General features: G+C 40.8%; 5 protein-coding genes across 29 annotated transcripts in view; 3 read left to right on the top strand and 2 right to left on the bottom strand.

Annotated features, from left to right (window-relative positions):
• The window catches only part of NIPA1 (NIPA magnesium transporter 1), a 16277-nt gene extending 10566 nt beyond the window's left edge, over positions 1 to 5711 (top strand). The window contains exon 5 of the mRNA XM_087758741.1: positions 342 to 5711. Coding sequence (XP_087614867.1) covers positions 342 to 853 — 512 coding nt within the window. The 3' untranslated portion in view covers positions 854 to 5711. The remainder of the gene's footprint in view (positions 1 to 341) is intronic.
• Positions 5712 to 9395: 3684 nt separating this feature from the next.
• NIPA2 (NIPA magnesium transporter 2) lies at positions 9396 to 23050 on the top strand. Of its 12 annotated transcripts, none has more exons than XM_087758554.1 (9): positions 9396 to 9657; positions 16176 to 16321; positions 17135 to 17195; positions 17462 to 17514; positions 17614 to 17783; positions 19494 to 19550; positions 20363 to 20453; positions 21016 to 21176; positions 22070 to 23050. In XM_087758554.1, the coding sequence occupies exons 5-9, from the start codon at positions 17645 to 17647 to the stop codon at positions 22705 to 22707; spliced, it is 1086 nt and encodes a 361-aa protein (XP_087614680.1). In that variant the 5' UTR covers positions 9396 to 9657; positions 16176 to 16321; positions 17135 to 17195; positions 17462 to 17514; positions 17614 to 17644; the 3' UTR covers positions 22708 to 23050. The 12 variants fall into 12 exon arrangements, with proteins under 12 accessions (XP_087614680.1, XP_087614685.1, XP_087614681.1 ...); XM_087758559.1 differs by having other exon boundaries at positions 17596 to 17783; XM_087758555.1 differs by lacking the exon at positions 16176 to 16321.
• A 2408-nt stretch (positions 23051 to 25458) lies between these two features.
• CYFIP1 (cytoplasmic FMR1 interacting protein 1) lies at positions 25459 to 112019 on the bottom strand. 6 transcript variants are annotated; one of them, XM_087758537.1, is made up of 31 exons: positions 111977 to 112019; positions 85417 to 85540; positions 85157 to 85246; positions 83676 to 83753; positions 82488 to 82589; positions 81065 to 81246; positions 79581 to 79677; positions 79313 to 79441; positions 77915 to 78019; positions 77649 to 77740; positions 76266 to 76383; positions 75426 to 75548; positions 72838 to 72963; positions 72385 to 72551; positions 70856 to 71003; positions 68819 to 68972; positions 67441 to 67597; positions 66808 to 66904; positions 66377 to 66453; positions 66175 to 66283; positions 65482 to 65601; positions 63543 to 63742; positions 56592 to 56679; positions 42793 to 42936; positions 41106 to 41196; positions 33112 to 33242; positions 30754 to 30826; positions 29468 to 29562; positions 28069 to 28307; positions 27009 to 27156; positions 25459 to 26550 (listed from the first exon to the last, which is right to left on the bottom strand). In XM_087758537.1, the coding sequence occupies exons 2-31, from the start codon at positions 85531 to 85533 to the stop codon at positions 26386 to 26388; spliced, it is 3762 nt and encodes a 1253-aa protein (XP_087614663.1). In that variant the 5' UTR covers positions 85534 to 85540; positions 111977 to 112019; the 3' UTR covers positions 25459 to 26385. The 6 variants fall into 6 exon arrangements, with proteins under 6 accessions (XP_087614663.1, XP_087614666.1, XP_087614661.1 ...); XM_087758540.1 differs by lacking the exons at positions 68819 to 68972; positions 111977 to 112019 and adding exons at positions 69275 to 69422; positions 103913 to 104206; XM_087758535.1 differs by lacking the exon at positions 111977 to 112019 and adding an exon at positions 103913 to 104204.
• LOC104019311 (fibronectin type III domain-containing protein 9) lies at positions 46794 to 52558 on the top strand. The gene is made up of 2 exons (XM_009472553.2): positions 46794 to 47173; positions 49796 to 52558. The coding sequence occupies exon 2, from the start codon at positions 49932 to 49934 to the stop codon at positions 50592 to 50594; it is 663 nt and encodes a 220-aa protein (XP_009470828.1). The 5' UTR covers positions 46794 to 47173; positions 49796 to 49931; the 3' UTR covers positions 50595 to 52558.
• Positions 107438 to 138039, bottom strand: TUBGCP5 (tubulin gamma complex component 5). 9 transcript variants are annotated; one of them, XR_015704981.1, is made up of 26 exons: positions 137813 to 138039; positions 134705 to 134758; positions 134518 to 134626; positions 132321 to 132417; positions 131608 to 131718; positions 130971 to 131050; positions 130335 to 130470; positions 129176 to 129293; positions 127297 to 127386; positions 126656 to 126749; positions 126105 to 126351; positions 125698 to 125900; positions 124844 to 124959; positions 123378 to 123646; positions 122190 to 122388; positions 120539 to 120727; positions 119407 to 119589; positions 119042 to 119126; positions 118818 to 118938; positions 117640 to 117818; positions 116736 to 116861; positions 116060 to 116148; positions 113549 to 113649; positions 112333 to 112449; positions 111977 to 112035; positions 107438 to 107455 (listed from the first exon to the last, which is right to left on the bottom strand). XR_015704981.1 is itself a non-coding variant. In XM_087758542.1 (24 exons), the coding sequence occupies exons 1-24, from the start codon at positions 137971 to 137973 to the stop codon at positions 112403 to 112405; spliced, it is 3204 nt and encodes a 1067-aa protein (XP_087614668.1). In that variant the 5' UTR covers positions 137974 to 138039; the 3' UTR covers positions 112311 to 112402. The 9 variants fall into 9 exon arrangements, 7 of the variants coding, with proteins under 7 accessions (XP_087614668.1, XP_087614670.1, XP_087614669.1 ...); XR_015704980.1 differs by lacking the exon at positions 107438 to 107455 and having other exon boundaries at positions 111395 to 112035; XM_087758542.1 differs by lacking the exons at positions 107438 to 107455; positions 111977 to 112035 and having other exon boundaries at positions 112311 to 112449.
• Positions 138040 to 144179: the final 6140 nt, after the last annotated feature.

Genomic DNA, 144179 nt, shown 5'->3' with positions numbered 1-144179 from the left:
GTTATCACTGCTGTCTGTCATAGGAGGCTTTAAGGAGTATAATCCTCATGTAAGAGAGAATGAAAAAAAAAAAAAAGCCATCTTAAATCCAGTTCAAGTGTGCAACAGTGTGTATTTTACTACATGATGATTTGTTTTACCCAAAGAACCTGGCAACATCATCCGTTGCAGATGTCCACAACATCTCTAAAAGCTCAGTGATTTGGATCTATATTCAATAGCAAATCTTAATCTCGGTGTATAGCTGAAGTTCACTGGTATGACATGCTCTGCCTGCTAAAATCTTTAGAAGACCAAAAGTTGTCACCTTGCTATTATCTTGTTTTCTTTTTGTTTTCCAGTTTTCGTGGGTTATCTCTGCATAGTGCTGCTAATGCTTCTCCTGCTTATCTTCTGGATAGCTCCAGCTCATGGACCTACTAATATCATGGTTTACATCAGTATTTGCTCTCTGTTGGGCAGTTTCACTGTTCCCAGCACAAAAGGCATTGGGCTGGCTGCTCAAGATATCTTTCACAATAACCCCTCGAGTCAAAGGGCTCTGTACCTCTGTCTGGTACTTCTGGCAGTATTAGGATGTAGCATTATCATTCAGTTCAGATACATCAATAAGGCACTGGAATGTTTCGACTCCTCTGTGTTTGGTGCCATCTACTACGTTGTGTTTACCACCCTAGTCCTGCTGGCTTCAGCCATCCTTTTCAGGGAATGGAGTAATGTAGGAGTGGTAGATTTCTTGGGAATGGCTTGTGGATTCACCACAGTGTCTATTGGAATTGTTCTTATACAAGTCTTCAAGGAATTCAACTTCAATATCGGGGATTTAAATAAACCTAACATGAAGACAGATTAAAATATTTTCTGAGGGGAAACTGGATGGCTCAGGGAAGGATGCAGAGCCTTTCATTTCTAGGTCACTGATTCAAATATGATTCAGGTTGGTAGTTACCCTCTGACAATTTGGTGGCCTACGTGAAATGAATTGGAGGCCTCCATCCAGTTTCAAAGGAACAGTTGTCCATGTACCCCAGTCAACATGATAAATGACCTTAATTGGAACCACTGATTGAGTCGGCATAGAGACCGATGTATTTTCCTTTCTGTAAAAAGTAATCCATCAGAAAAGATCTGGGGATATTCTGACAGGCCTGAGTGTGAAAAGCTTGTGTTGTGGCTTCTGAGCTACCATTTCTGTGGGCAGAGAACATCAGTTTCTAATGCACTCAATCTGGCACCTTTCATGAGTGATGTATACCTTAAAATACGGGGGGGGGGGGGGGAGGGGGGAAGCGAGTGGAACAATTTGTTAATCTCAGTATAGCAATGTGTTCACCGTCAGGGCTGTGAATTCTGAGACAAATGTTTGTCGAACCATGGACTGCAGATTTGTCCTTTTTAGTGACTGTCTCGGCAACTTGGTCTGCCGTGCGGTGAAGACACTGGGGTGTTTTAAACTGAATTCTTTATACAGACCCTTAAAAATCTTTCACTAATTACTTATCAGCTGATGGTAGTGTCCAGGTATGCATTTTTCTTTGTAACTTATGTGCATTAAGACATACCGCATTCATCTGAGAGTTTTTAATTGGGAGCAGACAGAAAGACTGTGAAGGATGTGGAAATGATGCACAGACTCATTGCCTATATGGTGGCTTATTTGTAAGCAGCTCAGAACTATTTCAGTGCCTTTGTAATCCAAAAATACTGCATAAATGTGAATGTATTTGTTTCAGATGGCCTATACCGGTTTAATAATTCAATTTCACTGTCTATAATATTGGACTGTATTCAAATTCTAAACACATAAAGCATCCAGAAGGAGCCACATATTTTTGGAAGAATTTACAAACCTGAACTGAAACCCTTAGATGCCTTGACAGCTTCTGAAAAACCCATAGTCTTAATGGGAAGAGGTAATCTACGGGAGGACTGTTTAAAGCAGTCCAGCATACCTGTATTTTAGTTGTTATGTGACTAAATACAGGAAACTGTCTTGTGAAGTAGCTAATAAGCAGGGACCACAAAAAAAAAGAAATTTAAGAGAGAGAAGAGCGTAAGGTTTCTCATAGCTCAAAAAAAGATGGTCTGGTCCTCTTGTAATGTGGGAAAAGGAGGTTAAAGACTGAAAAAGCATAGGCATTCAGAGAGCTGAGTTTCGGATACCCAACAGGGATATACATCCAGATCCAGTAATTTACAGGCCTATGTGAACAGTTCAGCCATAATATTTTGACAAGTAGTACAGATAGCTTAAGCTATGATTGGGATGGTTCTGAAGTGTTCAGTTTAAACCATGTAGAGAATAGTGATATGTCAGAGAAAAGAAATAGTTCATTTTCATGTTCTACTTATATTTGGTAGTTAAAACATCATGAGTCAAAAACTTGTAAGGAAAGCTCGTAAAGTAATGAATGTTGGTTTCCATTTAAGTACAAAAATGGAAGGGTACAGTGGAACTCAACATCTCTAGTTCAGAATGTCTCTTCAAACAAACAAAAAGCCTCAACGTGATTACGAGACAGTATTTGAAAAAGATTGTGACACTTTGTCAAGAAATCATGAATGTAGCTTTGTGGCTAGCTGACAGGAACGTGGATGTTGGTTAATGGGGAGTAATACTGCCCACTCCTGTGATGTTTTTTTGTTGACCTGAATTAATGTTACCTTAAAACTCAGCCCCCGTTTTCATTTAAAATGAAGGTTATGAGCCCTTCTGATGGCAGCAATAATTGTGAACAGTGAATCCTCAAGATTTAGTATTCTGAAGGGACTGTTCTGAGGGAGTAAGAGCCCCACTACATTATTTGGAAGCTTGTTTTGTAACTCCAAACTGGTGGGGAATGACTCTGAGTTGGCAGAAACATACGTTGTTACAGGCCAGCACAGGAACTGGGTATCTTTGGTGAAATAAAATAGCGCTAGCAGTGAAAAGGCCGTCTTCATGGGTTTTCAAATATTGTATATGGTTTCTAGAAAGTTTGAGAATTGTAGATGAGGGGAATTGGGCTATGAAAGCTGGTTAAAACTAACCTCTGTCCATTATTGATTGGAAGAAGGTATCTTGGTTCTCAGCAGATAGTTATGTTCTGTCATTAATTCCCTTTTTTCTGATTGAAACTGGAATTGTACATAGGTTATGAGACCTGTGGTGACCTACTTTTTAAAACAATGTTAGCTGTTTCTGAAGCAGTCAAGTTGTCTTTTCAAAATTCAAATTCAGAGTTCATGAGTTGCATGTTGGTTTTGTACTAGCGTTTAATCTCTGAAGACTTCTGTGAAAATCTTTAGGTCAGAATGGAAATGATGTGGTCTCATCTTAGTCCTCCTTTGGCCATAGTTGTTTGTCTTGTTTTGTTTTAAAATTCATTCCGATTTATTTAGAAAGTGCCTATCCTAGTATGTTAGGGGCATATGCAAATTATTAGTAAATATGAGATCCAAAATAACTTGATTGCCCTGTCTAAACTTTGCCATCTTCTGCACCACACACACAAGTTTACTTGATAAGCACTCACTATGCAGAGGAAGAATAAAGTAGCAGCCGTGCTCTGTGGTCCTCTGACCGTCCTTACAGCTGATAAATGTCTGCATAGGTTTCTTCTCTTCTTCCTAGCTGCTCCTCATCTGTGATGAGCTTTCTAGAAATGCCTAGTTAACCTTCTTGTTTAAAACGGAGATGTCAAAAGCCAGCACATAAGGTGAAAGAAATTCTCGTGGCCTTGCCCATAACTTTTATCTGCAGCCTTTCACATCATGAATGCTAAATAACAGAAACCTTTATTTTTGCTACTTTATTCAGTATGCAGCAGTGTTCTTTTGAGCTTTGCTGTACCTGGATCTGGTTCAGTTCTAACTTTAGAAATGTATTAGCATTTTCTGTTGTCACTGTTGGTATGATTCTTCTCCCCTCCATCCCACGCCCTCCTCGCTCTAGGTGTCCTACCTTTTTTAGTCCTGTTGCTTTTCTAATTTAAAAGGAGGCACTGTTGAAGTTGAATTTTAGCCATTCCCGTCTTTTTTTTTTCCCCCCCCACCCGTTTGACAAGCAAGCACTTTGAATAAGACAGATATCTGAGTTCCATCATCTCAGGGAGCAAATGTGCGTAGTTGTCTCCTGAGCTTTGGTGTCCCTCACGGGGTCTGCCCTTTTCCCGTTCTCTTTGCATTACGTCTGTCGATAGCTATGAGCCAGATGACTTCAGTTCTGATTCCAAACTAGAAGTGGGAGAGGCTACACATACAAAAAGTGGACTCATTACAGTGATGGGATGCATTTGAATTAAATTCAAATCCATATGAAAGGCGTTTCACTCCATATGTCTGGCTTCTATTACACTTGTCAAACGTATTTACTTGGTACTCACCTAAAGATAGCTCTTTGATCGTTATCCCTTCAGTGTATGGAGGATTTACATGTGTCAGTCACGATCTTTATTAGGTGTCAAACACAAAAATCCCTCAAATGTCCAGTAGGAGAATAGAAACCTTTTTGATACAACAACAACAAAAAATTTGTTACACCTTAAATACTTATGTAAAAAAGAAAAATATCTAAACAAGTTATATCTGCTGTATTTACTTTCCAGGACTCTCTATGTGTAAATAGAGCCTATTTATTAGTGAGCTGCAACTAACATTAATAAGAACCTGTCATATCACAGTTTGACAAGTGAGGCTTCCTATTAATAATCTTCGTTTATATTGAACATATGTATTTTTCTGAAGTAACTAGCACTGAAAAATGAAAACACTGGATTTTATTTGTTGAAATACTAGAATCTGAGGTTTAGCTTTCCTTTTTATTTTAAAAATAGCGGGTTTGTATTTGAAGAAAGATTTGGGATTATTAAATATGGGGTGCTTAAAATGGGCCACTGTTTGCACGTTATACCCCTCTCGCCACCTTGTTTCATAAATATAAAACATCAAGGATTCTACAGGTCATCCTCGGTTGTCTTGAGATGGTGTAACTGCTGAAATTTTACTGTTAAATCAAATGTTATCAAATGTTTATCTATTACCTGTTATCTTTTGTTTACAGAGTTTAGTCTTTGTAATAACTCTTTGGTGCTACTGAATATGGGCTTAAGAGATGCAGAATTTTGGTGTGTACCATGTTAGGCACCAATGATGTCAACAGTTATTACTACCAGTGCCCAAGTGTTTCAGACAGCAGTGTTGAAATGTTATGGATTAAGAAATCTTTTTTAAAAGCTGCAAATGTGGTTTTTTAATTGTTTTTTTGTTGTGGTTCCCCTCTCCGACCCCCAGACAGTTGCTCTACAGAGTGGAAAATATTACACAAAAGGGGTATTTTAAGTTAAATCCCTTTTCAACTGTGGAACTTGCTCTTCTTTTTTTTTTTAACTTTTTTATTTCCTGGAATGTAAAAAATAGTTCTGTTGGGATATGGGGAAAAGGTGGATGGCAACAAATATACAGTGTCAGGTTTGGTTGCTTCAATGCTATTGCAATATAGTTACTACAGATTACATAAAAATGGTTTATTTTATTAGCTTCCAAATAATGTATATATAGATTTGTTAATGGCTTACAAGTCAAGCTTACTCTCTTTGCTTTTTAAGAAATAGTTATAGGCATGTTGTATTTGCCTTGTGTAAATTATAAAAGGCTATTTATTAAGTTTTCTGATAACTAATCTATTTATTAACCTGTATGGTTTTAAAATAAATGATTTATTTCTAGCTCAACGCTTGTTTCGTGACTCCTCCTCTTTACCACACAGGGAAAAAAAATTCTTTTCCCACACATCTAGCTGCCTAATCTCAATTCCTAAGCCCAACTATTTCCATTACCCTTGAATAAGATAGCAGCCTTGCTTTTACTGAGAGTAACGGATTCTTTCATGTGTACAGAGCAGTTGCCACACGAAGGGCTCAGTTGTCGTATAGTGGTGTCTACCAACAAGCTGGAGTCTTACCGTCTTCATTGTACTGAAGTTTGCTCACAGGTAAAATGACCGCTTCTCCGGCAGAAATGTTTGTTTGGGGCCTGAGTCACTTCAAACTGTGTATTAAGGGTTATCACGTGCTCTGTTCATGCCTTCCTGTACGTTGGCTACTTGCTCGAGCTTTTGTTTCAAGATCTACTACTCCACAGTTGGGTCTGCATCGAGTGGCAACAGCTGTAAGGAAGTCTGTGTCACCAGTCTAATTTACTGTCACAAGAGCTTCCTGCAGAAAGAATCACTTGGAAAATGACAGTGGCTGCCCATCTAATCCTTCATCTGAAATTCCTAGCTCCTCATATCAGGTACTGGCAAATACATGACTTGCAGGCATGGGGGTTTTTTGTTGTTTGGTTTTTTTTTTAATGGTGGGATTTATGATTAAGAACTGTTTCAGTCTTTGCGCTTGTGTTTTAGGGGATGCATCGGTATTACTGCAGGTCAAAATTGAAAGTTATTTTTAAACAAGGAAATTAGCTCCTCTCCAATGTAAAATGTTGCATGCAGTGGAAAAGGTTGGCATGGATTCTTTACTGGGTATGTCATTACAATTTTATTTTTAAAGGTGTTGATGACATTAATGCAACGTACAAAGATAGACCAGAAAACTAGAGAGGCTTTCCTTTCTACATGCAGCAGCTCTGATTTTTAAGTAAATAGGATAAGGAGTGTGTATTTTGAGAACACATTTTTAGCAGGAAAATTCAAGTCTCTAATCTCTTCTTGTGCATCTCTGGAGCTAGGCCTCTAAGGCAGCATTGTGGTAAAGGCAAGCATGCCATTTACACCACCATTACCATTGAAAGTCTTGGATGTAACCAATCCTGAGCATATGTATCTCACCCACGCAGTTCATATGGGAAGAGCGTTAAAGACCAAAATCTGATCGTGCCAAAAGAAAAAAAAAAAAAAAAAGAAAGTCCCATTGATTTTTCTGAGGTTTGTTCTAAGAGCTTAAGTCTTAAGCAGAGTCCCTGAAGCCCTTTGTATGTGTATGTACGAGTAGACTCGCAGATGCGGCTTCTTTGTTCTGCTCAGCTGTCTTTGTGAAATGCAGCAGGGCTGTGGCCACCAGCCCCCCTGTTAAGGCTGCCCGATTCCCTGATCAGTTTTCTGCCAGGTCCAGACCTGACTGGCCTCGCCGCCCTGGTGGGATGCTTTCAGTCTCTGCCAGCTGGCACTGTGCTGCCCAGAGAGCAGCTCGGGGCAGCTGGCGCACGGTGGCTTTCATCGCGACCCCTTCCCCGCGTGGATGCAGTTGGAAATCAGCGCACAAGGATCAGTCGGTGTGCGACACCAGCTAGACTACCTGCTAACCCAGTAATGTTTCCCGAGGCTATGTAGGTGGCATTTCTGTTCTTTGTCCTTTTCCAATCTTATGAGTTGTCCATACACATAGTAGGTGCTGTGCCCTGAAAAATCCCGTCCATGGCCTTGCAAAAGTACCTGCGCTAGCTGACCTCTCTTGTGAAATCCGTTGAGCACAAAGGTGGATTGTGCCGCTGAGTTACTCTACAAGAATGGATCGGGTTAGGCAGGTTACCACCGTTCTGATATTTGGAGTTTTTCCAGATACTCTTGCAAGCATGCCATGCTGTTGTAAGTTATTCAGAGATGCTTTGAAGTAAAGATTTAATGATTTGTGCCAAATTGAGAGCACTTAAAAAAATTCACATTTTGTGTGAACAGATGACAGCATGTTAAGCACAACTAGCAGCTGAAGAAACATGAGGATTAACAGATAATGACTGAAGTCCCTCAAAGAGTCTGCAAGACTTAAAGGAGTCCAGTTAATATTTTCAGGTGTTTATTCTCTTCAGTATTGTTTTAGGTTGGTTGAGAGGTGGTTTTCAAGAGAGGAGAGTAGAAGCGGAGGAAAGTGGAAGGAGAAAACTAAATTCACTTGCTTCAGACATCGTTACTGTTTAATTTGGGAATACATATGTGTACGTGTTTCCAAAATTTGGCCTGATCACGGGCACGTTAATTTCTTTAGCTCCTTTAAACTGTCTTGGATATCGGTACTTACATGGTCCCATTTATACAGTACTGTTTTGGGTGGTACAGTTGCTAATTTGTTTTAATCCATTTGAGGAATCCTTTTCACTAGCTGTTGAAGTTTTTCAAAGACTTCACAGTTTTGGTATCTTGCAAAACACAGAAAAGCCAGCCTCCTACTGTGTCATTACGTAGGTAATAACTGCATATTGCTTAATGGGTTTTATATATTAAAAATTATATACATAAAAAATTACTTCACAGGTGCAAAGTTCATGTCACGAATACTAGGCTAGTTTTAAATTGGGGAATGAAATATTGCTTTAGGGAATAAAACAGGCCTAAAATGTATCCATTTGCTTTGAGTGGTGTCGAAATTTTATTTTTGTGACAGAGCGAGGGACCATTTTTAATGAGAAAGAACACAGCAGGTACCGTGATGAGGAATAGCTTTGTTATGGACATCCTGTGAGGGAAAGCCAAGATTGCTTCTCCGGTTTTGTTTCCAAGCCTAGCAAAAATCAAGCAGCAGCTTGTGCAGACTATGATAATGTCAACACAAATCCCAGGGAAGGAAGGATAAAGAAGAAGAAAACGTTGTCACTAAGGGACGTGACAAAACAGTTCCCGTCCTATTTCAGAAGGTAGAGTTGCATCCTCCTTGTGGAGCGATCAGGCGTATTTTGGCCGTGGTGGTGATCTAGACCTGTGCTACAAGGCAGCTTTGTAAAGCCTGTGTACGTGGTTTTGAAGACGCTGAAGAGCCCTCCGAGTCTGAAGCTTGTTACGATCGCCTCAAAGACTCTTTGCTATAAGCTGAGGAGAAATATTTGTTTAACCATATGTATCAATTCTACTTCATGTGAGATCACAGCGGTTTTGGTTGTGAAGCATGCAGTAAGAGCGTGGGACCTGAACTAAGTACATTAATAAACCATGCCATGTCCGTCCCGCCCCCCCCCCCCCCCCCCGCAAAATGCCTCTTTCCCTTACTGCTTATGGTTTGCAAGTGTAAGCAGCTCTTTGCTGTGAGAGTGTGAAAACTGGGTGACGTGGATTTTGGCAGGAGTGCCTGGGGGAAGACGCGGGCATGAACGAGGCTCCGCTGCAGGCAAGCAGCGTCGCTGTGAGGCCCCGGCCGCCGTCCGTTACAGGGCATTTTAAAACCCGACGCCGGGACAGGCAGAGCCGTTTCCACGACGAGCTCTTCCCGCGTCCCGGGGGGGGCGCTGGCCCGCCGTGCCCCGGGCTGCCGCCCCACCGCTGACGGGAGGCCCGCCGGGAGGCGCCGCGGGCGGGCAGCTGCCGGTAACGGCGGCGACGACGACGCCCGCGCGCCCCCAGGAAAGGAGAGGGCGGGGCCATGGGGGGGCACGTGACCCGAGGTGGGCGGGGCGCCCGCCACCGCCTCGCTCTGGGCCGGGCCGCGCCCCTTCCGGCGGGCACTGCCGGAATCAGCGGCCGGGCCCGGGGCGCCGCCTGCCCTCGCCTCCCGCCGCCGCTGCCCGCCGCGCCCCGCTGCCGGTCCCGTCCCCCCCTTCCCCTTCCCCTCATGGCGGTGGAGCGCGCGGGCACCGGCCCCTCCCACCGCCAGCTCCGGCCTCCCCCTCCCCCCTCTCCTCCTCTTTGTCCGCGGGCGGTGGCGGCCGCGGGGCCGCTCCCGGCCGGGATGTGAGGGGCGGTGACCGCAGGTGAGCGGGAAGGGGCGGGCGGGGGGCCCGGCTGGCCGCGGGCTGGCTGAGGGGCGGGGGCGGGGGCGGCGGGCCCGGCCGGCCCCTCGGAGGGCGGGGTGAGGAGGGGAGGCGGCGGTTGGGGGCGCGCGGGGCGGGGCGGGGCCTGCGGGCGCCTCCGGGCTCCGGGCCGGCCCCGCCGCCCAGGGGCCCCGGCTGTTCCGGGTGCTGCCCGCCTTCCTGATGCCGCCTCGGGAGCGCCGGTGCCGGGCAGCCTCCCTCCCCGCCTCGGCTCCCTCGCCCTGAGCCGCGCAAGGTCCTTGGGCGCTGTGCGGAGGCGCCGCGGGTGAGGAGCGAGCGAGCCGGCCGGGGCGAGCCGCGCTGCCTGCGGGCGGGTGGCGGGGGTTGCGCGGCTGCCACGGCCCCGGGCGCTGAACCGGGCTGCAGAAGCCCGAGGAGCCCTTCGCCGGCTTGGTTTCTCACTAGTGGGAAACGTGCTGTGGTTTGGGCTCGGAAGGCCAGCATTAAAGAAAATAAATCTGGCTGTTTGCTAGGCTCGCTAGCCGGCCAGAACTGGCAAGTTAGGGTATGCCGGTTCCGCCAGGGCTGCGGTACTTCTTAATGGAGTGCGCGTGTTGTTAATCGGGGAGCTAAACCAGTTTGTCTTCGGTTTGGCTCAGGACTGAGTTTAGCTTGAGGGTTGCGCAGCTTGGTTTCATATCAGCTTCAGCAGAACTTCAGAGCCCTGGCAGTGCTTTAGTTGGAGGTGGAAAAAAACAATTTGAGCTTTGCGCTCTAGTTCAGAAGGATGATTTGTGTTCGTTCTTATACTGTGAAGATGCAGGCTGGGTCTGACTCTTTAGTCCCCGATTTTTTTTCTGATTTTCAAGCAGTCAACTTTCTCTATTTTACGACAATATCTTTTAACGTTATTTTTAATTAAAACGTAATAAACATAAGGCATCACGGCTCTTTCTGAATGCTTTTGATGTGCCTCATTGCATACAATTAGGTTTTTTTCCCCTGAAAGGTAACAAGTTCATGGATAGGAAATTATTGTGTAAGGTTTCATCAGTATCATTGCGTTTGGAATTCAGTGCCACACCAGTTCTGCTTTCATTAAAGTTATTAATTCTCAGGATAAAACCGTGGCAACTACAAAGCAGGTTATAACAGATTATCAGTCATGTCAAAGGAATAACAGTGACTAATGTCTAGATTCAGCTTTAACTTACCGAGTTACCTTAAATTTGAAACTGCCCATCTTAAATACTAAAGGTAGGTAGAACTTCAGTGAACCTGTGCTGGTAACTCGTCTTACCGAGAGTGGAGCTAGTCTACAAGGTACAGCAAAGATGACGCAAGTCATGTCATCTACTCTTAGCTTGAGTCTATTTTGATAGACTTACAGGAAATACAGTCGATACAGTATCAGCAATAAAGCACCGGCTGTAGTTTGCGTTCAGTCAACGAATAGCACTCTGTTTTAGTGAAAATACTTTTTAGTTTTATGTGAAAATGCTTTAATTGAAGGTCATTCTTTTTACAGAAGAGAATAACTACAAATAGCAAATACAAAGAATAAGAAGTAGAAAAATTTTTATTGTGGCAGTTTTCTTGTTTTCTCCCAGTGTCTTAAAATGGAATGCTTGTTGCTTTCTCTTTATTAATGGAAATCTGCTATAAAGGATGAGTTTCCCCACAGTTTAACTAAAACTTTTAAAATAGGCAACTTTAGAACTGTTAATGTACGTTTTGCTTTCTGACTACTTGTGCTAGTGCCTCTAACATTATATTTTATATATGCATATATATAACATTCTCTTTGTAAACAAATTATTTTTTTTTTACCTTGCCTATGTAATATGTAAATAATTATGTGTATAAGTTTGCATACTCATTTAACTTTGACAAAGCTGGAAAACTATATCTGTATTGGGTAGATTTACGGTGCAAAATTGAAGGTACTCTTTCCTAAATAATGTATACAGAATCTGTGGGTACTGTACATGTGCATCTTGGCCTTTCAAAGGTGCACATGACTGAGTTTCAAACCAGCAGCTCTTTTATCTTAATGCTATATCTGTCCTTTCAATGTTGTCTCCTATACCTGTGTTTAAATGATATGTTCATGAGTGGACGGAACATAACTGAGGAAGACTTGGATTAAAGAGTTAGGTATATTTTGGGGATTTTAGTAATCTTACTGAGAATATTTCTGTGTTCATACTCCCCGCTGCCCCAGAGTTCTGTATATAAACATCCTCTGAAAACTCACCATACCAGAGTCAATAATTATAACTTTATATTAGTATTTGTAATAAAAGTGCCTTAGCACCTAAGTTACAGAACAAAACTGAAAGGACTAGGATAGGATTTCAGTTCAACTTTAGCATGTTACCATCTAAAGAATAGCTTAGATCCCAAGTTAGTTTCTTTGATTAGTGAGGTAAAAAGCAAAGGGATGAAATAACTGTAACGCTTCAGGTGAGACATACCTAAGGAGATCAAATTCACACTACTTTGGTATTCAAGTGTTTTTAAAACAAAAAAAACTGTCCCTTTTTAAAGCATAGATGAGACAATGTACAGTCTTGTGTGTCATGCATTAAAATGAAATTAACTTGAAATGACGGACATAATTTTCCTAGTTGAATTCTTATAATGCCAATTAATGTTATTTTTACTTATATATTGGAAGCCTAACATTGAAATATTTAAGAAGTGAATGCCTCTGGATTTTGGAACAAAATTGGTATGTATAATGAGCCTTTGAAAGGCTCATCACTGAACATTTGGATTTTTTCTGTTAGGGAGTGTTCCTGTTTCCTGTCATTTTGTGCCTGTGGGAAGGAAGAAGGGAACGTATAATAGTCGATGTGTATTTGTTAAAAGCAACGTGTTGATTCAACCCCTTTTTCTTCCATGGAAAGCTTTATGGCTAGGAGGGCATTAAATAGGTGCTCTATTTCAATGTTAGAAACTTAAAACTTCTCATGGAGCTCTTGTAAATAAGCAGAATTGAAAACATGGAACAGTTCAAAAGATACTGAATGCCTGTACCTGGAGTAACTATTACTAATGTCTTGTCAAAACAGAGCTTTGTTTAAAACTCCTTCTGTGTGAGTCATGTCTGAGTCTTGTGCTGTTTAGTATTAGTGATCTGGCTGAAAGGACAAAGAAATAATTAATGGCATTGAGCAGGGAAGAGTTGCCAGTGTGTAAACTCAGATGAATATTTTCAGGAAACATTTCTGAAAACAAGAGATGCTTTTTATAGGAGTAAATGAAAGTTATTACACCCAGGCAGGAATAACTTTCTTTACAAATACAGTTTAGAGAACAGTAGTTCTGTAGAAAAGAATTTAGAGGTTATACTAATAGGGAGGTTGAAGGTGAGTCAACAGTAGATGACTGCTCATGAAGGGCTAAGGAAGTCACCCGTTTTGGGTTGTATGAAGAGAAGTATAGTCTTCCACTGTACTGCGGAAGTAATAATAATTCAGCTAAAATACTGTATGCAGCTTTAGGAGTTGCACTTCATTAAAAAAAAAAAAAAAAGAAAGGACCTAGAGGCTGGCACTGCAGGAAGCACCAAGCACCTAACTTGCAGAGTAATGTTAAGATGTGGGTGCAAAGATAAAGGGAGTTGTATCTTTTCCAAGTCCAGAGTGGACAAACATAACGGGCTTTGGTAGTCAAAGTGAAGATCTAGATGAAGATCATTAGATAATGAGAGTTCCTAACAGCATCAAAGCATGGCTGCGGTGTTTGTGAAGTTTCCTTCATATTTCCTGGGAGAAACTTGGCTGAGTTACCTGTAATGAGGAGCAGCAGTGAATGATGCTGTACGTGGCAAAGGGTTGAAGTAAATGGCCTGTTAAGGTCCTTTTTAGCTTAGTGACATGATTCTGTTCCCAGTTAAGAAGATCAGGTTTTAGACAAGAAAATTGTGAATTCTAGCATTTACATTTTTCGGCATATATTTAGATTACTTCTAGGAGAAAAGACTGTCTACTGAACTCTTGAGGGCTGGTGGCCAAGCAGGCAACGCTGGAACGATCCACCATGTTTACTTTTACCAACTATAATTATTGCTTCCATACAACATACAGCTTGTGGAAGTGATACTAATTTTCTTTGGCTGAGAACTCCCTCATGCTTGCTTACGCTTATCTGCTTTTAAATGTCAAATATTATTTCATCTCATGACACCACTTTTAGTGTTTCTGAATATTTAGAGAGGTTACTTGTTACAATAAATATATAACATCTTTTGAGTGCTGCTTTTGGGAGAAAAGGACTTTTGAGCAGAGAGACGAAGAACTGTTACCTTGTGTTTTAGACCAGAGAGCCTGTATCTTGTCAGCATTGGTGATACTTCTTGGTTACATCTTGAAAATAAGCAAACAAACTTTTTGGCTAATCTGGACTTGCTTATGTCCTGCCGTTTTTTTCAGAAAGCTTTTTCTCCATCTCTCCCTGCCTGATAACCTTCAAATTCAGCACACGTTCCCTGTCTTGTCTGTCATTGTACTGTTGCACACTGAGAGTTATGACTCATGATACTAGATGTTCCACAGGCACTTCATAAATGAGTGGTTCTTCGAGGCATTGTAAATGTTGTAGCTTCTGTGGATAGGAAAGTCTCATCCCCTCATTCTGTCTCTGAAATCAGAGCTCCATGAACCTGCTAGTCTTGGATAGGTGAAATATTCTATGTGTTAAAATCAGCTGTGAACTTGATTAAAGAACCTTTGCAGAACTACACCAAATCCAACTAAAACCACTGCTAGCTTTGTTTAACTCCTACATTTTCTGGCATCTCTCCTGTTCATAACTCAGTAGTGGCCCTGGCTGCTGGAATAGGACAGCTTTGGCATGTCCCAAAGCTGAAACGTGAGAGGAGTGTTTATTCCAGAAACTGCTCGTTTTGTGGCATTTTTTTTCTTGTTTTCAAAGATAATAATTTTTCTCGATGGCATTTATGAGGACGCGTTAGTTTCTCTTCTACTAAGTCTTGGGGTTAGAATTAAGCCACTGATTTCCTGAAGTGTAAAACTTCCCGTGCCTATTATTGCTTTGACTTTGCAGCTATACGTGTCGGTTCTACACATGCAAATTACATCTGCGCTATGCGCAGGGTGAACCAAATCGCTTCAGAGAGAAGCTGGGTTCACCGTGACTGTGGGGCAGAAATGGTCAGCACCTGTAGACATCTGTATAAACCTTAGGGGGAAGTATGGCAGTCCAGCCCCAGAAGAAATGGGACTGAGGTCAAATAAACTTAGCAAGAAGAGCTAGTAGTAATTTATGTAAAGAAGTGGTTAAGATTTGAGTCGTTTACAAGATTAACAAAGTGGTTGACAGGGTATCAAAAACTCTTTAATGTATTTGAGACATGGGGGAGAGTAGAACTACTAGTTTTGAAGTGTAGCATCCTTAGGGTGTGTTTAAGTCTAAATTCGGAAAATTACCTGTGAGCTCGCAAATTTTCCTCATTCTTCTGCAATCAAATTCTTCCTCTACTCCAGAGAAAAGCAGCCTGTACTTCTTCCCTTGTCTCTGAAATGCAGTGGGTGGAAGATGTCAGGATGAGACTACCTGATGCTCTTCACCCCTGTCAGAAATGTTTTCATGTAGATGAAGCTGCGCAAGCCAGGGAGAAAAAGTGTTTTTGCCAGTATGGTGAGTTCTGTTTTAGTAAAAAGCTACACTAGTAAAAATACTCCCATTAGTAATATAACTAGAGTAGCAACCGTTGAAAACACTGGTAGAGTAGAAAAGCTCAGCGAAAGAAGTCTCCCTCCCCCAGGTGATGCTATCAGATTTTACACCAGCTGGAGCTAGAAGAACACTCTTAGCTTGATTACCTGAACAGTGTGACTTATGACTGCTAGAAAAGATGGTAGAGAGAACAGTCACAAAGGTATCTTGATGCCTTCATTCTTCAGGGGACCGAAAGTCTTGCTTTGAATTCAGAACCAGAGAAATATGTGACGCAGTTAGTGAGGTGGCTTGTTCTGGTCTGTATCCCACACTAATGATTTGTCTTTTGGGGTCTTGTTTGATTGATAGGTGATTTTGTATCATGCAAGAGTCTACTTAAGTTTATTTTTTTTAAAGTTGCTAGAAAATGAAAGAAGACCCTTGCAGTTCATTTACTTACATTTTTCCTACAAAATAAGATATTAAAAATTACTATGCAAGGATTAAGGGAAGAGGATTTGAGAATTTTGAACTGTGGATCTTGCAGCATTTTGAATAGTGCCATGTTGAGCGCTTATTAAATGGGACTGTTTTCCTGTACTTTTTCACAGCCTAACTGGATGCAAGTAAGTGGATCTGTGTTCGGTTTTAATGTTAACCTACCTGTAGCTCTCTGCTAGGTTTTTCCTAGGTGTGTAGCAAATTAATCAAAGTCGGCAGCAAGAACGTACAGGGAAAGGTAGTTTTGGAAGAAAACAGGTTTTGAAGAAACAGGTGCAGGAACCGGACCTGTGAACTGGCACGGCAGACTGGAATATGATTTTATCTAGGCCTGGACTCCCAGTGGGCGCATCCGTCTCTGCCTGGGCATGAAAGAGGGTGCTTGATTTTGCAATGCCTTGACACCAGCATTGTACTCCTGCTTGAGGAAGCTGCTGCTGTATCTCAACATTAAAGCTGTGGAATTCAGATTCTAGTAAGCACTGAAATGGAAACGTTTTATTCTATCCTCTTCTTTCCCCTCTTTTACTTTTAAATCAAAAGCTTATTAATGTGACTTATGTCATGTGCCATGCCTCTGAGTATCTGGAAAATAATTGCGTAGGGAACTAAATGCTAGTCTTGGCACATCTGTGATTGGTGTTCCTAGGAAATAAAAATTGTTTTATCTATAGGTGTTTTCTTCCTTTAGAACAGTTCTCTACGCTGTCATAATTATCAGTTGTCTTGAAATCAAAGCCTAAAAGTAGTTCTCATTTCTCTTCATACTATAGAGAGGTTAATCACCCTAAAAGTACTTGGAGCTTTTTTTTCTTCAGTGTAAAAGTTATTTATAGAGATACCTTACATTCAAAATCTTGTGTGTTCGATGGAATCCAGGATATCCTCATTGTAGCTTGTAACAGGAGAAAAGATGCATTGAAATAAGTTTTCTTGTTAAGCTGGAGGTTGAATATCTAAAATCTTGATTTCTAGCCTAAAAATTGCTATCTTCTGCTAAGCTGTTGTTGAAAGTCTTACCTAACTCAATTTGGAGTCTTAGCAGGCTAGGTGAAAGCTTTTGAACTGTAAACTCTTACTAGTTGCTGTAGCTAAGCTGAAAAGATGCTTCATATAGGTATGGGAAACTTTGTAAAATACATCAACAAACAGATGCCTTATTTCTTGTTCCAGATTCCCCTGTTCGTTAGAGGACGAGTGCATGTGCATACATCTCAAGCTTGTTTGTGTTAGGGAAATTACTGTATGATTAAACACCCATTCCAGTCTTCTCTTTCATTTTTCCTAGTGAGTTTATATGGAAGAAATGCTGTGGCCGTTCTCAAGCTCTCTTACAAACTGATTTCAATGTAAGTAATTGTTTGATCAGTATTGTCAGTTACATGGTGCGCCAGACATAGATCTGTGTACTTAATGAAAAGAAAAATAAATCGCACGTCTTTAAGTTTTCCTTAACTTTTTTCAAAGAACTTTTATTTGTTTGGGTTTCAGTTTTTATATGCCAGGTCAGAAGCCCTTCCTTCTGTCTGTTCAGATTTGTTAGTCACTCATCCATGGTTCAAATTTACACATGCTTCAAAGATTGCCTTTTTTTTTTTTTAAACACTCATGGCAGAGACCGTTCACAGGAGAACCAGTCGCATGAGCTGTTGGGGATTTTCCTATACAGTATGTATTTCCACCAATTTAATTCTGATGTGTTTATTTTGCTCAGGTTTCAGTGTTGCATCATCTTGTGTTGAGTAACAGAAGTTCTGCTGTTCATAGGTCGATGTGACAGTCTTTAGTAGTTTACGAGATGAGCCAAACTCGTGGAAGATATGACTTCTGTATTGGTCTGGTGTTGGCTATGAGCTCCAGCATTTTCATTGGAGGAAGTTTCATCCTGAAGAAGAAAGGCCTTCTCCGGTTAGCTAGGAAAGGCTCCATGCGAGCAGGTAAATACATGTTGAAGAAACTTGCTAACACTTAAGTTTTGCTGTTTAACAGAAGATTACTAAACTTAGGATCTTGTTTTAGGTTTCATATACCTGTAACAAAGTCAAAACATATAGCTGCTGTGTTTTTTCTCCGGTGTCAGATACACCTAACTCCGTGTGTGATACATACTATTGAATTTGCATGTAATGCCCTCTAGGGACACTTGTTGAACAATTCCTTCACATGTCAGTGAAATCCAAATTGTACTTGCAAATTGAACTGGGAACCAGCACTCTTAACTACATCTATGCTCCTGAATGAGTGAATTTAGGAGAATGCTAAATGCGTTTGAGTGTTAGGAGATTGTTTTAGAAAACTAAAAATCACATGTAATGATCATGTGTAATTCATTACACTATTCATAGTGTCCCTCAAGGGTTTATACCGGACCCAATGCTATTTAATATCTTCACCAATGACATACATAGACCGTGGGATCGAGTGCTCCCTCAGCAAGTTTGCAGATGACACCAAGCTGAGTGGTGCAGTTGATTCGCTAGAGGGAAGGGCTGCCATCTAGAGGGACCTTGACAGGCTTGAGGGATGGGCCTGTGCGAACCTCATGAAGTTCAACAAGGCCAAGTGCAGGGTCCTGCACTTGGGTTGGGGCAATCCCCTGTATCAGTACAGACTGGGGGATGAACAGATTTGAGAGCAGCCCTGTGGAGAAGGACTTAGGGGTACTGGTGGATGAAAAGCTGGACATGAGTTGGCAATGTGCGCTTGCAGCCCAGAAGGCCAACCATATCCTGGGCTACATCAAAAGCAGCGTGGCCAGCAGGTCGAGGGAGGTGATTCTGCCCCTCTACTCCACTCTGGTGAGACCCCCCCTGGAGTGCTGCATCCAGCTCTGGGGTCCTCAGCACAGGAAAAACATGGGCCTGTTGGAGCGGGTCCAGAGGAGGGCCATAAAAATGGTGAGAGGGATGGATCACCTCTCCTATGAGGACAGGCTGAGAGAGTTGGGGTTGTTCAGCCTGGAGAAGAGAAGGCTCCGGGGAGACCTTATTGCGGCCTTGCAATGCTTACAGGGGCCTTAAAAGAAAGACAGACTTTTTACCAGGGCCTGTAGTGACAGAACAAGGGGCAATGATTTTAAACCAGAAGAGGATAGATTTAGATAGGATGGTTGCAGCATCCTCAGATGATTCAGAGGGTTGAATCCAAATATTTTTAATTCAGTACCTGTCATCTCTGCTTCTAGAAGATGATTGATCTGGAGATACGTAATTCATGCTCCCTGGTTTGGAATTGGAAAGTGTGACTGCGTTTCACGTTTGCACGTGTAATCAACCACGTAAGCCACACACAATTTCCACAAAGTAGCGTTCTCATAAGAGACACAAAACTTGTCTTTTCAGGTCATTACAATGAGTTGAAAGAACTGTTTTTCAGGGTAATGCAGATATGGTCATCAGTGCCATTTCTAATACAAAAGAAATAAAATAACTAGTTTTCAAAGTAGGCTGTAGGAGGCATATGCACATCAGAAATTTGAAGATTTTTATTTCAACCCCTCTAACTATAAAGCCTAAGTATCAAAAGAAAGATTGCCCAAGTTTGTAAGGACATGGGCTGCCAAAATTATTTTGGTGATGTTATCAGTGATGGGGCTTACTGTTTGTTGATGTATGTTTTTAATGGAGTAGCAATTCTTTCAATTTTAGGTCAAGGCGGTCATGCATACCTTAAGGAGTGGCTGTGGTGGGCTGGACTTCTTTCAAGTAAGTATCAAAAATATAATCTGCATTATGTAATTTAAGTAAATAACTACACCACAGATGTCAGCAGTGGTTACAAAAAAGGAGTGAGATGGGAATTCTACAACATATGGCAATGCTATCTGGGAATTTGATGAGTGCAGCTCTAGTGATTTTAATGTAACTCCTCCCACACCAGAAGTTCTTTCATTAATTTAACTGCCCTCTTTGGGCAGTGGAACTAGGCAGACGTTGGTCTTCCTGTATCTCTTCGCTAGCATAGGCATTCTGGTTTTTTTCTTGGCAGAGAAGTGCTTAGATACACAGGATTCTTCAGCGGGAAACATATTTGGGAATGATGTCTTCTGAACTTTTTTTTTTTTTTTTGCATTGCTTAAACTCTCCACTTCCTGGCTGTGTTCAGGTAACTGGCTTAATGTATGCATTGCCCTGTAGCCTGCTATTGCAGATTTCTCCGTGCAGAAGTTCATGACTCAGGTTGGTGGGCTGAGGAGCTACAACACAGACACCAAAATAAAACATCTTCTCATTTGGCTGAATTAATTTTCATACCTGTTTTAGTCCCCCGGCCTGTTTTTAAAATATAATAGCGGGGGGGTGGGAGAGGGTGTTCTGCTAGTACTGTTAGCTGAACTCTATCATTAGCATTTTCCATTGTTCCCTTACTGCGTGTTTGTGTCTACAAAAACACTTGTACTGATTCACAGGTTTGTTGCGTAAGACAGCCTAACTTTTTTTTAATTATTATTATTATTATTATTATTATTATTATTATTATTATTATTATTATTATTATTATTATTATTACTCTGCAGTGGGAGCTGGCGAAGTAGCCAACTTTGCTGCCTATGCTTTTGCACCAGCTACGTTAGTGACTCCTTTGGGAGCTCTCAGTGTTCTTGTAAGGTAAGAAACACTAACGGAAAGCAGTGTGATTTCAGAGAGAGAAGTAAAATATTTGTTTAGAAATATGTCACTGAAATATGCTGTAATAAACGTGGTTTGTTCTTAACAATAAATAAAGAGTGCTTATAAACATCAGGAGTAACCTTAAGTTTCTCCAGATGCGAAGTGACTATGCTATAAAAGGGTTCTAGCAATGCATCTACACCTTGATCTGTGAAAAGCCATCATCTTCTGCATTTCAAAAATGCGTTGTATACAACAGAGTAGTATTTTCATTCTTAAGTAAAGATTTCTGTCTTTTAAAAATTATTTTACAAGTGCTTAGATAGAGGGTTTTGGGAGGCAGCATAAAAAAGGGGTTCTGGGGAGGGATGCCAAATATTAACAGGCAGTTCTGTCCATAGCAAGTATCTTGAGATAGAAAATCAACTACGTAGCTATTTTTAAGCTGGACATTGTGGCTGCAAGTGACCTGTACAGGCAAAGCAACCTGTAAGCTGGTGAGCAAATGAATGAGATACTACTAATTCCGTGTTTGGTGGTGCATTTTTTGTCTTCCTAGTGCCATTCTGTCATCCTTCTTTTTAAATGAAAAACTTAATCTACATGGAAAAATAGGGTGTTTGCTAAGTATACTGGGATCAACTGTGATGGTAATTCATGCTCCACAAGAGGAGGAAGTAGAAACTTTGAATGAAATGTCCCACAAACTAGGTGATCCAGGTAAGAAAAATGCTGGCTTGATATGTACGCAGCCTGTCATTTCTTTATTGTAGTTTCATTACTGCTGCTTTCAAGTTCCAGGTAGATGGCCTGTTTCTGCTTCATGTTGTCAAAATGAAGTAGAGATTTGAATTCTGTGACATAATTCCATAGAAAACTTTGCATGATGCCAGTGAACTTGTCTGGCCTTGAACAAAGTGTCTTGATGTGAACCACTGAGATGACACTTTAAAGAAATGCAGCAGCACAGGTGGATAAACACAACTTCAGTAAATTTTAATTGAAGTGTGTCAGTCTCTAAGTTCAACTGTGAGCTGTCCTTAACACGAAGAAGTGGGTGCTGTGGCACGTGTCTGCTGAGCAGTGTGTAATCCTGGAGACTGGCTGCTATGCTTACATGGAAGATGAGGCACTCACAAATACACATCTGCAAAATAGTGTATCTGCAAAGACCATGCCCATTTTAAACACAAGGAAATAGCCAGCACAGAGAATAAAAAAGCTGATCTTAAGGCATGACCCGATTATTGGAAATCTGTCGATGGATGTAGCAGCCTGCCAAAACGTGGCTCCCTAAAAACCATTCAGACACAAGCCTGTATCCAGTGGCATCTACACCTCAGCGAGTCTGTGTAAGGCAGCTTAGTAATCGAATCCTGTAGTCATCTTGCTGATAGACTGGTAAAGGTAATACAACATGCCTGTTGTTTTAGCTAGCTTACTATAACATCCTTCTACCTTTGATGTTGGAGGAGTCATGAGAAACATTCTGAACGCTTCTGTTTAAGCTGAGCCAATTGCAGTGTTAATGAGTGGTTTCTCAATATTTCTAAGCTGCTTTTGATAGTATACATAAGTAACAAGATTTTTTTTTTTTTTCCCCCCAACCACAGGTTTTGTGGTCTTCGCAACGCTTGTTGTCATTGTGTCTTTAATTCTAATATTTGTGGTGGGACCTCGCCATGGACAGACCAACATTCTCGTGTACATAACAATCTGCTCTGTCATTGGAGCATTATCAGTCTCCTGTGTAAAAGGTCTGGGCATCACTATAAAAGAATTTTTTGCAGGAAAACCAGTGCTGAAACATCCCTTGTTTTGGATTCTGCTGCTAAGCCTTATTGTCTGTGTGAGCACGCAGATCAACTACTTAAACAGGGCTCTGGATATATTCAACACTTCGATAGTGACTCCGATATATTATGTAATCTTTACAACATCCGTTTTAACCTGTTCTGCCATCCTTTTCAAGGAATGGCAACACATGGCGGCTGATGACATTATTGGCACCTTCAGTGGCTTCCTGACTATTATTGTGGGGATCTTTTTATTGCATGCCTTCAAAGATGTTAATTTCACCCTAGCAAATCTGCCCCTCTCTTTGCGGAAAGACGATAGAGCAGCAAACGGCACCTTGCTGAGCACGTACGACTGCTTTAATCATGATGAAGAAAGTTCTGCTTGTCTAGGAGAAATACAATCCACTGAGAGCCTCTCAGCCAGGAGAAATGGAAGTCTGTCAGCCTTCTGAAAATACCTACATGTTACTTAAGAACAATTCTGTAACTCTGGAAGTTTTTTTTCTGCTGTGAAATGTCTGAGCTTGTCTGGAAACTCATGTACTTTTTAACAGTATGTGTAGACAATCGTTATTTTTTAAGTTCAATTAGTTTGGAGAAGGAACACTGAAGGGGTTTTTAATTTGCCTTATTTTTACTTTAAAAAATACTAAAATGACCTCAGACCACAGTTGGTTGTGTTGCTTAAGTTATGTGTAAATACTTTCATTTCATTCTTCTGTTTTAAGATGTATTGCACTAATGACAATTTTATCAAAAATAAATCGCTTTATTTCTGCATCGGTGGTAAAAAGATTGCAGCGAACCTGAATCCTTTGTACTTGTGCCCTGTCGGAACACTGAGTGACTGTAAACATACTAAAACCGGAGCTGCAGTAGGGACTCTTGTCCCAGTTTGTGAAAGAGGAAAGGGAAAGCTACAACCAAGCAAGACCAATCCTTTGAAAATACTGCTTAACTACAGCTGCGTGCGAAACCTGCAGGATTTACATCAAAAAGCCCCGGCCTTACCCAATCAGAGAAACGGGCTGACAGCAGCCAGGCAAGAGCTTCTGCTCTGCTTGGGTCCGTGAGGCCGTAGCTCCTGCCCTGCCAGCTTATGCAGGAAGGAGGGTTTCAGTTGTTAATAGTAGCCAAAAACGCTCCTCCCTCTTCTGTGGCAGAGGTCTGCTAGACCGCACTGCCCTGGCTCTGAAGGGCTGCTCTGGTTTTGATGTTACAGCTTCAACTCAGAGAACTGCAGTTTTGGTTGCAGTAACGCAGTTACTGGCTGTGACACTCTTTAAGTTTAAAAAAGAAAAAAAGGTTAAAAAAAAAAAAAAGGAACATAATGTCATTGCTCAAAAGGGGTGGGGAAGGTAGGCGGTAGTTTTTTTAAGTTCACAAAGTGATATTTTTGTAACAACATTTATACTGTAGATGTGAAGCTTGGAAATTATTTGGGGCAGAGACAACGAGTTGCTGCTGTGAGGTGTCAGTTATTAAGTTCACTGTTAAAAGAGCACAGTTTAAGATCATTACCAGGGCAAACAAACAGCTCCCACCTGTGAAACGAAGCGTGCAGCCTTCTGCTGGTAGCCGGCATAGTGCAGGAGGGGCCAAGGTGTCGAGCCAGAAAAAGGTTCAATAAATGGGGGTTGAAGAATGGGATTTGAACTTCTGCCTAGTTTTACGGCAGCGCTCCATCAGGGAAACGCCCCTCTCGCGCTTACGGAGCGCGGTAACGGGGAGCGGTAACGGGGAGCGGCAGGGATGGTGTCCAGCTGCCGAGGAGCCGCTGAGCTCCTGGCGGCCACGCTTAGTACCAAAGCGCCGGCCTAACCCCTTTCGTACAGTGGAGTCTGTTACGTTGTGGTTTGGCCTCCAGAGACGCTGTTTTTGATGAGAGAGAATTTAAAATGAAAAAGTTAAGCCTTTTGTGCACCTTGCTTGACTTTTTCGTTTAGGTAGGAGAAGCAGTTATACCAGGTAAAGAGATTTTAACTCACTTGAAGTCTAATACCCTGCTGAAAATGAAAAAATAGTAAGCAACCTTTAAAAAAGTGAAACAAACATCTCGGGACTAATGGCTGAATTATCTTAAACCCATACTAACTAAAGGGAAAAAAAAAAAAAAAAAATCTTAAAATCTGCATTGACGCTAGTAGTTTTAAGATGTTAGAGATGAATTTGCTTGCTGCTGCCAGTTAACCGGTAAGAATGAGAATTTACTTTACTGACGCCATGATTAGTTATTTTAAAGTATTTCTTTAAAAAAATCAGGCTTTGTTAATTAACCATTTCTGCACCACAGTGCCAAGCCAAAGCCTCAAGTATGTGAGACTTATCCCTGAAGCAATGAGAATCTCAACAAATAAACTGTTGTTCATTTCCTTAATCGATGCCTGAAGCACAGGGGAGCGTTCGGCTGGCTAGAAGTCATCTTTGCAGAGTGCTGTGAAGGACAAAAAAGAAACGTGCCCTAAAGAAAACTGTGAGTAAGCATCTTGTAAAAGAAATCCTGCAACGAGCTGGCATGAGAAAGCACGAGTGTTTCCTGCTTCTGCCTCCCCCACGCCGGGCAGGCTGGTGTGTGCCCTCACCACAACAGAGACCGCTCCGGAACGGCAGCTCTCGAGCACAGACCTCCTGGGAAAACCTGCGGCAGTGAAAATTTGCTTGTAGATTGCCTGGCAAATCTCTATCCTCTGTTTTGCTGAGGAATTTCAGTTAATTTCTTTTCTTTCTGCAAAATCCAGTTCCCTGCCAGCCCAGGACCTACACATTCCTCATCTCCTGTCTACCTCCTCTGTCAGGTGCTCATTCCTACCCATTACTGGACTTCATTCCGTTGCTGTGGAACAGCTGAAAAGAGCGGAGCAGGAGAAAAGATGGGCTGTGACCTAACCTTGAACTAGTAAGAGGGAAGGGAGAAAAAAGGGTTCTCAAAGGGATGCCCCGCCTTGGTTTCACACTAAGGGTTAGAAACAGTAACCAAACAACATCTCCAGAAATCCATATCCTGGGTAAAACGAGTCATTATCCATCTGTGTCTGTTCCAGCCACCTTAACTCACGTTTGTTTTGGGAAAATAGTTTTGGGTTGATCCTAACAGCTGACTGACTGTCCAACACCACTGAAAAGCTCCGTTAGGACCCTGCAGTGAGCAAGCGGGAGTTGCTACTTTGGGCTGAACAGGCTGCTTGAAAATTCAAGTTTTACCGTTGCAAAGTTTTACAAACAATTTTACTGATGCGGTGTTTGCATAATACAGTAAGTATCATTAAACAAATACTTTCCATAAGTAAATCATTATTAACATCATTAGAGCTTATGTACTGGGATAGATGACACCTGATCACTGTACTCAAGATTCTCGTACACAAGAATTCCTTATCGCTTGTAAACGCGTATTTTGGTACGCAGGTAGGCATCTCCAGCCAAAATATAAGTTGTGTTAGAAGCTCTCATTAGGAAAAAGTAAACAGTCCCCATTCTAATCAATCAAACTACTGCCTTTTGAAGAGATCAGAATACTATCAGTCACCTCCATGTTAAATAATTTTGAAAGTCACCTTAATTAGCCTTCATTTCCATAAATACTGATCTCAGAGAATAGTTTTGCAAAGAGGAAAAATAATCAACTGACTAGAAAAGTTATTCACAAAGCACCAGCAGAGTTTGTTGGTTGGTTTTTTTTTTTTTTAATAAAGGCTAATTAAGCAATTAATGCTCTAATACAAACAATTAGTAATTGATTTCTAAAAATTTTTTTCTACAGAACCCAGTTTCTTACCCTCCACAGCTATTATTTTGATAGCTTTGGGGGGAAATTATGCCAGTCCAGTCTAAAATGGCCACCTCAGTACAGGAATGCAAAGAGATTTCAAAAATCTTTTACAGTCGCAGGTTTTTAATCAAAGTGTATAAAATCTTAGTCTAGAAAAATAAGTATAGATTGTATACAGTTACTGTGCTTGGAGACTGAAGAGAACAGTGCACCACCCAAATGGCACAGGCAGACTGAAAAATGCAGGTGAGAATATTCCTTAAAACTGTTGGTGTGTTTTGTGGTGGTTTTTTTTTTTTTTCCTCTCCTTTCTCATACTTTTAGCCTAAATAGGTGCAAAAAGTATCATTATGTGGGAAGTCTAGTTGCTGGCAAGGGACTGATGAATAGGTGGCTGGAAGCAGCGCACGTGTTCCACGGGTGTGCTCTCTCCATCACCAGACTTCAAATACTTGTCCAAAATAGCAATTATTTCATCATTCAGAATCTGGAACTTGCGAATTCTCTCAACCATTTTCTTCAAAGGCTGCAAACATCAAAAAACCAGACACACAGGAATTAGCTTTGGAGATAAAAAGCCTTAGACACAAACGCTGTTACCTCTCCCAGCAATGTTACAAATGTTTCCCTTCCACCCCTAATCCAGTGAAAATCCCAGGTGCACGTTGGTTTTTGACAGTGCTGCTTTTTGTACAAAAAAGGGCGATTTACTGCAGCCTTGTCATAATCTGAATGCACGTATACGAGACGGAAAGCATTAAGAAAATCCCACATATTCAGGAAATCGGAATTCTCACTGACCAGTCTTCAAACTCCAGTACTAATGCCTTAATCTTTTCTTCCTAAAGACCCCGGTGCCCTCGTTTTCAGCATTTCATTCTAAAAGGCGACTGCTACATCTACCCTGCATCCAAGTACACACAGCTCTGATTTATCGTCGTCTTCATTACTACAGCGAATACACAACAGATGTTTTCAACTCACCACGTTCTTTATAACCTCGTCCTTGCCATCATGCTTTTGGACTTTCAACAGGTGGTAGCAGAAATCCAACACATCGAAGCGGCGCTGCTGCCCCAAAAGCACGATGATCATACAGCCAGCCCAGTGCAAGCCGTCCCCAAAGCACTGCCTGAAACAGGAAACGCACCACGTAAAGCGCGCGCCACCGACATCTCCAGAAACACCTCCGCAGGAAACAAACGCTCAGGAATCGGCCATTCCACTAAACTACGTATGTATCGCTCTAGGACGCGTAGACATTAATCTAGAAAATACTGCAAAATCTCATAAATTAAGTTCTCTTTCCAGATACCACAAGCGATGCAAATGGATGCTTAACAAAAGACCAGAACCCCCCCAATTTTACACAACGTAGAGTTACTCCAAAAACATTTACTCCCCATAGACTCCAGCGGCATTACATCTCATTTTCGAAGGAAACGACACTTTCAAAGAAAACAAACTGGGAATTCAACACCGCTCTGCTCCTTTGGGCTGCAGGCAAGAAAGGCAGCAAACGCCCTATGCTGTTGCCTCCACAATTGCTCAGTGAAAAGCACGTAACAGCTCAACAGTTTTTCAAAATAAGGATATTATAAAAATTAACAAAACCAAGAACTACCACTCCTGGTTAACTCATGTTAATCATGTTAACTTCCAAGCGCTCATTCTTGCTCTTAATTCAGAGAAGAAAACACTTGCTAGAAATACATGCACCCATCTTCAGCTGTTTAAGTTCAGCGTCCGCAGGGGGCTGACTCCTGTTGAAAGACGTGTGCTAGGGCCTGTTTGTCGTGGGATTGTTCGTTACACAGTGTCAGTACTTAAAATAGAGGGTTATTTTTGTTAAAGATACAATAATATCTGTGTTCATGGATTATGAGCCCCTCCCCGTGATCACAGCACTGCCCCTTGTTTTCGCACTAAGCTCTTGCAGACCGGCAAACAAACGCCGCCATTCTAGGCCCCCCCGCCAGTTACAGGGAGGACAAGCGCAGGACTGTTGCCCGCCGGCGGACCGCCGGCAGCCGGCCGTACGTACTCCACAGTGAACTCGTGCGTTCCCACGGGGATGCAGTAGACGAACTGCATTGCGCTCCAGAGGCGATGGAATTCCACGCACTCGTCCACGTGCATCACCCCATTGCTGGGCAGGGGCCCGCGCCAGATGGGGTCGTCCAGGAAGGAGCGGATCCTCGTCAGGATAACCTCAAACATGGACAGGCCGCAGCAGAGGCGCTCCTTGGTCAGCAAGTCCCCTTCCCTTGCGATGGCTATTTGCTAAGGCAGAGAAAGAAAGTGCAAAATCCTGGTAAAAGCCACTTGACCACAAGACTTTATTTTAAAAAAAAAAAAAAAAATACAACAACATGTTTTTCAGTTTCACTTGGTTTGTCGTACAAGTTATTTCTCCTGACTTCAAGTGAGGTCAGAGGCCACTAACCTGGGGTTCAGTTCAGTGGAAAAAACATTCAGAGACAGTCGTAAAAGCCTTTTCAAGCAGAGAGGCTTGAAAGTAAGTAACGCTAACTGCAGTAATGCTAATTCTGGTCTAGTCCCAGGGGATTTTAAAGAATTCTTTGCCTGAATGGAGGCAGAATGCAAAATCAAAGCGTTCAGTGCTCTGCTGCTAGTACGGGCAGTAACTCCTGCCTGCGCCTCCTGCATAAGTCCCTCAGCTGCTGCTGTTCGAGATGGGAAAGCTCCAAAGGCAGCACAAACAGGCTTGGACAAAACTCATAAATGGCAAGGCCGACCAGGGCTCGTCCCAGCTTGTGCCATCACACTGAGAGCTCTCTCCTACAGCGCAACAGCACCTGTTGAGCTGCAGCACATACGACGACAACAGCAGTCTGAAGTCTGCTTCAGAGCACTCTGCTCTTAGTTTCTCCTCTTCACATCTCAATCATTTGTAAACTGCTACGGTTAGCAGGGAATTAATGTACCTCTCACACCGAGAGAAAGGAAAATGGCGCTGAAGCTGCAAAGGCAGGTCAAGAACGTTCTCTTTGGTCACTGGTTTTCCAGGAAAGCTCAACTCAGCTCATTTTCTAAGAGTTTCTAATCATCTGGCTGAGAGAGGAATAAATTGTTTTAAAATATACATATACGTGCACAAGAAAACTGATTGCTTTTGGTGGAATTTGCACCAGGACCTCCCAGATTGGCCCTTACACTGAGAGGGTATCACATAGCAACATACACAAAAACTAGCGTTTTCCCCAAAACACATCAATTCCACCCCAGTCTCAAATGTTTTAAACTTTTGAGCTTTAACAGCTTTACCAGCTCCATGGATCTGGAAAAAAATCCTGTGGTGTGAACAAGCTGGATGTGCAGGTTGAAGTTCTGACACAGCTGTCAGCAGGTGTGTGGAAGGACAGGCTTTCTAGTGCTCAGAAATTTCTTGAATTGCCTCTGACACAAATAAGAGAGATTACCTGGGGTGTTCCTAGTCTTTCAATTAGAGGAACCAAATGTAGTGGAGCATATTTTGATTCTAGTCTCTTCATTTTAGCATCGAGTCTTTCACCCTCTGAAAGAAAAAAAGAGAGCACCGATTCATTTAATTGGTAGCTGACTTAATTTTATAAATTGAAATTAAGCAAGAAAGTTCTTATTTTTACACAATCTTTGTTCAGTGCAGTAGAAAACTGGGTAAGTTATTTGTACAGGTCTAAATAATTGGTTAATCTTCAATGTGCTTTTAGAAAAACAGATATTTATATTTTAAAATGTTGCATTGTATGTGCAAACAAAAAGAAACCAAGGATTTGTAGTAGCATACATTTAATTAACTAAATTGAAGACCAAATATAAGGCTCTATTATGCTGCTGCTGCTAACACATTCGCCTCCCACTTGCACTAAGCCAATTAAATTGTCCTTATCATACATAAAATGCTTGTCTCTAGAAGGTGGGGCATAACGAGGGTGGAATTCTGTGTGTAACAAGGCTTAAAAAGCAGTTGGCACCCCCTCATCAATGGCAAGTAGGAAATGTTCTCCAGCAAATGGGAAAATACAGTTTACAATGGTCTGGTTCGTTTTATGCAAAGACGAAAGTAGCTACGGCGAGTCTGGAAATATTCACCAAGATTTTTAGCTGACGGGATTTCTCTGAGCAGAACAAATCAGCTGCTCTGGCAGTGAGAAACGGAAAGGAAAGGAGACAGAGGAGCAACACAGAAACAAGAGAAGCATGAGGGGGGGGAAAAAAAGCTCACTTTCTGATGATGAAGGATGAGGAAAGCAGATACCAGAGGAAGCAATCCTGCAAACGTTCACCACTGCATGCCCAGTTTAGTAAAAAGGCATGTGAAAAGTCTACTGGGACCAGGCGCCGCTTGTATTTACTTACTCTGCTGACAGACTTCCTACACCCTGTATGATCAAGCCCAGCCCGTTTAATTGACAATCATATAAGCTAAACAGCACCTTTGGAAAAGCCTCTCACCACATCCGCATAGCGGGGTAATACCGCCCTGGGTTATCCATCCCACTTTTCCCTGTCACAGCATTCCTCCTCTTCCTCTTGTAATTTGCACCGAGCCTCGCTAAGAAGCATGTATTTTTCAGCCAGGCAAACAGGCCTGAATCTGTTACCTCTGTCCCGTAATTAACAGCGGTGGCGTAAAGGATGGCTGGGGACCGTCACCAAAACCACAGCGGCAGGCAAGACAAGTGGAAAGCATTACCCAAGGAAGGGGTTTTCACTTAGCCAATACCTTTGACGTGAACTCTGGGCAGGATATTCTGGAATGGCGCCGCGTGCAACAGGTCACACACTTCCTCCAGGGACTGAAACAAAAAGGAAACGAGAGGCATTTAGGACCGAAGAATCCCCAAACCACACCAGATCCCCAAAACGGCCTTCCAAAAGCATGCCGATGCCGTCACAGAAACACCAGAGGGCAGCCAGCCTCTGCCGCCAGCGCACGGAGCCGCTCCGAACCATCACTCTCCTCATGGGATCGCTCCCAAAAACGATTTGATTTCACCAAGTTACTTTGGATTCCCAAATAAACCCCAGCAGCTCTCCTCCCACCCTCAGCTGGCACTTTGTAAAGGACAGGGTATTTATTAAAAAGACTAATGCAGAATGAGTAATTTTGGTATGAAAGCGGCAGACGGCTCCTGCGCAGACAAACAGAGGGGTGAAGATGACTCACCGCTTGGTTATTTTTACCAATGCTATTCCCACAACCCGTTATCTATCGTGGCAGGCACATCTCCCCTCCAGGAGGGCTGAGACACGTGGCAGCAGCGGTCAACCACCTCTCGGGAAGTATTTTACATCTTTAGGGATGGGGGAAAGGAAGACAGATGTCTCCTGTTTCTTGCCTGCTGTATGCACATGCAGAGAAAATGCAGAGATGACCAGAAGCAGATGCATGACATTACTAAGCCCCTCTCTTCATTTTTGGGGCAGAGGCCCTGCTCATTTGTAGTCCCTCAGCGGTAGTATTAGAAGATATGTTCGTCAGCCATACTCTCGGTACAGCTAGAGTACCGGGGCTCATGTGCCTTTCCAAGGTCTAATTCCTTGATGTCAACACCGTGAAAATGCCTGTGCCAGGCAGCTGAGATTAACAAGACCCACCCACTAGCAGAAACGCACTACAGACCTACATTTTGCACCGGGTTCAAGTCTCCTTTAGTTATGACAGGTGGCCACAACGGGAAAATACTGAAATACGTGGCAGGACATCGGGGCGCCGCTGAGGGCAAAAACAAGAGGAGAGGCAGCGAGCAGGGGTGCATTACTAGAAAGTGTCCCCAAGGTGGTGTCCCAGAGGAGGTACCTCCAGCACTGGTGTCACGTTGGTACACCCTCAAGCAGTGAGGGCCCTCGCTGGCCTGGCCTTCCACCATGTGCCCTGTTAGCCTGAATCCAAAGTAATGCAGTTTCTCGTTTTGTTTCAGCTACCCCATTACTGTTTTGCTGAATACGGGTTTGCTGCTTGTCACCTAGCCCTCCAATTACTCTCCACCACACGGGAGGGATCCTCTAACACCACGAACAGTACTCTGAGGAACAGCATGTCTTTGTTACCTTATCTGACATCAACAGCTTTAATACACCCTAGAGGAGGAGTCTTATGCAAGGATTTATTTTTGGGCAACGGCAGGCCCCCAGCCAGCTTGCTGAGGAAATGATGTAGCTGGTTCGCAATCAGCAAAGATCGCTACGTGATGGGCAGCCCAGCCTCAGCGGCAGCGTGTGCTTGCACAGCGTGGGCAGAGCACCCCGTACGCACAGGCAGGGGAGAGACTCCCCACCCACGTCTCAAATGCACGATGAGATAAAGAAATGGAAAACAGCACACCCGTTGCTTTTCTGGCCCATAAGCAATGCTCACCTTCCTCTTTGTAAGCACCCAAAAGCATGAAGACAAAGAAATTACACGTCTGGCCATTTTGTTTGAACAGCAGATTGTATAATGTGAAAGAAGAGTGAGAAAAGAAAAGGAGAGGTAAGGACAAAGAGCAATTGTAGCACCATGCCCTCAGCAGCGGGCAGCTTCGCATGCTGAAAGGTAGAGGCTGGAAGGAAGCAGCTGAAAGACTGAACGAAGCTGTGAAACATGTCCAAACAAGGACAGATGAATATCTGGCAGAGCGGGCGCCACTGTCAGCCATCCTAGCAGCAAGAAGCATGTCCAAGAAGTCCACGTTAACTTTGTGATGTTTCAGACGACAACAGGAATGACAAACAGGGAAGGAAAATAACAGTAGCAGATGCACAACTCATTGACATAAAGAGAGTAGCCACCTTGTGACTGACTGCAGGAATACTATATTTGACCGTAATTTATGATGAAGGTCATAATATTTGCTCTTCAGGTACCGTACACGAGGCCATGTCTCTCACCCAGCAAAGTCAGGCATCCCTGCTACCTGCCAGACATGAAAGCCCCTGCAAGACTGTAAGAGATCAGAGCAAGGAACTGTTTCTACCCATCTGTCTATCAGCAATAGCAAACCTGCAGATTTCAACCTTGTTATTTATGACATTAGTAACAAAATTTGAGAGTACATTTTGAGAGACAGATGGGTTTTCAACTAGCACAGCAGGCACCTACCAGACTCTGTTCAATGAGGAGGCAAAACAGGACGGCATTTCCCACTTCCCGCAAATTCTGGAAGCAGACAGTCTTCAGTTCTGCATATTCAACAATGTCCTTCAACTGATGGTGAAAAAACTCCAAGATACCTGAAATCAAAAGAGAAGCAAAAAAATTAAATCTCAGGAGCCAGAACGAAATTTAGTGATGATCACACAGGCACACCTGTTACCTTGGGAAAGCAGACAAAAGATTCTGGTCATGTGGATAAGAGTCATACAGATCAGGACTAATTTTTCTTTCTGCCTCAAAAGCACTCCAATTTTCTAACTAATTTGCCTATTCAAAGCTTGCACTGAATGTATGTAAATATACTGTATGAGAGCACAACTAACCAAGGGTGCAGGTTTACAGTTCTCTCTCCATGTATCAGCACATGAGATTTTTTATCTCCAGAGGTACAGTCTAGTGGAAACTGAAAAGAGCAGTATTTAAATACATTAAAAATCAGAGGTTATTAAGTGTTAAGCCAGTGGTGTGCTGACCTTTTTAACTGGATATATCATGCAAAACGGAGTGCCTAGCTTCTCACTCCTAGCAAAGGGAGCCAGTGCAAGAGGTAACAAAATAATTTCCAGGGTCAGGAAGAGAGACCAGGGCTCTCGTCTGCTGTTAGTCCTGTTCCAGCCTCTGTCCCCACCCTGCTGCACCACTCGACACGTTCAATCACAGCTGTTGTTTTCAAGGATGACAGAGCCAGCAAGGTGCAAAGCGCAAAAGATACAGGGAACAGGGGTGGTGTCAGGCTACGACTGTGACGGTGCCACGGACAGCCAGAGGTGATCCGCAACCTCACAAAACAATTAAATACAGGAATCACAAGTCAAGCTCTGCTGGCAAGGGTATATCAGATACTGCTGACAAGCACAGTCAGAACATTGTTTCTGTCAAAGTTTTGCCAAAAGCTGTTAAAAAACAGCTAAACTATGATCTTAAAAACATGTAATTTACATAAACATATGTCTTTTCCACCAAAGCTCTCGCAAACAACGGTGACGCTTGACACGCTGGTGGATTTCCAGCTCCTTTCCTCAAGCTCCAGAAAGGTTGTGCAGTCCCTTGGTTAGAGACAAGCCCAGGAGACCTTGGGCTTGGCAGCTCCTGCAGGGACCCAATCTGGTCAGCACTGCGGAGGTTAAAGCCACGTGCAGGATGGGCGAGGAAGAGCAGAGAACTGCAGTAGGTCAGACAGCTCTCTGGCTTTTTACCGGTTAATTTTTATCAGCATTTTTCCATCTGTCTGCACAAGCCTGGCCCTTTTAAGAAGCCACCAAAAACTTCGACTGATGACAGAAGAAAATACATCACGCAAAGCTTTCGAATTGCATGCTACATACGGCAGTTCATTTCCATTACACTGTATTAAGTCACACATTTAAATCTCCACCCAATCGCATCTTAAGCAATTGAGAGGAGACAAGGAAAGACAGCACCAATGCCCCCCCCCCCCTTCCCATGCGTTCCTTGGGTGCAGCTGACGAACACTTCCCAGGCAGGAGATTAGACTTTGGTATTTACCCAGCAAGGCAATGGCTGAGAGGGGAGCGCGCAAACATAAAATACAGCCTGGAGCGTTATCTATGCCAAGGAAATCCCTCAAATTAGCAGAGGAACTTGAAAATGTACAGTGAAGGAGGGACTGTACAGCTAACCTACACACTTCTACAGAAAGCCTCGCATCATTAAAATTAGTAACACAAAACATCCATAAAGCGCATGGCGAGGGGATGCAGGGCTGGCTCTGTTACACCTCAAAGAACTGTTTTTCAACAGAAAACTTGCAGTAAATGAGTGTTCCCACACACGTTCAGTGGAGATAAATTTCTAACTAACTTGAGTATTTTAGTGACTCAATAGAAAAGCAGAACTGAAAAACTAATGGAGATAGGTCAGATGTAACAAGTGCTTGCTTTTCAAAGGAAAACACATTTAAATCTAGCTAAAAAGCAAGTAAGTCATACCAGCGCATCACCCACTCCCCCCTTTCCATAACACGGAGACCACGTAACGAAAAAGCTCTGCAAACAGACTGTTGGTGTACATCCAACACGGTGGTGTAAAGGCCAATGGCAATTCCCAGGTGTCTGAGCAGCAGTGAGCACTTGTGTTTATGGTTTAAACACACCTGCCCGCCAGGGCAATGAGTCGCTGCAGTGCTGAATACTGGGATTCCTATTTTAAAGATGAGGTTGAAAAGGCAGATTAATATGGCAGAAAATTTTTCACAAAAAATTTTTGATGCTAAGAAAAAAAATGCAGAGTGAGGGCACTGAAGCAAGCTTTACCACAGCTCCACAGTGTGTTTTAGTTACATGCCCTAGTATTTCCTTTGTCTTTTCTTCTCTGTTGATGAAAGGGCTTCCATGCCTAGCAAGAAAGGTCTTCTAAGGATCAACTGCTAGAAGTCAAGTTAAATACTTGCCTCATACCAAGACTGGACACCCTTCTGGAAGCAAAAGTCCATTGTGTTATCCTGGACTTAGGTCTGTGCCACAGAGGAAGTCAACCTAGAATATCTACCAATGCCTTAATATCCATGGCACGTACAGAGAGATTGATGGTGAACCAACAGAAGGGCTGGAAGGCTCCTTGAAACACAGTGACTAACTGTAGACTTCTCCACATAGTTACCAAGGCGAGAAAGCACCACCCGAGCAAACAGGATATTGGCGGCAAGGACGGACACAGGGATGTTTTTCCCTTTCTCTTGTATGGTGAGTGGGGAGCAATTTGGTGAGAAACAGAAGCTGAGCAGAGCAGCAAGGACGATTCTGCTACCACAACATCAAAACAACCATTGGTCCTGAAGGGGATGGAAAGGCGGGGGCTGTGTGCGTGTGTGTCAGACTCTCTCAATCCCCTGCCCAGCCTATGGATTTTGTGGGGAGTTTCAGAAAAGAGATTGATGCCTGGAACAACGTCGAGAAAATTTTATCAATGTTATATGGGCAGCTCTGAAGTGAAATCCTGAGAATAACCCACATCACCTACAGCAAATATAAAGGAGCAGGATGGCACAGAAAGAAACCAGGAGCAGCACAGAGGACTGTGACCGGCAACAAGGAGCTCATACTGAAGGCGTGACTGAAACCAAAGCAGACAGCAAGTCCACCCAAAAGCAGCGGGACAGCAGAAGTCAAAGCAGCTTGACGTTCATATCATAAAAGTTACATATTCTCTTTTATAGTCACTCCAAGTTACACAGTTCCTCTCAAAGTCCTTAACAAAGATCCTTATTTCTTCACCCAAGGCCCCAGTCACCATATACAGATATATAAATACACACTCCCACACACATGCATTCATGAACAAATTGTGCCATTATTTTGAAAATCTGACACCCAGTATTTATCATGCAGTTGTTCCAAAGGCGACTATCAACAGCGCACTGCTTCCCCTTAGATGAAGGGCTGGATTTACCAGCAAAACAGATGAAAGCTTACAGAGCTACATAGCCTATTTTTGATGGAACAGAAATGACACTGAAAGCACGATCTGCTCCCCAGTGGAGTCCTGTGGCAGAAATACATCATCATGTTTTCATTAATGTTTGAACAATGGCATTCCCGACTACACCTCCTTATACTGTGCAGTACACAGAACTGTATTTTTATGAAAGACTACGCATGCACACCAAAGCCCTGGAAAAAGAACCAGTATCTTAAGAAAGTTAATTTCACTTAACCGCATGTAACCTTCCTCTTTCCCCTGATTTTATTTGTGGGTGCAATTCGTAAGTTACTGTATTAGTTATATATACATAGCATTTTGCAAGGCAAATGAATCAAGGCTTTTTGCTCCTTCTCTTCAAGAAAAGAATTTTAACTAAACCCCTCTATTCCTGCAGATGGGATGATGTTAGGTGTCATAATAATCAATCTTATAATCCTAGTTTCTGATTTACACAGATCTCAACAAAAGCAAAGGGTGTTGAATTAAAATAGATCCAGTGAAGTATAGAAGATTAGTAACGGATTAGGTTCCATCTCTGCTTCCAAAATCCTCTGGCAACAGCACTCAAACAGCAGATGCCAAGTTTCTGCTGTGCAGTCTGTACACTAATTAATTTAGGAACTCAGACCAAATCAACACATGCAACGCAAAGCTCGTTGGATTTCTTCACTTTGGGCACCTTTCATTTTCTATAAAACAATCTCAGTTCACACCTACGGACTCAAATCAGACGTGTTCCAGAGCTTGTAACAATTCTGGTACCTAAGAGGTACAGACAAAAATTGGCTATTAATTCTAGAACTGAATTGCTGGCTAACAACAAACTAGATCTTGAATATAATTCTTGGTATAGTTGTGTTACGGATTATTTTCTGCAGAGTACTGACTTCACTATTGTTAGGACCTTCAAACTGTAGCTACAAATACTCCTTTGGCTCACGAGAGACATCATTAACTCTGCATATCAGCAGTCATGCCATTCCTTTCAACAGAAATGTTTGTAAGGTTTAAGCGTATACATGTATCTGGGACTTATGATCACGGAGCCTGTGCACTGTGTTTATTTTGCAAGAAATATCCTATTGTTCTGCATATCTAATCAGTCCTTACTGCCTTTTTGCAATCATCTAGGTGATTTGGGTTGCCCCCAAATTCTTTCAAATAGTCTGTGATTCCCTCCCAAACCTTTTTCCAACGGACAGCTTCCAGAAAAACCTGTGAATAAATTGTCTTAATTATTCTTCCCCACGAGGACTCAAGCCATCGTGCCCCCAACAAGAAATTAACTTATTCTCCTACTCATCCAAGTTTGATCAAAAACCTGGGATAACGGGAAGCACTAGTAGCCCTTCTGCTGTGCCCCAAGAGATGCGTCCCCAGCAGCCTCTAGCCACTACTGCCCTCCATCACACTTCCCGGCCCAGGCTAGCTTCAGTTCCTATTAGACCCTGACCCGAAATAGTCCAGAAAAAGGAGGGGTAGAAGACTCTTTTTTGCCAGGTTGCTGTGCTGAAGCAGCTCTGAAGGTGTTGCCAGCAGCAAAATCAGCTCAGGGAGAGACTGGAACACAGCAGCCGGCAGCACGGGGCACTGGGAGGCTTCCCCAAACTGCTGTGTGAACACATGGGATTTCAAGAGATCATGGCCTGGTGTAATGAGTGTTTTGCCATGCACCAGCTTTGGGTGTTTTGTTTCTTTGATTTTTTTTTTTTTTTTTAAGAATAAACATGGAAATGCTATACGTAGGAAAAAAATACACAAATAGGCTACTTTCTCACCAAGTTTATATCTTGCTAAGCTCATCGATTTTTTTTTAATAAACTTTCTTTCGGAAGGGTGATATACCAGTGACAAAAATCTAAGCCTCATCTCACAGCAGAGCTGACAAACTACTTTCTTCATCGTGTCCAATGACACTTCAGAGTGGCAGGACATGAAACACTCAGTTATCAAAAGCAGGAATGCCGTGTTCAAATACTAGAAAAATAGCAGAAGAAAATGTTACCTCCAAGATGAAATTTCAAGTTTAAACTCGTATAGGCCAATATTCCTTTAAGAGCTTTAGCGACTTTGAAAGGTCCCTTTAAAAATCCTTATGCTTAATGTATTTTTAGACAAATATTTTTATGACTACAAGATGAGCAAGTTCCCCACTGCTTTACACTGTTCCTATGGAAACAAACCCATCGGCGAACAGGAGTCCTGAACAACTCTGATGCCACTGTCTGTACCCTGCCCCTTTTAGTAGGAATAAATCACCGTTTAGAAATCCACAAGTCTAGAGGGCTGATTATGTAGGGCTCAAGGAACTGCAATCAACGGAGTCCAAACAAAGCTCTCCAAATGAAAAGTCTGAAGTGCATGAAACAGCTAGAGGCTTACTTACTGAGCGTACTTAAATCACTTTGCATATGGGGAATGGACTAAAGAAATTAATTCTGAATTGATAAATGCATATTACATCAAGACAGATGAGAATCTACATGTTTCATCTGTAGATCAGAACCACAGTTTTGGTCTGTATGTGTAGGTAGTGCCAATTATAAAGAAATGATTTGTTATGAAAGAATAGAAGCAGCATGCAGACATGCTCCGTAACACTCAGACTTACTACTACAACTACTAACTTCTGCAGGAAGCTTTCGGAGGCAGAGGAGGGAACAGACAACAGTTGGCGTGTACTAGCTTGCATTTTCTGCGGCGAAGGAAGTAAACAAGGTGTGGCAAAGACTGCTACAGAGAAGAATTTAGCACAGAAAGGAGAGGAGAGGGATTCAAATCAAGCATGGTTTGAGCCTACCCTTCCACAATCTGGCAGTTCCCCTCGAGATGCCAGATGAGGGCTAAAACCTACAGCACATCCCCATCGCAGAGAACTTTTTCCTTTATCAGTCAGAGCTGCTCCAAGGGCAGACCGCTCCATGATGGAGAGGCGTCAGAGAGCACAACGCGATTCTTCAGTGATGTGAGAGAATGATGGAGGTGCCCTGAGCTTCCACACACATTTTCTGTCTAGCGCCTTAAGAAAGGAAAGGGAGAGGCGGCATGACAGTGCTATAAAGGCTGTCTCTGCCATCGCTTGGAAGAGACTCTCCAGGAAGTTATTAAGCATCCACTGCTAAAAATAGTTCAGAACAGGAAAAATACACGAGTTACTCTGCTCTCTCGGTACAGTAGGCATCTAAACATATGGGATTTCTTGTGCAAGAGTAAATATGAGGTCAAAGCAGTTTGTGATCTCTACAAAACAGGAAAGTGATGAAGGATTTTAAAATGTTTTAATCAATCCTGTGAAGGCTACCATCGCACAAGTACAGTTTTGCCTTTCCTATAGGATAGATTGCCTTTTAACCTCAAGAGAAAGTTTCTGCTTAAATCCCTGGGCATCTCCTGCCAAATACTCCTTACAGGTGAGGATTTCTGGTAAGAGACTATGAGCTTCCTAATGTCACCTGCAGGATTGCAGACCCTGGTGATGCATAATCTGTATTTGAGAATACCTACTGCTCGTGCGGTCAGACCTTAATGAGTGGCTAAAAACCTCAGATAGATTATTTTTATACTGCTAACTACCATGATTCATCCATTTCTACGCTCCAGGGAGAAAAACAGGAAGGAAACACTTAGTAAGTCCTCAATTTCATTTAACGCTGGTAATGAGCGTCAAGCAAGCTGTGGGAAGCAGAAAAAAAACCTAACCTCATTCCACTTGGAGTGGCATTTAATAAACCTAAGCAACTCTGGAAAAATAAAGATATACTCAGGAGGTGGGTGGTACATGGAAGGATTAATTTGTGTTAATTAGCAGTTGCGGAGGAGGAATATTTTGAAGGAGGGGGGGAGCAGTTTCAGAATTTCAGTGAACAATGTGACAAATACTAATTAGCCAATTATTTCTCCATAGCGGCAAGCAGCTTTCAAAGTCATTTCTTCTTCTGCAACTGTCACACCTCCTGTTAAGTGGCTAAGATGCACACCACACAAGCCTCAGACATAACTATTCTGGCAGGACCAGTGTGCCTCTCAGCAGTAGCACTCCTTTCATTTTATATTTGATAAGGGCAAAGGGAAGAGGGAATAGAGGCTTTTCCACAGAATCAGGGTTATCTCAATTAGACATTTAAACAGAACAAGTGTGAGAGGCTAACTTGCAGAGGGAAAAGCTCAACATGCTTATGAGAAAGACTAGAAATAGAAACTATTGTGAACATCCCAGCTCAAGATCAATTATGTCATAAGGCTATCTATATACTGACAGACTGTCACCCTTTTATTTGCCCTAAGCATAGAAGTCTTAAAACTTTATTAGGTACTTTCAGAAAACCCAGCATTCAATGATTCTTGTTATGAAGGAAAAAAAAAAAAAAAAAAAAAGACTAAGTGCTGATTATTGGGAGAGAGAAGAAAGGCAGGGAAAGAAAGAACTACACATAATCCGGAAGACAGTGATTAGTGTCGTCTTATTAATGCTACTATGGTAACACCAAACATGAACTAACCTGGAGAACCATACTCATGTCTTGGTAACCTACAGATCTTAGGCATCACTTCCATTAGGGTCTTGACATACTGAAGAATCGTCCCCTGTAACTAAGAGAAAACAGATGTGTGTAAACACGTCAGTGTTACTGAACTAAGAAACTTTACAACAAATTGTGTTTAAACTACACATGAATTGAACAAGCTCTAAAAATCTTGCATTTCATTCTGTCAGTCATCATTTTAAAAGAGGCAAGTTTTTCAAATGAATGCAGTTGCACTTCCCTTCATTTGGCATTATCCACCTTTTGCTACAGGAAGAGTGGCACAACAGCCGAGGCCAGGAAGGTAAAAAAAAGGGGAAATCATGTTCTTCTCTTGCAGACTGTTGCTATGGTCTAACCATCTTCTACATTTTTGGTAAAAAAAAGTTGCATTTGAATGCTTTCAAAAGCAACAACAGAAAAATCCTTAACATTAGATATGCCTGTAACAGCTCAAACTGGCTATTCCAGACATATCAGTTAAGACACAGTCTCTACCAGTTAAGACACAGTCCCAGCCTACAGTCAGTCTGCCTTCCTCCCACTAGACACCTCTCTCATACTTGTCTCCCTACATCCGAGCATCTGCATCAGGCATCAGCAGGATACCTCCCCCCAGGCCTTTTAACCTCCTTTATAAATGCCAAAGCATTCAGTGCTACCTTTAATGAATTGAGATGATTTACTGTGTAAATAAATAATAAAAAAAGAAAATCCCCCCAAAACCAACAAACCAACACTCAACTCCAAACCATGAAAAATGCCTGTATTTTCCTCTTTTCCTGAAGATTAGGCCATAGTACCCCTTCAAGCAGGCTCCAGCCTTTCTAGAATGTCAAAGACATACTTAGAACATTGTGGGAATTCCTGTAAACGAACTGCTGAATATGTCAAGTGTCTGAAGTGAGGTTATGAAAACTACAGCTATCCTCCAGTATAGTTGGATTATTTGGGGAGCATGCTCCTTACAGGCAACAGGGACAGGGAGGGAAAGCCCATTTCTTTGCCTTAAACTTAACTGCAATGCATTATGACTGTATACATAGAGACTAATAACACAGCGAACAGCCAGCCCCTCAACCTCCTCCTAGTTACAGAAAAGGCCCTTTCCAATGCAAGATACCCAGGATGTATGAATAACTTCTTCAACATCTGGTTTGAGCACTCTTCTAAATAGCCTTGATGCTATCCATTGCTAGATCAAGCACAGAGATTAAACCTTCCTTGTTATTAAGGCGTCATCTGTCAATGATGTTATTAATGAAAGCCCTGAAGTTAGGCAAGGCAGAAAGCACACTCCAGCTGTTCTCAAAAATAGTGAGAAAGTAAATTTACAGTATAATTTTCAAATTAAAATCAACTAATTTGAAACATTCGTACTTTTCCAGAGTTTACCCAGGACCTAACAGCATAGGTCACCACAAATTAAATTCATCTCCAATGCAGAATCCAAGATTTTCAAAACACTCCTCAGGCTACCAAGGCGCATCATCTATGCTTTCACAAGACATTGAGTACTCTCAAACACAGCTTGTACCGAACGTCAATGGAAGTAACGTTTTAATTAGTTTTATCTGAGATCTTACTTTCACTTTGTTTTTCTTGGGACATTTCCTATCAGAAGCCATTTGGAATAGCAGAAAATGAAAGACAATTGGCATACCAGGCTCTTGACAACTTTCAGCAACTCCTCCATCACCACAGCAATACCCTGATACCCAAGAAGTCTACAGATGACTTTAAAGTGAGGGGGGCCAACAAAATTCCTGTAGTTGCTGTAGATGCTGGAATATGCCAGATTCAACGCCTAAAACAAGAGAACAGATATGATTAATGACAATTCAGCTGACTGCATCTTTATAATAATCTCATTTAAACAGCTTTTTAAAGCATATGAAAAATAAAATGATAACTTTGTATCTCACTCTCTCTCCAGGAAGTTACAATACAAAGCTTCCCTTTTGTAAGGCAGGAACTCCAACCAAAATCTGTATTAGCAAGACAAACTTGTAAACACTTTTTTTTCACCAGGCATCTTCCACTTACCATTTATAAAGCCATGAACATTTCCTCTTTCCTTTTTTCTATTTACACAGGTATAAAAGGATAAGAGTAGTCAATGCCAATGTTTAGATCCCTGAATTTAAAGCACAGTTTCTATTCCTATATCGTCCATTTTATGTACAAAATATCTTGAAAGAAGTTACTTCAATTTTCAGTTCATCATAGGTGTTTTACGTCTCTGAGGACTCAACTACAAAAACCCCAGCCTTCTGCAGTTACTGCTCTCTGCAACTAATTAATAAGGATCTCTCTTTTTCAAATCCCTTAGCTGTACACAAGATCAAAGCAAATCTAAGTCTGGGATGTAACCTCATGTAAATTCTTCCAGAGCTATATAAATAGAATCAGGTGCTTTGCCATATTAATGGCTATTTCTTCAAAGCAAACACAGCTGTACAGACCAATGCTGCGTAAGGATTTAGGAACTGTTTGCTGAAGCCGCGGATCAAAGAGGAGTTACCTAACTTAACATCCTCTACTTTTGTGAGTGAGTTGTTCTCCTCATATCCTGAAATTTAATTTTAAAAGGGAATCTTGTCAATGTTTCTTGGAGAAGGTTGTGTTTCCTTTTCTGCAGTTTTCATTCTAATACATGTGTCATGGTTTAACCCCAGCCAGCAACTAAGCATGACCCAGCCGCTTGCTCACTCCCCGCCAGTGGGATGGGGGAGAGAAACAGAAGGGTAGAAGTGAGAAAACTTGTGGGCTGAGATAAAAACAGTTTAATAATTGAAATAAGATAAAGTAAAATAGTAATAATAATAAGAAGAATAAGAATATACAAAGCAAGTGATGCACAATGCAATTGCTTACCACCCGCCAACCAATGCCCAGCACGTCCCCAAGTAGCAGTCACTGCCCCCTGGCCAGCTCCCCCCAGTTTATATACTGGGCATGACGCCATACGGTATGGAACAGCCTTGTGGCCAGTTGGGGTCAGCCCCCCTGGCTGTGCCCCCTCCCAGCTTCTTGTGCACCTGGCAGAGCATGGGAAGCTGAAAAGTCCTTGACTGGTGTAAGCACTGCTCAGCAACAACTAAAACATTATTGTTGTGTTATCAACATTATTCTCATCCTAAATCCAAAAGAGCACTGTACTAGCTACTAGGAAGAAAATTAACTCTATTCCAGCCAAAACCAGGACAACATGCATGAAAGACAGCATACTTTCAGACTCTCAACTCCACACACATCAGCTATACCAGAAAATTTTCCTTCACCAGTATCCAGGAAGAACACTGACCTTCCCTCCAATGCAGATCCTGCCCCAATTATCCGTGCAAGTCAATACCAGATACTGTAATACATGGCATTGCACAACGAAACTACTAGGAATTCAAGTCATGAAACTCTACCAAGCTCTTGGAGGATTTTAGTCTCATAAAAGGACTTACAAATAATCTTTAGAAGAGATCAGAATAGAAGGCACACATTTTTATTTATGTTGCAAATCTCTACATAAACACCACTTTCCAACATGTTTTGAACTGTGGACTTAAAAATTTAAAAATTGACATATAGCAAATGCAAATTTGGCAACAGGTTAACACTTCTTGGCCACCTTTTGTGGATGCCTTAGATGTACTTTACAAACCCTCATGGGTCAAAAATTGTTGCAGTATGAAAGAAATACACAAAAGCATAGGCTCAGAAGAGGCCATCTAGGTCATAACAAGAGAGAACTAGAGATCCAAGACCAACTTTCTGAATCAGGCAACTCCTGACCTAAGTGAGAAACTTCGCATATGTTATTAAAATACACACACATAGAAAATTACATAAATTTTATCATGCTTCAACAACCACAGAAAGTTATAACCAGCAACTTATTTCTGCAATGTGAAAATTCAAGAAGTTGCCAGTACTGAAATTTACTTAAAGATTTAGTTATATTTCTTACGTGCCTGAACTTCTGTCTCCATCTGTGTGAAGAAACTATGCAGCAAGACAGCCTGACCTGCAGAAGGTAGGGTTTGGGGTTTTTACATTTTTCTTATCTTGAGGGTCCTGGTGAACAAGAAGCTGACCACGAGCCAGCAGTATGCCCTCGCAGCAAAGGCTGCCAACAGCCAGTGGGGCTGCATGAGGCAGAGCACTGCCAGCAGGTCAAGGGAGGTGATCTGTCCCCTCTACTCAGCACGGGTGAGGCCCCTGGAGTACTGGGTCCAGCAATGGGCTCCCCAGTACAGGAGAGACATGGAGAGATGTATGGGAGAGTCCAGCAGTGGGTCTCAAAGATTATTAAGGGACTGGAGCATCTTCCCTATGAGGAAAGGCTGAGAGAGCTGGGACTGTTCAGCCTGGAGAAGAGAAGGCTCAGGGGGATCACATCCACATGCATAAGTAACTGATCGGGGGAGTAAAGATGATAGAGCCAACTCTGCTCAGCAGAGCCCGGTGACAGGACAAGGGGCAATGGGCACAAACAGGAAATCCCACTTAAACATCAGAAAAAACCTCACTACTGTGAGGGTGGTTGACCTCTGTCCTCAGAGATGTTCAAGACCCGACTGGACACGTCCCTGAGCGACCTGCTGTAGGTCACCCTGCTCTGGAGGGTCCCCCGGCCTCAGCCACCCATCAGTCTGGGAAGCTCTGTTCTAAGGACCGTGGGCTTGTGTTGATTTTGTGGAGGAAGGCTGTTTCCAAATACCCAGCCATCTTTTCTGTGAACGCAAAGTGAAATAGACATTTGGCTAACTATTAGACTCCTAATACAGGACACAGTCCTGCGATTAGATCGGAGCTGGCTAAAAGGCTGAACTCCAGACAGCCCCTACCAGGTGGACAGCCTAAAGCTGCATCTCGCTAGTACAATGTGCGCACTCGCATAGCTCTCTGCTTACAGAAAAGGGGCCTGGGGCATCGACAGGGGAGAGAACTGGTAAAGCCTTAAGAAAATATGTGCAGATGAATGTCGTGATACACTAAGCATTTGCACAGTTGTCTGTAAAAGGTGAGGTTTCATCTTTTGCCTTTGCTGTTTCCAGTCAGGCAGGTCTCCATAATAAATGTGTCCAAACTATCTATTTCAGCTATAGCGCAAGGAGAATTTTACTCCAGTAGGTCAAAACGTTTTACTCCTGTGAAGTTAAGGGGAGGGAACTCCTCTTTACACAGCAGAAATTTGTCATAGAAAAGCAAGCCCTAAAAACATGATTTCAGTATTTAAAAACTCACCAATACATAACAATATCAAGCCAACCATTTCAAAAATACATCTTTCTTTAACGTAACCCTCATGAGGAAGTACCTAAAACAGTCCACCTGTAAACATTGGATTAGTGGAGCTTTATAAACTGTGACAAGGGATTTAGAAAACATCATCGCACACCACTGCCACTTGCCCCTCCATGATGCACAAAAGCATAAAATGCTTAGGGAAGAAGCTACGAACAAAGCTGGGGGGAGGACGGAAAGGAAAGGAAAGGGAGAGGGAACTCTGGGTTTTTTTAAGCTATGCTTGCTCCCTCTCCTACTTAAATTAAACAAAAAAAGGGGAGAGAGAGAGAGAGAGAGAGAGAGAGATGCTAGTTGCTGATGTCATCAAAGTGCTAACGTTAATCACTCACAGCATCACTGGTACAGGCACAAGAGGATATAACAGGGATGTTCAGGCAGTACACTGTCCAAGGGGAGGCAAGCAAGAGAGGGAGGAAAAGACATTCTTTTTTTCTCCTGTACATTCTTTGAAAAGCAAGGCAACAGCATCTTTAGACAAGATGTGCTCTTGCATGAATTTAAGTGGAAGAGACAAAGAAACCATGCCACCAGCAGCATCGGAGAAAAAAGCTGAAAGCACCAAGCAATGAGAATTCAGTCCAGGGAATCTGAGGGGAAGAAAAAGCAAACTGGCAAGCAGAGATCAGGCAGGAAATAGCTCCTGTGAAAAGGGTACAGAAAATTTAGTGTTCACATCATTTTTGCAGCAGCATCACCATATGAAAATTCTGTTCTGCAATTTCCGTCAGGAAGTGACGGTAAGTACTGACTTTATAATCTATAAAATATCAAATGGGTTTTCCAAACATTTAGATGCCAGTAATTACATATCTTCTAATAATTGATGTTTTGTAATAATAAAAAACCAGTATTATCATTGTTTAATTAAAATCCAAATATTCAACTTAGAAAATGCCGTAAGGATGAAACTACTGTTTCTAGACTGTGTTAGGAAGTGTTCTATAAAAATACATTATAATTTTAAGTAATTGGGATCTACCAGCTAAAGAGAAGACAAATGAGCAAGTAAAAGCTCTGATTTTACTAATGCGCCCAATTTTAATATCTGCAGAAGTTGGATAGATGCCAAAATGTGTCTAATAAGTTTATTTGATAGCAAACTCAATTCCTTTATATTGTTGCTGTATCAAAAAAGGTGCACTTGCCACACGATTAGAAAGGCAGCATCTACCCAGATCAGTCATATCTAAGGTTTTACATTGTAATGAAAATGAACATACATCTTTTTCTTCTCATTGCCCAGTAAGTATAATCCAAAAGCCTCGAGCAACAATTTTCATACATAAAGTCACAGAATTCTTACTATTAATGTAATATAACAATCAAGATCCCACTAAAATAATATATATTTTGCCAGCCTCCTATCTAGTATAAAATATAATATTACAGAATAATTTCAACATATGTTATGAGCAAATGTTATGAGCTTTCTTAATCAGGAAGATTTTCAATAGTAAATATTTAGCCACAAGACTTAACATCTGAAACCTGATCATAAAAAAAAAATCATTTTTTAAACAATGAAATACAGTGTTACTGTCATAGGCATTCACGTTCATAAAAAGAGCAAGAAACTTTCACAGTGGAAAAAACTTTCCCACGAGTGCCACTAGAAACTGAGTATTAAACTACAAAAGAACCAGATTAAATTGCCGAGGTAGGCTCTTTTGAAAAAGTTACCCTCACAACTGTAAAATAAAAACACCCCACCCAATGAATGAAAGTATCCACTGGCTGTTACTAAGGTTTGTTTTGTTATAAAATAACAATTTTAATTAAAAGCCTACCAAGGCAGAAGCCAACTTTTCGTCGTGGAAGGAAGATACTCTTTAATAGAAGCATTTAGAAAATTGCAGAAAATAGATGTTTTCCTTACACTATTTACAGTGGTAACACAAACTCAGAATATCAAAATATTGGCAGGTTTTCTAATGTTAATTTTATTATGAGGAGGAGTATTAGTTCAGGGCAGACAGACTATGGAATTACATGCAATCACTTAGCACAGAAAAGAGTATTAGTTATTTTTTTAAAAAAACTCTATCTATCCGAAGGGTACGCTGTGGTGAAAGCTGTACTTCACCAGCTAAGCCTAGCTTGAGAAAGCTTTTCCAAGAGGCTGACTAGCATCAAGACTAAATATTGCCATACTGGTGCCACCGATGTACAATCATCACAGCCGCTGCTCTAGCAGTGGCTACAGGTGTGCTAACTCACCAGCAAAAACCAGAGAGTATCAGCGACTAGGAAACTAACGTAAAATGATACTGGAGACAAAATAATATCTGGTGATGTTTCCAGGTACTGTTTTGTTTTGCAATTGATTGTGACAGGCAAAAATCAAGACTTGTGGGTGGCCAGAGGAATTTATCCCTCAAGATCTACTCTTGCCACTTAACGTAAGAAAATTCACCGCTCACAAAAGCAAGCTTTGAGATTACAGAAAACACCAAATAAGTAAAACAAAACGCAAGATACTCAGACTAGAGAGAAAAGCAAATGTTACATTTCTTTCCTTTAAAAAACAAACAAATGCAAACCTCACTTAACACACTCATTAGACAAGTATTTTGTGTGACAGGTAAAGAGTTAATTAGTTGGATGGTCAATCCGTCAGTCTTTAGTTTAATGCCAAACCAGAAAGCGGTTCAATTCAGTTTAGATTTCAATTACATTTTTAAATGAGAGTTTGACTCATAACATAAAATTACCTTAAATATTAAGCTTTTTTTCCAATTAGAATTGTTTTTTCTGTTAAAAAGAATACTCCAGCATTACTCCAAAGGAGAGGGGCATTTATTAATGTATTTGTTCAAACTTCTAATTCTTTGTTTCTCCCTGTGGGAGGGGTATGTATTTCAGAAATACAAAGCATATTCACCTCTCCCCTTTATAGTCTTGAAAAGGTTTTGTTTACCTTATTGTTACCTAACCACAATTTCCTTACGACAAAAATATCCAGGGACCTTATTTTAGGGACTGTCCCAAATACGCAGGCAGCGTGTATACCAAAGTCGACATAGAGGCAAATTTTGAACGGGATGCTGAGGGCCAGCATCCCCTTGTTTCCCATTGCAAGCGCACAGTCGTCTGAAAAAAAACCCTGTGAATGGAACTGGTTCCCCAGTTGCAAATTCTGCAAAACACACTGTCTCTCATGGAGACAAGATACAACTGATCACCTGGACAGGCAGCAGCTCCAGCTGAATTTCTATAAGCATCTATCTAGCCTTTCATTTGGGAAAATAGTACGCAGTTTAAAATACTCCGAACTTCATGAACTGCCAACTCTCACTTTGACGCAGCAGTACCAACAATAAGAGCACAGTTCCCTAATGAACTCCTTTCCTAAATTACAGAGCACTACGATTAAGATCCACGTGACATCTCCAGTGCTGCAACTTCTCAGTTACCTCCCTGGGAAACGAACATCTCCCCTTTCCACAGCGAGATCAGCATCGGGAGAGAAAAAAAGCCTACCTAAGCAACATCCCAATGGGAATAACCGTCCAAAACATCACAGGAAACACGGCAATGGTAATTTGGCCAAAAATGGCCGGTTGTGCCGACAGCTTTTACAGCGTCATGTACCACCCTAACTGGAACAGCATGCTATCCAGTTACTCAAGAAAGAGCTTTCAGAAGGAAGAGAGAGTGCCTGCCAGTCGCTCCTCCTTTGTTGTCGAAAACCTAACTCCACTGACGACATACATCGTGTGCGTGACCTGCCAGTCCGCAAACCCCTCCAGTGACCAGTGCAGAGTTTTTAACACGCTAGAACGAGACCCAGCATCCGCGAGCAATACCAAGAAAGAGCTGGCGCTGGGCATCTGGCTCACCAGCAGCGTCCTGCTCCTCATCATCACCGCAATCCTCCTCTACGGCTGCCTGCACCTCCTGTGCCGCAGGAGACGCGAGCATTTGCAAGGGCGGAACAGGACCTCAGAACAAGACCACGGGACCAAAAGCGTGGCGTACACCTCAGAGGAGCTCAGCAGGCAGAGCCAACTGATGCAGGACACCGAGGAGAAGCATCCAGGTGGCGTTCAGCTGGCCACAATCATAGAAAATCCCTCAGCATGCAAGGAGCCCATCATGCCAACTTCCAAAAGCCGGGAACGAGTGCCAACGACAGGACAGTGCTCTGCTATAAATTAGAAACCTTTTGTCAGGGAGGAGATGTTTACTACATATGGCATCCCAACTGCTTCAAACGCATCGTGTGCTTTGTCACTGTTCACGACAGGCAGCTCCGACTGCTCACTGCAGCACGCCCGGCTGTACCTCCGGTGTCACATCCTTTTCCAACAGCCCGTACACAGTCAGAGGTACTCAGAGGCAAAGGTTCAGATTCCCAAGAAGTGAGCACTTCAGCTGCTCTCCGTTATTTAAAAATGAAGCATGTAGCAAATAATTAGTTTACATTTTAAGGGGATTTTTTGGTTGCTTTTCTTTAGTCTAAAACAGCAAACAAATATAAAAATGAATCAAAAGCGACAAAGACACTTTTTTTTTTTTTTACTAGAATAAATTAAAACTGAGTAGAAGTTTTCACATGGCAACCCAGACTGTTACACTACAGGCAACTGGAACATACCCCCCGAGTCCAGCGGTTTGCCAGTGCGAGTTTTACTCCCACAATCCCGACTGCTTCTCAAACTACTACACTCGGGCTACGCACTTTGCTGACCATGGTGGTCTCCATAGCTCCCATCTGAAGGGGGTCAGTCTCAGCACGTAAGCTAAACTCACCAGGATTTTAATGGTCTCCATCCTTTTGTCTGTCTTTGAAATTCCCCTTGGTCTAAAAGCATATGCAAGATAGCGACTCTGTAAGGACACTTCTAATGAAACTAAGGGAATATGCTGGGTTATGGTATCTTTGCACTCTTCTGCTCCCACCACAGGCTACTTTCTGCTCCACAGGCGAGTGACTCCCTGTAGAGGAAATGGAGTTCAGAGAAGCAACTCCTGACCCTTCCTTCTCTCTTTCCCTTTCAGTTTTAATGATAAAACTCATTCACCAGCCACAAATTTCTATCCAACCCCACAGTACGTTTTGTGTAAGGAAGGGGCAAGGAAGTAAAAACATGCCAGAACACGTTTTATTTTTGCAACAGGCAAATATGCTGATCATCTCACTCTGCCCTGAGCTTCAGGGCAAAGTGCCAAGAAAGGCCCTTCGGACAGAAATCTGTTCACCCTCATAACACGACACGTCTTGTCTGGCTTACATGTATAAGTCACCCGGTTTTAAATCTCTTAAGTGCATTTGTGTTCCATAAAACCATAATAAATCTTAGTATTGCTGTATAGTATGGTATGTCTAAAACACAAAGATACACTGTGACTGCAGGCATTTTAAACTGCTATCGATACGAACATATGCGTCAAGTCAGCTCTTGTTGCCACAGCTCGGTTGTATCGGTAGAGGCTGGAGAACTGCTGGCTGGGCAGCTGCCATCCCTTTTTCACCGCACCCTGGAAGACGAGGTGGCGTGCAATTTTGGCAAGAGGGCGCCTGCCAAATATTTCACAGCAGGCAGTGGGTCTTTCCAGCTACCATATTTTGACAACATTTCCCACAACTTGTGAAAGACGTCAACTCTCATATTGCTAGGAAGACATGAGCTGGCCTAAGTTTGATGTGCCGTCTTTACTTTTTTCTACTAGAATAGGTACGACACACAGAAACATGTGCTGAATGGGGGCGAGTATTACTTTTAGAAAACACTTCAAAAGGCATCTTTATTGTGTTAAGTTAGCAATAACATGTTCTCCACCCCCTTGGTAGCATTTCCTCCAGCTGACACATGTTTTCCTTTGGCTTACGCACCAGTCTTAAATAAACTGTGAAGATGAGAATAGTTTACTGCTGTTTCAAATTAAGGTGTTTCATGAAACGGATATTGAAAAACTCTCTTCAGAGCATTAAGCCAGAACTACAGGTTTACTGCCAAAAAGGGGCGGCTGGGTAGCGAGGACAGAAAAAAATGCTTTAAAATGATCTTGTAATCAAATTAACAGTAACACTTCTCTGACTGGAGGTATTTAAAAGACAGGTAGATGTGGTGCTTAGGGACACGTTTTAGTGGTAGAGTTGGCAGCGCCAGGTTAATGGTTGGACTCAATGATCTTGAAGGTCTTTTCCAACCTAGACGATTCTGTGACTAGGATTTCATCAAAGAGAGAAAAGATGATTTTAGCGTTAAAGGGATGGAGCCAAGAGACACATATTCTCATCTTTGCCAACATCTTGGGCCCTTGAAAACCTGTTTCCTTCTCTGCATCTCTGTTTCTTTATGTGGGTTTTAAGGCAGCCCAATACATATATTTACATGCATTTATGTGTTATACACACATGCATATACCATACTGAGAACAAGGAGCAGTTCAGAAGTCTTAAAGCAGTTTTGAGCAATTCACCCACTGAATTTTGTTATTTATACACAAACACATATACACAAAAAGACACATGTACATATCAGATTGAGAAGGCAAGGAGCTACCATGGAAGTGCTCCCAGGAACGGGATTTACCTCATCCAAATATAAAACCATTCCACCCAAGAAGTTTACTGTGCACTACTTAGATAAACACTTATATCACCTCACGAGCAATGGACCGTCTCGCACCCACTGCAAATGAGCAATGCATAAGGAGTGTCATCGGACTTCTGCGCTAGTTTTGAAGAACGCGTGTCATCGCACGCTCACAGAGCTACACGATTCTTTGTCTCTTGCTCAGAAAGTTTTATTACAGATTCATTCAGGTTCCTTCTGGCAATTCTGTGTTTTGGTAGTTCACTGTCCAGTTTTAATAGTGATCTAGTAAGGGGCAAACATTCTACGTGATTACTAAACTGATAAAAAGATACAACATAGTGCAGACTGATGTTAATTTGTGCACCAGCAGTAGATAGAAAACAGTATATTCACATTGAGAAGTATTTTCCAAAGGGGTCTTTTTTTTTTCCACAAAACACATGAGCGAGCATCTACAAAATGCAAAAGACATACAAACATGAAAATCTTTGGAAAATGTTGTATAAGCCAGAAAAGAAACACTTAAATTCTGGTCTATACAACCTCTATAAAACCAGGCACTTCATTAACATGCAAAGTTAGTTTCAAATCCCCAGAAGAGACTCTTTCTTATATGTACATTATTAAGTATTTTATGCATCCAGCCCATGTTGCCAAATTTCACTCTGGTAACATTCATTTCATTAATCCTACACACACTTCACCTGAGTAAAGGGATTTCAATGACGATGCTCAATGAGCTTTTAAAATACTCCAGCTCACTTAAAAGGCTGACGAGCTTTGGCAGGTCAGCTCCTTCCCACCTGCTCCCATGTCAGCCAGGAGAAGTAAGTTGTATCTGTGGGTTTCTGTTTTGCTAATTGGATGAAGATACCACTCAGAAAACTTTAGATGCAACAGAGAACGTGGACACAACTGTCTATGCTGAGCATCAATACACATTAATATAGACCAAATGCTTTGATCCATTTAGAAATATCTGAGAATATGTGAACACTGAGATTAAAACAAAAAATTTCTTTAATTACTCTTAAGCGAGCACATTGCTCGTGCAAAGCTTCTGCACAGAAAGTGTTTAAACATTACAGTCCAATACATGCAATACATATGCACAAGAAACCACAACGTCTTGACCTAAATAAACACCATGGATTGTTAAAAAAAAAACAAACCAAAAAAACAAACAAAAACCCCCAAAAAACCCAAACCCCCCAAAAATGCCCAAAAACCCCAACACAGCCAACAACAAAATAGTCCAATAAGGAAAATAAAAAGTCATATTCCTCGGCTATATGATCAATATGAAGTGCTTACTTGAATATCTTGAGTAGTTCAAGAACTCAAAAAAGACAATAAAATAAAAAAAATACATAGCTACGCCATACCCTGCTATTATCCAGTAGGAGGCAATTCAACAATATTGGAAAATAAAGGACTCAAACAAGGATGTGCTCTGTGACAAGCCTATCTGTACAGTATACAGAATAGTACCATGCAATTATATCACACGCTAGAACGTGTAGCCTCTATCACATAAGAATCACTATCTGTTACTTGCTATATACAGTATAAATGTCCTCCTAAAATTCCATTCAGATATCCTCAATTTCAAAATACATTAGATTCAAGAATAAAAATATACTTTTGTAAAAATTTAAAACTATAGACAGTCAGGAATATTTGCTAGTATAGGCATATCTAGTTATGAAACTTGCTCCGGAAACGCATCTAAGAACCCCCTTGATTGCTTCTGCTCATATAGAAAAATAATCAGCTTTCTGAAAATGTATAGCTCTCAGAGTAAAGATTACTAAACTCATTTTAATAATGTAACCTGACTGATAAAAAAAAAAAACGGGTTCCCCAGTTAATCCTCTGTCATTCACCCCATTGTATCATTACTTAGATAAATTAAGTTAGCAGTCTCTACTAAATTCAGTGGGGCTTTTGCTCTTTACACTGCATCTGGTGAATTCCTAAAATAGTAAGGAAAACAATAACCCTAATGTAATAAAATCCCACTTTCCTATAATTTACTGTTCCCTGTCAGAGAGCAATTATATAAAACGCTACTCACAGTACCAGACAATCAGCTGTTACATTCCACATTAAAGACATGTGAATCCTTTTCCACCTCCTTTACATTTTAAAAGCATGAAAGTTTTACAAATGCAGCAGATACACTAGGACTGATATTTGTAACTTTTAAGCTAGCTCTTCAGCTCTCAAAAACTAGCTTGCTGGGCAAATCACTTCACAGAGATTGCACCGTATAACTAGGATATGGTGTGCAGAAAATAACAGCAAGGCAAGGACTAATTATGCTCATGTTTAAGTAGGAGCTAGATAATGAAAGTAGCTAGACATGAAAATGACATTTACAGCGCGCTTGTATAAATTACAAGGATAACTGAGTACATAATTTTAAAACTTTTTTTTAATCAACAATCCTCTAATTTGATCCTTATATTTTTATTGATCTTTTCCATACTTTCATTTTGCCTCCCTGATACCCAAGAAAACAAAGCAAAATTAAGAGTGACATCTTGTTAAATATTCTCAAATGATTTGCTGAAGATACCACTGCTGGTTTTTACTGGTGTTGGAAGTGGATCAATATTTCTGACTGGATATTAAAAATGCAGATATATGTTAATGTGCTATGCCTTTAACTGTCGTTAAGACTCAGGTAATAATTCTGAAGCGTAAGAAAATAAATCTGCAGTGATCAGGGAGAATAAATCTATCCCTCCAACATACAATACTGCACACATGAGCATACCCTTGGTCCTGTGAATACAGGCTAACTTTCCTCCCTTGGGTAGCTCCATGAAAGCCCACGTCTATTCTCTCGTACCAAGTACTCTCTCAGCTTGTCACCTGTGTAAGCTCCTTTCCAACCTCAGTACGGGCATTGCCTTAAGGCACAGAGTACGTGACTGCATATCATGTACATTTCTACTGAAAACTTGCATAAACCTTCTGGGCACTCCTAATCTGCAAAGCAAGAAAGATGGTGCTAGCACAGGAGATGAGATGGCCAGAAGGCCAAGTTCATCACAATGACTTTGAGGTCCTTGGGCTGAAGATGCCAAAGAAATGCCACACTTCTTTGGAAATGATTTAGGCAGTTTGGTATCTGATAGTTTAGCGTGGTCAGAATCTATACTCCTTTTAAGTCAGATAACATCTGAAGCAGTTTTTCCTCTCTGTTCCCTTTTCTCCTGCCATCACAGTCTTCATTGCTGTAACAAGGGAGCAGCTGCACCCAAGATGGGCTCTTGTTCTCACTTCACCAGATGACTAATTAATCTTTTCTTTGAGTCTGCTCTGCCACTATAAGCAACTGTGCAATGCAAGGTGATTGAGAGAAGGACTTATTTAGCTATGTCAGATAAGATTAACCATCAGACTAAGCACTTGCACTTTGGCTGAAACATATGGTAAGCTTCACAGCGAAGTCTGAAAAAAAACGTATGTTGAATTTAAAATACTCACAAAATGTATTTGAGTCCATTTTTTCTAACTTTCATATTCCATAATTTCTATAATTAAAAAGGATACCTTTAAACATTAGCAAACCATAAATATAAAAGGAATTAAATCCAACCTTCGATCCATAGAGATACTGTGGCTGTGCATTAGGCTGCTTATCTCTCTGAAACTCCTGAGAAAATGGGAGCACGGTCCGAACAAATCTATAAAACAAAATAAAGAATTCATTAATTATACTTAGGTTAGTAGGTGTGCACCTAATGCACCTTACCCTGTATAATACTGCTTTTGTCTACATATAAAATCAAAGCCAGACTGGTAGCCTTTCAGCCCAAGTTGAAACTGCGGAAGCACACTGCCTGCATTGCCCAAAAGCCTGGACACTAATCATAATGCACTTCTCCATCACTTACTGGCACCCTGTTCTTCCAGTGGTGTGCAGGGTCCCAAAATATTTCTCCCCTCTACTCTAGCCCTGCCCAGCAAAAATAAAAAAGCCAGTAATAAAGTAGCAATAGCCTCTCACGGAGAGTAAGGAAGTCCCTTGTGCTTCCAAAATTAAATCCTTGAGGATGAACTACACCTTCAAAGAACAACACGGCATTCTTATTTAATGTTTTGGAGCTTTTTCCCCCCAAAGAAGCTCACAGCAGGAGAAATACTTTACGTTAATACCTTTAAAAAAAAAAAAAAACCAAAAAAAAAAAACTCGGGAGGAAGGCTATAATCCTTGTAGCAAAATTAACATTTCAAAAGTTTGATCACACTTGAGTGTGAGCATGTACCAATACGAATCATGTTTAGCTTTACCTTTGTATATTGTTAAGAGGATGACAAGAGAACCACAAAGACATGGAGTACCACAAAAGACAGGATCAAACAGCCCACTCCAAACTGAGGGCCCCAGAGTCTGAAGAACGGTGCTTGGGCAGAACTCTGCAGCCACGAGCCCTCTCGTGAACACGCAGCAGATACCTACTCCCCTGATGTTGCCTTTTAACTGTGTAATGCACATTTTGCAGCACTACAGTTTTAGTGCAGAAAGAAGTTAATCATCATCTACTACAATTCTGATTCTGCTTAACTTTACTAAACCAAGCAAAATTATTGGTGTGTGTTTACAGGTTGGATGGATACTTTATTTTTTAGCTTAATAAAAAGAATTTCTTGGTAAATGGTGCAAAGTTGTATATACACACGGAAGAGGAAAAACAGCTATTTAAGAAGCGTACATCAAATGTTTGTATCAGATCAGGCTGTTCTGACTGATAGCTGAGTAAAATACATGCATCTAGGAAAAGGTTTTAGGAAAGGAAGTTTGCAGTACATTATAATATCATAAGATAAAAGTATAGCTTGATTTGGTTTTGTTTAAAATATGTTTGAATTTAATCAACACACAAAATAAACGATTCATTAATAATTTTTCCTAGAAAGAACATAGAAATTCTATTTTTAATACATCCATTTTCTAGCTGAAAATAAAAACAGCCATGCTAACCAAAAATTGTTTCACTCAAACATGTGTAAATTGCAGCATATTGTTTACAATTGTTTCCAGTGTGTTTTATTTCTGAGTAAATCGGAATCATTCTTGTGAGAATCTATAACTTCAGGGCAAGGTTTTCTGTATTTTTTTAACCTGTTCAAAAATAGGTATACCCACAGTTTCAGCTACTTGTTCATATGTATTTTAGCCCTGTCTTTCCAAAAGTACTTGTACTTGCTGAAGTCCAGAAAGTGCTTGCATTTAGAGCTTTTGAGGGAAAAAAAGATCACTCACGTGTATTATTTTTTATATTATATAATTTAAATCTCCTTACATTTACATTTCCTCAGTTTACAAGTTTTCCCCTTCTCTCTCACTTACACAGCAACTGAAAACTTCCTCTTGAGATTACTTGAATCTGTTCTCTGCACAGATACTTCATTAATGACTTTACCAGAGATGTTGTAAACATTTGATGGAATTCAAAGTAATCTGCAACATATGACAGTCCCAGAGATTACTCTATTCCCCCTTCTTTCTCTCCAAATCCTATTGCTTTTTAAACTGACATCAATTTTCAAGCCCTAAGGAAATCTCCAAAATGAAAGAAATCAAGAGAGATACCATGTCATTTGAGATAAGACTGGGTTTCAGCATGCAGACATATTGGGCAAGAGCTGATTAAATTAAAACCCTCACAAGGAAGAGAGTGTTTCAGAGCATAAATGTGGGTGCATCCCATGACTTGGGAAGCTGTAACTATTATTCTTTCTCTTTTCAAAAAGATGTTATGAATATGTTTGAACTACAGTGTCATTAGTGGAAGCTAACCAGTCAGACTGTATTGGGACTGAGAAGAAATCACAGCCTCAGAAATCAAATACCAGAGAAATACTTCTGAGACACAGTCTCTAAGTTTCACTCGCTGTGTACAAACACAAGCAACTCTTGTGTGTTCCCCAGTGCTGTCTACATTCTTGAGGGCTTCTCCATCTCTAATGTTTTAGAATAGTAGCAAAATAACCTTAAAGGTTTTTTAAAGACTTGAAGCAAGCACCCATTTTATACCTTCTTGAGGGGCGTGGGGGGAAATATGCCAACAAAGGAAGAAAGAGGTTAAGAAAAGGAAGTAGGAGCAAGAGATACAGTCACTTTGTATCTTACGGTGGGGCTACGGCTAAGTACTGAGGATACAACAGCGAAAAGAGAATGCATCCTTCTAGGAGGTATGTGACTAATCCCAACATATCATTCAGATAAATATTATAGATTTCTTCTCTCCAGATTAAGGGCTATATAGAAACCTTTACAGTTCAGCATCATCTGCTATTCTTCAATGTGTGTGTGTGTGTTTTCTTTCTGACATCCTGCTGTTTGTCTTCTCCTGCTCCTCCTCCAAGAAACAGAAACATCTCTTTGAAGGACTGAAGATGTTTGAATATCAATGCTAAAGCTAGGCAAATTTTTACTTTCCCTTGGATGCTGCTGGATGCAGGTTTTGGCATACTCCAAGATAATCAGTTCTTTTCATTTTTAATCAGTGTTGATGATCTCACAGCAATTTATCCATTTTAATCAACGCAAGTTGTAAGCACTCAAAGTAGATTAAGCAGATGAAAAGCTTGCTGGCTTACCAAAGCTTTGCAACAGTGTTTGCTAAAGGACAACATGAGCCCCAAAGTAAGTATTTTAGGGATCAAATCATTTTATATCAGTGTTTCTGTGATACCTACCAGGAAGGAGTTCACAGTAAGCACTTTACAAACTAACCTAAATGATTCTATGATTCTAACTACCGTAATCTATTTAAGAAAATAAGGAGAAATCTGAAAGAGACCACTTCGGTCAACGAGCCTGCTGCCTTGCTACTGCAGGCACCAGATCAGACAATCTTATGCATAAACTTTCTGAGCTTCACCTCAGAAGTAATAAGGTATCACAATCCTCCCTCCCTGCTCATACAGAAAGTGTCCCTCTGCACTTGCCTGGCTAACTGGTATGAACACTTTTAACTTCCAGCCTTCTCAAATTAGCTTGGCCTGTCTACCAGATCTATGGGTAGCCCTACACCTCCTCTCTTAGTGAATGCTAGATATAACTCACCCTTCTTGAACATGAATGTCAAGATAGAGAGAACAGGGGGCTACAAACTGAAGCGTGAGGAAACAGCAGACAAAACAGAGCATGAAAGAGTAACAGATATCCACCACTCCATTGCTATCACCTTTCATTTTGGCAGAAAGAAAACTTTTTTTTTTTTTTTAGGTGGGGGAAGATAAGGTGCTTGTTGTCAAATTTGATGGCGCATTTGCCTACAGTCACCCCTACTTTGCATGAGCCTATATAACTACACCATTTGGCTCTTTGCAGCAGAAATTAGGTAGTTTTCACTGCCCGTGCTGCTTTACAGGTTTGCTCCAGCAGTGTCTGAAAAGGCTGAAAATTTTTTTGAACAGTGACTATTACAGAGTATAGGCAAGACAAGAAGACACAGCTGTTCTCTTGTGAAAACTAGTCTCAAAAGCAGTACAAGAGAGACAAGAGAGCTCGCAAAAGGAAGGGGGAGGCAGGCAGGAAGACCGAAAAATAAAAAGCTGGCGTTTTTGTTCATTCTGTGACAAATCTGTATCCTCAGAAGAAACATGTCATACTGCATTTGGAAGAGTGCTATACACTTGAATTTTTAGCAGAGAATACAGATTTAGATAATGTGTTGAGAGGAGATGGAGCTACAACTCTGACTACTGTCTCAGGAAACTTGTATCATTTGTGTCAAGAAAGCACAGAAAATCCTCAATCCAAATAAATGTCTAGGCTGTCTCACACTTGCTCCTCTGTTAGCCCTGAACACAAAACATGCTATCATGGAAGGAAAAGACCAGATTAAAATTAGTAAAGAAAATAAGACAGAAAAAGGAACACCACAGATAGGGAAAAGGAACAAAGAACAAAAATCTGGAAGTTGTCCTTGTGTCATTTGAATCCTCTGGCCAGCCCTAGTCCTCCTAACTCCACAAAGATACAAGGGAATGAAAAAAGTACAGACGCAAGCATAAGCATGATGAAGATTCCTGGTGTGGAAAGACCTTTGGCTTGGAAAAACCACGCAACTGAGGGCCAACATGAGAGAGGGCTCTTAAAAAAAAAATCCCAAGCAGCACAGAAAAGACAACAAGTGGGAAATGGCTGTTCACGGTCACTTTCAGTACAAGAACTGGCAGGCAACAGCTTGAGAGCAAATTAAAAGAGACAGTTTTTCGTGCCGCACACAGCTTCACTGCAGACACCTTACTACAGCACGTCATAAACATCAAAACCTTACAGCTTTAACAAAATGACTGGACAAAGCAGTGGGGAAAAAAATACCTGTAATGGGCCAGAAATGCACTAACATCCCACCATTTTTGTCTTACAGAAACACCTGATCGTTGCTAGAGGCCAGCACATTTCCTGGAAGAAAAATCACCATCAGCCTCCCTTGTTTTCATACTCGGCCTCCGCATCGCTGCTGCCAGAGCCAGGACACTGGACTAGAGAGGGCTTGGACCTCACCTGGAGTTCCTATGCTCATGCCATTATTCAAACGTTTGTTCTCTTTCTTTCCTGATTGACAACAAGTAGATTAAAAACATTCCTGGATGTCACTGCTAATGCCCATCCACAGAGGTCACCTCACTCATCTCCCCATTTCATCTCCACAAACTCTGAGACTGGACACAGCTGTGCAGCTGGCCAGCACTAATGAGACAATTTTAGAAAACTGGCAACTGCAATTATTAAATTGCTAAATCTTTTAATAGCAGCCTCACTGTTTAATCTTAGTACATTATCCAATATAAAAAAATTCTTAAGTCCCAAATAATTAAACATGCAACATGTTTCAATACTTTTGTGTGAATAGCCTTACCCCTTGAACCAAACCTGCAGGGTTTCTAAACCCTTGAACTCTCTTACAAATGTTTGAAATCATCATGTTCAAGCATTCTTGGAAAAAGAGCTTCAAAAGCTACTGGGTACAAGTTAATCTGACCAAAACACTAACTTTAAACACTCCTGTATTTTCACACAATAACCTGTACAGTTGAACGCAGAGAGAACTCATCAATTTAAAGTTCATGCTAACAGCAAGGCAGCAATAGACATAATGAATGTGCTTAAGAACTATAAAAGGGCTGGAAACTCCCTGTTCCCTCTCCCAGCAAAAATATCAATAGGCACTGTATAGCGTGTGCAACACACACATTAATTCTCTCCATACCGCTGTTTTTGACTGAAATCAAAGCAATTCTGTGATGAAATTAGACACATGGTACACATACTGCCTCAAATCTGGCTCCCTCTATCATCTCTTAAATTAATTTACCTGAATTAATTACCCAACAAGCTTGAGGATCAGCCTAACTCAATTTGTGCATACCGTTTTTAAACAGACAAGCAACAGTCCTACAGGATCTTCCTAGTGTCCTTTGGCATTCCACGCTCGCTTCCCAAGCACTGTCATCTGCAGTACGGCAGTCCTTATAGCCAGGACGAACATGGACTGAATTGTTATAGGAGCTATTGAATGTCCTTCATTAAAACTGACAGGTGAAGGATTAAGAATCATATAAGCACGATTTTCTTTTAATATTATGCTTATATGATTCTTAATACATTGCACTGAATATTCCAATATTGATCTCCAGATACATCAACTGCACAGTAGCTTCCTCAGAAATATATTCAATTGTCCTGTGCAGGCAGATTAATGTAACAGAAGTTTCTTGGCTAAAACTTAACCACAAAAAGACACTCTTTTTTTTTTTTTTTTTTTTTCTTTCTTTCTCTCCCCACACAGACAGATTTTGGATCTAAAGTGCAACATAACCATCATGGAACATGTGAGACAGGGAAAGCTCTCCCAGGTGACAGTGAAAGATGAGAACAGGCTTTCTCCTCTTCCTACAGCTCAATATTCAATATCATTTTACTGTCACTTCACAGTGCTTTAAGCAAAACCTGAGTAAAGGCTAAAAGTAACACAAATCCTAAAAACAACACACAAGCAGGAAGTCCAGTCCTAAGCACTGAGCCTTCCACTCCTTCAGGCTTTAGATCCTACCTTTCTCTTTCTATTTCCATTACTCACTCTCCTTCAAGGCTGCAACTGTAGTTGCAGTGAACACTGAACTCTTCCCTTCCCCAGTAAACAAGCCTTTTCTTCACATTAATGCAGAATCAGGAATATTATTTTATTTCCATCATCTCACAGTTGAGGATCCTGTTTACCAAAGTATCTTCCTGATATGCACTTTGCAGTATTTTTGGACACACTTTATTTTTCAGCATATCATAGCTAAGTCATTAAAATGTCAGAATTTGGATGCTGCAGTTACATTTGACTTCTATTGTGGACAAATAACAGGCTTTCATGCATTTGACAGTACTTAGTAAAATGACTCATGCAGCTTCATTTCAACTAAAGCATTAGAAGTGGAAAACACACTAAATGGAGACAGACTTGTCAGCATTTGCTAGGAAAGAACTTGCAGAAGGGTGGTAGAAAAACTGCTGCAAACAAAAAGCTGCCATGCTAACCTGTTAGTGGATCCATTGTAGCAGTAGTTTGGAAGGAAATCATAATTGAGTTCCCAAAAGACATGAAGAGTGATTCTTCCATAAGGGGCTGACACATTGTGATTGGCTTCTCTGAACATGGCATCAAAGCTGTCCAAGGTCATATATCTACTCAGGAGCTTGTGAGTCATTTTGTTTATCTCTATCAAGCCATCCAGCTCCTACAAAAAACAAGAGGAAAGAAAGTGAGCAGTGCATCTAATAAAGTGGAGAAACTTATTAGTTAAACTATTAGTATCAGTTGCTTACTGAGGAAACCAAGCAGTTTTCAGCAGAAATTATTCTGCATTAAAAAAAAAAAAATAAAAAGAAAAAAGAAAAAAAAAGGAGGATGGTGGAGGGACAACACCTTAGCCCTGCCACTTCGTAACTCAAGAAAGACAGAGAACCTATGACCTAAGTCATCAACAGTTTCTGTTCACTTAGCTACTAAGAAAACCCTGCACATAAAGAAAAACTACGTTTAATTAATTCAAAGGCTATAACACCAAGCACTGAAAAGTCATGAAAAGCCAGACTCCTACACAGCTCTATGGCCTCAGCGTTTATCTTCAGTAAAGAATGAAATGAAATCAAGGTAGTTAACTGCATGACAAAATCTCACAGGTAAGAAACTTATCATGGAAAGACTAATAGTAAACTTTCTTGCACAACTCTTAATTTTTTTTCATTCCAGCAGAACTCAATGTGTCATATTTTTCTTGTTGACTGCATATTTACTTGTCAAATTCATGCTGTCTGGAAATAAAATTTGTTAGCATTTTAATCCGGAAACTTACTCAAAAAAACACCTCAATATTGCACAGATGCTCTCCTTCCACAGTCACGAGTTAGATCTCATTCCTCCACAAAATAACTATTATTATTTTGTCATGCTACAAAACCAAGCTGCCTGGGTAAATAAACTCATTTTGATTCTACCAGGCACAGGGCTGTTTTGTTTTGGTCTGCAATTTATCTATATGCATGGACAAAAGCGGGCATTTACAAAAATTTAAATCATGAGAATGCTCATTTTCCTTGTTTCCTCATAGCCCCTAGTACATGCCTTCTCTACAGGTGCCTTCGCTTGCAGCATGTTTATTTTTCTCTGGGCAAGGAAAGAACAAGATTCTCAGTCTCAACAGGACTGGGACTTGCACAGTCGCACGTACAGCAGCATACTCCAGGGTACTGCGTCAGGTCAGGCCAAAGCACGGTTTAAACAGAGATGCCGGTTAAGGTATGGGGTGAAAAAAATCATAGCACATCAGAAGCAATGAAGTCCACAATATACTACAATGGCAACAGAGGATTTGCCAGTATAATTTATGGTGTAGCTGCAGGTGAATAACTACACTACAAAAAAATGCCTTTTGCAAGAATAAGCTGCTTCTCTGCTAAGGGGTTTTGTCAATCTAGACCTAGTAAACCAGACAAACTTCAACCATAGCATCGTCTGATTTCATGCTTACAGAAAAATGAAAACAAGACACCAGAATGAAAAGTTTTGTTATTTTTCTAATAAGACTGCTTAAATTCTTTCCCATTTGTGTATATATTTAACTAAGGTTTGGGCTAAAAAAAGTTTGCCTGTTAGTCGTTCAGCCTTTTCTCCCTTCAGGAGTGATTGTACAACTGTTCACTGAGAGAATACCTAGAGGACATCTAGCAAAACCTGAGAGAACTTTTTTGCTTCTGCCATTAAAAAACAAACACAGATTTATAACGGGGGAAAAAAAAAAAGTGCTAGATGTCTATCAATCTCAATGCAAATAAAGGAGATAAAAAATAAAATACAACATAATGTAAAAAAATTAAATTAAGTTTAAAAAATAATAATAATAATAATAAAGAACTAGCACTCTAGACTCGTAACTTCAGTGTTAGCGCTCTGGCAAAACTGCAACACAACACTCACCACAATGGAAGTCAAATCCTCACTTTCAAATCGACCAATTGCCAGTTCCATTGACCTATACATGGCTGCTGAAATTCGCTGAGTGATTAGTCGGTTCAGGTCTATTGACCTACCAAGAAGCTAAAGAAAAAATGCCATGAAGTTTTGAACTGAAAGTCAAATTATGAGACAAACTGTACAAGGACTATGAGACTCCACAGATTAACAGACTCTCACATGGTGAACTTGCATTCCAAACACACAGAAACAAAGCAGATGGATAAAATTTATAAATTCATGAACAAATGAAGTATTACAATTTGCACCCCAATTCTCACAAAACCAAGTAAAACCACATGTTGCATTTACATCTAAGTATTTATATCAGCATTTTATGCTTCCACAACATGGTGTTGACAACATATTGAAAACTGGTGAGAGACATTATTAGAAAGACAACGCTACCACATGTGACCTTCCCACTTGGCTTGTGTTTGCTTAATGCAAATGTCTGTTGCAGTTAAAACAGGATCTTTTAAGGTTTTTTTCTTAATTTACTCCTTCATATGACAAAAAAGCTGATTCTCAAATGTCAGTTATGCCGCTTAGATGGCAGGACATAAAGCACAGAAAGAGTTTTATATACCTACATAAATTAACACCATTGGAAAATTGCCAAGCAACTCGAACACAACAGAGCATGAGTTAACTCACTTGGACGTGTCTCTGTTTCAGCAGTGTCTCATAGCGGTTAGACTGCAGCAACTGAATGGTTGCTCCCTGATTCTTGCATTCTGAACGTAATCGTTTATCCAGAAGCAGGCTATTAAGAAAGGAAGAAAATGCTTAAAGTATATTAGACAGCAAAGCAGAGCACAAATGCATGAATAAAAGTTCTCACTAGTAAAATAGCTACCTGCCAGCCATTGCCTTGTAGTACGCAAAGATTTGGTCTGCCAGCTTGTAGACAAATTGGTCAAAACATAGGTTTACCTTGGGGGGAAACAAAAAATTGTGCATTTAGAGATACTTAAAATTAAAAGAGGGGAGCTTATCCAAGACCTCCCACTGTTTATGAAACATAATTAAGAAAGTTAATGCATCCAAATTTCACAGTACAAGAGATGACAACATTCAGTCTTCAGCATTAACGTGAGGCATTTTGCACAGGTCTACAGGTTTCCTCACAAAGTTATCACCCAACCAGTTATCCAGCTTCTGGTCTTTCTTCTCAGTTTGTTTATTATCTCCAACTGTTCTGAATCTCTTATAACAGGTCTTTGCCTTTAGCATCATTTTCACATTCAGGCACAGACTATGTTTCTCCAGTAGGTAAGATTACTTTACCTCTGCCTCAATCTCATCATAGAGGAACTGCTTCTTAAATTTAGTAAGTGCATAATGAGCACTGTCATTATAAAGGTCCAGAGAATACAGAACATACCTGAATGAAAAAGAATAAAAAAAAAAAGTTACATGTCTATAGAAATTATGAGTCAAGATGTTGTAAGCCAGTCAATATTGTAATTGTTCATACAAACAGGATTATTTTTTTGTTTGAGTTTATATAAAAATAATCACACCTTCTCCTTTAAGAAAGCTTTTTGTTAGTTCAAGAAATTGTATAGATAACTTTGCAGTCCAAAACTTGTTTTCTAGAGGTAGCTTTCCATCAAAATGCAACTATACTTTTACCACCATGCATTATATTTGACATCTTTGAGGAGTAAGAACTCACTCAGGGAACAACATATTTGGCTGGTGCAATGATACTTATATGAAGGGTTTCTTATTTCATTCACTTCAAAAAGAAAAAATTGAGAATCTGTAAATCAGCAAATGTAAGAGGAAAAGTGTATGAAGGTTTAGAATACCTTCTCAGTGACTGCTTGTTAAAACCAATTAAAGCAGTAACATTACAATACGGAGTGACAATCATTAAGAATAATCATTCAGCTGAAGAGCACAAGTAGGTCTTACTCCATCATTGATGCCTCTTTAGTCTCCAAAATATGGTCTGTCAGAATCCAAGGCATGGACATCTCAATGGGAAACTGGATTCTTCTGCCCATGGTCAGCTCTAAGAAGAATTCCCTGAACCACAGCTGGGACAGATCACAGCATTGCTGCAGGGTTTCTTGCAGAATAAATACGGAAGAATTACACCTCTTATAGAAATACATTAAGAACAATACAACTGTGATTCTGATGATGCAATGTCAAACAGAAAAGCAGGTGTGAGTCACTAGAGCTATACATAGGCCAACTATGTAAACCAAATTCAAAACGTAAAGCCCATGACTTTTTCAGAGTTCTGAACTTCACGTTGGCCCCCAAAGTGGTGCCTTATTACAGAAAAATGTGTGGAAATGGACCAGACTACCAGTTAAACAGAAAAGCTATGTACACCAGTAAAGGGGGATTTCTAGTTTAATTTCTCAGTTGGGGGCTGAGAAAGCCATACACTGAACTTGGGAAGCAACAGGCAAAGGAGACAAAATTGTACCAGATCCACCAGTACCATCTCTCCCTCTGGAGGACTGAATCGCTCCACACGTTCCTGTTGATTAGATGGGCAGGAATGACAGACAGACACATGAAGGAAAGATTAAAACAAAAAGTTTCTAAGGCCGCTGTCAAGACGGAGGTGTGCTTCCCACCTCTCCAGAAAACACTCAGCACAAGCCTCCTTTTGCAGAAAGCTTGAGAACCAAAATGGGAATGAACTCTTTACATTAAGATCTTCTGAAGACCTTCTGAAGCACTGTTCCCCAGTAGCGTTATGACTGACATTAACAAGCTCCCCCTTCTCTGAGGGTAAAGGAGCCCAGCAGCAAAACAAAAATGAAAGACAACACAGCATGGCGATGACAAAGACTAGATACATTCAATGTCAGTAGGTGAATTCTTTAGGACAGCATGTTTCCGATTACAATTAACTGAATAGTAAGAGTAGTGAAATGACATCAAATTTACCACAACAGAGAATTTGTTTCCTCCGTACTTAAAACAAAACGAAAAACCCCAAAAAACCCAAAACACAAAAACAACTTCCTTTTTAAAATTTCAATGTGTATAGGCTTATCTGTCCCTTGTTTATATAAATACTTACATAAAAAAAATAGAAAAGGGAGGTAACAATATGAAATTTGACGCATTATAAACAAATGTATACCAAGTCAAAATAAAAATCCCACCACAATACTGAATACCACATCTCAGAAAAAGTTTGGACAGACCAAGGGTTTTGATAAATAAACCAAAGGTAAGTTGGCTTAGGCAATCGGAAACATTTTCCAGTTCGTGTTAGAGGTGTTAGGACATGCTAAGCTGGACACTGATCATCTACGTATCTTACCACTGAAATTTATCAAATGAGTGTAGAAGAAAGACTCGCGATGGAATTTTTCTATGTCCAATATGGTGGGCCCCTCAAGGCTACTTCTCAAGGTTTTCTTGGAACCACTTTTGTCAGCAATGAGGGACTCTAACATAGTTCTCACCATGTAAAGCTGTATCATTAAAGGAAACAATTGTGGTGGAAAGGGGGGGAAAAAAGGAAAATACACATGGTACATTAGTTGAGCAACACTGAGAATTACTATCAGTAAGCGACTGCTCCACTTCAAATCGAAAACTGGCACTGTGTGGGTAAAAGCCTTTCAGGCAAGAGGAACAGATGCAACACTAGCCTACGCACCAGCACGAATGCCTACCCATGCCAAGGGGACCTCCGCTGACACTTAGCAGCAGACCATTTGCAGTGGAACAGTTCACATCACCACAAAAGTAAAAGTAATAAGTAATGTCTTACCACCAAAGTTTAAAAGAGGCGGATAGATGTAGGACTGCCTCAGAAACTTGTGTGTCACATGCAATAGCTTTTCCAATCCCAGAGACTTGAGCTGCTTCAACAGCTCAGCAGAGTTTAAGGACTCTGTCATAGTGCGAACCATGTAGAGCTAAAAACCAACAGACAGGGGCAGGCAGGGGAGAGAGAATCCGTTAATAAAAACACATGGGTGAATAAGGAAGGGGAAACAGAAGCAGAGAAAATGTGTTAGTTTGTTAAAAATGAAAAGCAGCACAGTAAGCATGCAGAGGAGGACATACAGAAAGGTTTCTTCGTTCACAATAATCACTGCAATCCGATGCTCCCTCAGGCGAAGGGAAAAGTTCCTGTTCATTTCAGAGGATGCTCAGAGAGCCATTACTTTCTCAAATGATTTTGCAAAGATTTCCAAGTATTACCAATTCATACACAGCCATTTCAGAACTGCATGAAACTGAGAAAAACCTATCTAAAAATTGATATATTTGACCTCTCTTCCTCCTGTCAGCCAAGACAGACACGTGTGCCAGCCCAAGAGCAGAAAAAGCAGACAGAACCATGTACACTAAACAGCCTGTTGCAGCCACTGAAACAAGGCCCTTAAACATACCAAGCACAGGAGAAGCACACTGGTGGTGATATTTATTTTTTTTCCACCCAGAAAATTAGAAATCAAACCATTTTTTTCCAATTCCCAAAACATAATCTTTATTAAACCCATCTTAGCACAATTTAAGCAACTTTTTTGTTACCCAAGATTATTATCCATACATGCTCTCTTCCCCACAGATTAAGATATTCTATTTACAAACCACAGTTGCCTTCAATTTTTCACCCCAAGTGCTCAGTACCTCATTTTCCCAGATGAGCTACAAATACCAGACCATACACTCTCCAAACAAATGCACAAAGAAAATGAAAAAGAGAATTATATGGAGGTAACAAGAACGAGCACCTAGGTATGGGATTTCCATGACTATCACAGAAAACACACTTGAAATACCTCTTGTTTTAGCAGCAGCAGCAGATCAAATAGATTTTAGGGAGCAGTTTTATCATTCATTACTGAACAGTAAGAGGGATCTTGTCAAAAGTCAAATACTCTCCCATATTTTACAGGCAATCATTTGTATTTTAAACATATTTTAAAACTACACAGACATCTATTGAATAATGGGATTTAACAAAAACAAAACAAAAAAAAATTCCACTGGCCATACCAAAGATGGGAGTTAGTCAAGAAGTAATTCAAATAGTTCAAAAATATTATTTAAATAATATTAGGAGCTCAATGAGAAAATATTTCTTCACAGTAAGTCAAATTAAAGAGATTGAACACTTGGAAATATTATGCATCAGAATAGAAAGAGACAGCAACCCAGACAGAGGATTTTGGTTAAGTATATATAATTTTGTAAAGATAAAACTAATGAGAGTAGATTTTGAACATTAAAAAAAAAAAATAAAAAAAGACCCTGCAATTTTTAAATAGTTCAGGCCAGAGAGAAAACATTTCATGCAATAATTGCTGACAGATATCACAACCACCAGACAGGAAAATACCTGAGTGCTGGAGGGTCCCACTGCACGCCTTGGGACCTTGATGTCAAAACCACTTTTGGGGTCCTTCTCTCCCCTTAGAGCTGGGTCATTGAATGGCTCGTGACCAGCTTCCCAGTCACAGACTGTCTTTCTGATGGCCTGCAAAACACTGAACACAATTCACACTACTTCAGACCAGCATGCATACAAGCACATTGAGGAGATCATTTTACTTTTTTAAGCACTTTTCCACAAGCACAGAAGCTTTGCAACAGCATTCGGGAGCTCAGGTTAACTCAGAGCAACTGCAAACAATTTTGCCAACAACTTCAAGACTGCCACATCTATGAAACAATTGCTCCATGCTGTTTATCAAAACGGATAGTCCAGAGCCCTTCTCCTCTGTCAGAAGAAAGCTGACCCCTGCAAACTGGTTCACCAAAGTCACTTGTCAAGAATTCACCTCTGGGATCCTTATTAAGCACATCAAGCCATTTTGTTCTCCTAAACCACAAACAGCAGATTATTCAATCAAACCAAAGCAGATTATTAACCAAACTAAAGAGAGACAATTCAGGCTTGAAATTAGAAGAAACAGTAGAATTCCTGTTTCCAGCAGAACTCCAGAATTCAGCTCACAAACAACCTCATACTTCTAACTCCAAATACTGAACTGGATTTCAGATACTTGTCAGAAACACAGCCTGCCATATCCTGTGGCATGCTGAATGATCAAGCAAATGTCACCTCCCAGATCCAAGCAGGTATGAAGTAACAGTTCCCTACTTCATTAAAGTCCCTGGGACAAAGAGACTCTCCCTGCAAACTTGGTAATTTGGAGTAATTTGTTTATTTTTAGCTTATGATGGTATTTTTGTGGCAGTAAGAGCATTTAGCAATAGCCTAATTAGCCAAAGACTTTCACCTCTAAGAGCTTTGCAATGAAACGGGGGAGTAAACAAACGGTAACGAGTCCAGATTAAAAGCAACTCATTAGGGACAAAAAAATAAGGTCGGGAAACGCCACCAATCAGTGTGGGCAGACAGAGCACTTGGAAGAGAAGTGTAAGGCTAATAAGCCAAAAGCAGCAGAATCTAAGAAAGAAGGCAGGATGGTAAGAGGGCAGAGATAAGACATGAGACATAAGGGGAGGAAACACTGGAATCATAAGGAAGGTGGATAGTAACACCTTTCTTCAAAATAAAAATAATAGTCTTGCCTTCAGTATTACAGTACTTATCTTTCCTTAAAATAAAAATAAACTACAGGCAAGACAAGACTTCCTGTGGTAGCCCTAAGTGGCTCAAGAGAGCCTGGACTCTTACTGTAGCCATGTTGGCAGCCATTCGTTTTTGACTCCAGACTTCAGACAACTTCACCTTCTAACACATATTCGACCAAGCTAACCTTGAATACCAGACAGACTAGTAGGGGAATACAGACTTAAAAGAGGCAAAATTTAACAGCTGTGAGAATTTACAAACAGCTGGACAAATTTAGTAAGATTTGGGGGAAAGAATACAGGAGAAGATGAAAACAAGAATATTACCTCTGAATGACATTTTTCTTCTTTTTAATGGCTTGTCTTAATGGCTCTCTCAGTGTGACCTGGGCAAAGTCTTGAAGAGCTGCATAAATGGTATGGCGAATGGCATGATTGAAAACACTTTCCATCCTTCCCATCAGCACCTGAAGACCTTTGATCATGGCAATCACCTGAAAAAAAAAAGAGTGTATTTTTCTTATTTTGTTTGTATAATTGTTCAAAAACCCCCTTTTTAAATACAGGAAGGGGTAACAGGGAAACTAACAAGTTCCAAAAGATAAAGGACAGTTTTCCAGTGCTCATCCTACAGATTGAATGGAGGAAAACATGCTCTTTCAGAGTCAATACAGGGCATGCTCTCTTTTTGCACTGGGAATAGAAAATGCTCATAGAGAATGTTCTGCTTTGTATAGAATTAATCTTTGGAAAATACCTGTAAAAAAAGATTTATCTTACCTCAACCAAAGCAAACTTCTCCTCACTAGTATAATTGTATCTTGTTGCTCTTTCATACTCTTCCGCGTTGTCAGGACAATCTTTATTAGAATATTTGTCAGTTGGGTGTACCAGCTTCCATGAATACTGCAGTTCACACAGCAGAATAGGGAGAAAAAAGATGGCAAAAAAAAAAAGGCCTGAGAAACACGAAACATAGCTGGACACAAATAACATGCTTTAGGAAATATTCCAGTGTTTTCAACAATATCTGAAAAATAACATTTAGTACTATTCTCAAAACCTGCATCAATTCTGAAACTATCTAGTGGAAATGCCAAACAATAATTTGCCTAACAAATCTTCTTGAAAGCCAGCAATCCTGTATTAGCTCAAAAAATGCAATTCACACACAGAAGGTAATGCACTTCAGGGTATTTTTTACTGAGCAAATGCTAGCATAGGCAAAAGTTTCTTCTCCACTTCAAGCAGGAGAAACACAGAAAGACACCAGAGCATAGCAAAAAAAAAAAAATAAAAATAAAAAAAAATTCTATCACACCCACACACAAAAAGAGGAGCTTCCAATTTGGCCAAATATTCACATTTAGAATTTAAAAGACAACTGGAAAACTAAACAGTTTTTGGAGCTTACTAGGCTTAAAGGTGTCAAAATAGCTGTATTATCTATGACAATATCAACTGCACAGCATGCATTTCTCTTAAATACTGCCTTTTTGGTCACTGCAAACACATCTCAAGAAGTTCCTGAGCAGTATCAGGCTGATCTAATATCTATCAGGGTACCTCTGGTGAAAAATTCTAATCACGTTCAAACACAATTTTCTCACAGTTTGAGTTCAGCAAATAGTAAGTTCTGGTTGATATTATCTTTGCATAAGCATTAGATTACAGAGCAATATAAATTTGCCTACTATCACGGATTAATATTTGCACCAATTTACTTATGGCAAAGAATGGCATCACACCCTGCAAGCTAAGTGCTACAGAGAGGACACTGGGGAAATTCTTAAACAAAGATGAAGTATTTTGGGGGTATTAAATTCACAGTATTAAGTTGGACATCAAATGTATGCTGAAACTTTTTATCTGAACATGATGCACATAACGAGGTTCATAGATACTGAGTGAATGCAGAAGACAGGTAAGTAAGTAGGATACTCCAGATCAGAATAAATTTTCAGTATGAGGACAGGGAGAAGGTGAACACAAACTTACATAAGAAGTACTTAAGGGAATCCATACAAATCAGAAAGACAAAGAAAAGCAGTGATAATAGGCAAAAAAACCTGCTGTGGTCCTCAGAGAAAGTTTGTTCTGGAACTGGGAGGATAAAAACAGAGCCAAGAACAAGAGACTTTCTACAGAGATATAATAAATATAATTTCTGGAGAGGTATAATAAACTAGAAGAATTGTCACTGTGAAGAGAGAGCCTGAATGCAGCAATTTGCAATAACAGAAATAAAGGGAGCAAGTCTGGGAGTTGCAGAGGCCAGAAACAGATGACAGCAACCTCTCTTAAGAAGGAGGAGAACAAGATTTTCACCATAAAATACACTGTCGATTTAAATAGGAATAGGATAATACAGGAAAAAGCATGACTCATCTACTGGCTTTTAAAAGAGGCAGGTAAAAATAAGAGAAAGAAAACTGGGTCTCTAGCTATGCCCACTGTGACCGCACTGTATTCCCGCAGTGCAAATGGCTCGATGCTCCCTCAGGCATTGGAGGCAGAGGAGGAGCAAGTCTGGCTTCTCTCATACAATACGTCATCTGTTTCAACCCTTCCTAGAACATGCTTTGGTGCAGGTAAGACATGCAGCTTTTATCTAAACGTCTGCAGCATGAAAAGGACTCCTGCATCCTCCTCTTCAATTTCTGCCTTAAGCAGTTTCTTATTGGAAAAAACAGTCACTTTTCTACTGGGATCTGTTTTTAAAATAAATTATTAAAATACAGAGAAAGAACTCTGCAGGTTCTTTATTTCCCCTCCTTCATCTCCTCTCAAATTTTCCTTTCCCCGCATTTATCTTCCTTTTGACCAAAAGCCTAATCTAAAGCCAATGGGAGCCTTTCCATTCATTTTTCTGTCTTTGTTTAAGACCTTACATGCTTCAATTTACTAAGTGATGATGTCTAAACACAGCCAGTTGAAGCTGTTCTATCACCTCCTGTGTGACTGCATGTTGGTATGGATATTTCTAACAGGATATAATTTTAAGCCACATTTAGAGGAAAATAATGAAGTCTTAGTCTACAAAACGTACGTATCAAGAGCAACATAAAAACATCTGGTCAAGGGTCACAGGTGACCACCTATCCATTAAATATAACAAGTTGAATGTACTGTAAGAGATTGCACATGCTACTGGATCTTCAAAGCAGCAACATTACTCCTAGCCTCTGAGAACTTCATGTGCCTTCCTCTGAGAATGTGGTTTGGAGCAGGAGGAGGAAAGGAGTGAAGGAAGAGGGGAATGAAGGGAACAAAACACAACACACATTGCTCATTTCATTAAAGCAAAGCCTGTCCAACCTCACCAAGCCGCCTCTTTTTCATCTGGTTTTATTCCCCAGATAACGTACCACTTCCATGACATGTGCACTCCACTGGGAGAGAAGCTGCAGGCCTTGGAGAGAGAGATCAAAGAGCTTCCGATACTCCGCATCTGTTTTTTGAGCTTCCTGTCGACCAGACCCAGTCACCACCTACAACGTTATTAAACAACAACAACAAAAAACCAAACTCACATCAGAACATGGTGTATCCAGCATCCACAGCCAAATTTCCACACAGATTTCTCTTAAGCATTAAAACAGCATCATGTACCAACACCTGCATTAATATCAGCTTTTTCTTCCAAAGACTTACATTGTTAAACTTCACAGATTTTGGTCAAGTGACAGAAACCACTGGTATCCCTAATCACCAAAATACTGTTGCAGATGAATTCAAGACAATAATTATATATATTATATATATATATGTTACAGGTTTTATATATGTATACATGTCTGTATACATGTGCATTTATGTATTTTTTTTTTTAGCTAATCTCTTAACTTTTAGTTTCATTTAAACTGCTATGAGCACCCATTTGGAGTAAGGGCTAGACAACCTATTCCAAAAGAGACATGCCAAAAGTTCTAGGATATATATCCTAGATATCTATCTATCTGTCTACATATACATATATAAAAGCAGAAGAATACTGCAGTTTGTGTGATGTGTCATTATTATTTTAAATTTAAATAGCGTAAATATCATGCAGAGACTGGGCACTAGTCTTGCAGCCAGCTTTTCTTGATACAGGTGATCAAGCTTTGTCATTTACCTAGCCTGAGGTTTACTTGCTCTTCAGATATTTAACAAAGACTGTTAATCAGTGACGTGAAATTTGCATGAATAGCTCTAATCCCACACACCTCGCTGTTGCTGTAACGAGCCAGTTCTGATATGAAACGCATATGGTCGTCTCTGATTTGGATCATCTGCTCACATATATTGTATTGGGGACTGCTGCTGGAAGACGTGCACGTCCATCTGTTTCAGGCGACAAAACAACCCCACCTAAATCAGTTTAGGCAATAAACAGTACAACTGATACTGCAAAGAAAGAACCACAATGCATGACTTCTAAAAAAAAAATCTTCCTTCTCCTCTATTTGAGGCCTTTCCTCTCCTCACACCTCTACCTCTGACCCTGCACAATCCGTTAATGATGGATTGACCTTCTGGAGTTCAAACAGCACTTCTTCCAAGTCTTAAAAAAAAAAAAAAAAAAAAGCCAACTTTTTTCTTTTCTTTATTTTTTTAAAAGGCTGCTGCTATGAAATACAAACTGGCATCTCTCTTCAGGAGCATACACTTAGGGACAGGACCGAAAAGTATTGAAAGGCAGGGCAGAAGTATAGGTATAGGCTGCAAGATACATCTAGCTACCTTCACATTGTTTTTCATTATTCTTGTTTAACTATGAAGAGCCTACAGTATGTTCCCAGCTATAAAAAAAAGGCATTATTGAATACTATCAACATGTTATCAAGAGGGACACAAAAGACATGCTACCAAGAATGTCATGTTAATTAACCTCATATTTTTAGTAGCTCAGTAGGCCCACTGCTGTTGATTTTCTCTTAGCAATTACATGCAGGTTATGTGGTTTTTTCTGCAGGAATTAAAATGCAAAGCACTACATTCTAAATTCATGTAACTGCACGGAGGGAAGGTCTTGGAAGAGCATGGAAACGTTCACTAAAACCAAGCAATAACCATAAATCATGGAACCATTTCTGTAAAAACTGGCTGCATTTTCCAACCATTTTGCTGTGCTGCACACCTAGCCAAAAAAAAAAAAAAAAAAAAAAGAGGCGGGAGACAAGCTAAGTTGCTGCTCCATATACAATATACACATGCCTATTTACCCATGCACTACTACTGCTCACCTTGCTTAGTAAAATCCTTCATTTCTTTTAAAGAAAGTTTCATATTTAAAGGAAAAAATAAAAATGAAATTAGTGTAAGATAAAATTCATTTCCTCCAATCCAGGTGATAAGAAATGTCACAGATGCAAGAATGAGCTCAGCAGCATAGAAAGGTCTTTAAACAACTTGTTTCTTCAGTTGTATCTATTACATGAAGTACATTAATAGTGAAATACCCACACCAAAAAGTAGACCAAAGTGAAAATCCTATTAAAGTAATTACCACAGACCCACGGACTAACGGATGATTATGAAAATATACTCCAAGGGTCTGACTTTCCCCAGCCCAGATGCTCCCCTCTTTGTTTCCTTCTCCTCCTTACCTGGATTTATTTTCCTCGTAATGGGCACTGGTCTTAATGTATCGTGCAAGTTCAATCTGCATGTCACCAAACAGTGGGACAACCTGCAACTGCTGTACACAGGGAATAAATCAGATTAGATAAATTATTAAACACAAATCTTAGTGAAAGGAAACCATTATTTATCCATATTATAGCCCAAAGTGATCTTTATTCTATTTAATTATATTTAAAATGCAAGGGGAATTATCTTTAAAATCACATGTTAAGACCACATCTTAACCAACCTTAAAGAACTTGTCTATCTTGGTTAAATTTATCCTTTTCTTTGCATCCAGCTTATAGATGTTACTGACACTTCCATCCATCAGGTACAATCCAAAGCCCATAACCTGAGAAAGAAAAAATTAAACCTCTCCGCAAAAGGACCTCAGAGGTAAAAACCTGCAGTAAGACCATTCTTCATACCATTAAAAAAAAAAGTAGTATTTTAAAAAACACATCCCTGAAACACCCACCCTCCTTCAAACAGAATATATTTTCAAATACATACATTTCTGTAGTATTTTTATTATATGTATATTAGTAGTTTTTACATTAACTTTAGCCTGATCAGTTATCCTTAAAAGACACTACTTGTTTGTATAAAGGTTTAGCATACAAAAAAATCTCACTGAAACTAGAGTCTGGCTATTTTTAGACAGGTTTTTTTCTTCACTTCCATTTTATTAAAATTCAGTATGTGCAAACTGATCTGTAACAGAATTTAAATCTAACATCTCTGAGCTATTGCTTTTTATGGCTTTCAGCGTATCTCTGAATTATACACACAACAGTTCAGAAGAATCAAAAAAAAATCTAACTACATTTTGTCCAAGTTATTCATGAACATAAAGTTATAATTCAGTGTTTACAATAGCAGGAGCTGAACATCAGCCACTTAATGTGTTATAAGCACTCATTTATGGAACAAAAGGCCTACATATGAAAGACAGGTTGGACACCCCTGCAGACAGAACACAAATGTTCTAGAGTTCATGTATTGTTTCAGGATGCTTCTATTTGGTCCTAATAAACAGAGCTCTTCAGAAGTTAAACACTGGAGTGACTCAAAATATTTGTCATGAGGCAAACTTTCAATTCTTACTCTGTACCTTTTCTTCCACTGCAAAATATGCAGCTGGTAAGATCAACCACACTTCATATTGCCCAGCACTCTCTTATTACATGTACATATTCCAGCTAACTAAACTTACCTACTTACTAACCCTAATTGTAAGCTACTTGTTCCCTGAAATCTCTGATACACAGCCTCACCTCCAGAAGTTTTTTATACAAACTTGCACATATCTAAAAATGAAATGCAGTAGTTCCTTTCTGTTGCCATTCTTCATAGAAACACAATTCCATAGAACTGGTTTCCTAGCAAGGCTGCAGTTCAGTTGGGTCAACTTCAATTTATGAAAAACAAAAATGGATTAGAAACTTTCTAAACAGATTTGGCATGCCATATAATAAAAATACAATGGAGAGAAAAAAAAAAAGAAAAAGGAATAATTTTAGTTATTTGGTTAATCTGGTTCATTTAAAAAAAAAAAAAAAAAAAAAAAAGGCAAAACAAAACCCAGATGTCTGTGACCTGCCCGAACAATTCTTTTTTAATTTTGTACCAGAAAGAAACTTACTTTCAAAAGCATATGTTTCTCACTGGGCGTTAGATACATTTTGTTCTCATAGTAGTCCACACACAAATTTACAATATCTGCAAGCAGTTCTTCATAGCCAACAATCACCTCCAACTGCTGCTGCAAAGACTGGAAAAAAAGAAGAAAAGGATATTAATCAACTAGTTATACTCCCTGAGGAACAACAGTTACTACCAAACTGGAAGAGTTTTATTTTAATAGCTTTGTAAAGCATCAGGTATTTTGCAAAAAGACAATTAAAGCTTACTTGTGTTATCTTGTTGTGGTTGGCAAGGAACATGGAGAGGTTCTGGGATTCTTGAATGGACTGAGGATCTGCCATTTTCCGCAGGAACTGAGCAGCTCTTTGAAAACAGAAGAAAAAACAGTATTTCCCTTCAGCAGGACTGCTTGTAACCAAATCCGTCCCCTCTCAATAGGAACACACTCGTCCCCAAATCTACCAGGGGAACTGTAAGTTGTCAGCCCATCTTTAACTGCCAGTACAATGGTGTATCATTCACTGCTCGTACAGGATTGTCAACCCCAGAGCATCTCCCACCTCCAAACTCCTGAATCAAGCAGAAAGAGAACTTGGCAGACAGAGCCAGTACTTTTTTGCCACAGTTTTATAAAAGTGAGTTATCCAAACACAGGCTATGGACTCAACAAATCTGTGCCAAAAGCCTGTTTCATGAAAGATAAAGCGAAGGCTTTTTAGGAAAATAGTTGAAAAGAAAGGTGAAAGTTCACTATAAAAGAGATATGGACTTAATTTATCCCAGATGAACTGTTTTCCAATCCCAAATTCCCCACTGCACCCTAGTTAAAAGACCCAATCCAACCCAAAACCCATTAGGTAGATCCCTCAACTGATGGGGGCAGCAGTGGCGCTATAAACCCAAGCCACACAAAAACGCAGGAAAAGTCAGCCTTCCAGAAAACAGTTTGTCCTCCAGAAGCACGCCTCCAAAGAAAAAAAAATGCAAACCAAGTAAGTTTAAGAGGTCTTCAGGCACAAGAAGAACTACAAAAGGCAACTACTGGTAGAGGTAGAAATTAAATCTCATGTAAGCGGAAGCCGCATAGATAAAATTGGCTAGGCGTTGCCTGAATGGTTTTCTTTATGAAAGACCACAGATGTAACAGCTGGCATAAAGACTGTCTTCCCCTGCTGCTCCGACCACCATGTTCAACAGAAGATACCCGATACCATCTGGCAGCTCAAGCACAAAACTTGGCCACTGGTATCCCACTCTCCTGCCCTCCCTGCTACACCTGCAGTCACAATGACCATGAACGGCCAAGCTGAAATATCTTAATAACAAGCGTAACAACTCTCACCTACAAATGTCAAAAGTGGATGCCAAAAATAGAATAGGATAGGATAGAACAGAACAGAAATGGCATAAGCGATCAGAAAGCCAGTTTCCTCTCAAACTTAAAAAGAAAATCTTTATTGAGCAAAGCATATTCATTACGTTTAGCATACACAAAGACAGAAGGATTTGACAGCTTGGTATTAAAAGGCAGAAGAACCTTTTGCTCCTGGAAGAACAGCATAAAGAAAACAGATTTACTCAACTGCCTAACTGCAGTCAATGCATCCCTAGTTCCAAGGTAATCTGTCCCACACCTGACCCGACTACTTTTGAAGAGAAAGTTGCCAGAAAAAGAGCAGCTGCTGCCATCTCGTGGGAGGCCTGCACCCTGGCAGCAGAAACCCGGGCCCTGTTGCTCCTTGCCACTTACCGCTTGTACGCTGAATGGTCGTTCTTCACGCTGCACTTCATATTTTTCAGCTCATCCAATACTGCAAACATGTTGATGAATTTGCCCAGCGTGATCAGATATGCTTCAGACACAAAGTCCTTCCTCCTCTCTGCATGGCACAAGCGTCTCACCTCCCCACAAAATCGTTCAATTGCATTTCTCTAATGGGGAAAAAAAAAGAGAAGAAACAGGGAGTAAAAGCCATGACGCTTCCAGGAAAAAAATTTCATCATGTAACTGGAGCTGGTCCAATGAAAAGCACCACTGAAGCAGAAAAACATTTACAGCATGCAAGGCTAACACGGCATCAGCACAGACTTTCCAGCTCCACCTCTGTGTACCTGCTGCGTGCTACAAGTGTCACCAGTGATTTTTGCCACAGAGCTTGCCTGGCACAAAGGGCAAGGTTCTTCTTTGCAGATTAGAGTCACAAAAGTTTAAAATCCCTTTGAAACAAGTCATTTCATCTTCTTTAGAGAGAAAGCGTATATGCAGTAAAAGGCAGATTATAGGTATATTCTTTTAAAACAAACAAAAAAACACATAGCACACTGATTAATAGCAGTACGTGCCAACTCGCGAAATCATCCTGCCACATGTTTATTTGAGGGCTTATTTCCAAGAGTACCTCAGGGCCATTTGAGATGGAGATTACAAGTACAAAAAAGACAGCAACTTCGAATGTAAAGAGGAGTCTGTTCCGTGTTTACAGCACTAATCTCCTTAAACAAAAGGAGACTGTTTGTAGTCAGTAAGATCCGCCAGTTGGGGAAGAGGACAGGAAATATTACATTTCATTCTGTCTCCTCTTCCTGTGTGCTCTGGGGCTCGTGGGCTCTAGCTGCTCTGGCTCCCTCAGAATAATGCCTGGAAACATCCTCAGTCCATTGAACCAAATGGCAAGCTGCCAGCACGGGAGGAGAAAGCGAGACAGACTGCTATTCTCCAGTGCCCATGTAGCTCGGGTGGCTGGCAGGTCACAGCAACTGGGTTAGCTTGCCTCAATTACAAATTTCCGTAGCAAAGTTGCACCTGCTGCTCTGGTGTGCAGACTTGTGGATCCCTCACCCCCCCCAACAAATGGCTTCTGTTCCGAGAAGCTTTTATGTGTACACGTGAAACATATTTTATTTCCTTTCTTCCTAAAGTGCCAGAACTGTCCCCATGTGCTACATAGAGATCATATGCAATTACCTTCGATTTTATGCTGAAAGTCTTAACGGAGATGACCTGGAGTTTTTAAGATAGGCATTAGAAATTCTGCCCTTCTGTAAGACAATACGAGGGTTTTTTTTCAAAGTATAATGTCTAGGTTCAGTATCTGAGCACACAATATCAAGCATACAAAATAGGAATATAAAAATACAAGCCTACTGACAAATTTTGTTTCCATTCCTTTTACCTGAAAATACATAAAATTCATCAGTTTTGTGACTTCTGGCTCCAGAACTTCCACAGTTTTCTCATAAATTTCTACTCTGTTAGGCTGCTCGTTGCACTTGACCTGAGGACAATTAAAGACATCATTACACTTGGAACTTTTCCTGATAAAGCCTCAAAAACTAAGATCCCCAATGACAACTTGAGAAAATGTATTATCATCCTAAAGAGACAAACTTAAGGCATAAATTGCTGGTTTTGGTAATTTTATGCTAGTCTTCGAAGATTAGCTATGTGTGTTTAAATAAATAAATAAATAAATAATCAATGTAAGATTTTTCTCTCTATTACCTCACAGCAAATAATTTAGTTTTCAAACACCTCTGTATGGTTAGGACAATATTCTTTCCACGTTATTAAGCTACTTGCTGAAAGTCATGCACTAAAATAGGGCCAAAACTAGAAATTAAAACAGATTACCTGATTTCCACTCTAAATATTTAAACCACAGGATAAGCGTTCCTTGCAGTTCAATACAAAAATAATTGCATTACAAATTCCTTACAAAGCAGGCAGGTGTCAGCTCGTGGTTATAATTTTGTTCAGTTTTCTGATGCATCTTAATATTCTTCCCACCCCACCTCTGTACAACCATTCCCAGACACTTGAGGCTGCCTATGGACTTCTCATCTATTCACAGGGTTTAAATTCACATACAGATCAATAAAACACTCCGTAGCTCTGACATTCAGAAAATTACTACCTAGGATGTCTAGAAACTTAAATGCTTAATCTGAATTGTAATTATTACATACTATGCCACCTGTTAAACCTGTTCTGAACTTAAGTATTAAGCTGGGGGGGGTTCCATTCTTCTGAATGAAATTAATTAAATTTTTACCTCAAACAGATCTGACAACCAAAGATTCTCCTTCTAGAGCACAATACCCCTATACTACTTTTGAACCAATCAGTAAGATTAACACAAAACCCATGAGGTACTGATATAGCTCCCTTATTAATGAGAGAGAGAGAGATACCAACTGGTCCCCAAGTGCTAAAAGACACTACGGCATGCCCAGCTTGCCTGTTCGGGAGTCAAATCAGACTACATTTCATAGCTCCTTGATAAAGCTACATCCGTGCAACTCCAGACCAAAACAAGACAGAAGTTCACATGATGAATGACTGTTTAATTTTCATCCTTTACCTGAGGAATGGCTCTTGAGCAGCTTCTCCATGTGTACAACATGACTGCATATTCCTGACCCTCTTCTAGCATTTCATTCTGTAAGAAACACACTTAGCATAATTAGGCATTGTAATACAAAAGGGTTAAATCCACTTGTCTTCCGTCATTCTAAAACCTTGTCCAAACAAACCTATTTCTCTTATCAGAATGTATACGTACAAACAGAAATATATCGCAAGCTGAATGATATATCATACTCTATGTATGTAAAATAACATTACCATAATTCATAGGCTCAGCTGGAATATTACATGTATTAGAGCTGACCAGCTACTGATGTCCAGCTTGGCTATAATCCAATAGCTAAAAAAAATGTCATTTATTCTCAGTCATCTGTTTTAGCACCCAACCTAATTCTGAGAGAATTCACATCATCATCTTCATACCATGTAAGCCAACAAACACCTCCCAGTCACTAATCAACAACTGCAGCAATTATGCCTACCTACTGACAAAAATTATCTCCCCAGATCAGGTTGGGTTTTGTGTTGTTCTTTCTTCCCAAAACTAAAGACACTGTGATCTATAAATAAAAATGCTAATCTGAAGAGCAGGGGATTGATTGTTTTTCTTTTTAACCTCAGGTACTGCAGGTGGAATGGTCAAGGATGAAACAATCAGCACATGCAGAGCAATATCCTTTTTTACATGTCAAAGGAGAGGGCCTACAACATCCAAACAATCAAAACAGATTAAGGAGTCGCCAGATAATTTTAAGATTAGATTGGTGTAAATTTATATAATTTTCAGTAGCATGTAATCAGATGCTTAACCTGCCCATTCCACTGTTTGTGAATTGGTTTCCAGAATTACAAGATATATTATCCCTCGTTTTCCAAGACTGCCATGAAACAACGATAAGTTCAGTACAGACAGGCATTTGCAGCCTGGAAGTTCTTTCGTACCCCAAAACAGCAACACCATTAGCAGAGATGGATGGAGTTACTAGTATGAAGTCTTATCTTGTATTGTGGAACTGTTAAAAACCACAGAATACCTTACACAAAAGCATGCCAATAAACCACTAACATACACACTCCACAGTGAGGAAGCAAACAAAAAGCCTTCAACACCACTAAATTAACAGAGAAGTAGTGGAAATTTGGGGGGACAGAAGGTAATTTTTCACTCAATTTACAGCAGCTACCTGCCAATACAACCAACTCACCTCAGAATACTGGAAAAATGCACAGTAAAAGCAAGAAACTTTTGAGCAACATTGGCTGATCAAGAAGAAAGAGCATTTTAAAATTATCAAGTACATATATGAACAAAGAAAAGCCACACACTTTTTCATCTCATTGCCTCCTGGAAGTGTTGTAGGTAACCTGGTTTCTGGTTTTCTGTGACTACAATTCTTACAATGAAATGCAAGAAGACATGTTCCTCTCCTTTTATTCCAAGTTAACACAAAAGTATATAACTGAACATCTACTTACCATGCTAGAATGGACTGTAGCTTGCTCAATGTATCTTGCAATGCCAGTGACAAATGCATTTCTGTCTTCAAAATTAGTGTTGAAGTTTGGCTGCGGAGAAAGCAAAATGCAGAATTTAATCCTTGGTAGGGAAAAGAATTTTTATATATATTGCAAATATAAGCACACTTCGGTTTTGGGGTTTTTGTGAAAAGCACGTAATCTTTTTCTTAACAGAAATGGGAAATGGAAAAACTCTTTTTCCTGCAATGACAACACACCTGGTAAAGCAGAGATGATGGCGGGGGTTCAATACATGGTTGCTGATCTGGCAACGGTAATTCTTCCAAGAGATCCACATTGGACAAGGCATCCTCCAGTGTCACTTGAGCAGTCATTTTGCACCTGGTTAAAAAATACATCCATACATATATATATATATACATATATGTATATATATATATACAGATACATATAACTTTTTATATGTTATTATACACACAGAAAACAAATGAGTAATATGAAGAGCAGGGAACTACTTATGTTGTAGGAAATGTGCAGTTTCCCTTCAACCATAACGGAAGGGAAACAGTCAAATTGAAACCCAGTTGGTTTTAGTATACAAGTTTAAAAAAAGACTTTGAGGACTAACATCCTCCTCCTTACTCTTACCAGTTGAGAAATGTTTCTCTTCCCCCATGGCTGCACACCAGAAATACACACACACAAAAAAAAAAAAAAAAAAAAAAAAAGGATGACCTCTAATGCACAGTAAAGGAAAACTACTATGTAACCTTCTCTGGTTAAACTAGAAGGAAAGTTATTCTGTGTTCTGCTTCAGTTACAATAAACACAGAAAAATCCTGTAACAAGCGCAGGTATAAAACTTTCCTGTAATGTCTCAGTTTTGAGCTGATGAGTCTTCAAACCCTTATCCACAGATACAACTGCCAGCTCATCTTCAGGAGACCTGGCTGTCAAAAGGTGCCAGCAGTCGCCAGTGTTTCATGTCCTAAGACATCCAGATCCACTGTGAGTAGTTAGTGATAGAGAGGCACAAAACCCCTCAGGGTCACGGCGATCTCTATACACCTCTGACTGCTGCCACTGCATGGGGGTTTGAACCAAGAACAGCAACGAGAAGAAATTTTAGGAAGAAAGCATGGGGTGAAGAACAACTCAATCAATGACCTACTCATCCTCCTTGGTGGAGTCAAAAATTGCTCATTTTTAAGGTAACACCTCTAATCAAGCTGTCTTTTTTTTTCTATAGGGCTTTGCAAGTTGTTTTCCCCCATTTTCAAGAGCAAAGCCATGCGCTTGCTATGAAGGGAGTGCCTGAGCGCTGCCCTCAGCTCTAACCAGGAGGGCAGGAGCACAAGCGCCTGCAGCCCAGAGGAGTGGGGCCCTGCCTGGCACGTGTCAGCCCCGTGGAGCCGTGCCATCCCTGCGTGCAGTGGGGGAATGAGCAGATCTCACCACGACTCACTGTGAGACAGCGAGCCGGGACGGGCTGGCAATCCCCCCGCTCACTGCTCTTTTAGTGGCCTGGCAGAAAAAACTCACTTTCTCTTACCTAATTATGGTTTCCTGGAGAAAGCCACACAGAAACAACAGCTTTAACTCCAAGGAAGGTCTCAGCTGACAAAAAAACCCCAAAACCCAAAGCAAAGGGAAGGAAGCAGCCAGAAGCAATTACCTATCTACCTTCAGAGACCAGCCCTTCGTCCCAAGCCACCGCCACAGAACTAACGCACCACGTACAGAGAGAGCTCACCGACAACTTTGAACAACCACCATCAGAAAGGTCCACAGGCCTTTTGCTTCTTGAAATCCCAGCCCAAACCTTGCTTCAAGCCTGAGTATATGAGGTTTTGTTAAAATAAATAAACACACACTCACATTGTGCAATTTGCAATCCCTGCTGAAAAACAAGGAAGGACTGGACTGACAGGAGTGCTGGCTGGCAGACCTGCACCAGCACACTTGCCCAACACCTGCCTACACCCAGCTCAAGCTCCTTCACAAGAACCGCAGTTATTCTCTAATTAAAGACCGGCAAAAACCACGGCGTCCCCCCTTCGATACATAAACAAATGCCAAAAAAATTCCACGTCTGGGCCAAAGTCCTGTGAGCAGGTCAGACTCTCAACAGTTTTACCCTAAAGGAAAGGGAAGAGAGTTGCTAAGAAGACAGAGCATACACAGTATTTTAATTTTTGGTCTGAGTATTTACAGATCAAGCGTTAGCTAAAAAAGAAAACAACACAACACTTTACATACGTTAGTTTAACTGAGAGGCTCCTCCCAACTTGAAACTTCTCCTCCTCTTAGGCTCTCTATCAAAGCAAAAACACCTGGCCGTGCGGCTGCTCCGGGACGCGCCAGCGGTGGGACCGATGGGCCCACAGCCGTCTCCCCCGCTGCACCGCAGGACAAGCAAACGGGCACAACAAAGCGCTGGCTCCAAGAAAGCACGACAGGGGCGTGCTACAAAAAACTGCTCCACCCATGCTCCAAAAACCGTAGCAAAAAATGGCTGCCTGTTCTACACCAAAAATTACTGCTCTTATCCACGTAAAGGGGAGCCGTTATTGAGTGCAGGAAAAGTATCGACAACCTCTCCCCAAAGCACACGTCCTCCTCCTCCGCCTAAAACTTGGTCCGTCGATGACTCGGGTCCCTGGTGCAGGAGACAGCCAGGGATCCACAAAAGCCAGGCTCCTGACTTGTGTTTCCTCAGCACTACAAGCAAATATTCTGAAGATACAGCCCTTAATCCCCACACGGGCTATATCAGAAAGCACACCTGCACACTTTTGGCCTCAATATTTACAATTGCACAGGGGTTATCCTCCAGCATCAACCTTCTATGTTCAGACTATCGGACATTAGACTATCTGTGGATTTTTTTTTTAATACTGGGAAAATAATTTTAAAATAGAAAGCAAAGCATAAGCAAACCCAAAATCCTATCTCACCTACACTGCCATCTATTTAATAGCACACATCTGGAAAACCGCCATTAGCAGGCCAGAGGCACAAGCTAAGAAACAACAGCTTCCTGCTGCCCTCTGGGTTGTGAAAAGAAACACGGGAAGGCACATTTTTCCAAGCCCTTCAGCATGATTTCCCAAAGACAGATCAGCATTTTTTGAACCAGGAAAACACAAGTAATTGGGTGCAGACTGTTATAAAGCCTTCTTGTTTTAAGGTCGCTCGCCGACAGCTCCACTTTGTAATTTTGCCAAAGGTATCGACACGCCTGGTGTTTCGTTGGCCAAGTTCAACTCTACGCTGGTACCAGCAAGATGTTAAAGAGGAAGCAGCACCTTCCTGCCCAACCTTCACACATCTGCAAACATTGCGAGGGCATGATTCACCCTTCCCCTCTGCCCCCCGGGAAGCGAGCAGCAGAGGTCTGACAACGGCGGTGGCGGGGGAACAGCTGGAACTCGGCCACAATTACACCGCGTTAGCCGGGAAACAACGTCCCACAGCCAGGTGACACCGCACGGTGCGTGCCACCTCCTTGCCTGATGTGGAAGCCCTGGGACCAGGACAGAAGAGATTTCCTTGAAGTTTGGGGGTTTTTTCCCCCTTTCGTTTCTGCTGTTGTTGTTAACAGAAGCAGCTCCAAAAGACAACGGCTGTTTCTCATGTACAATGATGGAGGGCTGGCAAAACCAGAATTTTTTTTTCCCCCTAAATCTCAGAAAAATTAAGAAAATTAAAATTCCCAAGACACAAAACTGGATAGTTTTGCCTCCTTAAGAGTCACTCACTATGAGTTATTACAGGTGAAATTACTGCGCAGGAGAAGCTAATACTTTAACAGACTCCTTAATGTGAGAGAACATAAGAAACTTCAAAGACCTGCTTAAAAAATTCAGAAGCTGCAGTCTGATTAGGAGTTTACCTAAATGAGAGCAGATTAAAACACTGTAGTCATACTGATAATTACAGTTATACTAGTAAATTTACTCAAGCTGAGAGAATTACTTTCTTACTAAATTCCTACAATGTTGCGTTTTCAGCTTTGTACCTACCTGAGGTAGAAGACGTGCAAGAATTATTTCTGAAATAATCCTCTTTTTCTTTTTATCTTTGTATCAGGACCCATCACTACAGCAGTAAATTCAAAACGCACTCCAAGAACATGCTTTCCTGGACATACACAACCTAATTAAAAACCATTCGTTATCTGACATCCTCTCTCCAGCAGAGAGCATCACATATGCCAGCATGCTGTTTTGCCAAATTTTGGTGTTTGACGAGCACAACCAGCTTTCTAAGCAGGAGACAGCAGCATCTGTGCTGATTCTCAGCTCCTTTTTCTGGATTTCAAAGCAAGAAAATTCCTGTCTCCTGCACAGACAAGCTTCTGCCTTACAGTGCCGAGTCCCACCGTGTCCAAGGATCAGAGGTATCAATCACAGGGCTTTTAGGGAAACTTTGAGTATGTCAGTGCAAGGCCACTGACTAGCTTAAACTAAGATGTTCTTTTTCTTCAGTTCTGAAGGAGATGAGCACTGGCTGGGCATGACCTGCTCAGAAAAGCTTGTGCTGCAGAGATGCTCACTGAGCCGCCTCCGTCGCATTTTGACCACAAGAAAAACAAAACAAAAAAAGGCACCAGACCTTGAAGTCCCTTTAGCGTTGTTTACCTTTTGATTTAACTTCAGAGCTGACTTATTGAAACGTATTCAGACAAAAGATTGGCCAATCTTTTTTAAATGTCATAATTCTGTACTGTTGTTCACAGCCATGCAACTGCATGGTATGCAGTGCCCTGCTCACAACACTGCTCTGGAGGAGCGTCAATCCTAACAGAGACACCGTTTTCACATCTCCATCCTTACGGAATAATGTCGAAGTCTTTGCAAAAGATCTATATTCCTAATTCCAAGCATATGAGAAAACGGCCAGCATGCATCTCTCAGCCTTGCTCTTTTAGGCCTCCGGAGGCTTAGACTATTTGGAAGAAAGAAATTGAACAGGAACAAACTATGGCGAAAAGTCTTTTGGACAAAAAAATAGAAAAGTGACCATAAGAAATAATAAAAAACCAGAAGGTAAGGACTAAGAAAGCAGAGAGTAGAGAAAAGAGCATTAACTTCAGAATCGCTGTGAGAGAGAGGACTGCTGTAACACTATTCAGCTCTCAAGCTCAAAGTTAAAAGAATTCCTCCGCATTCTAGGGAGTTAAGTAGTTATAAAAAAAACCCAAGTTTTTAAGATTTCTTCCAGTGACAGAGTTAAGCAGGTCAGATTATTTATCAAAGAGAAGATCAAGAGACAACTCAGGCACTCAGTCTATAAATAGCTAAAACAGGAAAACGATGCTTGACGACAGGAGATAGTTCTTATACCTACCAACGTATCATTGTGTACGCAACGGCGCACACAGTCCAACAGATGTAACTTGTAGCTAGCAGCCAAGTTTAAGAAAAAATAAACATGAGTAAAGCAAAGGAACTTAGGTAACTGTAGGCTTCTTGAGACTTTGTTATAAATGCAGAATTACCATGCAGTTCCTCTTTACCCTCTGCCACAATCATTTGGCCAAGACTTTCCCACAAACGGCCTCTAACAGCCTTAAGAGTCTATCCAGCTGAGCTTTTCAAAGCATTGATTCCCAACATAAGTTCAACCTCAGATAACTGGGTTTGATAGTATCTACTTACAGATGAAAAGTAAAGCACATCACCACAAAAATTATCAGATGACATTCTATGGCTGCGTTAGACAAAATCAAAAGGTACATTGAGTATCCTGAAAATATATACTGAAAGAATGGGAAGTAACTCCTTGGAGAGGTACAAGTACATATGCCATTTAAATTACCTGCAAACTGGCATTATCCCCCCTGGACTAAGATTGTCAAGTGACCATTCCCACAGAAAAGAGATAAATGGTATCATTCAGACCTTTGCTAAAAAAAAAAAAAAACAAAAAACAAACAATAGCAACAAAAAAAGTAGAGAGTATCAAGCTATGGTGAAAGCAACTTTTCTTCAGAAGACACTGATGTAGACTACGACACAGCAAGCAGAGGCATTCACTTTATGGCAATCCTTGCCCTCTGTTTTGGAAAAAGGAGTAACAATGTTAACCTTTCCTCAAATAAACAAAAATAATTAAAACCTAAATCCCACAGCTGACAGGAATCTTTTCCTTTGCATCACTCACTCAAAGATTTGACACCCTGGGAACACCTGAGAACCCTCACCTCGAAGTCTTTAAGGATTTATCCTCACACAACCATCAGACCAGTAAGCCAGCAGTCTTCCCACTTGAAACATGGCAGGCTGCAGCAGGTAACAATCTGGACGCAGTGACAATTTCCAGATGGTTTTTGCTGTCAGCTCCTTACAGCGCATCTTTTGCCATACTGCTGCTTACTGGAAAGATCAGGCGATGGACACAACTAGGTCTATTGCTACCACGTGCTCATCTTGTGCCCTGGACGGTGAACTTCCATGGAAAATGAAAGAAGGCTTTAGCTGATAGCACAGCAAGGGAATGATCTGAGGGGTGAGCAGGCAGTGCCACGGAGAGGGAGCCCCTCCCCAGCACCCGTATTACACACAGAGGCGCAGCAGCCAACCTCACTACCCAGGGCACTCGAGCTGATAAGGTGAGCAAAGGCTCACCTCATTTAGGCAACAGCTCAGCTGTTCATGAATGCCGATTTCCTTAAATAAATAAATTTAAAAAAAAAAAGTATGAAAGAGACAATAACATAAAGGATCTGTGCTTTTTTCAGTTTAACTTCAGCTGAATTACCACAATGTCCCAATAGTCTGAGAGTAAAACAAGTGTCTTTGCTCAGCTGGGTTCAGTTGGGTCTTCAAGTTGCCCTGGCATGAAGGGCTGCAGCAAGCTAGTAGTAGCAGATGAAAACATGACGGATGAAATAATTTTCCTCCATTCACTCATCCCACTTTTTGGATGGACTCTGAAAATGGGTGCTGAAAAATGAGGCGTGTCCCATCTGCTCCTGAACAAACCGCCAGCTGCCTAGGCTGTCCCCATGGCGGCGATACCAGAGCAAACCCCTCCTGAGGTCCTATCCTCTTCAGAGCAGCCCACCTACCGCTGCTTTCTCTTTAGACAGACCCCCTCCCTCCCTGCCCCAAACGCACACACCACAACCTCCAGCCGCACTTGGCCAGGCAGGCGGGAAGAGCTAAATGGGCAACGAGTTGAGCTACGCTGAATCTCAGGGTGAGAAGAGTCAGACAAGTAACAGCACTGGCTAACCTTCCTCTGTAATTAAGGAAAAGCAACAGGGCGCAGAGGGAAACGCAAGAGCCCTACTTCACACAGACAGTGCAAGTGCTTCTCCTGGAAAACAAAGTCATCATTCAGATACAAAAGAGAGGGTTGAGCACTGAAATTATCATCAACTCTTCATTTTTACAAACCCTACGGGTCAGACCACAGGCAGTAATTTTCTTCACCATTCTTGGATACTAGTATCTTAAATACACATCTCAAAAAACAAATATTTCCAGTCATTTAACCATACGTTCCAAGGAAACTTCACGTTTAAAAGAAGCGTGAACCCATTCAAAATGCACTTCAAACAGCCTGAGACAGTTCGGGAGAAACAAATCCTACGGCTACCATAACTGCAGGGCAAGTTCCCACCGCTCGAGAGGAGAGGTTGGGGCCCTGGGGGACAGAAGGCTGGATCAGCAGTTTGGGGCTGCGGCAGGCAGCCAGGGGCCGCACGCCAAGCTCTGAGCTAGGATCAGCAAAGCCTGACCTGCTTGAGCACAGTTCCTCTCTCTTTCTCCTCTGCAGGAGAAGCTACCACCGCTTGTTCAGCAACATGCTAGTGCAACTGCACAAGTGGGGCAAGAAGAGATGCAGGCTACGGTTGCACCCAGTACAATGTAAGCTCTTAAAATTAGCATACATCCAACACCAATAAAACACATGCAAATATTAGCACGAGAATACAGCCCCAGAAAGCAGAGGTGTTTCAGGATGGTCAGGGAATTGTTTTTGGTAAGACCTTGCTCTACGTAACCCAAAAAGATCTCAAACGCTGAAATTTGTAAGTGAAAAACATTGTTTCGCATCCAAAAAAGGAGAAGAATCATGCCAAAAAGTGAGATAATTAAGGTGGAGTTTAAACAACTAACAAAAAATTGCTGGATTACAGAAGTTTTAGAATATTTTATGACTTTGCAAATGAGAACACTGTTTCATTTGACTGAAAAGCAGTGTTGGGAAGGGATGGCCCATGCCTTTTTTCAGTCCACGGGACACATTTTTTTGCTTTGCTTTTAAGTAGACGCATTTGATCTCCAAGTGCTTGTACATGTTCCCAGGCTCAAAATAAGACAAAGAGGAAGTCTGTCTGTGCTTCAAACAGCACTTCCCTTGACATTGCCTCTCTTCTTTCCTAGAGTCTGCAAAAGCATCTTTGAATCTTAAATTAAAACAAAATCTCAAGCCTGGCATGGATACTGAAAATTACAATTGCTGTGCAATCCATGAATTGAAATATGTATCCACATGAGTTATTTTGTCTTTTTAAAACAGGCACGCATAAATAAATAAATAAAGCAAAGCCTACCCTACTTTGCAGGACAGAACACCATAACGAAAATCAAGAAAATTCTATGTACAACAGTTAAAGAGGGAGAAGAGAGGCATACCCTTCAAAAAGGAGGAACAAAGGCATTCTGCGGTCTATGCACAGACAGAGAGAAATTAAAATAAAGATAAATTTAAAAAGATGATTGAATGGCCTGCTAAACTGGGGTCTGTGGGACCAATCTTGGCAAACTCCAGGGGAACTAATGACAACATTCCCACAGGAATAGGCTTGGTCTGCACATCAGCAGAAGTTAAGCTTTATCCCTACAGTAACACAACATTTTCAGGTTTCTTCTGTTCCATTGTGTCATTCTTCTGTGTTACTGCTTGCAGAAGACGGATGAAATAATTTTTCTACGAAGAAAATTTGACTCAATATTCTGTATAATATTCCTACTCAAGTTAAACCATGAGACTGATCATAAAAGGCCCTTGTGAAGGGAAGAGCTAACAAAAGGAATGGATTTTCTCTTCCAAGAACAGCACAGCAATTACTGCGATATTCACTTTTCTTTCAAACCTCCAAGACCTCTCTCAAAAATTCCCTTTTAGTTCTATTTTAATTAAACCTATCAATTCAGACTGAGCAGAAAACATTTTAACAGACTGATAACTAAAGTGCTTCAGAGAACAGCAACACGCTGGATCTTCTCCGTTCGAATGCTCTTTTTCCATGCTCTGGACGGCACAATCTGCCTTTTTGCCAAGGGGATCAGCATAAGATGTTCCTTTTGGGACTGGAGCTCCTCTTCGTTCCTAAGCAACAGATTTGCATAAGCTGAAGAAGCAAAGAAAAATGCTTTTCACATCATTTACTGGCCTGCCTGATTAAAGGAAAAGACAGAAGAAAGCAAACAGCAGCTGACAGTCCTTTGTGCAACAGATTTGACATACTGTTAAGCTTTCAAAAATACGTCTGTGACTGGAATAAAAAAGGCTCAATAGGTGCAAAAGGGAAAACAAAAATTCCAGCGCTGAATTATCCCATCCCAGCACCACAGCAAGTCCCAGAAGAATGGCCTCATAATGGAAACAATTAATTTAGTATTAGACTCCTACGGGGCAGCGTGGCTCACATTAACTGCTTTGCCCTGCCATTGGAGGGGTGCAGGGGAGGAAGCAGGCTTCCAAGAGCAGACACAGATTTGGAGGAAAACATAATGCTAAAGCACAGAAAATCTTTTTTTTTTTTTTTTTTTCTTCAGAAAATCTCAACTTCCCAAACTAAAAGCACTTTATATGTTCAGTCATGTATGAATTTTTCACGCAACCTTCTTCATTAAGGTAGCCTACGTTGCTACTGGTCCAGCTTCAGTCCCCCTGCAGGGAAACATCACAACAAGCTATTCCCTTCTCTTTCCACAAGCAATAACTATGCTATGACTGTGCAACAAAGGTTCAAGTGCTCAGTGATACACCAGCCTTATCCCCTCGGACACCGAATTCTGTGCAGCATCAGGTACTTCGGTAAGCAATGGCAGCACCCTTTATGCAACCTAAAAAGCCACGCTTTCATGAGTCAGTACTGTTCCTTCCTCCCTCCCTCCCTCCCTCCTCCCCATGCTATAACTAAGGTCAGGAGGACACCACTGCTAACAATGCTGTCATGTAGCTGAAACAGCTCACTGACACACTAACTACCAGCACTCATATGACAATCAGTCATGCCTGTCAATTAACTATAGGCATTCCCTTCCAACGTCCTGAATGAATTCAAGCACATTTCCAATGACAGGAACGTCCGACACCCTACTATCATCACAACAGGTTATGAATGGGAACTCTCAGGCTCTTTGGACGAAGCCTACATCAAGACTGGTGAGCCACGGTGGGACAGTATCACCTTTCTTGATGCCTGCCACCAGGTTCAGGGCTACTAGCTACTCCTTTTTAAAACATCAGTAAGGAAACTCTCCCACAATTAGAGAACATCATGTAACCCTAGCACTCCCATATCATAGCACAAGGCTGAAGTCACTATATTCTTGCTAGAAAGTTAGCACAAGAGCGGGTTTATCTTTTCCTGCTGTGTTAGCAGCCAGCAGTAGCACATGGATAAGCATGTACTAATTCTACAGCAGCAGTACCTGCAGTGGACGATGCAGCAAGTAATCACCAGGTACCTGAATACGCAGCCTGGCTAGTACTGTGCATCTGCAGTATCATTCCACATCTTGAAGCTTTGGAGGAGAGATGCAACAACCTGCTGATAAAACGTAGGGTCAAATGCTATCCCCACACAGGAATCTCAAGCATAGTGCAATACACACACTTCAAAAACGGGAAACTGATCCTGTTTGTTGCCACTCATTTTATTTGAGAATCTACTACAATGACATGGGAGAAGCATAACCCTGTAAAGTTTGCTCCAAAGGCATCCCACACATGTGAACAAGGAGGGAGGGCCTGTCACTGCAGCTTGGTCAGCAGCATGCAACCCCCTCTGCAATGGCACTTGTGCTACAAGAATTCACAGAGGCACTTTGCTTGGTTTGTTTTATCTACGTACCTAAGCCTGAAGCCCAAGATATAAGTCACAAATATGAAATAAAATTTTTAAATCTGCTATTGGTGGAGCTAGATGGCTGAGGGGCCTTGTGTTGATTTACTAATTCTTACATTTTTTCCATGTTTGATCAAAATACTAACGCAGCTCAGTATTAATCCTAAACTCACATACATATTAAAAACCCTTCCACAATATTTGGCCTCTCTTCAGGCTGGAATGAAGTTAAAAGATTTAACTGTTGTCTCATTCTAGGTTAGGTGTGCTGAGATCTGTTTTGCTACACTGATTTGCCTCACGCCTTTAACGCTCCCCTGATACTACATCTTTGAGTTGCATCAACTGCAACTTACATTTTGCTTGTCCTTCAACTTCCAGTTCTTTCTTTTTATTGCTTCTTGACTAACTCCTTCCCCTTCTCTTTTTCACGTTCTTTTCCTCTCACCCAGTTCACTCCTCCCCTCCCCTGTTGTTTAATCTTCTCCTCTTGTTTTGCTGCTTTGGCCATTTTGCTGCGCTGCTGTCTCCCTGCAGCTGTCCTCAACGCATATGTCTTCCATACTTCTGCTTCTGATTCTCCCTGCTGTTGCATGGGTGTGTTAGGGAGCAATGCTGCACAGCATTGCTTTGGGCAAGACTGAAGTTTAGCGCTGAAGCACAGCGCTTATGGCATGTTCAGCAGTTGTGAAAAGCTCTCTCGTTTCTTAGCAAGGATAACATTCCCAATGTAAGGATTCTGCAAAGAACGAGGAAGGAATAACCACCCCAGAAAGAAGAGCGCTCAGAGTTAACCCAGCATTGCTCAGACACAGCACCTTTCATCCTGCAGAAAGACTACTGTCACAGATTGCTCATGCTCATGCCTATTCAACATGGGTTTGGTTGGTTATCCTTTGTATTTGGGGAGGGGGGGGGACGGACGGACTGCTGTTACTTTAATCAAAAAGGGCGCACCTGTGTGCATATGCTGAAAGGAGCAGTGGATGGTGAGCTGAGCACCAGTCTGCCACATTACAGGTGAGGGAGACGACCCACAAAGATCGAGAGAAAGGCAAGAGTCGGGAGTCTTTAGATTTCGATCTAAGCAATAATGCAACCCCTCAGCCTTAGACAAACTGTTTATTTAAGCATGTGAGTTCTTGAACTGTACTGTCATTTCACAAGGCCGGGAAGAAATAAAGAAGAAAACATTGTTTTCTCAGGGGAGAGTGAGATAGCACTCTCTCCTTGAGCCCATTTCCAGACATGGTTGCTCCAAGGTCAGTCTCACTGCTTCTCTTCTTCTGGATTATGCATCCAGCTCTGTCTTACAGCATAGGCCCCCAACAACATGCCAGGCATTAATTACATCCAGCAGGCTTTTTCAATGCAAACCTGCAGATGAACGTCTGGCTTCGACACTGACTTATTTTAAAAAGTGACTGAAGGCTTCAATAAAAATGACTCAAAAACAGAGGCTGCACACTGTCATTCCCACTCCTTCCCTCTACCTGAAAGTATTTACTAAAATCAGCAGTACAACTCCCTCAACTTTCACTGAAGAAAAAAAGCATGCTTCTTTAACCAAAAAATAAACTGGAAGATACTTTAGGCAAATTGGTACTATTCATGCTTAAAAGTAGCTTTTTAGTTAATATCCAACACAGTACAAGAATAATGTACAATTTTGCAAAATTAGGTATTTTAAAAAAACAGGCATCAGAAGCTGTTAAAAAAAAATGTACCACTACATACATTTCGGGGAGGAGGGGGAGAATCAGACAAGAAGTAAGTTATAATTTAATAGTTCTCTCAAAAAAATAAGGAAATACTACAGGACAGGGTGGAGGAGAAAACGGAAATAAGCAAATAACTTTTAGTTTCTTAAGCTTTCTTTTTCCTGTAAAAGAGCTCATCATCTGCAACATTTTATACTCTCATTTTTGTACAATACATGAAAATATGCAGTTTCAGTGAAAACTCATCAAAAGCTTTACTTCTGATATCACCTGATGAGCATCCACATCTACCCTGAGCAATGTGTCATGAGAGTTTGACTGAACTTTACGTTCAGAATGTATAATTCAGTGCACTCTCCTTATTGATTTAATATGTCGGTGAACCCACTTAAAATAATTAGAGCTATACTGAAAGAAGACCATAAATCGATTTCAGGTCTATAGCATTTTTATTTCCTGCCAGCCAAGTGTCCATATCCCTATCAGAATTAAAGTATTCTAAAGTAACATACAGCACTACCATATTTTTGTCTAAACCCTGGAAACAAATCTCTTGTATACCTGCAGTGCATAAAGCACGCATCTCTAAAAGCTCCTTGTACCATTTACAACAGCTGGAATCACTACTTAGCATGTCAACTCTTGAGACTCATGTCCTAACAGAAAACCACAGTACTGGTTTTGAAAACTGAGTATTTGTTTCTAAAACCAAAAGCACCATTTAATTTTTTTCTTTTACTTAATATTGTATTAATTCATAAGAACATTACTAAGACTCAACCCTGCTAATCATTTGTAGAGAGTGCCATCTAATAAGCATAAGTCTACACACTGTCTGAAGTCTTAAGATGCCCTTCAGTGGAGGGAGGGGAGGGGGAATGGCATTTTTTGCTCCAAATGAGTGATTCTTGGCTTTAAGAAGTTGCTTGGTCATTCTAGTACCTCCTGACCAACATTCCTGAAAAGAAGACCTGCAGAAACCAGCCCTGTGAGAGGCTTGCTGAGAGACACACTGTTAAACTGAGAAAAAATCTCCCAACATCTGGTCCGAGCATGGAGAAATCATGCAATTTCACTCCATGAGTAACTGCTTTGTAAACCAGGGAAAGGGGGGCACTGCAGCCTGATGCCCTGGCATTTACCTCTAACGAAAGCAAGAACAGAAGTGTCAGTTCCTCACATGTTAGTGTTACCCAATTATTTGAAATAAGAAAAGCCTTATTAAAGTCAGTAGGTAGAACCTCCCTTCCTGGGGAGGTCGTTCACTTTAAGCTGCGCCTATGCCAGGGCACCCGTCCCAGCAACACACACGCAGAAACAGAGAGCAACCACACAACTGAAAGACCGCCACGTTCACCTTGACTTCTCTCAGGTTATTGAGAAGAGTTTAACAGCGACCTCGCTGCGTGACTTGGAAGGTTGCAGATCCGTAGCTGGCAGACCACAGCCAGGTAAGTCCCATGCAGGGAGCGCCCAGCAAGCAGCTTGTTTGGCTACAAAGGGATTTCCACCCCGAGAGCCCTCCCTGAGCTCCCAGCCTCACTGGGCCACGAGACTGATGTCCCATTTGGGTCCCTGACAGCAGGAGCAGAGTGCTAGTGGGATGAAACAGCTACAGAAGATGTAGGGAAGGGATGTGGCAGCACAGCACAAGCGCTGCTCCTAGCCATCCCTGGGACCACCACCTCCCAGCCGTGGAGGCCTGGAGAGCTGGGCGCCCTCCCCAGCCAGATCTGCTCTCAGCTCTGCTGCTCACAACCTTAAATCACCTCCCCTACAATGGTCTTTCTCTAGAAAGGCTGCACAGCTATAAATTCACTTGCTGTCCTGCTGATGGTTAGCCTGAGGGAAGGAGGGTTTCTGCTGAGGTGGCAAATGCCCGACAATTATTTGTGCCATACCCACGTTTACCATCACCCTACTTTTTACAGTTAGAAGTCCGAGACTGCCACTTTTCCCAAAACACACTGAACTGTTTGAAGACAGGATTTTCTCCACAACACACACATTTATGAATGCACATATATTTACAGACATAATAGAGGTAGAGAGCAAACAGTACATACTGGCACAGAGAAAATCTTTTAAGTCCTATGAAGAAAACAAGCTTCAGGTTTTTTTGCCGGTGTAAGAGATAAGGAGCTACCCAAGAGATGAGTTACAACATTTTTGGTATCAAGAGATAGAAAGATTATCTGTTATTTTGCACCCTCTGCCTTCCTGTAGCAAATCTCATCAATGCATCATACATTAATTTTACCACTAGAAAGGCAGGTGATGTGGATTAATGGAATTATACTTAAAAGAAGCAAATCAATACACACTCTCAGTTATCAGTATTACCCAGCAGAGCGTACCCCTGAGCCCTACAAACATCAGCTTCTAAGGGCAGATGTGTAGTAAAGAAGAATCCTGAACCGACGTCTGTAGCTTAAAATGTAAGTACCATTACTAAGTTGTCAGTAAGTTTTTGTAGGTATACAATCATATTTCACAATGTTGAAATGTCCTTCTTTCATATTACAGTATGCTTTCACGTTACAGATCTGCTGCACACATGCACAAAAAAAGGACAAATATAGGTGGCTTTCATTTGTTATGTATTCAAATAACAATGTTGCCAAAAACTAACAAAATGCCCTAGAAGAATAAGGTCTGCCAGAGGCCACTTGTAACAAGGTATATGTTATAACTATCAATAGTTTCCAAATCTGTTATATTTACTACTCCCTCTCTGTGTGATCGAACTGAGAGCATGTCCAAATGGAGGCTCAGGACTGTTTAAATGAATCACATTCCCAACTGCATGCATGGATCCACCCGAACCACTTCACTGGCCATTCACGCTTGGGTTGTGTCCAGCTCCTGCAGCATCCCTAGGTAAACAAGCGCTTAATTTGGTTCAAGAATAATTGCTTACTAAGTTGGGGCTTGCCATAGTAACTACAGCTATTTAAAAATATATAAACAATAAAAATTCAGAAACTTGCACTGTCACTGTTTCAAGGGAAGCCAAGTCAATCATACACCTGACTTCTGATTCCCTACAGTATACTATGCCGCCTGACATTAAAGTTTACTTTCCTTGTTGGTGCAGTAAAGGAACCACATGAAGAACTTGCCCGGAGAAGGCAGAGCAACAACTGTAAAATGAGACCGTCTTGATGGCACATAAAACGTGTGGAAATTACGCTAAAATTAATCCTCTCTTGTATAGCACTGCAAGCGATTCTAGCAGCTTTCAGGCCAAAGGACGAATAAAACTGAATCCAAGGAAAGGAGCTTTGCAGGGATTTTTTTGTTCCACCTTTTTGTTTCAACTTTGCAGCTCCAATCCAACCACCCTGAAGCTTCAGCCTGAATATCTTGGAAGCCTTCGAGAAACAAAACAAAAAATAAAAATTGGATGATTCCAAGAAGAGAGTTAGGACAAGATTGTGAAACCTGCCCTCGGGAACTAGCCACCTTCCAAGGCACCTCTCTCGCAAAATGAATAAACAAAGTACTAACCAAAACTAAAGAGTATATCAGACAAACTTCTAACATAAAACACGTAGCTGGAACAGATATCTGTTAATTATTTAATTACACTTTAAAGTCTGTGTAATGGGTCAAGAGAATTTGTGGATTCGAGCCCAGGGGCTGACTTCCACCTAAGGCAAACTGAAGAAACAAGAATTTCGTTAATGAACACTTTGGATCTTACACATACATCACTAAAGGACTACCAGCTTTTGTAATTCACACATTCAGGAGTTAAGAACCGAAAAGTCTGGATTATTTGTGGAACATTCCCTTTCTTATAACGTAGATTTTTATTTTTTTTTAAACAACTTATGTAATTCAGCTCCACTTAGGTTTAAATATTGTGATATCTATTAACTCAGAAGTTTTAAGTTAACACTACTGAACACATTTCAAACACCACTCCACTCTCCTCATCATGACTCTCAACAGGAATTGACCAAACCCAAGGTCTGTAAACAAAACACACAAAGTCTTACTCATCTTCAGCAGCTGGGGGGGCAGGGTTCTTGCTTATTTTTCTAAGACTATGAGAGGTTTACTCTTTAAAAAAAAAAAAAAAATTAGGTGTAGCAATCTGAAAACCACAAAGCACAACTGAGACATTCCATCAATCACATCATCCTTTACAAAAAAAAAAAAAAAAAAATCAAGCTGCTGCAGAGAAAGCCTACTCTACATTTCTAAGAGGACAAGCTGAACAAGCTTTGACGATACTGGGACTAAGCCTTCCTGCTGTACCCATTGCTGTACAGGCTGCTTCCAAATTCCTCCTCCTCCTTCCCGGCAGCTACAGACACTGGCTGCCTACACCAGCCAGACTTCACAGACCAGTTGTCTGGGAATGCTTAAAGAGCCTTTCACGGTAGATCAGGAGAAACTTCGTGCTTACAAATGACAAAAAGTTTTTAAAAGGTAAAAGTAGGACTCAAATAAAGCCAAGAACCAGAATGCTTAAGTAAGGACTAGCGGCATTTTCTAGCATATAGCTCAGAGATACTCGGTCGTAGCATAAAACAGTTTGTGTAAGTGCAATTAATATAAACTTAATCCAGAGATCACAGAATTGCATTACGGTGTTATTAGAAGTTCTACTTTGAAAAACATGCTAACCAGCAACACTGCACGTGTACATGTTCAGTGAGTTTATTATAATAAAGTTACGGCAAATAAGTAATTGGAATGCAGTGAGGACTGGAGTTGCTCATTAGCCGAAGCTTCCCATTTCCCACAGTTTACAGCAAAGCGTGGTATGACCTTCTAATTAAGGAGAAATTCCTCCAGACAGCTTTCCTCCCCCTCCAACGCGCGCTCTCCAGCCACCACTTCGGGCAGACTGGCTACATCCCGCAAGGACAACTTCCGAGCAGCCTCCCTGGCGCAACCAACCATCTACGCGTCCAAACGCCACTCCAACCTGTCATCAAACGGCGCAGGAATAAAAATGAAGGCAGTGGAAGGCGAAGACGACTGGCAGAGCCGCTGCTGAACTGCAGGAACATGCACACAGAGATGAAGTGCACGTCTGCCTTCATCTCTTTGCCCGTCAGAGACGGGCCGGAGAGGGACGGGGTACCTGACCATCCATCCGGGGAGTTCCGTGCTTACGCTGCTGCTCTCACTACAGCACAGTTATTTTAACTGGATAAAACTCAGCTTCCTCAAGAGGAAGTTACTCTGTGTCCTTAGACGGACACTAGATCATCTCCTTCTTCTGAAGAGCGGGAGGAACTTGGATAGGGCTTTTTACTTTTATTTTTCCCCATCTAATCCGCTCAGGACAGCCCAGGAAGCACAACTCCGACCCCCCCCGTGTTACAGACACACGGGCTACGCCTGAGAGCGAACAATTCAGACCCCGCACCCAGAAGAAGAGACTAGAATTGGCTTTTAGGCAGCCGCGCCGCAGGCTTTGCCCACCGGCGGGCCCGCCGGAGGGAGCGGCCACCTGCCCGCCTGCCGCCGACCGCCGCCTCGCCGCGCCCGGCCAGGCCGCCGCCCGACCCTTCCCGCCCGCCGCCCCGCCACAGCAGCGCCCCTGAGGCGACGCCCGGCACCCCGGGGCCCGGCCCCGCCCGAGCAGCGGGAGCCTCCGCGGCGGCGGCACCACCGGCACCTCGAAGCCGGCGGCCCCCGGGGGAGGCCCGGCAGCTGGGCGGGCCGCAGCCTGCTGCGAGGGGGTCAGCCGGGGGAGCAGCAGAAACCGAGCGGGGGGGACAAAAACCAAAACCCAGCGCACCGCGTCGCGGTCACTAGCGAGAGGTGCGCGGAGCCGCCCGGCGCCTCAGGCGAAGCGCCTATCAACGGGGGAGGGGGGCGAAGCCGCACCCGAAGCGGCGGAGCCGCCGCCGCCGCAGGGACGGCCCCCGCCCCGCGGGCAGGCCGCTCCGGGCCCGGGGAAGCGATGCTTACCCGCTCGCCGCCGGCTCCCGGGAACGGCGCTGCCCGGCGGCGGGAGGGGCCCGTCTCTCTCTCCGTTCGTCCGCCCGCCCGGGGGCTCCGCTCGGCCCGGCCCGGCCCGGCCCGGCCGCCGCCGCCGAGGGTCGCGTCGGCCCGGCGGCTCCGCTCCTGGGCCGCGCCTGGCGGGGAGTTTCCTGTCTGAGTCACTTCAACCGGGAGCTGCGCAGGGAAACACCCTTCCTGCCGCTCCAGCTCCTCCTCCTCCTCCCGCCTCATCCCAAACCTGCCGCCCCTTCCCCCCCGGCAGGCCCCGGCTCCGGCTCCGGCTCCTCCTCCTCTTCCTCTTCCTCCTCCTCCTCCTCCCGGGGAGCCGGGAGCCGTCCCGGGGCCGCCGCAGGCGGCAGAGCTGCGCGCTCGGCCGCCGGGCTGGGATCCGCCTCTTCGCTTTTAATGAAAGCGACCTTTTCCGTGCCATCCGCAGAGGGAAATCTATATAAAAGACGACAAATCTACGTGTAACGGCGGCCGTGGGGAAAGCCCGATGCTGCAGAACGACCCCCAGAGGCCCCCGCTCGGGTGCCCCCCGCGCGGCCGCGAGCGCCGCCGCCGCAGGGAAGCCCAGCGCCCGGGGCGGCCGCACCGCTCGCCGGGGCTCCCCCACCGCACCGCCCCGGCGGGACGGCGAGGGAGAGCGCCCAGCAGCGGGGGCGAGGACCCGGCCGCGAAGAAGCGAATGTCCTCTAGAGGGTGCCCATGCAGGCCCTTCTCCTATCGAAACGCCACCGTTCACTGAAACTAAAAACAGAAAAAAGCGAGAACGGCTGCTTTCCACTGCCCGCTGACAACCTCCCGCTTTTACCTTCCCGTAAGACACAACAAACACGAATACACTTGCTCATTTTAAACTTCGCTTACCTTTTTCATGTAATGTTCCCCCATTTCAAGTTCTGTTTTTCTTTTATTTCTTCAAGATTCATCTAACGAACTTGATGCTGCACCACAAAAATCAAACTGCCAGCTCTTTTCCACTAAACTTTGTCAAGATTGTTCTTTCCATCCACTATTTTATGGCAGGCAGAATCCACAAACATACTATACGGAGGGGTTAAGAGTGGGTTGAGTGCACGGGAACTTCCAAACAATTTTTCCTCAAAGCTTATTTGCTTGTATTTCACTGCTTTAAGTTGCATCCAACGTTTTATTTACTCTTGAAAACCCTCTCTCATCATCAGCAAGCTACACAGTATTGCTGTAGCAAGCACTTTTAGGTCTCTGTTTTCAACAGCTGTTAGTGGGACACCGTGCTATTAACGCTTTCTGTGCTGAGAACAGAATAATTAGTCCTTTACTTCATCTACTGTTTTCTTTCAAGTAAGTGTCCACTGTATTAGGTTTCCTTAAGTAGCCTTTTTATAATGGCATCTACAAGAAAGCCTTTGGAAAGCGGGAATAAGTTGCTAAACCCCCTAATTCTCATTATTTCAAGTACTCTCTAATCCAATTATGCCACCCATTCCATATCATCAAGAATTCCCACAGCTTGTGAAGTTATGCATCATTGCAAAATGTTATTGTTACCATTTCACCATATCACAGACACGTCTTCACAGTCATATTCTTCCCAGCACTGCAATACAGTCTTTTCTATGAAACGATTCCTTTTCTAGGATGTGGCTGCTTATTCTTCTCTGACTGTTTGTACACATTCATAAGCATTTCAAGTGCACATACCAAATGACTGAATTTCACCCATCACAGCTCCTTATCAGCCTAGCTTCTAAACCCAGCTCAGCCAAAACCATAACACACAACCAGAGCCGGATGCTTCTGTTCCTAAAATGACAGCTGATACCGTCCAATGCAATCTATGCTACGCCCTTTTCCACAAGCCCTGCTTGGGGCAACGAGCTCGCTAACGAATAACTCGCCTTTGTAACACAGGATTGGTTTTGTTTCCTTGTCCTGGCCGAGTGCAAATTCAAAACAGCCTCGTCTTAACGCAGCCACTTGGCCTACATCAGCAGCGAGACCTCCGTTATCAAGCCACAACGGAGCAGCAAGGACAGGGAACTACCTCCAAGCAAAGCCAAGAGCTCCCAGCAAGATCCGACCAACAGCAGCTCGCCCCCGGACGGGTGACGCTTCGTGCTGCTCCTGCGCCAGACTGCCACCGCAGCTCCCCTACTCGCCAAAAGCCACCTGGTGCCAGGAGCGGCTGCTTTCCATGAAAGCAAGATGCTGCCAACCGGCACGATACTGTCCCAGCAGTAACAGCTTGTCCTGAGGACTGGCTGATGGCCCAGGTCTTGCTAGGCTCCTTCTAAAGTAACTGGGTGGGCGAAGGAGCTACTTCCCCACTGCTGGAGCAATCTGCTCTTTATTAACATTCCCATACTCAAATTTACAGCTACCTATAAGGTCAGGTAAAAAAAAAACTGATGAAGATATGCAGCTAGTCAAGATTTGTGTTGCTTTTCTATTATTTGACATTGGAATTAGAGGGCAATCACATTTTACCATCTGGATGTGTAGGTTCTCATGTAACATGAGGCATGCTTATCAGAACCATTTTAAGAGCCGACGTCACACCATTCCAGCTGCCCGATTCAATTCTGTAATGTCCCCATGACTCCCTGCTCATTCCACTTTTGTGCAATTTAAGTACTGCAATGACAGTACTTGATTAAAGGCATTCAGCAGGTCTCCACGACCTGCTTCTCCCTCTGCTGTACCCATCCTTCTTAATTATCCTTGCCACACTGAACGCAGGCCTTCTGGGCCTAGCTAAAGATATATGTATCTACATATTCCTGATCAAGCCATTAACCGATCGCCTATCCACTGGAAGCTAAGTGTGGTTTTTATGAGGCCAATGGCTAGACTTAGGATCTCAAACAGCCCTTTCTTGGATGGTATTTATTTAAACCTGATATTTAAACCCATGCCTGTCAATCTTAGCGAAATCTATAACACTAATGTATCATGCTCCTGGCAATTTATGTACCCTACGCCTAAACCAGACGAACATGAGATAATATGGTACTAAGAAGCTTACTGTAATTGTCTGCAGACTAGATAAAGCCTTTGTTCAAGGTGCTATGCTAGCCACAGACACCCACAAGTCCAATTCTCCTGAATTCCAGGTATTTTCATTTTATTTTTAATTTCTTTCTTTGGGCTTTATAGTATTTATCTAAAGTCAATGAAAGAAAATCTTCTGCAGGAGTCCACAGGAATCCACGGAAGAGTTCCTTTCCACAGCAGCCCGAGAGCTTCAACAGGAATCTTGTGGTCCTGCCACGAGGTGTCTGCTAAGATGCTGATGTACTCTCTGGTTTTGCACCTTTCCACTCAGATATTTTAGCTATTAAGCTTAATAGTATATCTAGCTATTCATTTATTTTTGTTTACCCGCTGAGTTCACAGAGATCTTTTCATCCTCAGAAAGGAGGTAAGGCAACACAGGAAACTGTCATGACCTGACACAGAAAGGTCTTTACGAAGCCATGACGGGCAATGGACGTGGTGACCCCAAGAACAGGGCATCATGCAAAACTACAAAGAAAGAAAATAGGTAACTGTCTATAAATGAGTTAAAAAATTAAATCCAGCCTCTGGCAACCTATCAGCCACCTGTCCATAGTCTAAAGGACCGGACAAGATTTTTCACGCAAGAAGTCAGCACAGACTTCATTTTGTGTCAGACGTGGCAAATGGTTTAAAGCACAGCAAGGCTACGAAAAGATTATATGCTTCCACGCTACGTATAGCAAACCCATTGTTTCAGCTTTCAGGAGGAGACAGGGACCTATGCAAAGGGCACAGCACTCGGGAGAGTTTAAGCGCAAGAGACGGAGCAGAAAGCGGCAACCGTCTCAGAGGTCTCAATGAGCAGCCAGTTCAAAGTGAGAACCTGCCCACAGCAGGAAGCCTGGCCAGCTATGTAAAGACGTCACTCCTACCATCCCTCCTACCACGAGCTCTCCGCTTCACAAAGCCTTACACAAACGCAGAGTGATCTGGTCACCCACACCCATCTCTCAGTCCAGGAAAAGCCAGACTCCTACCCCTGAGAGCACGTGCTGCCAAGAGCAGCACACTCATAAATGGCCCTTAGGACACGGCAACATGTGCAGTGCTCTGGTGCCGATTTCCCTCCTAGTGCTGAACGCCACTCTCTCAAATGGATCTGAGCAAGCAGGGTCTCCTAGTTCTGCCTTCCAGCTCCCTGAAATGCTAGACTAACCTGCTGCTGCTAACTCAGAGGGATTTAACTCTTTGTCTGTAAAACGGACCCCTGTCCCCCCACTCTGCTTTCCAAGAATGCTGCGCGCTGTGCTGCCAGCCATCCCAGAGTCCACCCACCAACTCCCTGGCAGACGTGAACAAGCATTAAATCTCTTCTTGATTCCATTACAAATTGCATTCATTTTGCTCGTGCAGGACATCAGTACAGATACTAGGGTGCTATGTTAGGCGGTTCATCCCACCCACTCTTCACCCCAGCCCTGCCCCTCTAATGCTGGTAACTTTACTAGCTATCTAGATCCCAAGACCCGTGATCCCCTACAGCCTTCCCAGCAATTAATGCACACTGCACAATCCAATAAATATACACTGTATCAGTGAAGAAAGGTTCTTCTGTAAGTGTGCAAAACAGTAAAGGAGGAAAGCTGGAAAATCTGTAAATCGCTACAGCTAATAAGATTAAAAAGCACATCAGAGGGTTTTTTTTTTTAAATTTTTTTTTTTACAGTTTTACATATCAGCCCACAATTTAGAGATGCTATCTTTAATCCATGCTACCATGGAAACCATGAAATCAACAACTGGTTGCTAACTTTTTTGATACCAATAGCTTGACGCAAGCAAACGTCCTCAAGGACCTAACGGTTAATTAGGGGTTATTAAAACTGAACAGCAAAGAAAGCATTAGAGAGTTTACTAAATCTGTGGTAAAATGTGGCCTAGAGATTATAGAAGCCCATAGGAAAGAAAAGGAGAAGGAAGAAAAGTACTGAGCCAGACAGGTAAGGGCTTCTGTGCCGCAACTTTTATGAGAGAGTGCACCCAGAAGTTAAAGAGAACAAATGAAGACGGAAATGAAGTATAGATGAAACTGTGACAGCATCCAATAATGCAGTGTGTTCTTTTCCAAAGAATTTTAGACATCAGACATAACACTGTACCGTGAATATTATAATCTTCTCTAATACCACCTAATGAAATCCTTGCTTTTAAGCACCCAAATCCATGCTTGCTGTTCCACCCGTATCGGTGCTGCTTTTTAAAGCCATTCACTTCTCCCTTGCACATCATTTCAGTACTTATTCTCATGTTTCAAAAACCCAAGCAGGCCTTTTCGTGCCTTAGCGTAAAACAGAAGAATATGGCTGAGACCAGGATCTAGATAGTGTTTTCTCTTTCTAGTTTCAAGTTCTCTAGGACCAGAATAATCTGGCTACGACTACAAACCAGATTATGTTTTTTCTCCTTCAATGATTCATTAAAACCTCTTCTCCATAATCAAGAATGATTTTTTAAACTATAAAATAATTATTTCTTATTCTATGCTTTTTAGATCAGACATATTTAGGGGAAAACACATGCCTTTTTTCATTTAAATACAGATTAGCCTTTTGACGTAATGAAAGCAACAACCATGAGCTCAGAAAGAGATCAACTAATAAAAAAAATTCCCTTGACATTTTAAAATCTGCCACCTAGTGGGCTTTTTAAAAATATTGTTTTAAATTTGAGGATGCCCCCTTAGAAGCTTAGAAAGTTCAGTTTCTACATGCTTTGCTGGGTATTTTTTTATGCTTTCCTTTAGCTAGACTTGACAATTTACAAAACAACAGACTATGACAAAATGCCCTTAAATCTATACACACGTGCAATAAATTAGGCCTCGTTTTTCTAACGTCTCTGCAATTGCTTACTTGAAATTCCAGAAGCACAAGTAAAGGATACTCAAATGCTAGGTCTCCTCCATCAAAGAGGAAGAGTGTCCAAAAGTTAAGGTTCAAATCAATTCAGAGACAACTGATAAAAACAGGGATTTGGAAAGAGGGTGAAAAAAATGCCCAGAAGGAATGGACCCAGGACAGAATCCAAGTAACAACACTGCTCTGTAAAGAAATCAGAAAACGTTACAAGGAAATCTGAGCAAATAAATAGCTAAAATACCCCAAACCTCACTAAAAGTCATCTTTTTTCCAAACAGGTAAATAGGCACTTTAACTACTGTCAGGGGACCGATGAAAAGGTTCTGGTGGCATCACAGGCACACTAGAAGAAAGGAATTATTTTTCTGTGGTTCTAAAGAAAGAGAAAGGGATGCCGTAAGACGGACTCATTCAAGGGAATTTGCCAGCTGAGTATTACTGACACACAAAAAGCTAAGCATGGAGGATGTCCATGACTAGAATCGGCCAACACTTGCCAGAGCTAGATTTTCCACTGTGCTTTTGTGATGGCAAACACAACAAATATTGGAAGCTGGCTGAAAAACGGCGTGCAGGCATCACCCACCTCCAAAGTGCACAGAAGTCTCTCTGCAGAACGCAAGGTTAATTCCTAAGCAGGAAATTGGGTGAAACAGCAAATTCTTTCATTTGCACAGGGTCTTTCAAATAAAGTAAGTAAAATAAGTACAATCTGCAAAGGGATTTACTAGGAATTATTGTTTCAAGGGCTGAAGGATTTTTTCTCCCCTATCTAGCTAATGTTATCCAAGGTAAGTCTATGAAAAGCAGTAATTTCACCGAAGGTAACCACTGTATAGAAAGGAGGAATAAAGCAACCACTTGTTAGATTTTTTTAAAAGCACAGAGTACAACATACACATATACTCAAAAGGTTATGAACCAGTGCATACAAGCACTGAACTTCCTAGTACAAGTATGCCTTTTAAAACTATTAGTATGCTATTCAGTTTTACTCTGAATGAGCAAGAAACAGTTAATAAAGAACATACACTTTCTCCACATGCAATCACATGGAATCTCAAATGAGAACCAGCCGTGGTAAACTGGAAGTACAAATTACTTTTGTTAATAGGTGTCTACCTACCACAGAAAACATCCACTTGGAAAAGTGTGTCATGCAGTAGCAGAAGATAATACAAACATAATGTTCTCTAAAGCAAAGCCTCCACTCAGTCAAACAAAATAGAACATGTTACAGGGCAGCAGAAAGGTTCCCAGTGTTATACTTTTAAAAAAAAATATATATATATATTTTTTTCCCGAAAACATTTTATGGCTACAACTTGGAAGAACCTTTTGAGATCTCCTTTTCAAATAAGAAACCCAATATTCATTTTTATATAAAGTAATTATTAGTTCACACCTGAAAAAAAAGAGTTTTATAATGAGCCACACAGTCTCACAGTTGCTAGCAATATACTTCGTTTACCTTGCAGAAACAGCACTCAAACTTTAAGTTACCAACTGTAATTCAGCAGAAACACATACAACCATGAAATTCCAATTATTAAATATTTTATTTATTCAAATAAATAAATATGTATATGGCTATGATAGATCTTCCCTTTTTAAATTCAGGTGTACTGATGCCAGAATTACAAAGAAATTTTCATGGGGAGGAGACAGGGCAAGTCATCTCGTGCAAAACATGTTCCACATTTACTTCTCTAGAAACGTACCCTTCTGTATTACAATCTACCGCTTTACAAGAGATTAGCTATTACATGTAAGGTTTGTTCGCAAAAGGCTTAGGAGGAGGAGAACAGTCAAGTCATATCTGACCGCCTCTGAAACATCTCAACAATCCAATAGTTAATATATTACACACTGTGATCTCGATCCTACTTAAACTGACAAGAGGTACCACTAAAATTAGTAAGCATTTCACCATAAAAACATAAAAAATATTGGTATTTTATGGTCTGCAATAATCCATTTTGATAAGCTAATCTTGTATTTTTTTTACATCAGCTTATTGTAAGTCATAACTGTTCCCAAAGAGTACTTAAAAACCATTAAGCAAATAAGATGAATGTTTCTTAGCCTTTTTTCAAAGGAAAAAAGGCCAAAAATTAACTCAACCAACCTTTTGAATAATAAGAATTGAGTCACACCACTCCACACTGCCCTGTGACCTATTCACAGCTGCAAAATTAATGGAAAAAGTAAATCAGCAATTATTCATAATTAAACAAAAAATAAAAACTTTTTACAGCATGAAATACATTTTCTGTATTTTCAAGTAAGATTGTTTACACAGGATGAATTTTACACTGTACATGTTTTTTGATGTTGAAGCATATACATACAGAGAAAAATACTGCCACAACCAATACACTTAAATACCTGTACATTATTTACATTTTGAAATATTTTACACAGCTCCAAACAATCAGCGTCATTTAGCTACACAGATTTCAAACTGGAGTGTAAAATGCTTACAGGATTTTAATACGGAAATTTCAACATAAATGCTGCTTTCAGTTCTTTATTAATTCAATGGACTCAGGTGTTAACTTTGTTCCATGCCAGCCATCAGTGACAAAGCTAAAGATTCCACTGCAAACCAAACCATAAAGAAGTAGTTAATATTTGCATTTGCAGCAATCTGCAAATATTTATTGTAATATTAAATTCTGTAGTTTAAAAGGAAGATACCAGTTTATTTTTTAAATTGTAACACTTCAGGATTTAAGACAGTAAGACATTTTATGAATCTCTGACACTTTAAGACAATATTTCACCACTGTCATCATCAGTTATCCATTAGTTATTTCAGGTGGTAAGAACGGATAAGAAATTAGCTCCTTTGTTTGAGATACTAACTGCTGTACACAAAAAAAAAAAAATGTTGGGGGGGGTTATATGCAGTAAGCCATTCTCAGAGAGAGTCCTTGCAGACAAGGTCTTGTAGACTGAGTGGCAGTGATGTCAGATATTACCTCTCGTAGAATCATAGAATCGTTTAGGTTGGAAAAGGCCTTTAAGTCCAACCGTTAACCTGGCGCTGCCAAGTCCACCACTAAACCATGTCCCTAAGCACCACATCTACACGTGGTGTAGAAACCTGTTAGAACATGCATCTGCATCCCAGCTAAGCCCATTCAGCAGTTGCTGCCCTAAGTCAAACTGGCACTGATTAGCAACTTAAGCTAATATCAGGCTGCAAGTATAAGCACAGACATGTTGTCTTCTGCTGTTTCTGCTGCCAAGGAAGTAAATTCCAACAGATGGGCAAAGCCAAGATCTTGGTGCAGTTGCAGCTCAGGCACCATAATACTAAAATTTTATCTGCTCAAGATATATCACAGCCATCATCCAACAACAAAAAGAACGCTCTTCTATGCCCTCCAGAACTTCATTTAATTCATTTGTTTAGAAAACTGCTTGTCACTTGCTTGGCTACGTCAGCACCCCCTCATTAAGAAAACAGCTAAACTGAAGACAGCTGTCATAAAAAAAGCATGGCACGAATACTCTAAAAAATAATGAAGTTAACTTATTAAGAAGTAAGGCTTCATGTCCCCCTGAATACCTCACAAAATGAGATTCTTTAAGACGTACTGACGAACATTAAAACAGATTAAAACGTAAATACAGCCCTAGTAAAGCTTGTGTCCCAGTAAGTGCAGGTATGTGAAAAGCCTCATGTACTTACAGTGAGGAAAAGATCCTCGACAGACAGCTTTGTTCAGAACAGTTACAAGAAACATGTGACAGTTTTTAAAATCAGATTCCATCTTCTCTATGGATTCCATCCTACGAAACAGTTTAACAGAGGAATGCTTAACAGACTAGCCACTATGTTATCTTCAAAATATGACCAAAACTTCACAGTAAATGACAAAAGTACTCTTTGCATAGCATTCTGGCTTGAACTTATAATATTTCAGTTATGCCTGTGTATACTACTTCCAGAAAACAAAGGCAATTTTGACAGGAGCATCTGAGCACTATCACAATGGCATTAATAGTTGCCTCATGATCTTAGAAATCTCTGCAGTGACTAGGAGGAACTGTGTGGTTCCAACTGACAACTATTATTCCTACATAACTTTCTATTTCAAGACAGCCATTCCTGGTCCCTATTGCTTCAGAGCTCCTTGGGGTAAACCTACACTGCCAATCAAAACAGGGACGCCCACACTGCTTTACGGTCAGCGAGCTCTAGAATTCCACTTTGGACTGTGCCAGGCAGTGCTTGCCAGAGGAGGGAGAAGATGTAGTTCACAATAGTCACTCCTTTCCTTTTTCCCCTCTCCCAAGAGGACGCAGATGACACTACATCAGCTATGACTTTTTCCTGCCACATCCAAGGGCATGCATCCACATGCCCTGAGTTTCAGTCTTTATCAACAGCTTCACAAATTATTTCTGACACTTCGAATCAGAAAAGCACTCCAAAAATAGCAGCTTCCTAATGCCACAGGAGAGTGGGATCCAAGTTCTAGGTAGCATCTGTGCCAAAGAGAATTAGTCCTGAAAAATATGGTTGTGAGCCAGTCCACACCTGCTGGCCTCCGGGCCATATATCAACCCTTGAGTGTTAGACATAGCCTTGGAGACTTGCCCACTATCATTCATCCTTCAAGCAGCAGGTTACACAAGCAAAGGTATAAGGTATAAATTGGGAGAGGAGTGGCTGGAGAGCAGCCCTGCAGAAAGGGGTCTGGGGGTGCTGGTCGACAGCAGGCTCAATAGCAGTCAGCAGCGTGCCCTGGCAGCCAAGAGGGCAAACCGCATCCTGGGGTGCATCAAATCCAGCATAACAGCCCATCAAGAGAGGCGATTATCCTGCTGTATTCAGCGTTGGTGCAGCCTCACCTTGAGTGCTGCGTGCAGTTCTGGGCCCCGCAATTTAAGAAGGATGTGAAGGTACTTGAATGTGTCCAGAGGAGGGCAACAAAGCTGGGGAAAGGGCTGGAAGGCATGTCCTGTGAGGAGCGGCTAAGGACTTTGGGTTTGTCTAGTTTGGAGAAAAGGAGGCTGAGGGGCGACCTCAGGGCTCTCTACAGCTTCCTGAGGGGGGGAAGTAGAGAGGGAGATGCTGAGCTCTTCTCCCTGGGATCCAGTGACAGGACGCGTGGGAACAGCTCAAAGCTGCGCCAGGGCAGGTTTAGACCTGGCATTAGGAAGCATTTCTTTACCAAGGGGGTGGTCAAACACTGAACAGACTTCCTAGAGAGGTGGTCGATGCCCCAAGCCTGTCACTGTTTAGGACGCATTTGGACAATGCCCTTAATAATATACTTTGGTCAGCCTTAAATGGTCAGGCAGTTGGACTAGATATCATTGTAGGTCCCTTCCAACTGAACTGTTCTATTCTATTCTAAAAAAATTAGATCTTATTTACAGGTGGGTTTCTAACTTCAATCACGGCACATAAGGAAGCACACATCTTTTCTAAAAATCCCAACTACAACACCCATCCCGGCTTGTTTCTATAGAAAAAGTACTTTAGGAAAGGACAGACCAAAAATAACCTCAGATTTTACCAATAATACAATATTTGAGCATTTGAACTAATGGAATCAAACATTCTGCATGAAAATCTTGACTCCAAAGTCAATGGCAGAACTTTCATTGACTTCAACAGCTTCACTTTTTTACCACAAATTTTTTACAAAGGCTTTATAATTTGGACAGCCCAGATTAGAAAAATAAGGAGGTTTAGAGATTAAAAAAAAAATCTAAATCTAAAGAAAAACAAAAAATTATTGCCTTCTAGAACAAAGGCCAAACTAAATAATCCAACTTTTCATAAACCAATTAATCAATGTCAGCATCTAGCTGCCTACAATTTTAAATCATCGCCAGGAAACACGATCATAAACCAAACCTGTGAACCTCTCATTTTACCATTACAAACAAATATGAAGGAACAGAAAACCCTCTTTCTTGCTATGCTCTACAATCTTTTCAAACACTTAGAAGTTATATATTTCCTTTTTAGTTAGAAAATACTGAACATACACTGACACAAGTGCATGAAACTTGTTAAGTTCTACCTAATATAAATTTCACTTTTGCTAAAAAACAGCAATTAGCCTCTGGTATCTGCTGTTAAACACTGAGCGAAGTCTTGTTATTTCAGACAAAAAAATACCTCAAAATCATATTCTGAGCTGTGAAATCATGACCATGTAGAATTTTAGGTATGTATACTTACTTCCAAGCCCCCAAACCAGCCTGCCAACGGTCTGCAAACATCAGTACTAAATTTAACACTTTCATTATAGCTTCTTTCACAAAGCTCACCTAAAATAACAATTAAAACAAAAGGAATAACAGTCAGAAATTCATTGTTATGCATAATCATTTTCGTTGTTAAGCTGCAATACAAAGGTACCCCAGGCCATTGAATCTGATCTGTAAAAACAAACTCCTAAGTACAAGGTGATTCTTCCAAATTTAAGATGTGTTTTCTATTTGCTTTCTAATTCATTTCGCAGCTGACTACTTCGATGAGGACTAAGCACAGACAGCATGCGGCATAAAAGGCTACAATGCTATCCGTGTACCTCCATTTCCTGCCATACCAGTATGTATAATCCTCATTACATCACCAGGCCTCAGTCTGTTCAAATCCTCCTGTCTCTTAGAAACAAATGAGTCATGTAAAATCCAGTATAAAGAATTTATCTTCTCTCCTTGGCAGAATTGAGCTGAGACTTGCAAGGGAAATGGGATCTCATTGTTAACTCTGGAAAAGCTACCATTTCCTCAAGAGTACCTATATATTGCTTAGTATGTATGAACTGCAAAATAGACAGCATAATTAGTACTGAACTACTTTCTTGTCCTGCTAAACTCAATATATCAAATATGCCAATTTTTTTACCCACCTTTTCTCTCAGTAGGCAGCGATCATGGATTGTAGATAGATATCTGTAATGAATCTTTATCAATTGATCTAAATCTTTGGCTTCTTCTACCTGATGCTGAAACTCCAAGCCTGTACTGTGAAGAATCTTAAAAAGAAGACCATAGTTATTAAATACCATGTTGCACACAAGTGCTTATGACTCCCTTCTAATACATATATATTTTTTTAAAGAGCCTAAAATTGCCTGATTCATTCACTCTTCCCTCTCAAATTTTAGGCTCACCATCCAAATTACCATGAATAGCAAAATACCATCAACAGCAAAAAATTCAAGCTTTTCTCATAACTGCATAATGACATTCCTTATATAAATAAAAATATTGCCATTGCACAAGGACAGACAGACTATCCCTAGAGGAGCTGATTTGGAGTATATTAATTTTTTTTTAAAGGCAATAGTAGAGCAGATATGAATCTACAGGCATTGCCTTTATATTTGAGAAGTCACGTATACACTTTTGGATCTGTGTACTAGAGATTTTTGAGAAGGATCCATTTAACTAAAATGTCTGTAGTTACACTTTTGTAAGCATAATAGCTCTTAAGAGAGTAACAGCTTACAGAAACCTGTTTTTACATGACTGTGCTTCAGTAATCTAGCACTGGGAGAAACAGTCAAAAAGAACTAGTAATATCCAAAGATCAATCATATGCATGTAGAACTTCTAAAGCATTTTTAGAATTACTGATTTAAAACTGCCAAGTTAAAACCAAAATATGTTTAGCTCAAAATCATTTTGCAGAAAGGACATTAGACTAAGATTTTGCTTTTTATTTTTGTTTTTTATGTTTTAAAGGAAAATTAGTACTGCATCTCTAGTTACAAGTTCTTAATATAAATGAAATTGTAATACAAGACAAACCCTCGTCATGATGTAGTTGTGCAGGCTGTTAACAAAATGCATAAGTTTCACTCTTAAGAGGAACATGCGATGTATTTGTTGTTTTATACTTTCTGTTTGTGATCCAAATAGAGGAAGCGTTCCTTGTTCTAATAAAGTTCCTTCCTTAACCTGTGGGTTTTCTGCAGCACAGACTAGTTCTAAAAAGAAAAGGCAAGAGTATTATATTGAAGTGCTTATGAAGACAAACTGCAGCTAAAATGTTACTTTAAAACTGAAATTTGTTATTTCTTATTATTCTGCTCACAATTCTGATCTAAGATTTTTCTTGCAATTCAGATGTGTTAAAATACAGCAACAACATACTGAATAGTTTGACAGTATATGTGCAGCGCAATTTGATAAATACTAGAATAGGAAATGCTACTTAAGAGCTAAAGTTATGTGAAAGGATAAAAAATATCTACATTAAAAAAAAATGTGTATACTCTCTCCAGAAACGGGAAAAGACTTAAGCACAAAGCCATACCCATAAAGTTTAAATAGTAGAAAACCACAAACTTTTAGGAAGAGAATTACTTAACTGATGTACAAAACAGAGAGGAAGCCATCAACTTTCTAATTTATTTCTCTAGGACATGAAGTGTGTATCCACTTTATATGGGATGGAAAAAGAGTATAAACGTTAACCTAGTGAAGGAGACACTAAGAGATCTCTTTCTACAATCCGCAAATATTGAAATTGTAGCTTAGAGTATGTATTCCAAACTACCTAGCTTATTGTCTCAATCTCAATTAAGAGTATTTTTTCATCTTGTTTTCTTAACTTGTTTGCAAGGTATTGCTCATAAAAACTTGGACTGTACGTAAAGCAGAACATTAGGGTGTGGCAGACAGACCTTCTTTCAACAGCAAGGTTTGAAGAATGAAGTAGCAAGTTTCCAATATAACTAACTAGACCTGAACCAAAGAGACAAAGGGAATGTATCAATAGTGTTGTCCCTGACACTGAAAAGAAGTGAAAAACATGCCCTGCTTAATATATCCAATTTGCAAAACTAAAAGACATTAATATTCTATAGCATGAATCAAAATTCTGACTCGTTTATACTACTTACTGAAGAAAGCAGCAGACTATTTATATTCCTAGACCACAGAACAAGTTTTTAAGAGTATCTTTCGTTGAAGAAGTTTCTTACCATCAAATCGTAAAACATCTAGACTATACTTGGCCCACTTGATTTGCAGTAAGAGCAGAAAAACTTGATTGTAAATTTTTTGGCACTCTAAGCTTATAACTATATCCACAGGCCAAGGAACCTAAGAAGAGGAGAGGACAATCAAGACAGAAAGTGTAAGTCACTTTAATACAACATTTCCAATCTGTTCTAGAATAAGAACTATAGCAATATCAACTCACTACCTTGTAACTCAACGTCAAACCATCTAAGGTGTGGACAGGGAGTTTCTTCTTTGCTGTGTCAACACTTTCAAATGATATAGACAACCTATGCAAGGAAACAAGTGATTTGATTGGTGATAATCTGTTTTAAATTAGTGGTTAGTGTCACTTTTTTTTTTCTATTTATTATTGCTAAATACCAACTGTCTGATTTAATCTGGTGGACTTGGGTATAAGAGATGACAACAGCTCAAAACTTCATTAAAACAGATTCTTTTAATGAGTACGCTATAATTAGTATTGCACTATGCAAGTTAAGTACATTAGTATAGGTAAGTGTGAAAGAAACGTAACTAAACTATATTTTGCAGGATTCTGCATTTTACCTTGCACTATCATCTGGATAGCGTTGCCCAACTGCTTCTTGAAGTTGAACATTTAAGAAAGCAACATTCTGCCAAGTTTCCTTTTCTCTAATTTTGTCAAAAATAGATGTATAGAAGTCATACATTGTATCTCCAGCTTCAAGCAAGAAAAAGTTTCTCATTGCCTGCAAATATTCTACAAGCCTAAACAGGGACAAACAGAACATTTCCTCAGTCTTAATCAAACAAGTGAAATCAAAGACAACTATTACAGAAACAAAAATCTTAAAAATTCTTCACTACAAGAACTCAGTATTGAACACAAACTTAATGAAGTCCACAGTAAATCCTTTGCTTGACCCTCAGATAGCCTTCACATACATTCAAATAAAACAAAATAACCAAGCCATTTTTTCCTGTAAGCTTGAACAGCCCCTCTAACTTCAACAGAAGTGCTCATGGTATTCAGCTATCTTACGGGCTAGGCAATTCTCAGAAATAGCTTAGAGTTTGGAAATCCTGTCCCTCTCCCTAAACAGAACTTAGGGAAGGAGATGCAATTTCAGGGAGACTTCTGTCTAAGAAGAGACGTTAACATGGAGCCCCAGAAAATTATGATATGGATTTTTCTTCTCTGATAAAGTAGGAAGAATAGTATCGCTACAACTCTCACAAGAACTGTGACTAATTAAGTATTTCAGACAGATTAAAAGTATGATGACTTATAACCACCTGAAAGGTAAAAGGAATAGGCCATTTTACTTTAAGTAATGCAAAAATACTGCATAATATTCTTTTGTCTACTATAGATTTTATAGTAGCATAACTGAATCTCATATTAAATACACTCTAGCTTCATAAAATTTGTCTTCCAGTTTCAAATGACAACACTATTAAAAGTACTGTTTGAAACAATTTCCCTATTGAACATCCACTGAAGACAAATGATAGTTTTGCTGTTCATTTAAGCTAGACCAAGTTTTCACCCAGGATTCTATCATGTTACATCCCCCTTTCCTCCTTAATGATTGTATTGTTGATTATCAAATTGGAGTAGAAACACGAGATAAAATTCCAGCTTTTAGTGTATGGCATACCACTGGTAATTAAAAAAAAAAAAAAAAGTCCTGGAAAAACAAATCTACTTTCTTACCTATAATCCTTCTTTAAAGTTTGCATTAGATTACCACAGCATTCCAAGTATTGCTTGTCTATGTGCGGATAAAGGCAAGACCTCAATGTCAGTTCAAAAGTCTGGCAGGTCACGGATTCTGAGGACCTATCCACACAGACATCCCCACCAGTAAACTTCTCGTGAAAGTCACTCTGTTCCAAATACAATCTTCAAAATAAAACAAACTATTTAGGGAAGAAGGTTTGTAATTCATACAATATATAAAACAAAAAATGTCCTATCTTCAAAATTTTAATCAAAATTGGATCCTCTGCTCTAAAATATATGGTACAGAAGGAATAAAAGCTGTTTCATAACTATAGTACCTATCAAGCCTATTAAGTGATCCTTCATACTGTTTTTGTATGACCAGGAATAAGAATATCAAAATGGGATGGTATACTATAATCACATAATTGCTCAAGGAATAATTCTGAAAAACAACATCAAGTTCAAACACTATACAGCTTAATAAACACACCCATTATCATAGGAACTTTTAAACCTATATCATGCATATACAGCAGTCAGATTAACTTCCCAGGAAAGAAAAATAAAATTAAAGAAACAAAGTAAAAATTTGAACAACAACAAAAAAGCAAAACCCAACAAAACCCAAACAGCAAACCAAAAACCAACCAAACAAAAAAAAAACCCATCACACACACGGAGAATTGATTTGAGGCACCTTGAATATGGGGTCCCTATATATTATCTGTAATACTATATCATGGGAAGAGAGTATCTGCAGTCTACACTTGGTAAATTTAATTATTTTGTCACAGAAAGGATCAAATTATTATAATAATTTGTAAAAAGCTACTCACTAGCTGAATCCATTGTAAGAAGAAGCCTGGCTTGTAGCAGCTATTGCCTTGATAGAATGGATGAGTCAGACATTGAATTAATCTATCAATTCTGACAAATAGAACAGTCCCAATGAACAAGTAATAGTCTTAGCTACTACTAATTATTATTTCTTTAAACCAAAATCCTCCTATGACTGAAATGAAAACATGTAAATCACTAACTAGTATTGAGGAGAAACATAAATAGCTAGTTTCTTATTTGTAATCACAAAATAAGTAAAGAGTTTCAGAATTTCTTTCCTGCTAATTTCCAAGACATTTATAACCTCTATATGACTTCCCTCACTACGAGGAATGAAGAATTTTTTTTATGCAATTAACATGGATTTTGGAAGGCTTTTGAAGTTAAATTATTTAAGCGCAGAACAACTGAAGCTGCATTCTTCCAAGAATATACTCGGTGCAAATCAAAAACATTGTGTACAAATCCCAAGAAAACACATTTAAAAGTTTAGATTCTACAACAGCATTCCCTATTAAAACACTTACTTGCTAAAAGCCTGTTATAATAAAGACTACTCCCATTTTCTACGCCAACAGATGCGAGTAGCAGATTCTTCACTGATTTTAATTGTTTGGGTTTTTTTTTTTTATCTAAGCACAACGGTAGTGTTTATTTAGCTTCTGTCATATTGTTGGTGCTCCTCTTTATTCTGTGCTTGCTTGTTTTCAGCAGAAGCAGCAATAAAAATTTGGGTCTACCAAATGTCACCAGGCAGAACATTGCTCTCAACAACACAGCAGGAAGATCATTCATTTACCTGGCAAAATTAATAGCCAGCAGTGGGTCATGGACATCATCCAGTTCCAAGTGTCTTTCTGCTATAGACTGCATCTTTATCAGGCTCTGCTTTGTGGCCTGCTGTTCTGTAATAATATCTGGAACAGACTCTTCCCCATGCCGCAGGCGAGACTGCACTGATTCCAAGAACAGTGTATACAAACTCTTCCGTTCAGCATCTAAATTGGGCAACACATTCCACGGTAAGATTTTGCTCTAAGAGAAAACACCATCTGAACTAAAAGAAGAACTCCATAGTCCACCATTTACTTGCTAACTTTTAACATACTAAATTTAGGCCGCTGTTCAGGAAAACACTCAAATACACATTTAAATAAGTATTGCTAAAATGGTAGGACTAGTCCAACGCCTAAGGTCAGGCATATGTTCAAAAGGATTGCTGAATGGGTGTCTGAAATACGAAATATTTCTGAAACTGTTAGAGAACTTCCTCCTTCAGGTGCAAAGGCAGTTAATTCTTAGCACCTGAAACAACCCTTCAGTATTCACTAGAACAGATTATATTCTCACACCAAAAGGGGAAATAAGCCTAGAGAGTCTCCAATGTAATTTAACTATCTCTACCTCTAAACAACAAGAAACAGCAAAATGAAAAAAAACGCATTTTGTTTCCTCAAAACAAAAAAACAAAAACACACAACATTGGTTACACTGTTGTACCATGTTTTACAATCATTCAAGATAAATATCCTAAATATCCAAATATCTTTCATCTAAGTATTAGTAACCTTTTTTTTAAAAAAAAAAAAAAGTTCCACATGCTATCTCAGAACTATTCAACCACTTAGTAATGGAAAAACAAATATTTATTAAAACAAAACAGCTTTACTATTAGAACATACCAGCTGTTTTCGTTTGTCTCATAACAAAAAAAATATATGTTTTGCAAGCACATGAAAACAAGTTTAAGAAAATTTTAAAGCAATAAAAAGCAAAGGGAACACTCAGTCTTTATTCACTTTGCTCTTTTCACTTGTTTGCATTGGAAGAATAAGTGTTTTCAATCAGACCTGAAGTTACCAACCATGATACTGACACTCAATACAGAGCGTTATATTATTCTAAAACTATGGAAACACTGCTATAAAAAATACACCCATACTGTTAGATACCCTGAGGCATGACAGTCCACAAACTGACACCTCACCTCTTGACGCGGCCTGCTGCGGAGAGCCATCTTTGCATTGGAGATTCTTCAACAGCTGCATGGATTTTCCAGCCATGATGATTTGCTTTAGCACAGGTTTCAGAAAAGAGACCATAGTGTGTTGCCTGCTTGAAGGGGCCTGATCACTGCCAGAACTGGCACTGGCATTATCACTCATCTTCTCTTCATTCTCCGTCTTCTCTGACACGCTATATAATGTGTAGGTAGCATACCAAAAATCTCTGTGATTAACTGGAACGTTTTTGTTCCTGCGAAGAAATAAAAAGCTGTTGAATATTTCTCTTTTCAAAAGATGAAACTTCATTACTAGAAGATGCATATCATCTTTGCTCTACGCTTTGCCTTTCTCTTAGAACAGTCAAGAAGCACTTTCAAAACTACGTAAAACAAGCTGATTCATATCACAAAGTATGTAGACACCTCTAGAAAGGATGACAGCTTTAGCAGGATAAAGAATCTGCTCAGAGGAGACAAAACAATTGTATAACCCAATAAATCCCCCAAACAAGGCAAATAGTAATTATAATTATAATTAAATTTGTCCAGGAAGTTAACTGTTCACAGTGGCATGCAACCTTAATAACAAAATGATTAGTGATTGACTTGCAGCTTTATTTAAAACCCAGAATGAAGCAACTACTACTGGGAAACCTGAAAAATTCTTGAGTAGGTGAAACTCAATTCTTAGTTCACTTTGCTTTTTTGTGTTGTTTACATCAGATACACAGGTCGGTCTTTGAAGTCAGATGGAAAACAACCTAAATTAGGTCATTAAAATGAAGCACAAATATAAATAAAAGTTGAAAACACCCCTGTTGGTAGCACTGAAAACACAACTACAGAACCACAGAAAGAAAAGTCAAGTAGGACATAATAAGGATGTTAAAGATCTCAGCTACTAAGGATTTATTACAACAGTACTAGAGCTGTTCTCTTAGTTCATGCTCACCTTGACCTGCCTTAACAGACAGAAGTTCAATTAAATTTGGCAGATAGGGGGAAATGGATTTGTAATTACGAGCCAAAATTCTAATTTCTATATTCACTTTCCACTTCAAGCTGTCAAAAAAGGGACCAGAAAAATGTAGCATAGTAAATTTTGTAATTTTTGCAAACGTCTTGGTTTTGAAAAATGGTTAATTGCTTTTAAAAAAGTCAACACATTCAGAGTCAGACTGCTGATTATTTATTATAGATGGAAAAAATAAAACAATTGATTTATGTTCCAGAACAATACCTATTAAGACTCCATATCTAATGCAATTTCCCTAATAGGAAGTTTGAGACAATTTATAAAAGTATGATTAAGAAATTAATTCTACTTAAAGTAAAATAACAAGCATAAAAACCTACTTTTATTGTCACCCTTTATCTCCTAGGTTCTACAGCAGGTATTGTATTCATACTTGCACAGCATTATGTGTGTCCAGTATCAGCATCCCTACCTCTGAATGATAAATTCCTTTGCAGGATCAAACAAATTACCATGGACTATCCACTCATCCACTGTCTGTAAGTATGGCCTCACCGTTTCAACCCAGAGAGAGAACAGAAGGGATACCTGAATTTAAAGGGGGGGGGGGGGAAGAAAAAGCATCTGAATGTTTTTATACTAAGCATTAGAAGCAATATGGCAAAGCCTAACCTCTTAATTGTGCAATTATAGTTTATGAGATATACATAAACTACACTTAAGGATTTTTAAAGATAAAATGTTAAACTAAAAATTACAGCTTTAGTAGTTTTAATGGAAGCCTGCATTGTGCATGCTTCCTCTTGTTACTTTTGTCACCGCAGTCGGACCCAAACAGCAGTTTTCATTTTTTTCACTCTAACATCTCTTAAACAGTAAGGGATAGTCATAAAACATTCTGTGGTTTTAACATAGAAAACAGGAAAACAAAAGCACATAATGACACTTACTATATTTTCAGTAGTATAATCAAAAAGTTACTGTAAAACCCCAAAACACTACATTTCAGCATTAACTGAATTATGCAGCTGTAGAAATAGAAGGAGGAAAAGCTATTCCAAAGCTATTCTCTCATAACAGCTTCTGGCCTCTGATTCCCCACAGTTCCTCCCCTCAGTCCTAACAACACACTGCTGCTGATCTCATAAATCTCATTTTGTCCAGGCTGAATGAACTCATGTCAGAAAACAGTAACGCATTATGTCTATCAAATTCGTCCTCAATCCTTGGTAGCTGAAACCTAGTGTACTTCATCACCATAAAGAAATATAGGTTACTAAATATTCTAGTGTGTCGTTCTATTAAGAAAGGAATGATTTCCCCTACCGTTTGCTCAGATGCTTCTCCAACACTGTCATATTCAAGAATAGCTTTGTAGAGGGTATTAAGCAGATGAGATGCTCGTACAACATTTCTAGTGTCAGGCGGCACTTCCGCTACTCCTGTGCTGAAAACTTTGTGAAGTACCTTCAGCTGTGCCAGTCGGGGAGACAACTTATCTATTACTATTGAAAGTGTGACTGTTTTATCTGGGGGGGGAAAAAAAAAAAAAGGATGTATAAAAGTAACATCCAACATAAAATTAAATTCTGTCCATGTTATTAATGAGGTTTTAAAACGCAGCATGGCGTCTTTCACAGTTTCAAAATGTATCTGCATAATGTTTTTCATGTTTCCTCTCACAAAAATTTCCTTGTGTGTCCCCCTCTTGTAAAATCTCACTTGCACTGTACCTTTGTTGATTATGCATTTTTCAATTTCAGTAAGTTCTTCTTTAAAGCTAATGAAATATTTATACAAGGCCCACATAAAAGCTTGGTAGGTTCTGAACGGGGCTTCGGTAGTTTTCTTTGGAGTGGAAACTGTTCCATGCATTATGCTTTCCGGGCTGTGTCCCATCACTTCATCAATAAACTTCTGTAGTCTAAACACAACTTGACCATATGCTGCTATCTGTTCCAATACAGATCTCAGACAATTCTAGAAAAAAAAAAAATACTTTTAGAATCACCTAATAAAAATTTATATTTTATAAAGCCTAAAAATTAAATCACAAGATATTTCTATGAATTAAAATATAATAAAATTCTGCTATCTCTATCGCTTCATCACATTTTCAGCTATGGGAACAGCCCATTCAGTTTTATTAAGTCAGATGTTCTTAATTTAGTCAAAACACAATTGTGGAAATGTGATTTTTCCACAAGCAGTTTAATTTCCTATTCTCCCAAATGATATCTTCCTAATGACAGATACATTCAGCTAAGATTCAGAAACAACTTACATGGGTTAAATGAGTTACAATAATATCATTCCGCACAGCCACTTTTCCGTCATTCAGCTGAAATATAAACAGCTTTTTCACTCCTGAAAGTAGCCTTGAAAAGAAACAAAAAGAGTAGCAATTTTTCCCCCTTAATGGACTCATAATTATATAATTATTAAAAGAATTAGCTCTCCCTTGCCTCAAAGTTTCTTTTCTTCAAATAAAAGGGGACCATGGACGAACTACGATGCTATTGGTACTCTAAGTTGTTGCTAGAACAAGAAAAATAAAACGCTGGCATCAAGTAAATGTTTCCTGAAGTTCCTTTCCAGCTGAGATAATTTCCAGCTGTAGGATGACTCAAATCTACTTTCTAAAATTGGACACTGTATTAAAAATCCGTAAGGGCAGAATAAGAACAAGTTGGTTCCGCTTAACAGTTGGACTTGAATCAATGCATACACAAAGTAGCAAGCTACTTTCTTCTTTGTGAATCTGAATGGTTAACACACATAAGCATCATCTTTATTGTCAGCAACGGTGCAAAGTAAAAGCTCAGTAATAACTCTTCCTTCAGACACAACTTCAAAGGTAAATCTCTCATTTCCTTGAGAGAAATACTAAAAGTTAAAATGCAAGCTTTGTGATGTTGCTCTTACCAAAGAGTTTCCCGTATAACCTGAGTTTCGGTGACTAGCGTTCTCTCTTCTGGCACATATAAAGGATCACTGGTGTACAAGTGGTGGTCCCTTAGAAAAAAAGGAAATGAAAAAAATTTAATGGCTGAAATAACAGCTGAATCACCTGAAAGTAAAGATGAAGCAGTAATCATAGAATCATTAAGGTTGGAAAAGACCCTTAAGATCATCGAGTCTAACCCTAAACCTAGCACTGCCAAGGCCACTACTAAACCACGTCCTCAAGCACCACATCCACACATCTTTTAAATACCTCCAGGGATGGAGACTTACCCATTTCCCTGGGCAGCCTGTTCCAGTGCCTGACTACCCTTTCGGTGAAGTTTTTCCTAATATCCAACCTAAACTTCCCCTGGCACAGCTTGAGGCCGTTTCCTCTCGTCCTATCATTTGTTACTTGGGAGAAGAGACCGACCCCCACCTCGCTACAACCTCCTTTCAGGTAGTTGTAGAGAGCAAAATAATCTTAAGGTTCAGTTTTGTTCTAATTATATCTGAGTAGATTCCATGTTCATGTGGGCATTTTAAATATATAAACAAAAGCAGAGTTTGTTTTCATATTGTTAAGCAAAATACTATGGAAAGCATTCAAATATCATCCAGTCGTACACAGCAATACAAGCAATTAAGCAGCAAATACCTGAAGTACTGAATCTGCGTTGTTTTGGGTTTTGGTTTTTAAATTCTTGATCCTTCATTATTTTATTATTTCTCATTCAATGCTGTGAAAATTGAGTTACTTTCTGTTAAAAATACTAAGCTAAAAAGTAAAATATCAATTTCCCTAACCCGTATAGGAAAATTCACACTTTAGCCCAAAAGTTTACTTAAGAAATGGTAACTCTCACAGCCACCTAAAAGCTTTCCCTTATGATCCTGTTATGCAATTCTTTGTAAACCTTCCACAGTATTTTTCATATTCTAGTGAAGTATAGAACGATTATTCACATTTGTAATATTTTGACTCGTTAATATCATCAGTGGCAAAATTTATGTAATCATGTTCAAAATTAAAAAATCCAAATTAAGTAATACTGGTTATATATCATACACACACACACACACATATATATATATATATATAAAAAAAACATAAATCTGCTAACAACATTGCAACAGAAACAGTGCTGCTTTATTTATGTTACTGATTTTCTAATATTCACTGTAAATTTTGGTTCATAACTGGCTGGATAATCAACTGACACTAAAATAAATTTAACTCCTTGATTAAGAAATTAATTAAATTAAGGAACCAAAGACAAATCTAATGATCTGTATTACTGCAGTACTGATACATCCGAATTTGGGACAGAAGGAAGAATCAGGCTTTTTTTTTTTCTTTCTCTCCAATTGAACTTCCTTCCCCTTTTTTTTTCCAAAACCACAGCAGATAACAATGATATACTGCTCTATGTTCCTCCCCCACACAAAATCTGTTTAAGACTAACTTTGTAGGGGAGGCACCAAAAACAAAGAAAAAATTAAACTTCACGGAACTCCTCACTTCCAAGACCACTTATAACCCACCTGTATTAGTTCTTCAGAGACCTTCGTAAGGGTTAACCCAAACAAAATTCAACAATAAGATTTGCTTCCTTGAAAAAGGAAAACCCTCTCTCTGACACAACAAACATAATAAAAACTAAATAAAAGGAAAAGAATCTGTAAATAGAAAAAACAGCTTGTCTGTTCATCTCACTAATTCGCATCCTTTTAATTCTGTTTTTAACTAAATCAGTAATAACTATACTATCTTTATGCTTCCACAGTAAAGATGCTTAAAGTCATTATTTAGCATTATATGCCAGTAAGGAATATGTAAGTGATACTGTTTTCTTACCAGACTGCAGCTAGGTTGGAATGTAAGTGCAAACTATGTGAAAAGCGGGGAGCTCTTCCTGTCCAGTACTGAGGAACTACATGCTGCTCCAGCCAGCTGCGGGCATCAGGTTCACCGACTGTGAAAACATGTGACAGTCGGTGAGGTATTTTTATTTATTCAGGAAATTATTACAAAACACAGGGAAAAGTTATTAATAAGCCTATCTGCTCAACTGCAGAATCACAGATCTTTTCAAATAAGTTACTATTTACAACTATATACACTTTACTGCGCTCATATATATATGATACCATCATCATACCATACAAATTAATCTATGCAGAAATGCCTCATCTCTTAAAAGCTGCAAAAGTCCTAAAAAATAAACTTGGAGATGTATGTAGCTTCCAATTCTTCCTTGGAAAATGTGTTTCTGTCTCAGACAATTCTCAAATGATATATACAAAACCAAGCTGACTTAAAAAACAGACTGCCAAATATCACAAACTTTGTCACTCTGTTCCTTTTTACTATGCATTTAGTACATTACCTAAAAATGTTTTTTTCTTAAATTTGATTATCGAGAAAACTCTACCTAATCCCAGTTAGATAGCTACTGCTTATAAAACATAGGAATATTATGCAGTCTTCTTATACAAGGTATCCTGTATCCTACAATATTTATGCAAAAATATATAGCTACAGTTAATACTCCCTGAAGCTATTCAAGAGTAAGCCACTAGTGTTTTAATTACATAAAACTATTTTTTTCAACAACGCTTCATACCCAGAACTATGTCAACTGTTTCTGTTGTCAACCAGCTTTTGTTTCAGCATTCTGATACTTAATAATAAAAATTGACATTATATCCATACAACTACATGCTACATTTACTGTGTAAGTTTTCATTTCTATATTGGAATATCCATGTATATTTCCACAGAAATAAACAGACTCCTTCTCCATTAGCAAAAACAGAAATCATATCAAACCTTCCATATTGCTTCTTTACTGTTAAAAATAAAAAAAGCAGCAGTGAACAATCAGCTGCACCTTAAAACTACAATTATAGGTCTAAAACACAATACCTCACTGAAGAATAATAAATAAAGCTGCATTAGCTTACTAAATTTGAGTATGTATGCCTATATCAGAAGCATTATAGCTTATTCTAACCTTTCCAGGAAACATTAGGTACTGTTTTCTTATTTGGATCTTGGTCTTCTAAAGGTGTCCTGTCTACTTGAATACCCGAGTCCTCCCTGCTCAAAGGCTGAGTGTCTTCCTCCTCTTCACTTTCTCCAGACCAATCCTATTAAGTGCAACAAAACCCAGTACACTTCAGTACAACATCACAGGTAGATCTATATTCAATTCCTATTCAAGCTAAACATAAACTATTCTCTTCTTTCTTCCACTGTAAAGTAAATTCAGGACACTAAGACTAACATAACTGTCTACCAGAGACTGGTTTAAGTCACACATAACATTAATAACCGGACAAATGAGAGAACTGGAAGAGATCACAAAACTACAGCAAGTTCTGATTAGGAGCAGGCAGGGGCCAGCAGAAGGAGGCAGTTTAGTTGCAGGACTAAGTCAAGACATGGTGAAAAACAAAAGCATTTGTACTACTGTTACTCTGCTTGGGTCTGTGTGCGTTTCATGGAATTAAGTAAGAAGCAACGTATTAGGGAACTCTGCGGGAATCAACATGCAGAGCATACAAAGTAGGACAACTCAACCAAGTCTCTAACATACTTCAAAATGGTTTATACAGTTTGGCTTTTTTTATCTTAAGAAATTACTTACTGGTGTATCTACGCCTGGGCCAAAGTAAATTTCTTCTCCTTCCATCAGATACTTTCCCCAATCAAATTCTTCTTCCTTTTCTAAGAGAAGTATAAATATAAAAATAGTAAGTATGATATAACTCTGACTTTTCCTCTAAAAACATTTCCAAAGTTAAAATTACCTTGTTACTCTAAATCTAAAACAAAAGGCGTTCCCTTCCACTTACGGTTACACCACTGTTCCTTTAACAAGGTTATACACTTTCAACATGACATGTAAATTGTGACGTATCAACCATGTATATTCCTTAGTTATTAATTCTCAATTCCATTGCTTAGAAACGCAAAATATGCAACATAGCGTGCCATCAACACATTTATCTGTATTATGTTACACTACCCTATGCTTCAATCCTGGAAAAACATGCAAGAATGCAACATATCACTTATTGTGACTAGTCTCATTTAGCTCCGTGGAAACATTCTAAACGTATAATTTACATACGGACAAGGATCTTGGACTGTAAACAACATAAAGCAAGAACTGTCTTAATCTCCAAAAAAGACACCACATATCCATGATGTGATGTGTAATACTTCAAAAATAACAATCACACTTACAATATATTATATCTTAAACATGAAGCTTACTCAACTGTAATTAGTGTTGTTTGAGATAACCTCTTCATATTCACATTCCTGGAATGGGCTGAAAGTGCATTCAAAACACCGCCGAGGGAATGTGCAGAGATCATTCAAAAAGGAATCTTAAGATGCAAGATTTTCTTTAGGTTAGTCTGAAATAGTCTTCTTTCAGTCTATGATACAACACTGTAAACAAATGGGGGATGGCATCCACTCAAACTTAAGCACAAGCCTCATTTTTAGGCACTGAGTGAAACAGTCCCACTTTAGAAAGCACGCAGCTGGGACCTCCCTCTGGAAACCTTCAAAGGTATCTCCCTTTCCTTGACTACATAGGGAACATCGGAATTTACATCACCAAAGCTGTTTCAACAGACCTCCTATTGAGGTGCAAGACAGAGACTGAGGATAGAAACCCGTTGTCTGTCTTTGAGCATGTAAGCACTGCTGAACTGGTGGAGAACATTAGTAAGTGATAGCGGTACAAGGCAAAAAGAGCTCCCGAGGTACTTTGGTGGCTGGAAAACTTAATGAGGCGATGCAACATAAATGGGGGTAGGAAAGATTTGCAGGCTATTTTAAATGTATAAATCATAAAAAGACAATCAATAAAGCACCTTGAAGTGAAGGAGATAATGAAATGGAGAGGAAAAATGTCCTTCTTAACAGACTGTGTTAATGGATTGTATCTTTCATTAGCAATATAAGCATCTTGTAAACTTACCCACTTGTTTGACTCTTGGTTTTTCCACATAGGTGGTGTTGGATGGAGAATCAGACAAACACAACAGAAGAGACAGTATGGAATAGTGTGTATCTGTCTTTAAAAAACATTAAAAAAAAGGCAAGTCAGTAAGTGATCCAAAAGATTTTGGCTAGGAACAAACTCGGCCTATTATCTGCAGGAATGCTCTCCATTAATTCCCATTTCCCAGTCCTGAATTACAAAAACAACATCTGCAACATGACAGTGAATGTTATCCATTCTCTTTTGCCTACTAATTAACTAATCAATATACAAATACTTCAAAAGTAGCCACAGCATAAGCTGCCTCTTACTGAGTTGATAAGCAGAGAACATGGAAAAGAGATAAGAGCAACCCTGAGGTACTGTGAAAGTAAGAAGTCACCAGAGGACAAGGGATAATGGACAGCTGCATTAACATGGATGAGGCGGAAGGACACCGGCAACGGGCCTGCAGGAAACCAAGTCTTAGGTTCCCTTATCCTTATCCGGCTTATTATTTCAAACACAGGCTAAAATGAAGTTAGCTAAAACACTTTACTAAAATCGCTACATTTTTATATCATGTTCACATTATCTTCCCTCATCTGAAAATCTGCACAAAGCATTAAGGATGCGTCTTTAACTCCAATATTGTACACTAATGCCGCTGTGAAACAGAGGCCTTCAATCAGGTTAGAATACTGTGCCAGCACTGGTAAGTGGCAGAGATTTGTGTTATGGTCTGTTCCTTGCTATCTGCTTACAGCACAATCATTTCTTACTAAAGAAAGATTTTTCTTTGGCCCGATTCTAGCTTTCCAAAGTTCTTCAGCAGACGATTTCATATCTAGACACGTGGAGATTCTGCTATCTACATCCTATATACTTTGACACATACATACACACACTTACAAAGCTGTTTCAGAATGAGATCCACTTGTACTTTAAAAAAAAAAACTTCAAATTTCTGATAAAGCAGCATCATACTCATCTAGTATATATGGAATACAATATGTTCCTACTGAACATAACTGACTCTACAAGAGTTTGTCAAAGAACACCAGTAGGTCATTGACAGAATCACATGTGTGAGCTGGTGTTTCACTTACCAGTCCTAAAACTGATAAAGAATCTTCCCAGTTACATGCCATGGCTAAAAGCTAAATGCAGTTTAACTTCCCAAATATGAGCTATTAGCTACCTCCAGCTATACCCCAGTTGCATTTTCAAAAGGGGGGTGGGGGAGAAGAAAAAAAGGCTCTTTCAAATCTTAGGATGCTTGTAACATTCAAGTATTCAGTGGGTTTTGGTTTGGTTTGTTTGGTTTTAATTTTATTCGACTCTCAAAACAAGGACAACTAAAGCTACTTTTCAAAAATCTACAGCGTACAGTATAATAACTGAAGACATGTGTAAGCTATTGAGGGTTCCAGGGTTTTCCCCACAAATTAGAGTAAACCTAAAACAGTGCAAAGAAAGGTAAATGTCAGTTCAATGAGAAGTAAAATCGGACTACAACTCAGAACACACAGCCCTATTAAAGAATATCATTATATGGAGCAACACCTCTTAAATCACAAGGTTAAATTTCCCAATAACAGGAAGTTTCAGTTTTCAAAGATGAAAGTCATTATTAAACTACCACACTGGAAAGTGTCTACGTGAGACAACTTTTGCCATATCTATCCAGTCCATATCCTAAACTGATTTGATACACAGTGTATCAAAGATGAAATACATACATAGCCTCAATAAGGAAGCTACAGGGCAGGAGAACTCCATTTGGAAATACTAAAATCAAAATGTCCAGATGCATTACTTAAGGTAAAAAAACTGGGCAAAGAGTAAGAACTGCTCAGTTTGCCATTGTTTTAGAGCAGACAGGAATCTAGATTCATCTAGATTCTAGCTATAACATTTGTACGATGTTGACCATAAAACATCTGCTCTGCAACAAGATGTCCTTTAAGTCATGAAGCTGCATGCTGAAACCCTGACAAGACAATAAATACATTTCTGAAATAAACGTGGAAAGTAAACAATACAACCCTGAAAATCCATGACCTGAACAGCAACTGCAAACCCCACTAAGTCATCTGAAATTTCCAACACAACATTATGACTGAAGTCCCCTTCACCAGCATAAACGCAAGAGTGCTGGAAAAAAAGAGCAAGGAAGTTGCAACAGACATACCTTTGTTTCTTCAATACTTGGGAGTGGCGAGTTTAGAAATTTTTCTGTTAGTCTTTTCCAGCTTGCAGCTTTTCCAAGGTCAGAATGAACTATCAATTTTTCATGTATTCTAATAACAAAAATAGTATAAAAAAAGCTTCAAAAAAAGTTAACTAATGCATTATTAATCCATAAGCATAAAACTTACCCTTCTATCGTCCTCTCTACTTTGTGACTGTTCACATCAAGAAAACGGTGAAATCTGTGTAAGAAATCTGTATTAGAATATGTTTAAAAAGGAAGCTTAAGTAAGGAAGAAAATAAAGCTGATTTACATATATGAGGACAACATTATTAGTTTAATAATGCATGCTTAATTCAGCAACAGCGTTAAGCATCAACAAAATTTAATCTCAGTGTCTCTTAGCTCAAGAAGGATTAACTACAATTGACCTTAAAGACGGAAAAACGGAATGCAGGTTACATTTAACCAGTACTTTAAAGCTGAATGGAAAATTACTACTGTATCAGCAAACTAAGCAATTGAAGTACACTGTCAGTTAAGGCAAGTGGAGAGAGGAGATCAAGAACTATATTGTCAAAGGCATGTGTCAAAAGCACAAAAATTATCTGGAACTTGCATCACAAGCAGAGGCAAAACAAACACCCACATGGGAAGGCCTCTAAACCCAAATGAAGCTCCTTTATAAATAGTAAAAAAAAGTGCCTAAAAGAAAAGAGAGCTTAACCAAAATAAAGATATACCACCAAAGGTAGCATGCATAGGGACAAAATGAGAACTCGTGAAAGCCAAGATGGACTTTGCAGAAGAAATTAGAATATGAATAAGGTTCTTCAGTTATATAGAGAGAAAAAACAGGGAATGGGATGTGACAGCAGTGAGCACAAGGAAGGTCAAGATACTCTATATGTAGGCCCTCAAAGCCAACCTAGTATTTTGCCTCAGCTTCCAGCAACTACTGTACAGGACACAGGGGTAAAACTCTCATGACCACAGACAGAAATGAAAACTACTGGATCTGAACTAAGAGCACAAGTTAAGCTAAATAGACTGAATTGGAAAGACAATCTAAAATCACCTCAATGTCAAAGTAATAAACTAGAAAATGAAACCGTAAGCAGGTAGTAAGGATTTTTAATAAGTATCACTGGAGGATGAAGGCATGCCTGTATTAAAGAAAAGAAAAAATTACTTTGTTAACTACAGACTCATTAGTCTGATTTCATCTGTGTGCAAGGCTTTGGAACAAAAGCATAATAAAATGTAACATTAACTACATAGCTGACATTTAGGTTAAGAAAATATAGCTTATCTCATTTATTACAGCACATTAGCTTACATAGGAAATCGTTACTTCAAATGGAAAATGGTGGCAAGTACAAGAAACGGAAGATTCAGAAAAACAGACTGGAATGACAACAATAAAAAAAGAATCTGCACTGAAAAGAAAAATTAAGCTGAAGGGAAGTTAGTAGTGAACTTCCTTTAGTCTACAATTACTTAAAGCTTTAATTAATGATCCTAACACATACAAACAAAAAAGTATCTATTTTTTAGGCAAGTTGGGAACATCACGAATAGAAGAAGACTAGTGTGCTGCATGGAAAGAAACAGATGAACTTGAGAACTACAGCATAGAAACATCATCAAATCTAACAATACAAACCACAAGTTTCACAACCTTGAAACTAAAGAGAGCTTCTGCTACAACCTAAGGTCTCACAGTTTGGAAATACAATATTAGTCAACCTCAGGCTGAAGTTTAACGCACGTTTCTTAGACAACAATTCTGGCGTAAAAACCTTCCTCTTCCCAACCCTCCCTGTGAAAACAGTTTACTGTCAACTCTGCATCACCCTCTCTGTTTTCCTGCCCTTCTGTTTTTCAGAAAAAACCCAACCGAACAACTCCCCAATCTAAAAGAGCACAGAGCTACACAAGCAACTGGGTCATTGAAACAGGGAGAGATGTCACAAGAGGAGATGGAAGACAGGGTGCATCTACCTGGCTCAGGAAACCCTGCTACCATTACCAATCTGCAGACTCAGAATAACGACTGTTAGAAGCAACTATTTTGATGCAGCTACAAAACCAATAAACACAATCCTATGATGCATTACACAAAATACTTCTGGTAAATATAAAGAACACAGGGAGACAGCAGTTACTAGTACCATATTCCTACATTCCCAATGTATACAACTAGCATCCTGAAAACTCAGCAAAGAGTTGAACTTGTGAAAACACCAGCTACAGGTCATGCCCAGCTCTCCCACGCCTCAGACTCACCTTTGCTGTTGACCAATGGCTATTTGGTTATTAAAAGAGTCTTATTTAGCCTGATAGTAGTTAGGATTCACAGTCTGACTTGATGCTATTGCTCACCCCAAAAAATGGATTTAAACAGCATGAAAAAAAAAATGTAAGTAGCATTGATTTTAAATGGATTGGGTAGTTGTTGCATGAAGTTAAGCAAGTACATAAGACTCCAAAGAGGCAGCAGTTAGTGATAGTATGGGAAATTGGAAACAGATCATGTAAAAACTGGCAGCAGACACTGAAACGATAACTGTGATAACAGAAAAAGCAGCGTGCAAAACTCAGTAAGGACATTTTGGATGGCAGCATAAGAGAATTAAAGGGATACAGATAATATATATTACAGGTTAATAAAGACCATGTTTATGACAAGCTCAACTAACACCAAACACATTATCTTCTGGAGACTGATAATCTTTCGTATAAGCAGCACAGTATTCTTGGCCAGAAGCTTTATCTCGATTTGGTGGAGTTCTCTTTATTTGCCCGTTACAGATAATGATTATTTCCTTGCTTCCCTCCAACAAACAAAATTCTGGATGGCTAAATGAAGATGCTGAAAAGTACCTTTTTACGGATCAGGAGGGAAGCCCTAGAAGACCAAGATTTAAAAGTGACGGAGCGATAGCCACTGGCCCGCTGACAGGGACGCGCTACCGGTCCCCAGCGCCACCCCCGCACGCCGCGCGGAGGGCAGGGCGGGACACGGCCTGCACCGCGCCCCAGCAGCCGCAGGGCAGCCCCTGGCTCCAGCGCGGCCGGTGGCAGCGGGTCACGCCACACGGCGGCCCCTCCGCGCAGAGCGGGGGGCCCGGCCAGGCCGGGGGCTCCCTCCCTCCGCAGCGCCGGTGGGCCCCGGCGGGAGCGGGGCGACGGGGCCCGCTCCATCGCCCCCAGCCCCGCTGCTGACGGGCACCGCGGGGCCGCCGCGGCCGCGGAGCTTCTCCCCGGGGGCAGGGGGTGGAGGGCGCTGACCTGAAGTTGGACCAAGCGAAATTCAGCGCCGTCTGGAACCGGCCGCCGCCCAGCTCCTCCTCAGGCAGGCCGGTCACGCTGCGCACCAGGGCGCGGACGGCCCGGTCCTGCTCCTGCTCGAACCGGCTGCGGTGGCCGGGCGAGACCAGCGGTGCCGCCATGGCCGGCGGGAGCGACACCTGCGGGAGGCGCCAGGGAGCCTGCCCTCCGCGCCGCCCGTCAGCGCGTCTCGCGAGACTTCCCGCGGGCTTCTCGCGAGAGCCTCCCCCCCCCGAGACTTCGGGGGGGAGGTGGGGAGGGCGCGTGCGCATGTGGAGGGCGGGAAGCGGCCGGTCGCCTCCCCGCTCGGTGGCGGGAGCCGGGGCTCGGGGGGTCGGGGCGGGGGCCCGAGTCGCCTGGGGTGGCACCGGCCTCCGGCCCCCCTTCTGCAGCACCTTCCTGTCACGGAAATGTCACTTGTCCTCGGAAACGCCCCCATAAAGGCGTGATCACCCGGGATGAGTAATCAGCTACTCGTAGCCATCCAGATGAGGGCCTGGGGCTGGCTCTGCCTTGCTGAGTTCGTTTCAGCAAAGCAGAACTCAATACCTGTCTTGAAAGGAGGATCAGAAGTCGGCTAGTTAGGGGGGGACGCTCCATCACACAGAGGTTTTCCCAAGGGCTCTGCGCTCCACCTCATTCCAACCACCCTGTGACCCTTTGCAGTTGTACTTACTTAGTACATATTATTTAAAAGACTGGATTTCAGCATCTTGCTGAGACCACCCTGCACCAACAGGCCTGGCTGCCACCCGGCTCTTCTGAGGCAGCGGGGTGTGTTCCTCCCTGGCTGGACCTCTGCTTTTGCACAGTTGTGTCAACACCCATTAGCGGATATTTGGTACATAGGACACGAGTGTGCATGCTTGGAGTGGAGTAAGAAACCAGTTTTGTGCTAGCTCCATGTCAAACATTTGCTGAGCTGCTTAAAATGCTTTTGACCCTCTATGGTTTTATACGGCAGCAAGGGCAACATTACAGAATCATAGAATCGTTAAGGTTGGAAAAGACCCTTAAGATCATCAAGTCCAACCGTTAGCTTAGCACTGCCAAAGCCACCACTGAACCATGTCCTCGAGCACCACGTCTACCCGTCTTTTAAATACCTCCAGGGATGGAGACTCAACCACTTCCCTGGGCAGCCTGTGCCAATGCCTGACTACCCTTTCGGTGAAGAAGTTTTTCCTAATATCCAACCTAAACCTGCCCTGGCGCAGCTTGAGGCCGTTTCCTCTCGTCCTGTCCCTTGTTACTTGGGAGAAGAGACCGACCCCGACCTCGCTACAACCTCCTTCCAGGTAGTTGTAGAGAGCAATAAGGTCTCCCCTCAGCCTCCTCTTCTCCAGACTAAACAACCCCAGCTCCCTCAGCCGCTCCTCATAAGACTTGTGCTCTAGACCCTTCCCCAGCTTCGTTGGCCTTCTTTGGACACGCTCCAGCACCTCGATGTCCTTCTTGTAGTGAGGGGCCCAGAACTGAACACAGTGTTAGAGGTGCGGCCTCACCAGTGCCAAGTACAAGGGGATGATCACTTCCCTGGTCCTGCTGGCCACACTATTTCTGATACAAGCCAGGACATTCTGGCTGTGAGCTTCCCTCTAGAAAGAAACTAACTGAATTGGTGGGAAATGTTATTATTGACCGATTCCTGTAACAGTCCCTGCTGTGCTGCAAGTGTCATATCCTTCATTGTTGGGCTTTGTCTTGCTTGATCTCGACAAAAAATATTAGACTGTAACCCACCCTGCCAAATTTTTTTATTCCTTTTCTCCATTAAGACATTTCTATTAGCACAAAGAAAGGAGTAGGCAACGGATCAGGAGGAGCGATAGAAAGAAGACCTCAGAAATGTCCTTTTTAAGTTAAAATATATTTAATGTACCAACATAATGTGAAGAATTATGTAAAAAGATAGTAGTTTGTATAATTTCATAATCCTAACAATAATAAAATGACACTGAAATTCTTGTAGTGTATCAAGAAACACTAGTACTTTTTTACCCGGGTAGGCTAAATCTTAGCTTAGGGTTCAGATGCAGAACGGCAAGGAAGTGATGGCCTCAGTGCACCTGCGGGCAGGATGCTCAGCATGAACATAAGCTCAGAGGGGCTCTGCTCCTGCACCTTTCTTATAAAGCCTTAACTTACTAAACATTCAAAGGAAAAGTCTATAAAACTGTACTGGTGTTCCTACATCTCCTCTGACACTGTATGTGTTTCCTACTTTAGGTCAGCAGCAGTCTTTTTAGCTGATGTAGCCAAACAATGTTTTGAGCCATAATTTGTTGCCCTAGATGTTAACTAAAGGTCTACACAGCCAGTAGATGCTGCAATGGTATGTACAGTAGTATTTAATAGCTGGAATACTGTGGATGGCATTTAAACAAAATTATTAGGTATTAAGGCTTCAGATGTTCTTTATACAATGTAACCGTGGTTATCACTTAACTCCTATATATGTAAGCATACCTGCGCTATCGCTTCAATCGCTGTTCAGAGAGGAAGTTCCAGGCTTTGCAGCATGACAGGAGCACGCGTGTGTCACCTGTGCCCTTTGTAGCGTGAGGAACATGGCAGCCACCCATTTCAGCACCCCATCAGAAGAAAAAAAGGGGATTTTTGCAGCAAGAAAGATTCCAGATCTTAACAGCTGCCTCGTGACGAGCTGAATACCATGAAACATGGGCTTTAATGACAGCGCTGTCTGAAAGGTTTCCTGCTTCCCGGCTGCCCCGTGCAAGTCCGTTTCCCCTCACACCACACCCTCAGCTGTGCTGCTGGTGGAGCAACACAGTGAACCATAGCAGGGAATTCATCCAGGTTAAAAACAGTCTTGTTTCTGTTTTGCCAGGAGTTTTAACCCAGGTCAATTCACTGATCCATTCCCTTGGAGGCATGAAGAAGTGAGGGAAGAACCACATACCCTAAAGCCCCCAGGCAATGAAAGTACACCCTCCGGGGCTGGTGAATCAGAAAACTGTGGCTGGTTTTCAAAACAGGATACAAGGGCTGGGACAAATGTATAACATCTGTGCTGCCTCAGTCATAAAAGGCTTTAATGCTACAAATCTTTTCTGGTTTTCTTTCCCTCATCAGAAGCCTCATTTCTATTTTCGTTTTGCCAATTTACAGTAGCAAGGCTTGACATTTTATTTCAGCTGGGGGAGGGAGCACTGGGCAGGAAGAAGGCATGAAGGCCCTCTCTAAAAGTAGATTTAAACTATTCTTTTAAATAAGATTTAATGCTAGGAAGCTTAACAGTTTCCTTTATATTCCTTGATTTCCATGTGGTAACTGTCACTTCCCACCCAGCTGTCCTTCCGGGTCACACTGCTATGAACTAGATGTATTTCAACTAAGATCTCCCTTGCTCATAGGATTAGGTCGCACCTGGGAGATGTGTCCCTCTCTGTAATGTCCTATAAACACCTGTGTCCAGTCACATATTGGAGGAGGAATTACAATGCAAGTCTTCTGCTGAACTGTGTGTCCTTTAGAGAAACTTCTCTGAGCAGGCAATCTCTCCCCTGCTTCTCAGCCTCAATTGATGAGCCAATTTGTCAAGCACAGGATTCGAAGGCAGGAGAAGGAATGAATGAGGTGAAACGTGTCAGGCTGCAGCGGACCATTAGACAAGCCAGCTACGTGAGGTTCACACTTCATGCTTGAGACTGCTCACATCTCCCATCACTTTCATCAATCAATCACCTCTGTTACCAGAAAAGCATAGGATAATTTCCACAGGACTGATGGAGAATATATTTAAAATACCGTGTTTAAAGAAGTACTTAAGATTTTAAGGTTTTTTTTCATTTTCAGAGTATCTATAGAAATAATTATTTAATAATTAGCTGGAGGGGGTTACAGAACTGTTATTTATCATAAATATGTTATGGCTATACTTCCCTTTAACACTGACTTCAGGATGTATGAGACTAATGTGAGTGCTGAGCTATCAGTAAAGAGTAAGACCTGCCTTTAAGGACATGCAAAAATCCATTCAGGTCACTGAATACCTGAGGAGGTTATAAGCTCATGATTTACACCAGAAGTTACACAAATATACGTCTGAAAAGCAACAGGAAGATGATGTGCCTGATCTTTATCCTCAACAGGAAGGAGGGCATCTGATAACTTTCTACTACAATAGTTTTTGAAGTGCACCTTAACTTCTTACTCTCAATTCTTCATCTGATAGAGTTTCACAACTGAATATAAGGTAGCACAGATTTCAAAAACTGCTGAAACTGACTTCAAGTCTGCAATTTGTAATGGTTTGTGCTTCCTGTTAGTTGGATATAGGTTTAAATAGACATTTCAGGGCCTTAGTTAAAAGTACCATTAATTGCCGATCCAACAGATTTTTGTGCAAGACCGGTAAAGATTTGATGTAGTGCTAGAGGAAAAAGAGTATAGAGGAGTGCAGATAAAGAAATTGTAACGGTACCAAGCTGACTAACTGAAAAGAAGACAGTAGGACAGTAGGGGTAATTTGAGGAATTTGCTATTGTATTAAAGTCCTGCTTAAAAATCAGGATTTAATGTGCAGTTAAATTTCCACTCAAGGATGTTACTTGTCTATTGAAACAGAATGCATACTGCCAGTCTTCTAATTACACTGTTATCATCAGCTTCAGCAAAGATCATTGTACAGTTCTGATACACCTAAAGCATTATTTTGACTGCAGAGTAGGATATTAGCTAAAATTCTGACTGTGTAATTTTTGTCTTGCAGACCTTGGAGTACAGGGTGGGCCAGCAGTCACCCTTCAGGTACACATATTGCTGAAACCTTACAGACTTGTAAAGTTTTCTTTATAAATCAACAAAAAAACCCACAAACATATATGACACGATGGGTAAAGAAAGAGACAGAAAGCAGATACTGGGCTTACTGGAAACCTTAAGGGATGCAGCCAGCACACAGAGAAAAATGAAAACAAGAAGAGCCAGGCAGAAGACTTCAAAAAACCCCTTTTTTAAAAAACAAAGAACAAGCAAGAGGTGTGTGATATTTACATGGTTTGGTACAGATTAAATAACATAGACAGAGGGTAACAGCCTGTAAGGTTCCGCTTAGGTTTCTGTGATCCATGCCATCAGGGCAGCAGTGGTAGTGCTGTAATACCTCATGCTGTTTGGTTTCATGGAAGACTCAGTCACAGAACACAGAATTCATGTCGTATCCCAGGTGACTATCTCACTGTCAACAGCAAATTGTTAGAATATTGAGATATCTCTAGTGTTACTGAACAGTTACACTTCAACGGTCAGGTTGTAGCTTAGTGAAACTGGATCCGTGGAAAGCCTCTTTGCTGAAATAATGATGCTTTACTCTGAATTCTTGCTTGGATATAATGCATTTTCCTTCAGTAATAGAATTCCAAAAAGTGAGTGGGGTTGCCCTGGGCTCCAGGGTTTCTAACCTGTTTGCGGATTAGGCTGAGGCACTGTTCTTTCAGTCCTCTGTGGGAACTGGGCTTGACCATCACGAATGCTAGCAAGTGTTTCATTTTGTGGAGCCTGTCACAGCCATTTATATTCTGGTTCTGCTTTCTTCACTTTTCCCACCCATTAAAGCCTTCAAACTTTCTTAGACAGTTTTACCATATGCTGCTTTTCTGTTTGCTAAAAAATGTAGATGCTTTCTTCTTTTATTGTAGCCTTTCCAACTAAAAATATTCTGCTATTCTAGAGCTGTCCTGATTTTTCTTTTCATTGTAAACGCACTGGCTTAAGTTTCCACCCATGACAGATCCTTCTGGGAGCGTGGTGTTATTCTGTTCCTATGTGCAGAAATGTTGCAACTCGTGTAGCAGTATGGTTGCTTGGTTTGTCAGCTGCACTGATGTGCAATCACTTTATCTACAGAGAAACAAGAATGTGGTCACAGCTTTCTTCCCTCATACAGAAAAAATACCTTATATCTGGGCTTTTGAGACCTAAATCTTCTCAGATTTAAATGCAGATTTCTATTGTTTACAAAGAGATCTGGCCATATAAGCTTTCTTTGTAAAGCTCTTTAATCTATGAAATACTGGAGCACCTAACTGTCAAAACCCCTTGATTAAGTTTCTTCAGGCATGAACATGAGCCACTAGTGTGCGCTTGCCACAAAGAAGGTTAATGGGTGTCCTGGGCTGCATTAGGAGGAGTGTTGGCAGCAGGTCAAGGGAGGTGATCCTTCTCCTCTACTCAGCACTGGTGAGGCCACACCTGGAGTGCTGAGTCCAGTGCTGTGCTCCTCGGTACAAGACAGACATGGACATACTGGAGAGAGTCCAGCGAAGGGCTGCAAAGATGATTAAGGGACTGGAGCATCTCTCTT

The sequence above is a fragment of the Nipponia nippon genome, unplaced genomic scaffold, assembly GCF_047370975.1.
Source record: "Nipponia nippon isolate SJK-2023a ecotype South Korea unplaced genomic scaffold, ASM4737097v1 scaffold_2, whole genome shotgun sequence".
Classification (NCBI taxonomy): domain Eukaryota; kingdom Metazoa; phylum Chordata; class Aves; order Pelecaniformes; family Threskiornithidae; genus Nipponia; species Nipponia nippon.
Note: the sequence above shows the minus strand (reverse complement) of the source record. Positions and strands in the feature narration are given on the sequence as shown.

Bases quoted from the DNA above. Each gene is read 5' to 3' on its own strand.
- NIPA2 (XM_087758561.1), top strand. From the start codon at position 17,645: ATGAGCCAAACTCGTGGAAGATATGACTTCTGTATTGGTCTGGTGTTG. The intron at 20,454-21,015 runs GTAAGAAACACT...TTGTCTTCCTAG, and splicing joins GCTCTCAGTGTTCTTGTAAG to TGCCATTCTGTCATCCTTCT. The intron at 21,177-22,069 runs GTAAGAAAAATG...CCCCAACCACAG, and splicing joins CCACAAACTAGGTGATCCAG to GTTTTGTGGTCTTCGCAACG.
- CYFIP1 (XM_087758537.1), bottom strand. From the start codon at position 85,533: ATGACTGCTCAAGTGACACTGGAGGATGCCTTGTCCAATGTGGATCTC. The intron at 81,247-82,487 runs GTAAAAGGAATG...TTTCCCCATTAG, and splicing joins TGAATTTTATGTATTTTCAG to AGAAATGCAATTGAACGATT. The intron at 67,598-68,818 runs GTAAGATACGTA...TTATTCTGCAAG, and splicing joins TCATTTGATAAATTTCAGTG to AAACCCTGCAGCAATGCTGT.
- LOC104019311 (XM_009472553.2), top strand. From the start codon at position 49,932: ATGGGAATAACCGTCCAAAACATCACAGGAAACACGGCAATGGTAATT.
- TUBGCP5 (XM_087758542.1), bottom strand. From the start codon at position 137,973: ATGGCGGCACCGCTGGTCTCGCCCGGCCACCGCAGCCGGTTCGAGCAG. The intron at 119,127-119,406 runs GTAAAATGCAGA...TTCCTTGCATAG, and splicing joins TATCCAGATGATAGTGCAAG to GTTGTCTATATCATTTGAAA. The intron at 116,149-116,735 runs GTGGGTAAAAAA...TTGTTATTTTAG, and splicing joins GCTGCCTACTGAGAGAAAAG to GTGAGCTTTGTGAAAGAAGC.